General features: G+C 44.4%; 1 protein-coding gene across 6 annotated transcripts; it reads right to left on the reverse strand.

Moving 5' to 3' along the window:
• Positions 1–33,866: 33,866 nt before the first annotated feature.
• LOC115476620 (ly6/PLAUR domain-containing protein 5-like) lies at positions 33,867–96,242 on the reverse strand. 6 transcript variants are annotated; one of them, XM_030213096.1, is made up of 7 exons: positions 75,239–75,325; positions 71,572–71,664; positions 59,969–60,100; positions 53,755–53,934; positions 41,918–42,064; positions 38,459–38,579; positions 33,867–34,138 (listed from the first exon to the last, which is right to left on the reverse strand). In XM_030213096.1, the coding sequence occupies exons 1-7, from the start codon at positions 75,294–75,296 to the stop codon at positions 34,096–34,098; spliced, it is 774 nt and encodes a 257-aa protein (XP_030068956.1). In that variant the 5' UTR covers positions 75,297–75,325; the 3' UTR covers positions 33,867–34,095. The 6 variants fall into 6 exon arrangements, with proteins under 6 accessions (XP_030068956.1, XP_030068953.1, XP_030068955.1 ...); XM_030213093.1 differs by lacking the exons at positions 33,867–34,138; positions 75,239–75,325 and adding exons at positions 95,212–95,419; positions 96,158–96,242 and having other exon boundaries at positions 35,628–38,579; XM_030213095.1 differs by lacking the exons at positions 33,867–34,138; positions 75,239–75,325 and adding an exon at positions 95,212–95,457 and having other exon boundaries at positions 35,628–38,579.
• Positions 96,243–116,182: the final 19,940 nt, after the last annotated feature.

The raw sequence follows: 116,182 nt of genomic DNA on the forward strand, positions 1-116,182 counted from the left end.
ACAGTCCAGCCGAGAGGGGTGGTAACAAAAATTGCTGAAAACGTATCTGTTTGAACAATAACACTGTCTTTACTTCAGAATTCCACAGGTTCAGCCCTGCTACTGCTCCTGTATTTAATGTTGTCAAGCTCTGTTACATTCGCTTCTTGATCGGAGATGTCTTAAAAACTGTAAACCGCTCTGGGTCCTGCCAAGGAATGTCAGCGGTATAGAAAACTCTGATAGTATAGTATAATATAGATAGTGTTCACAATGAGCTCTTTTTATTATTGACCAGATGAGATAAGAGTTTTCAGTTTTGGCACAGTATAAGTCATCACAAGAACAAAATATAAGAAAACCAATGGACTGCATTAGGGGCTTATAGCCCATTTGGTTATGTTTAAACAAGAGATCTGCATGAAACCAAATATTTATTTTTATTTTGACTTATAAAATCATTTGTGCCTGAAACATGCTCAAAACAGAATAATCCATTTGTGTATCTAAAATGTAAACTTCTACAGAACAGATGAAATGAAGATGTGATTCCATCCACCTTATAATTGAAAGAGAAAACCGCCTAGATTTCGACCCAAATCGGGAGATAGACGTTTATCTCACAAAAACTAATAAATCGGTATAATGGAAAGCCGATTTTGGACGTTTTCAACTGCACTCCATCGTGGAAGCGTACAAAGTTGACGGGGGCATGTCGGAGGCGTGGTGAAGGTGGAACTGGGGCATGGTTATCGGCCGAGGAGAGATGGGCGCCTTTCGCCGATAATGGAAAAAAAGTATGCGTTTGTAGCTAGAATTTAGGGCACTTTTCCTGGACCCTGTTTTTTCACGAATAAGGCCCCAAAAAGTGCCCTAAATGACCAGATTACCACCAGAGGGAATCGGGGATGACCTCCCCTGACTCCCCCAGTGGTCACTAACCCCCTCCCACCACAAAACATGATGTTTCACAACTTTTTATTTTCACCCTCAAATGTCATACCCACCTCCCTGGCAGCAGTATGCAGGTCCCTGGAGCAGTTGTTAGGGGGTGCAGTGGACTTCAGGCAGGTGGACCCAGGCCCATCCCCCCCTACCTGTTACAATTGTGCTGCTTAATGCTTAGTCGTCCAACCCCCCCAAACCCACTGTACCCACATGTAGGTGCCCCCCTTCACCCCTTAGGGCTATAGTAATGATGTAGACTTGTGGGCAGTGGGTTTTGAGGGGGATTTGGGGGGCTCAACACACAAGGGAAGGGTGTTATGCACCTGGGAGCTCTTTTACCTTTTTTTTTTTTGTTTTTGTAAAAGTGCCCCCTAGGGTGCCCGGTTGGTGTCCTGGCATGTGAGGGGGACCAGTGCACTACGAATCCTGGCCCCTCTCACGAACAAATTCCTTGGATTTATTCGTTTTTGAGCTGGGCGCTTTCATTTTCCATTATCACTGAAAAACAAAAACGCCCAGCTCACAAATTGTCGAATAAAACATGGACGTCTATTTTTTTCGAAAATACGGTTCGGTCCGCCCCTTCACGGACCCGTTCTCGGAGATAAACGCCCATGGAGATAGACGTTTTCGTTCAATTATGCCCCTCCATGTGTCCTAATGAAAGGAGTTTTTAATTTTACTTCCATTTAATTTCAATACATTCCATCTTTTTAACACCAGGCTTCCCAAGGCACATTACAACAGTTAAGATGAACCCATCAAGAAACAGTATATCCTCACTGAAATTTGGCCATCTGTATTGTATAGAACAGTGTAGAAAAATGAGCACAAGATACAGAGGGGTCCTTTTACTAAGCCACGGTAAAAAGTGGCCTGCAGTAGTGTAGGCACAAGTTTTGGGCGTGCGCAGAATTATTTTCTGTGCGCCTGTAAAAAGGCCTCTTTTTTCCCCCAAAAACGGATGTGCAGCAAAATCAAAATTGCCGCAAGTCCATTTTAGGTCTCTGACCTTACCGACAGCCATAGACATAGTGTTAAAAAATTTGGGTGGTAAGGACTTACGTGCGTCAGAAGCTACTTAGCACACATCTGGAAATAAAAATTATTTTTCAGACGCTTAGCGGATGCGCACCATAAAAGAAATTACCGCAAAAGCCACGCGGTAGTTGGGCGGTAAGTCCATTTTGGCGGGCATTGGGCACAAGTAGGCACCTACGCAGCTTACTAAAAGGGGCCCAGAGTTTATAACTACTGTTTCTACCATCTACAATAATTTTTTAAGTTGCTTTAGTGATATAGTATACAGTCAATCCAGTCTGCCCAACAAGATACCGTATGTAATGAGTTTATGATATGATATTTCAAATGTATACCTGATCTTGATTTGTCCTTGCCATTTTCAGGGCATAGACCATAGAAGTCTGCCTGGCACTGTCCTTGTTCTAAATTTCTGAAGTTCTCGAAGCCCCTGAAAACCTACTACTACTACTACTTATCATTTCAAAAGCTCTACTAGACTGTCAAGATTATGACTGTTTTCCTGGTTTGTGCTCCCCTCGCCCTCTGGTGGCCAGTATGGCCAGTACCAGTGACTGCTATAGACTATCTGTTGCTGTTTCCCAAGCCTTTGTCAAAAGTCGGTCCGGTCCAGATCTTCCAGTCTGCCTGACTTGCTTGACTTGTTTGTACCTAAGCAGCACCCGTTCTTGTCTTGGGATTCCTGCAGCTGAGCCTCAGCAGGTGATGGTCTTTATTAAGCACCTGTGGGCTTTGCTACTTTACCTTTGCGATGCCAAAGGTCTCTGGGTGAGTTTGTGTGCTCTGTTGCACTTCTGCCTAGTCTAGTTTCTTGTCTGAATTCCTTGCCTAGTTCTTGGTTAGTCTATGTATAGTTTAGCTTAGGCTTTATTGCTTTTATCCTAGTCTTGTTCTTGTCTGAATTCCTTGCCTAGTTCTTGGTTAGTCTGTGTGTAGTTTAGCTATTAAGCATATTTGCTTGTATCTTTCTTAGTGGCTGCTTGGCAGCTTTCAGTCCTTGCTCTTTAGCCTGTCTGTGTATTTTTCCTAGTGGCTGCTTGTCAGCTTTCAGTCCTTGTTCTTTAGCCTGTCTGCTTTCTGCCTAGTGTTGTATTGTTTGTCTGTGAGTCATAGCCTAGTATTCTGTTTTGCCTCCCATGTTTGTTCCTTTGCCCTCTGACCATTAGTCCCTGTTCAGTCTAGCTTGTTCAGTATCCTTTACCCTGTGTGAGAATCCTGAGTCCTGTACCCTGGGTTTGTCATGCTTGTTTAGTTTCCAGTACCAGCTCTGTCTTGTAAGTCCTGCAGGCCACCCGCACCTAGGTGCTCAACCTCTGGGGAACGGTGGTCAGCACAGGTGAAGTCCAGCTGTTCCAGTCCTGTTGTTCCAGTATTTGGGTCCAGCCAAGCCGAGTCCGTTCCAGGTTCCAGCTCCCTCCTTGCTTGTTTACCCAGTCCTGGTTGGGGGATTTTGCCTGCTGCTGCCGCTCTTCGACAGCAGCCCAAGGGCTCATGTTTGTTCCAGTGTCCGAGAAGCCAGAAATCGTGACATAGACGTATGCAGCGCTGTACACTTGAACATGAAGAGACAGTCCCTGCTCGACAGAGCTTACAATCTAATTAGGACAGACAAACAGGATGAACAAGAGATAAGGGAATATTAAAGTGATGATAAAATAAGGGTTCTCAACAAGTGAATAAGGGTTTGGAGTTAAAAGCAGCATCAAAAAGGTGGGCTCATGAATGCACAAGTGCACAGAACACTATCGCTTATCGCCAAAGTGCCAGCAGGGCACCAAAGCACTCCTGTAACTGCATGCGTAAGTAGCATACATCTGGATTCTATATATCGTGCTGAAATTTCCACTAATCTAATTGGTTCACTAGCTAATCAGCACTGATAATTGGATGGTATCAAGCAATTAGCACTGATTGGCATTAATTAGAATTTACGTGCACTACTTGCTAAGCGTATTCTGTAAAGTGGTGCACATAAATTCTAATGCACGCTGCCACGGCACATGGCATGGGCAGTTTGTGGGTGTTCTGAAAATTTATGCACAGGGTTATAGAATACACCTGCTCTGCACCTAATACCAAGTTTTACTTGGCATAAATGGATGTGCCTAGAGTTCAGCAATGGTACGGCCGTTATGAGTATTCTAACCCTCTAGATGTACTCTATAAACCATGCCTAAATCTAGGTGCAGTTTATGGAATACACCCAGGTAGAAATTTTTATGGTGCCGATTTTTCAGGCGCAATAAATAAAATCAAGTCCATGGCATATAAATGCAATGGAGTGTACACATGGGCAGGGCTCCCGCGCATAACTTACAGAATACTGTCAATTATGCGCACCCCTGTCACATTTATGCATTCACAGTTATGCCAGTTATGGGTATTGCAACTGTGGGGGTGTAAATATTAGGTGGGATCAGTGGTGGCCTTACCATTAGGCCACCTGAGGCGGGGACCTTAGGCGGCATTCTTGTGAGGCTTCATCAACCTCTGCCCTTCCCTTCCCAACCCCCTCCTTCAAAATTACCTTTGTCAATTCTTGTTTTTCAAAAGAAGGCGGTGGCAGCGACTTCCATAGGCTGCTCTGCCACCAGTCTCAGCTCCTTCTCTCTGCTGCGGGCGACCCACCTCCAAGGAAACAGAAAAAAGATCAGAGAAGCGGGCCACCCACAGTGGAGAGAAGGAGCCAGGACTGGCGGCAGGGCAGCCAATGGGAGTCACTGCCGCCACCTTCTTTTGAAAAACAAGAAAAGAATAGAAAAAGGTAATTTTGGGGAAGGGGATTGGGAGAGTGGCAGAGGAGTCGGGGTGGCAGCTCATTTTGTGCCTCAGGCGGCAGATTGTCTTGGGCTGCCCCTGGGAAGGATGATACCAGGCTATGCTTGTATTCTATAATGGAATCTGAGCTTCTAGATGTCATTAAAGAATAGGCCTTTGGGATGGATAATACAGGACTTTCAAATATAGTATTTTATAAAATGAGCAATGTCCAATTATATCACTCACATCATTATTATGCAAATTTATCTCATGTATATTCATTGTGGATATTCTGAAAAGCCAACTGACTGTGGGGGTCCCCAGGGCAAGTTTGGGAAGCCCTTCCTGAACCAGTTCACCATTCTTCTAGTTAAAGATCTCAGTCTCCATCATTCAAAAAACAGTGATAATCAGTAAATGAGATGGAAGTGTCACTAACAATGTGCAGGATAAAAATATTGCTTTTCAAAATTGTTTTTGTTTCATGTTGTATTTTTAATTTCTTGGGGAAGGGGGTGTACATTGTTACCTAATATCATTTGCAGGATCCCTTGTAGAGCTCTACTGATAGTGTGTACCTCTACAGTAGGAATATACCACAGAGTACTTTAGAAGAGTGTGTCATGTGGCTACGTCGCCATCTGGTGGAATGTTTCCATGACATTTTCCTAATTCCATAAGAGCTAGACCCAAGCACCCTAGTAACAGTATCGACTTTTTAGTTGGGAGTTGAATAAGATCTAATCTCTCCAGTTCCTGCATAAAGTTATACAAATCTCACCTACAGACTACTGGACAGATTTTTCCAGTTTACAATTGGGTATTAGGGAAAGGAGGGTCATCATCTACCACTCCATTCCTCAGAAGAAGAGAAAAAATATAGAGATTTCTCTACCAGAGAAACACATTTATACAAGCACACTGATAAAAACCACTCTGACTTCATCTCCAGCCATTTTAGATACTATCCAGCTGATTTTCGAAAAAGACCGCTGACCATCTTCCAACACAAATCGGGAGATGGCCAGCGATCTCCTGAAGTCGGCTAAATCGGTATAATCGAAAGCCGATTTTGGCCGGCTTCAACTGTTTTCTGTCGCGGGGCCGGCGAAAGTTCAAGGGGGCGTGTTGGAACAGTAGCGAAGGCAGGACGGGGGCGTGCGTTGAGATGGCTGGCTTCGCCCCATAATGGAAAAAAGAAAGCCGGCATTCACGAGAATTTGGTCCACTTTATTTAGACCTTTTTTTTTCAGGTCCAAGTCCCAAAAAAGTGCCCGAACTGACCAGATGACCACCGGAGGGAATCAGGGATGACCTCCCCTGACTCCCCCAGTGGTCACTAACCCCCTCCCACCCTCAAAAATACAACTTTAAAAACTTTTTTTGCCAGCCTCTATGCCAGCCTCAAATGTCATACTCAGGTCCATCGCAGCAGTATACAGGTCCCTGGAGCAATTGTGGTGGGTGCAGTGGACTTCAGGCAGGCGGACCCAGGCCAATCCCCTGTTAAACTTGTAGTGGAAAATGGGAGCCCCTCAAAACCCACCCGAAACCCACTGTACCCACATATAGATAGCCCCCTTCACCCCTTAGGGCTATGGTAGTGGTGTACAGTTGTGGGTAGTGGGTTTTGGGGGGGGTTGGGGGGCTATGCCCCTGGGAGCTATTTGTGTTTTAACTTTTTAGCAGTGCCCCCTAGGGTGCCCGGTTGGTGTCCTGGCATGTGAGGAGGACCAGTGCACTACGAATCCTGGCCCCTCCCACGACCAAATGGCTCGGATTAGGACGTTTTTGAGCTGGGCGTTTTTAGTTTCCATTATCGCTAAAAAAAAAAAACAACCAGCTCAAAAACGTCCATTTTTTCGAAAATACGGTTCGGCCCGCCCCTTCACAGACCCGTTCTCAGAGATAAACGCCCATGGAGATAGGCGTTTGCGTTCGATTATGCCCCTCAATGTGATCTTGTGTAGGTGTCGGCATTATGTAGTTGCTCAGGTGAGGACATTAGGGTGAGAGTATTAGTGTATGGCGGTGAGGTTAGTCAGCATTTTGTGGTTGCTTAATAGTCGATATTAGATTAGAGGTGGTATTATTTGTTCATTGAGGTCATTGAGTTTGCTCGGTTGCGTGATTAGGGTCGGACCAATCTTAATCTTCATTCTTATTGTTTGGTAATTAGGACGGTTGTTTGTTGTAACCACTTCTTGCTCGTGTAGAATCATTTGTTATATCAATTTTTCACTCTGAAAGGGTTCAGTTAAATTGTCCATGTAACTCTCTAATAAAATTATATCTGAAACAAAATTATTTACTGCCACCATTAGGTCCTGAAGCGCCTTCCAGATGGTATTCAATGTAACCTCCACGGGAGCCAAAAACTCCAAGTTGATTTCTCTTAGGTGTTTAGGAGTGGTTCCGCCAATTTAGGCATGGTTTATAGAGGAGTGCTAACACCCAGGAATCGCACCTAACTTTAAGCGCGGCCATTTGCATCAAATGAAACGTGGACAAATTCAATTATGCCAGAATATAGAGCCTTTTAAAAAATTGTTGAAAACACAGCTTTTTGTTGATGCGTTTAGGTAGGAGCAAACTATTATGATTTTTCATTAATGAGGAGCAGTATTATTTGTTTGATGTTGAATTTATTTGTTTTCTGATATTTTGTTTTAATTGCTATCTATGTTTTGTTTTGTTTTTTTTTTTGCATTTCAAATTACATCAAAGATATATATATATATATATATATATATATATATATATATATATATATATATATAAAATCCAGAACAATAAAGCAGATTCCACCAAAAAGAATCAGGAGAAAATATGCTTACGGGGGGAACCAAATCACAGCAAATCCATAGGAAGATGGATACATAATACAGAGGAAATACAGTATGGAACGCCTCCCACCACGAACCTTAGAAACTGGGGTTCAACTAAAGGTTATACCTTTTCCTTCTAGAAAAAATCTCAGCTGAGCAGGTTCATACAAAATATACCTAGGAGTATGTTTGCTAAGGTGCTTTAGAGTTTATAGCGTGTGCCTAAAATTAGCATGCGCAGTGGCGTAACTAGTGTACTCGACACCCGGGGCCAATCATTTTTTAACACCCCCCAATGTGAAAAAATTATTTTTAGTAATCATTATGAAATGAGACAAATGGTCAGAAAAGAAATAGTGTTAGTCAAAATGTATTAAAATTAGTGCAATAAAAGATTACCTTAATTCCATTTTCTATTTATAAACATTTATTAACCTAACAACAATACTACTTTATTCTAATGCAAAAAAAGGAAAAATACATTTTATCTACCTTTGTTGTCTTTGGTTTCTGCTTTCCTTATCTGTCTTCTCTCTCTGTTAATTTTTGTATACAATGCATATCTTTATGAGTTTTATCTATATTCTACTTATATATGTCATTGATTTTATTTTTAATACTTATGTGTGTCATTAATCTCAGTCAGGAGATTTTGATCATACCAGATATGTGTGTTACCTCCTGTCAACTATGTGTTTAATCACTGACCTACTACTACTACTTAACATTTCTAGAGCGCAGCGGTGCCCCTCACTGAATAAACCTTCAAATCAGTAAGCTTTATGCATCCACCTCCTCATTGGTCTGTGATATGTTTTCTAATTATTAACCATCTTTCTTTTTTCTATTCTTTCTTTAACTGTTTCTTTTATCTATTTTAGTGTCCACAATTTATACTGGTAACCATTCACAATCATACATTTAATCTGTAATACTCATCTGTAGGTGATTGTGAAAAGCTGTTAATCAGGGGATTCTGTGGTCCGACATAGGCTATGTTTTGCCATAGGCTGTTTGAAGGAACTCCCCCTGGAATGATGAACAGTCAAATTAAGCAATCGACACACACACACACACACACACACACACACACACACACACACACACACACACACACACACACACACACACACACACACACACACACTCCCCCTGGAATGATGAACAGTCAAATTAAGCAATCGACACACACACACACACACACACACACACACACACACACACACACACACACACACACCCCTCTTCTTTTCTCCATCTATACCTCTTCTCATTCTATGGTTTTCAGTATCACCTAGACTCCCAGATCTACCTCTACATACCAGAAATGTTATATATACCTGTATGCTGGTAGACTCCTGCCTTTCAGGCCGAAACACGTTATGTGTTGAGTCTTGAATAATAAAGAAGATTGATTTGACCATTGTCTGCTCTTTCTATTCTCACCCTTGATGTGCTCGTTTGTCCTGTGGATCTGCAAGGGTTGCTGTCCTTCTGTTTCTTGCTGTGTTCCTCTCTCTGCCCCTTTCCATCCAGTGTCTGCCCCCTCTTTCTGCCCCTTTCCATCCAGTGCCTGCCCTCTCTCTCTGCCCCTTTCCATCTAGTGTCTGCCCTATCTCCCATCAGCGTCTGCCCCCTCTCTCTGTCCCTTTCCATGCCCGTTCTCTCCCATCAGCATCTGCCCCCCTCCCCGTGTCTGCCCTCTCTCTCCTTTCCATGTTGCCTTTTTGCCTCTTCTCTCCCATCCAGTGCTCTGGGTCCCCTTCTCTCCTTTTCACATTTCATAATACCCCCATGCTGCTGTTCCTATTTCAAACCTATTCTCACCCATCTACTTAGCACTATCTCTCCTACTGTCATCCCTTCTATCTGTCATATCCTCAATCTTTCACTTTCCATTGCAACTGTTCCTGCTGACTTCAAACATGCCATAGTTGCATCACTCCTCAAACAAACTTTCATTGGACCCTACCTGTCCTTCCAACTATTGCCCCATCTCCCTTTCCTATCCAAGATACTTGAATCGCCGTTGTCTTGACTTTCATCTCAAGCTATTCTTAATCCACTTCAATCTGGCTTTTGCCCTCTTCATGCAACTGAAACAGTGCTTGCTAAAATCTCCAATGATCTGTTTTGGGGCAGATCCAAAGGTCTCTATTCTATCCTCATCCTTCTCAATATATCTGCTGCTTTTGACACTATTGATCATTGCCTACTCCTTGATACGCTGTCCTCACTTGGATTTCAGGGCTCTGTTCTTTCCTGGTTTTTTTCTTATCTCTCCCATCGTACCTTTAGTGTATGCTCTGGTGGATCCTCCTCCACTTCTATCCCACTATCAGTTGGTGTACCTCAAGGATCTGTCCTGGGACCTCTTCTTTTCTCCATCTATACTTCTTCCCTTGGCATTTTGATCTCATCCCAAGGTTTTCAGTATCACCTTTAAGTTGATGACTCCCAGATCTACCTCTCCACACCAGAAATCTCAGCAGGAATCCAGGCCCAAGTATCAGCCTGCCTGTCTGACATTGCTGCCTGGATGTCTCACTGCCATCTGAAACTAAACATGACCAAGACTGAGCTTCTTATCTTTCCCCCTAAACCAACCTCTCCTCTTCCCCCATTCTCTATCTCTGTGGATAACACTCTCATCCTCCCCGTCTCATCAGCTCATTACCTGGGGTCATCTTTGACTCCTCTCTCTCTCCTTCTTGGCACATATTCAACAGACTGCTGAAACCTATCACCAAAATTGGTCCTTTCCTTTCTAAGCACACTACCAGAACCTTTATCCACACTCTTATCACCTCTCGCTTAGACTATTACAACTTGCTTCTCACAGGTCTTTCACTAAGCCATATCTCTCCCCTTCAATCTGTTTAAAATTCTGCTACACGACTTATATTCCACCAATGTCGCTATGCTTATATTAGCCCTCTCTTCAAGTCACTTCATTGGCTCCGTTTCTGCATACAGTTCAAACTCCTTTTATTGACTTACAAGTGCAATCACTCTGCAGCTCCTCAGTACCTCTCCACTCTTATCTCTCCCTACACTCCTCCCCGGGAACTTTGTTCACTGGGTAAATCTCTCTTATCTGCACCCTTCTCCTCCACTGCTAACTCCAGACTCCGTTCCTTTTATCTTGCTGCACCATATGCCTGGAATAGACTTCATGAGCCAGTACAATTCCAGGAATAACATGTATAGAATGTTTGTACATTTGGGAAGCTTGCCAGGTGCCCTTGGCCTGGATTGGCCGCTGTCGTGGACAGGATGCTGGGCTCGATGGACCCTTGGTCTTTTCCCAGTTTGGCATTACTTATATACTTATGTACGTCAAGCTCTATCTCTGGCCGTCTTCAAATCTAGGCTAAAAGTCCACCTTTTTGATGCTGCTTTTAACTTCTAACTCTTTCTCACTTTTCAGTACCCATGTTTTATTATTTCCACCTTGGTAATTCCCTTATCCCTTGTTTGTCCTGTTTGTGTGTCCTAACTAGATTGTAAGCTCTGTCGAGTAGGGGCTGTCTCTTCATGTTCAACTGTACAGTGCTATGTATGTCTAGTAGCACTATAAAAATGACAGCCATTGCAAATGACAGCTTATCCCTAGTATTAGTAAGGGGAGATTTCTTCTCAATTCTGCTTGACAACTGGTGGGCTATAGGGCTGGATCACGGGAGCCAGAGGCAATAGGCTTTGTGGCTGAAGGATGGCGCCCTGTAGATTGGAGGGTGGATCCTAGAGTCCAGCGTTGGAGCTAGCAATAGTGCAGCAGTGGCGCTAGAAGACATGCGCTGACCTGGGTTTACTGCTGGTTCAGGCTCTGAGGCTGATGTTGAAGCTGTGACAGTGCTGGAAGCTGAAGCAATCATGATAGATTGATCCTTACTGTTTATGGTCCAGGTGTTTCATGTGCACAGTGTCTGGGAGGGTTGGAGGGTGAAGATGTTCTCTGGTCCCTTTAAGGTGAACAGGTTTCAGAACCTGCTGTTTCTCTTTGGTTCATTCCTGGTTCCCCTTTAAGGCTGCTTTTCTTCAGGGCTGGGAACTTAACATATGAGGGCTGAACAGACCTGGGGGAGGGAGTGTTATGGCCAGTCACAGGTGACAAGCTGGGTCTCCATGATGCAGCTGAAGAATCAGGGGTGCGCTGTCTAGATCATACGGATGAGGTAAGGTTACAGACCGAGCAGCTGTGAAAAGAGAACTAGTGACTTTTGGAGCTTTGTGTGGTGGCGCTGGCTTTAAATACTTTGCAGTACATTTTTGCTCAAAGAGAGAAGTACCAGGACTCATAGGTAGTGGTATTACGGATTACTTTCTGTTTACGAAAGCTTTGAAAATCTTCCTATTTGATAATATTTTGAGATATAAAATTTAAATTATACTGATTTTTTACTGTAACCCTATGACTCCTGTTGGGAAATCTGTGGGATTTGAATGGGATGCGCATACCTAGCACTTGTTGCAGTGGAATGCGCTAGTGCCTTGTTCAGGCCCATTGGGTAGGCACCTGATGTCAAGGGATCTATGTGGGGTGCACACTGATCTCTTTCACTTTATGTTTGCTTACCCCTTCCCTTGAATGTCCTTTCTCTTGTTTTACTGGCTGAAGCCTGAGATTTCCAGTTTGCTGCTGAGTAAGGGTTTTTTTTGTGAAGTGTCTTGCCTATTTTGTAGGGCATTAAAATCCTTCCTATTTCAAAAGTTCCTGACTTCTTAAGCAGAAAGGAGATTGTATTATTCCTGAATGAAGTGTCTGTGTTATGTTATATTTCTTGTTATGTAATTAGTTATAGATCTGTAAGCCACATTGAACTTCACTGCTAATGTGGGATAGAAATGGCTAAATGTAACATAAGAAGGACGTTTTTCTCACAAGAACCGTACTGGCATGGCAAAAAGAGATCTTATGTTAATAGGGCCACACATACACATGCAGTCCCATTTTAGACAGAATGTAGAAATCAGAATTGATATGTCCAAATCAAGATGTTTACAATTCTTGTCTTATTTTAGATAAAAAGGATCTGCTGCTCTGGAGTCCTTTCCAAACAACATGCAGGTTTGGAAGCAGCCATTTTATCAAGATCAGGGACGGCGTTAGGGGGTGGCAAACAGGGCAATTGCCTTGGTCCCCCATATCATAGGGGGCCCCAAATGCCTCAAGTTAAATGAGGCATAGGCTGAAGCAGGGGCATAGCCGGACCTCGCGGTGGGAGGGGGCCAGAGCCTGAGGTGGGGGGCACATTTTAGTCTGCCGCCCCGTCCCCCCTGCTGCCTCGCTGCTCCCCCTCACCTCCTCGCCGCTTCCTCTTATCGCCTTGTTGCGCCTCCCGAAAAAGCAAATACCTTTGCTGGCGGGGGTCCCCAACCCCTGCCAGCAGAAGCCTTCTTCAGCACCGCTCTCCGGCACAGCCGCATTCGCTGCCCTGCTTTTTCTTCTTGCTGACGTCCTGTGCATGCTTCTTTACGCAGTGGCGTTCCTAGGCTGGCTGACACCCGGGGTGGGTCACCGATGCGGCCCCCTCCCCGGTGAAATTACACCCCCCCGGGTGCAGCGCGACCCCCTCCCCCGGCAAAATTACAACCCCCCCGGGTGCAGCGCGACCCCCCCCCCCGGCAAAATTACAACCCCCCCGGGTGCAGCACGACCCCCCGGTGCATTTTTACCTGCTGGGGGGGGGGGGGGGGTGCCGCGCACCTGTCAGCTCCGAGTCCACTCGTTCCCTGCTGCTCCCTCTGCTCTTGAACAGGAAGTAACCTGTTCCGTGCAGAGGGAGCAGCAGGGAGGGAACGAGCGGACTCGGCCAAAAGGCGCGCGGCACCCCCCAGCGGCGTGCACCCGGGGCAGACCGCCCCCCCCCTTGGTACACCACTGCCTTTACGTGAAACTGAGCATGCTCAGTTTCACTTAAAGGAACGTGCAGGACGTCAGGAACAAAGAGTACAGGGCAGGGAAGGCGGCACGCCGGAGACTGGCACTGAAGAAGGCTTTGGCTAGTGGGGGTTGGGGACCCCCCTGCCAGCAAAACCAGAGGCTCGGATAAAATTTATGGGGGGCCCAGGCTCCCATGGCCCCACCTAGCTACGCCCCTGGGCTGAAGGCCAACTTTTGGGCCCCCCTCCTTGGTTTTTGCCCTGGGCCCTTGAATGTCTAATACCAGCCCTAATCAAGATACACATTGAAAATCTGAATGAAGAAAACACAGCAATTTGCAAAGTACTATAGGTGCTGACATATAGTAACATAGTAACATAGTAGATGACGGCAGAAAAAGACCTGCACGGTCCATCCAGTCTGCCCAAGAAGATAAATTCCTATGTGCTACTTTTTTATTTGTACTGTCCTCTTCAGGGCACAGACCGTATAAGTCTGGCCAGCCCTATCCCCGCCTCCCAACCACCAACCCCGCCTCCCACCACCAGCTCTGGCACAGACTGTGTAAGTCTGCCCAGCACTATCCTCGCCTCCCAACTACCAGTCCCGCCACCCACCACCAGCTCTGGCACAGACCGTATAAGTCTGCCCAGCACTATCCCTGCCTCCCACCACCGGCTCTGGCACAGATCGTATAAGTCTGCCCAGTACTATCCCCGCCGCCCAACCAGCAGCCCTGGCACAGACCGTATAAGTCTGCCCAGCACTAGCCCCGCCTCCCAACCACCAGCTCTGCCACCCATTCTAGGCTAAGCTCCTGAGGATCCCTTCCTTCTGCACAGGATTCCTTTATGTTTATCCCACGCATGTTTGAATTCCGTTACCGTTTTCATCTCCACCACCTCCCGCGGGAGGGCATTCCAAGCATCCACCACCCTCTCAGTGAAAAAATACTTCCTGACATTCTTCTTGAGTCTGCCCCCCTTCAATCTCATTTCATGCCCTCTCGTTCTACCGCCTTCCCATCTCCGGAAAAGGTTTGTTTGCGGATTAATACCTTTCAAATATTTGAACGTCTGTATCATATCACCCCTGTTTCTCCTTTCCTCCAGGGTATACATGTTCAGGTCCACAAGTCTCTCCTCATACGTCTTGTAACGCAAATCCCATACCATCCTCGTAGCTTTTCTTTGCACCGCTTCAATTCTTTTTACATCCTTAGCAAGATACGGCCTCCAAAACTGAACACAATACTCCAGGTGGGGCCTCACCAACGACTTGTACAGGGGCATCAACACCTCTTTTCTTCTGCTGGTCACACCTCTCTCTATACAGCCTAGTAACCTTCTAGCTACGGCCACCGCCTTGTCACACTGTTTCATTGCCTTCAGATCCTCAGATACTATCACCCCAAGATCCCTCTCCCCATCCGTACCTAGCAGACTCTCACCGCCTAACACATACGCCTCTCTTGGATTCTACTCCCTAAGTGCATCACTTTGCATTTCTTCGCATTGAATTTTAATTGCTAAACCTTAGACCATTCTTCTAGCTTTTTCAGATCCTTTTTCATGTTTTCCGGGGTGTCCACTGTGTTACAAATCTTAGTATATAGGCAAACTTTACCTTCTAACCCTTCGGCAATGTCACTCACAAATATATTGAACAGAATCGGCCCCAGCACCGATCCATGAGGCACTCCACTACTCACCTTTCCCTCCTCCGAGCGAACTCCATTCACCACCACCCTCTGGCGCCTGTCCGTCAATCAGTTCCTAATCTAGTACATTTGTAAGTTGGTATTCCACAACATACACGTTTCAGCACCTTTTTTTTAAGCACTTTTTGTTGTTGTTGTTGCATTTAGGTACAGTAGGTATTTTCCTGTCCCCAGAGGGCTCACGATCTAAGTTTGTATGTGAGGCAATACAGGGTATGAGTCACTTGCCTATGATCACAAGAAGCCTCAGTGGGATTCAAATCAGGCTTCCCTGGTTCACCACCTACTGCTCTAACCATTAGGCTACTCCTCCACTTTCTTGCCATTTAGGAGTGTAAGAGTGGCCTAGTGGTTAGATCACTGGTCTTGACATCTGGAGGTGGCAGTTCAAATCCCACTACTGTTCCTTGTGATCTTGGGCAAGTCACTCAACCCTCCTTTGCCTTAGGTACAAATGTAGATTGTGAGCCCTCCAGGACAGAGAAATATCCAGTGTACCTGAATGTAACTCACCTTGAGCTACTACTAAAAAAGGTGTGAGTAAAATCCAAATCAATAAATGCATACATGCCACTAATGAACAACAGAGGCCTCATTCTTTATTTGTTTTCATATTGGAGGAGGAAATAAACACTGGGGAATAAGGGGAGAACTCACTTAAACCCTCCTGTTAAGGGCTGGCTCAAAGGAGAACATTTTAGAACCTACAGGTGCAAGGGAGTGGCTGTAAATCCTGATGTTGATATCTGGGGAGAGGAAAACAATGAACGAAAGTGGCCAAAGGAAGACTCCTGATTAACACCTGTGGCTCAGCCTCCTCTTCCTTCGGCACTTCCACTCTTTGTTTTCCTGTATATGATCTGCGGAATTCTGTCTTCATTTGATATCTGAAGTCATACATGTTCATATTCCTTTTCTGAAATGGGGAGTACACATGTAGATTTTAGTTCAGCCCAAACTCCACCCTCTTGAAGTCTATACATAGAGCTAGATTCAGTATACAGCACCTATAATTAGGCACCAGGAAAAATCCTTGCTCAGCCCTATTCTATAAAGGGTGCTCCGGGCTGAGCAATCTTTATACAATAATGCCTGATGGGGATTCCTGCGTGGGGAATTCTATATATAGCGTCTAAAAAGCAGTGTTAAAAAAGCACTATTCTATAAGCTGCGCTTAGAGTTAGACGCAGTTTAGAGAATAGCGCTTATATGTACGTTTAGATGCCACCACTTGCACCAACAAAAACGTGGTGCAAACGCCTTTGCTTATATTTACGCACAGTGCTCCAATTACGCGTGTAACTCAAAACCATATCCCAATTCACCCTGAAACACCGATGACCCTCCCATTTCCACATCCCCTTTTTGGGGCCAGGTGTGAAATTTATAAACAGATCCCGCACGCAAATTTATGCACATAAATGCCAATTAAACCTGCAATTTTTGGTGACTTTTATTGAATTAGGGACCAATTTGGACACAGATCCCCAAAATTCCGTAACACTGCGTGCATCTTTTGTGAACACCCCTGCCCCACCCATTCCCCTCCCCACTTTTGGATTGCATGCGAGAGGATATGGAGCATATCTTTATAGAATCACAAGCAGCCAGGTCTGTGCCCAAATTAAAATTAGTGCTAGTTAAATTAGTGATTGTTAATGGCTAGTTATTTAATTTATTTGCTAGCGGCTCTCAGGATTGCGCACAACTTTGGGTGCCTGAATATGAGTGATATTTTTAGAAGCTGAGTGATATGTTATTCATTTGGATTTTGCTCACACCTTTTTCAGTAGTAGCTTAAGGTAGCCAAGCTACAGTTTTTACAGAATACAGCAGTGTGGTTGATTTTTTGATTAAGGAAATATGATGTGGTTTCTAGGGTTATCTATAAGAATTGCATTGGCTTTGTACACATGCTCAAATCACTTTTGAAACTGTTTGTCTAGTTTCTCAGGTGCTATATGTTAATACTTTTGAATTGCTAATTCAACTTTTCTCTCACTGCTTTTATAATTCCGTTAGAGTTCGTGAAAGTGTGTTATCGAGGTATCCAATTTTTAAGAATATAGGTTTAAACGTCAGCTTGGTTCTGTGTTTTCATTCCAACCTATTTCTGTGTGGAATACTCTACCAGGTCTAGTTCATTCTGAACTAGGCTATAGGCCATATTTTCTGGCCTATAGTCAGAAAAATCTAAAAATAAAAATATTAATTATATAATTTATCAAATATAAAGGTCTTCAACTTTTTGCACAATTGTCTATAGCAGTGGTTCCTAAACCTGGTCCTGGAGGCAGCCCAGCCAGTCAGGTTTTCAGGATACCCATAATAAATATTCATGAGAGAGATTTGCATGCACTGCCTCCACTGCATGCAAATATATCTACAATGAATATTCATGAGATAGATTTGCATGCAGTGGAGGCAGTGCATGCAAATCTATCTCATGAATATTCATTGTGGATATATTGAAAACCTGCTGGCTGGGGTGCCTCCAGGACCAGGTTTAGGAACCACTGCTATAAGCAATTGTGCAAAAAGTTGAAGACCTTTATATTTGATAAATTATATAATTAATATTTTTACTTTTAGATTTTTCTGTTATTTCCTGCTTTTGTGTGGGTTCTTGAAATGTAAACTGCCTGAAACAAGTGTGGTATATAAGCTGTGAATTACATTAGATTAGAAGGTGAGTTACATTCAGTACACTGGGGTATTTCCCTGTCCCTGGAGGGCTCATAATCTAATTTTGTACCTGAGAAAAGACGGCTGAGGGGAGAAATGATAGAGGTCTATAAAATAATGAGTGGAGTGGAACGGGTAGACATGAATCGATTGTTTACTCTTTCCAAAAATACTAAGATTAGGGGCCATGCAATGAAGCTACAAAGTAGTAAATTTAAAACAAATCAGAGAAAATATTTCTTCACTCAATGTGTAATTAAACTTTGGCATTTGTTGCCAGAGAATGTAGTAGAAGCAGTTAGTTTAGCAGGGTTTAAAAAAGGTTTAGATGACTTCCTAAAGGAAAAGTCCATAGATCATTATTAAAATGGACTTGGGGAAAATCCATTGCTTATTTCTAGGATAAGCAGCATAAAATGTATTGTACTTTTTGGGGATCTTGCCAGGTACTTGTGACCTGAATTGGCCACTGTTAGGTGTCAAGGCTGGTGCTCTAACCATTAGGCTACTCCTCCACTCCATATGTAAATGCTGGCATTCTAAAATTGGACATTGGACATGTATGTGGTATATATGTGTAAATACAGGTCTTTGATTTATTTCCATTTTGCTCACACCTTTTTCAATAGGACTCCTTTTCCAAAAGTAGTTCTAGCGATTAATGATCCGCCAAATGCAACAAAACCCATTCCATTCGTATAGGCTTTGTCGCATTCAGCACATGGTAATCACTACCACGGCTTTGTAAAAGGAGCAATAGTTTCAAAAATGAGAGCTTTAGTGAGATAATAATTGCAAATTTGAGTGTTATTGAAGTTGTGAAACTTGTGAATGCTATAACTGATTGCATCAATTTAAAGATTTGTATTATTTATTTTATCTCACCTCACAATCCTCAATAAAATATATTACAATTTTCATTAATTCTGGTTAGGTGTCTACCTTCCTGTTTACTAAAGTAACCTATTGTTTTACCACTAACTAATTTTTCTCTTTTACAGTCCCAGCTCTTTGCCCCTACCTCCAGTATAACAATATGAGGCTGTGCCTAACCATGCCATGGAGAGGTGGTATCTTATTTGGGCCTTGCCCCAGGGGACGTTGGTGCCCAGTGGTCCTGGAAACCTTGACACAAGGGCAGCCCAGGGCACCAACCCTGCCTGAGCAGGCTTGTGATTACATAAACAGTATTCAAACACTTATGAAATTATGTGAAGAACTCCACTGGAATCCAAGCAGGGGGGAGCTGCACAGTAATCATTGGTACAGGGCACCAAAAAAGGTAGCACCGACCTTGGCTAATGTTTATGCATTGCAGCCCCATTAGCTGAAGAAAGACGAGAAGAGAGTTCACCTTAAACTGTATGACAGCGAGCATGAAGGAGAGGAAAGGAATTTATCCCTTCTGGATTCCAAGAAAAGTAAGAGTCATAGAGAAAAGTCTACTGGAGTGATTTACTATCCCTCTGAGAGGCCCAAACAACAAGGACTTCAGATTTTCTGTAAAGCGAGGGATGAATTTTGTGTTATGAACTCTCACCTGGTAAATTATAGTATTAATCCTTGTCACAGTGTGCAGTAGGTTTGTGGATATGAATGATGAGAAGGATGAGAACAATACCATGAAAGAGATTATGTACTAGGCATGGGCATAGCTAGAAGTTCTTTGGGGGGAGGTGGCAGAGGCAGATTGAGGGGTCCACATATTTCCTCTGTGCTCTCCCCCCCCCCCCCCCCTTTGCCTTGTTTAAATTGTACCTTTGCTGGTGGGGACGCCCAAGCTCTGTCATCCAACAGGGCTGCCGAGAGACTGAGCCGGGCCCGGGGCAGGGCCGCCGCCACTGGACTTGGGGCAGAATCATCATCGCCGCTGCCACACCCAGCCCCCAAAATCATCATCGCAGCTGCTGCCCCCCTCCCTCCCACTACCTGCCCGCCCAAAGTGCCTTGGCTGGCTCCACCAGCTGCAGGCAGAGTGGCTCCTTCCTCTGCCCAGCATTGTCTGCCCCTGTGGCTGCCTTCCTCAGGTCTCACATACTGAGTTTCAAAATTGAGCATGCGCGGCCTGAGGGCCCAGCAGCTGCTAGACAGGCAATGCAACAGCGATCCGGTTTTCTCTCTCCTGCTCCTGTCGGGACGCGATCACCTGGGTCCTGTCAGGAGCAGGAGAGAGAGAGAGAAAAACCCCTGCACCGGGCCCCCCTGGAGGCCCAGGCCCAGGAAATTGTGCCCCCCTGCCCCCCTCTCGGTAGCTATGCCATCCAAAGAGGTCTGCTACCCAATCTCCTGATGAAGTCAGCAGCATTCTTCAGCCACTGGCGCCAGCACTCCTGCACATGCTCAGTTCAGTCACTGAACTGAGCATGTACGAGAGTACCAACACTGGTGGCTGAAACATGCCGCCGAGTTAAGCACAGGCAGGGACTCGGGCAGTGAACCTCTTTGGCTGGTGGAACTTGGGCATACCAGCCAGCAATTAAATCAGTGCTGCAATTTTGGAGGGGGCTTGAGCTCAAATAATGGCATAGCTACACCCCTGGTACTGGGGTTGTCACTACAGAAAGGTGCCTACCAGAGATAGGATTTGAACAGTCTTGTGTACACAGAAATGGTGCACACAGAATTTAAGAAAGAGATACAGAGCAGAGAGAGCTGAAAAGGTATCTTGCTCCAGATTAGGACCTTGGAGGGAATACCATTCCTCTCCCCCCCCCCCCCCCCCCCAACTCCTCAGGACCCAAATCAATAAAATTTGTTCTGTAGCCCCAGAATTGGCCACCAGAAAATAGGTCCAGATTTATATAACCATCTCTGTGGAAAGGTGACTAAAATAGCAGATCCAAAATGTTGAAAATAGCCGATTTTTCATGTGATGGGTCCATAAGCAGTCTGCAAAAGTTATATGTTTGAATTTCTGTAATTTTTTTATATGTTCAAATAAAAGCATGGGGTTTGAACTGTTGCATTACAAATTACTTGTTCTAACAGAATTCATTAAAACCTCATTTTTTTGTTTCAAGTAACTGTAGTCACCTTTTAGCAGAGATGATTACATATATATATATAATCATTCAGGGGCAGATGATCAAAAGCAAATACGGGTATTAGAGGCCAATAGCTCCATACTTGTGCCCATGTTTGCTCCCGTCCAATGATCCAAGCCGGCGAGTGCGTGTAACAACGAGCTTGCCTCCTCTGAATGCAATGAGCATGCCAGGGGTGTAGCCAGACAATAGATTTTGGGTGGGCCTAGACAAGAAGAGGGTGGGCACCAAGTGTTCTCCCCCCACCCCCCACCAACCACCACCAAAATAATATCTCAACTGATGGGAAAACGCTTATTTCCACCCTGGCAGTCTGCAGCAGGCATGCGCTGAAAACTGAGCATGCTCAGGTGCCGGTATCGTGGAGAGTAGCGCTTTTGTTACCATTAGGGGGAAGTCTTCAGTTGGCCAAGCTTGGGATCCCCACTAGCTACCGCTACACGTGTGCTACTGTTGGGTGGGCCTGAGCCCTAAATGAGTGGGCCCCGGCCCTCCCAGACCCACCTGTGGCTACGCCACTGGAGTATGCAAATGCAGGCTAAACAGGGCATTACCTATTCCTCCCCAAAGCTCAGCGGGCAATGTGCCAAACAAGGGTGCTGCTCCTGTGGTAAACCCTATGCCAGCTCTAAGAGTTTGCCTGAGCATTAGGGAGGAATGGGGAGACCCAGTCCAGCATGCATTCACATGCTCACACACCCCCAGACCCCCCTAGCCCCGACACAGGGGGATGGAAATCCAATGGATCTTATATGGTAGGGAAGCCCCGCACAGCGCATCCCAGGATGAGCAGGGCAGGATGTCGCCATTTTAAAGACGGCACTTGCAGGAGGAGTGATTTTCTGTCCTCCTCCAGCTAACAGGTAGAGGGAGGGTCGGGGAGCTTGGGGAGGCACTAGGCCACCAGGGTGGGTGGAGGGGGTCACATGCACCACTATTGTTGGGGGTTCTGGGGGGTCCATTGGACCTCCAGCCCTCTGTGTTTGGGGGTAAGTGGTCTGGGAGGTGTGGGAGAGTCTGGAGTTCCACAGACCTCCAGTCCCCTGTCCATGGGTGTGTAGGAGGGGGGGGGGGGGGGTCTGGTGGTCTGTTTGACAGGTCCGGGCTTTTTTTGACAGCTTGGGCACAAAAAACCTGGGCACAATCGTCCCGCAGAAGTACCCCAATGATCAGAGCTAATAAATTTGCATTTTCTTAGCTCTGATCATCAGGGCTTTATTTCCCCATGCTGTTCCAGTGCTAAATTTACAGCACTACTTGGAACAGAACGGGGTTTTTGATCATCTGCCTTTTAATGCAGAAAATGCAAAGAAGGATGCTATAAAGGTGAAACAGGCCAGATTTTAAAGATAAGAATCAATCATATTCCCCAAAACAGAACAAGGAGCAGTAGATAATCAGGATGCTCAAAGGAATTTTTCAAAGATAGTTACTTGAAGCTAACAAGAAAGAACTTCACATAGATCTCGGCTATCTAATACATTATGGGCCTATGTGAGAAGTCCAAAAAGTCACCTGTTGTAAGTCTATTTTGTAAAGGTTACATAGATACTGATGTAACTTTATAAAATACATTCACAGATCCAGTTCCAATAGTGCAGAAATACATAGAGCAGCAGAATTTGGGGAGTAGTGACACAGGGCATAGCACAAGGCCTTTCAGTATAGGCCCATGGCAAAGGTCTGCTGCAACCCACACCTTCAGATAGAAAGTTTGCATCCAAGAGGTCTATAAAATATTGAATGTAGTGGAATGGGCAAATGAGAATCGCTCATTTTCTTTTTCTAAAAATACATGGACTAGGGGGCATGCACTGAAGCTACTAAGTAGTAAATTTTTAAAAATCAGAAAAAATATTTCTTCACTCAACATATAATTAAGCTCTGGAATGCATTGCCAGAGAATGGTAGAAGCAGTTAGCTTAGCAGGGTTTAAAAACGGTTGGGCAGTTTCCTAAAAAAAAAGTCCATAAGCCATTGTTAAGATGGAGTGGAGGAGTGGCCTAGTGGTTAGGGTGGTGGACTTTGGTCCTGGGGAACTGAGTTCAATTCCCACTTCAAGTACAGGCAGCTCCTTGTGACTCTGGGCAAGTCACTTAATCCTCCATTGCCCCAGGTACAAATAAGTACCTGTGTACAATATGTAAGCTGCATTGAGCCTGCCATGAGTGGGAAAGCACAGGGTACAAATGTAACAAAAAAAATAAGATGGCCTTGGGAAAATCCACTGCTTATTCCTGGGATAAACAGCATAAAATGTGTTTTACTCTTCTGGGATCTTGCTAGGTTCTTGTGGCCTGAATTGGTCATTGTTGGAAACAAGATACTGGACGTGATGGACTTTCGGTCTGTCCTAATATGGCAATGCTTATGTACCATGTTCTTAGCAGTGCTTGAGCGTAAACTTCTGCTGGAAGGTCCTACAGCAGGCTGATCTAGTTTTCCTTCTGGTTTGGGCAAAGGTAGTAACGATGGTGGCAGGCTCAGCAGGGGAAAGATGGTGGACACAGGGAGGAAGGGGGAGGGAATGGGAGATGAGATGTTGGACAGCTTGAGTTTGTAGGGAGGGAAGTGGCAAATGCTAGCCACCTCTGGGGAAGAATAAAGAGGGGAAGGAGAGATGCTGGTCACTTGGGGGAGGGAAGGGAAGGGGTAATAAGATGCTGGACACATGGAAAGAGGTAGGAAGAGGAGATGGAGATGCTGACCACCTGAGGGCAGTAGGGCAGGGAAGGAGAGACTCTGGACTAGGAGACAGCGAGCTGATACTGATGCTGGAAGAAGAAGTCATATGCAGAGGAAGGTAGAAAGGGAGGGATAGATGCTTGGTTAAAGAGAAGCAAAGGCAGGGTAAATGAATACTGGAGAAAGAAGCATATGGGTAGACGCTAGGGAAGGGAAAGAGGGTTGTGGGGAAGTGATAGGACACTGGATACTGGGGAAGGGGTAAAAGCCAGGGAAGTGGCAGGGCAATGTATGCTGGGGAAGGAGGAGAAAAGGGCAAGCATGTAGGAGAACAGGGATAGGCAAGGGAAAGGGACTATAGGGGATGAGCTAGAAAAAAGGAGTTGCTGGGTCATAGGAGGAGTAGAGGAACTAGGGGGTGACACAGCTGAAGATTCACCTAGAGAATCAGATACCCTTGGGCCAGCCATGCAAATACCTACACACAAATTCACCTGCTCTGAAAAAAGTATACTTGTGTGTGGAAGTTTTGGCACTGAAAGTGTTCTAATGGATGCCAGATGCTGAAACGGGGCAGAAATGGCAGATCCATGGGAAAACACATGCGCTGATTTACAGAACAGTTCCACACGGATCTGTAAAGGGGATGTGGCCATGGGAGGGGCCTGTGTGGGTCATGGACATTCCCTTAAAATGTGCACAGTTATAGAATTTTGGAGATCCACGCTCAACATACGTGCCAGGATTTACACTTAGTTTCAATTGGAGGAACTCCTCATGCCCAAATTTGATCACAAATCCTAGCGCTATGTGCTATTCTATAAAGGGCTCAGATCCCAGAATATCTGTTATAAAACACTGTTCAGCGCCCATTTTTTCAGTGCCAAATTTTGAGTGCCATTTATAGAATTTTTCCTTATGTGTGTACCTGTGTATTTTATAAACATACTTGTACATCCCAAACTATGCCCCTGGGAATACCTATGTGCATATCACATAAAAGAGGGTTACTTTTGTAACCCTGGGTTCACCGTAAAGTTCCGGGCACCAGCTAGCTCTTTGGGTCAGCACCCAAAACCACGGTCAGAGCAAAAGTTTTAGTTCTACTTCTGAGCTGGGCACAGGCTGGGACCAGACTTACTCCGGTAGGCTGTAGGGTTTTTAATCCACACTTTTATTCTTTTTTAAAATCATTTATTTATAATTTTTCATTTTACAAGGGTCACTTGCAAACGGTAATACAGAGATGATTGCACATTAATACAATATAAGAAGAAAATAATCCCAACTAGATATATGGATTATATACAATCTTTCTCTTTCTTAGACCACAAAGTGAAGAAAAATAGGAAGAGTGAAATAAGACAAGGAGATCCATTAAACAGTAAACAGAAAAAAGAAAACATGGTATTAACCTGATTATCCCCAGATATTACTCTTCTAATACATTATTCCACATTGATCATCTGGTTGGCTTCCTCAAGACCAAATACGGCGTATAGTCAATTCATTTCATTGAGAACATACTTACTGTCCAGGTTTAGTTAGAAATAATACATCTAATTACATTCTCTCTCTTTTAAAAACCAGAAAGTATTTAACGATACATATACTCAAGTCTCTAATTCAAATCCCACTGATTAAAGCAATCCCAGTTTTCACAGGCTTCACTCCTTTCGAAGTAATAATTAAGGAAATATTTCTGAGGAAAACTTTAGGAGTCATACCTGGAACTCTGGGAAAAACAATAATCTCGACATTAATCATCCACAAAAACATCCACCTTATTATTCAAACTTACTGGTCCATTATCATTTTCAAGATCATAACCACTTCTTGGTTGTACAGAACTTCATCTGTCATATCAATTTTTTCACTCTCAGAGGGTTCAGTCAAATTGTCCATGCAACTCTCCAATAAGATCATATCTGAAACAAAGTTATTTACTACCGCCGTTAGGTCCCGAAGCGCCTTCCAGATGGTGTTCAATGTAACCTCCACGGAAGCCAAAAACTCCAAGATGATTTCTCTTGAGGTGTTTAGGAGTGGTTCCGCCGATTCGGGTTCTGCTATAAACGTCCTCCGTTTCAGCATATGCCTCTAACTCACTCCTCCGCTCCTTTGGACATGGTGGTTGAATAATTCGGGAGCGATGGAGTTGTTTTTCAAGGTCCAAGAGCGTCGATGCTCCTTCGCCGGTGCTAATCAAAGGACTCGCCAACCCTTTCATCTGTGAGCAGTTTGATGCGCAGCGGTCCCGCACTTGCTGCTTAGGGGACAAATCGCTGGCCATCAGCGGCTGACCGCCGGTTGTTCCCTTCCTCTCAGTTAAGGAAAATGCAATTGCAGAGAGGAAATTTACATAAAGAAGACAGAACCTCAGAGGGCAGCTGGGCCGTTGGGCGGGGCAGACACTGATGGAGAAAAAGCGATCTACACCATGACACATTTAGAACGGGAAACTTGATGCCTCATTAGAACGTTGGAGGTGCGTTTTATATAGAGAGAGATGGTTTATAGCTGAAAAAGGGTTAATTGCCAGTTCAAGACTTTTGGTGTAATTTATCATTTCTAGGATATTTACAGCTCTTTCCAGTCCCTTGCCCATCTTTTTGGGCAGAATAATCCAAGGCTGTGCCTGCAGCACTTTTGCAGCAACCTGTCTCTGCATAAGACCAGACCTCCCTGTCTGTCCTCTCTCTCCCAAAGGTACACCTCTCAGGGCTACTGCCTTTGGCACTGAACCAGCTCCTTTCCTGTTCTTGCTCCCAAGGTGGATCAACTCTTCTTCCACCTGGAGCAGTCCTCACACTCCCCATGGCTAATGCTTTTATTGGCATAAACCTCCACTTAGTTCAGCCTTAGGCTATTGGGCCTATCCAGGACACTCCCTTTCCTCATGGGTCCCATGGGGGGGGGGGGGGGAACAGTCTGGATTTTACTTCTATCAATGGAAGTAAAACCCAGACTGGCTCACTCTGTCCTTTTTCTGGAGCTATATTTTATTTATTATTTTTATTTATTTATTTATTTTATTTATTTGTAGCATTTATACCCCGCTCTTTCCCATTCAATAGCAGGTTCAGTGCGGCTTACAAGGTGTGGTACAGAGTATCACAGAGATAACACAAAGTATTGTACAAGGTATGGTACAAAGTCTCACATAGATGACACAAAGTATGGTACAAAGTATCAAGAGATGTTCAAGTTATAAAGAGTAGAACAATATGAAGAGATGTGGGGGAGAGGATTGGAGTATAGGTAGTGCTGATGGTGAGGAATGGTAATTGGAGGATGGTAACTCGAGGCCTGCCACCCAACAACAACAACCTTTATTAACTCCAAACTCCACCCCTACTGTAATTCAATAACTACTACTACTACTTGACATTTCTAAAGTGCTACTAGAGTTACACAGCGCTGTACAATTTAACATAGAAGGACAGTCCCTGCTCAAAGAGCTTACAATCTAAAAGACAAGTGAACAGTCAGTCAAGTAGGGGCAGTCAGATTGGGGCTGTCTAGGTTTCCTGAAAGGTATAAAGGTTAGGTGCCGAAAGCAACATTGAAGAGGTGGGCTTTGAGCAAGGATTTGAAGATGGGTAGGGAGGGGGCCTGGCGTAAGGACTCAGGAAGTTTATTCCAAGCATAGGGTGAGGCGAGGCAGAATGGGCGGAGCCTGGAGTTGGCGGTGGTGGAGAAGGGTACAGAGAGGAGGGATTTGTCCTGTGAGCGGAGGTTTCGGGCGGGAACGTAAGGGGAGATGAGGGTAGAGAGGTAATGAGGGGCTGCAGACTGAGTGCATTTGTAGGTAAGAAGGAGAAGCTTGAACTGTATGCGGTATCTGATTGGAAGCCAGTGAAGTGACCTGAGGAGAGGGGTGGTATGAGTATATCGGTTCAGGCAGAATATTAGACGTGCAGCAGAGTTCTGAATGGATTGAAGTGGGGCTAGATGGTTAAGTGGGAGGCCAGTGAGGAGTAGGTTGCAATAGTCAAGGCGAGAGGTAATGAGAGCGTGGATGAGAGTTCGGGTGGTGTGCTCAGAGAGGAAAGGGCGAATTTTGCTGATGTTAAAGAGGAAGAAGCGACAGGTCTTGGCTGTCTGCTGGATATGCGCAGAGAAGGAGAGGGAGGAGTCGAAGATGACTTCGAGGTTGCGGGCGGATGGGATGGGGAGGATGAGGGTGTTATCAACTGATATCGAGAGCGGAGGAAGAGGAGAAGTGGGTTTTGGTGGAAAGACGATAAGCTCGGTCTTGGCCATGTTCAGTTTCAGGTGCAGTCGGACATCCATGCAGCAATGTCAGATAAGCAGGCCAATACCTTGACCTGGGTCTCCGCGGTGATGTCTGGTGTGGAGAGATACAGCTGGGTGTCATCGGCATAAAGATGATACTGGAAACCATGAGATGAGATCAGTGAGCCCAGGGAAGAGGTGTAGATTGAAAAAAGAAGGGGTCCAATAACCAGCAACATTCCTCTCAGCACTTTCCCATAAACACTCCCCCTTGGGGCTTCTCACTCTGCCTTTCTGGCCAGTTTCCTCCCCCCAGTAGTTCTGAAGGAGGGTCTCTCATCAGTTTAATAATCCCCAATATAATGGGGGATTATACTTATTTCATGCGCCTGATTGTACAAACACATGCGGCACAAACACATGGTCAGTATTAATTGTGAGCAGCACCCCGAGTACTCTTCCTGGGAAGGAGAGAAGGGAATGGAAGCTTCAGTGTAGATCTGAAAATGAAGGGAAGGGGATGACAGGGACCTACATTAAATTCAGGGGCCTTGGGGCTACCTGAGAGGAGCAGTGAGGAAGACAGTGCAAGAATGTATTTTCTCAGTAGTTTATTACAAGTAACAAACACTTTGGAGCTCTCTGGCATTTTGAATGAAGTGGATAACGTGACTACATTTCAAGAGAGGTACAACTACAACAAAGAACGAATGTTTCACCATCAATAAAATCACATCTATATTATTTGTGCTACTGTGGGCTTTAATGTATGGTAATACGTAAGATGAATTAGCAGATAAATGCTGTATCAATAATAGCATATAGTGAAAATGTTACCATCTAAATTCTGACTCTAATCTGCTACCTCTGGAGAAATGGTAAAAAGCTGTAGGAAGTACAATGGCAGGAGCTGTTACTTTGTCCTGAGACTGTGCTTTTCCCTTTGGATTGAAGAAAAGAACAAGCTGTGCATTTTCCCTCAGGAACCACAACTGTTAGTTTCCTGTGGTCCAATAAACCAATTTATGCAGACTAGGAATGGTGGACTTGAGCTACCTCATTTGAGATGATTATTTTTGCTTGTTTTCTCTGCATGTAATTGTATTTCTTTTTAATGCTAACTTGCTTTTTTGTAGATGTTTATTGGTTATGTAAATGAATGCCATGAGAGAAATAACATGTAAAAAAAAGAAAGCTGTAGGAAAGCATCTTTTTCTTAATTATAAATAACAGTTGTATAATTGCAGGCTTGAGGAGAAAGCAAATCTCCCCATCTTCTTATTAGCTAAATTAACTACCTCATTGGTGATTGCTAATCCGATCATTCATAATAATGTTGGAGGAGTGGCCTAGTGGTTAAAGCACTGGTCTTGACATCCAGAGGTGCCCAGTTCAATTCCTGCAGCTGCTCCTCGTGATCTTGGGCAAGTCACTTAATCCTCCATTGCCTTACACTGTGAGCCTTCCAGGGACAGGGAAATACCCAATGTACTACTACTACTTATCATTTCTAAAGCGCTACTAGAATGTAACCTACTTGAGCTACTACTTGCAAAGGTGTGAACAAATCCAAATAAAATATATCAAAAATAATTAACCGCTTGCCCCCCACCCTCGTCCCAGCAATGTGACTGGAGGAATTTTACATTTATAAACTAGTTAGCACCACGGCACATTACAAAAGTGGTCTTCCATTCATCTGCGTGGGAAGGAAATGGTCTTGCTGAGAAACATGATGGAAATGCAAGACTGGCATAATAAGGTTGGACTGAACAACATTGTTTTGTATTTTTTACAACAGAAAGCAAAAAATTAAAAAAAATCACAGTGTCAGTGGCGTAGCTACGGGGGGCCTCAAATTGGTCTGGGGACCCTGGTTTGGCTGGTGGGGGTCCCCAACCCCCACTAGCTGAAGTGTTTGCCCACGCTGGTCTCGCCATATTGCCTACCCTGCTCTTCTCAGTTGCGCCGTGCACACTCATTTTAGTGAAAATGAGCATGTGCAACACTTTGCGCATGCTCAGTTTCATTAAAACGAGCATGCATGGTGCAATTGAGAACAGAGCCGAGCAGGCAATGCGAGACCCGTGAAGGATAAACGCTTCAGCAAATGGGGGTTGGGGACTCCCACCAGCCAAGATACCATCATGCGGTGGCAGGGGAGGGTGGCGGCTGGGAGGTGGGCCAAAATGTGTCCCCCCCCCACACACACTTTGGGCTCTGCCCCCCCCCCCCTTGAGATCTGGCTACGCCCTATGATTGTGTCAATATTCAAGGCAATTTAACCAGGCATGAGCAGCTCCTGCCTGGTTAAATTGCACTCGGGGGGGGGGGGGGGGGCTGTCTGCTGATTTTCAGTGGCACTTGACCACAGACTTCTGCAGCTCTGTCCAGCTAGAGCCAGAGCAGTTCACAGGCAAAGCTGATATTATTTATTTATTAGGCACCAGCGATATTATTTATTTATTAGGATTTATGTACCACCTTTTGAAGGAATTCACTCAAGGCGGTTGTCAGGATGGCTGCATGTCAGGATTGATGAAACCAGTTTCTGACTTCTGAGAACTCCCTCCTCCCCCAGGAATCACTAAGGATGGCAAATGGACCAAATGGTACTCAGCTGCCTGCTAGCCCTGTGTTTCTTAATTACTTCTGATTAACATACCTTTTGTCCTATCTGGGAGCAGGGCTTGAGAACAACCAAAGCCAGACAGATAGGCTCCAGAACTAGTAACTTCAAAGAGTAAAATCTGTGAAAATGGTCACCTTCCTGACTTCAGGGAAGTAAACTGGAGTTTGTAAAGGAAAGAGCTGAAATCAAAGGCTGGGAAGAAAATAAGTTATTTGATCTCTTTCTGTTCCTGAGGTGTAAAGCAGAAGCACATGGTTCTGCTCAGCGCCTTTTTCTCTCTTTTCTCTCTCAGAACACATGGGTCTGCTTTCTTAGGCTTCTCTTTCTTTCTTTCTCTGCTCCCCCCTTCTTCTCGAGCTGTACCCCAAAGCGCTTCTCTTCCTCTGAACACCACTATCCTTTCTTTCTCTCATTGATTCCCATAATAAACACACAGACAGATACAGAATTGTACTATTTCCTTGTACTAAGTGCTGTGAGCCTATATATATATATATATATATATATATATATATATATATATATATATATATACAAAAACAATATACTTTCTATATATATCCAAACCCGTGTGGATTGTGTATTCTTTGGGAACCCACTGCCTCTGTGAACTGGACCCGACTGCCTCTACAAAACCACTGCCTCTGTGAACTGGACCCAGGACCAGGGCCGGTCTTAGGCAGAGGCGACCAAGGCGGCTGCATAGGGCCCCGTGCCTAAGGGGGTCCCGCTCAGCGTGCCTCAACTCTGCCTCATGCCTCCGCTCTGACCTCCGACCCGGACCGGGACCGCATCGAGTCACTCAACCTCTCTCCAACCATAGGCAGATAAGCATTCCTGGCATACCTTGTACACTGTAGCACTGTGCTGGATCTTTTCTTAATATTTTTCCTTATTTTCTCCTTTGTTATGAGAATTGGAACTACTAATTGTAGTGGACTTGAACTGAATAATTTCTGGGGAGGGAAGGTTTCATGATGATAACATTGTGCTTATTATTTCAATCAGTTTTTTTTGTACAAGTTTAGCTTAATTTGTCTTTATTTGAAATTTCATAAATAAAAAAAATTTCTAAAAATGGAATAATCTTATCAATGGGGTGGAGCTAGGGTAGGGGCGGGGCTAGGATGGGGCCCCACCAAATTGGTCTGCACAGGGCCCCCGCACTTGCTAAGACCGGCCCTGCCCAGGACCATCCCTAGACAACGATTGCTGACAGCAATGTACAGCAAGTATAAGTCAAACATAAGCAATAGACAATTACAGCAGTAAAAATATCTATCTGGGCAAGCTGGACCACACAAAAGGCTGTCCTAACTTCACCTAGGAGGTCTTTTACAAAGGCACACTAGCGTTTTTAGCATGCGCTAAATGCTAGTGATGCCAATAGGAATATATGGCCATCTCTAACATTTAGTGAACACTTATTTTTAGCTCATGCTAAAAATGCTAGCATGCCTTTGTAAAAGGGGCCCCCAATTAGGTAGGAAGGTACAGCACTGAATAATGGCCATGCCCACATATCTTCTAGGTGACCGAACTGACCTGGATATTCAATGCCGGAGCCTTGATATGGCCCAGCACTGAATATCCAGGTTTAATTCAGCCTGCAGTTGACCACCGTGGGCTGAATAATTGGGCCCATTATTATTAAGGTTACCTGATTTTTTGGTGGGTGAATCTGGGATCCTTGGCAATCCTCAACAAATATAATATTCCACTTCATGTGCTTGTGTTAATGTAACCCAGCCCAGCTTAGAGATGCACACAGTCTACTTTTTACCTGTTCATGTAGTCATGGAATAGCCGAGTTACCTCACACTGCGTTCAACTAAAACCAATATAAATTATTGTGTGTGAGTGTAAGGAGAGAATCAATTGTCCTACTATAATAAAACTCACCTCCAACGTTCTGAGGCTGCCTGGTGGCTTCCGGTGGTGGTGTCCCTCATGGAGTAGTGTCCAATGTGGAGGTGCAGTAGGGAAATGTCAGGGAGAGGGGAGGAGCCGCGTGTTTCCCTACTCCTCTCCCTGCCCAGGAATCCGACACGGCGATCCACATCGACCCTCCGGCGCACACTAAACGCCCTCTACACTGCCACCCTCACAGAGCGGACCTGGAGACTCGCGCGCTTCTTCACATTTGGGGGGAAGCGGACGTGCAGTCGGCGCTGGACGGCAACTTCCACAACAGCCATATGGAGACTTGCGCGCTTGCGCTGCTTGACATTTGAGGGGAAGCGGACGTGCAATCGGTGCTGTACGGCAACTACCGCAACAGCGATGTGTACCGCAATGTGGTCTGCCATCTGGCCGACCTGGGCTTCGATCGGACACCACAGCAGTGCCGTATCCGCATGAAGGGCCTGAAGTGCCAGTATTTCCAGGCGCACGAGGGCCTGAAGAACAATGGCCACGTGTGCAAGATCTGTAACTACTACGACGAGATGGACCGTATCCTAAGCTGCCACCCAGTTCCGCCTGCTGCAGAGCAGCCTGATGACAGCCTGCTGGAGGATGACAACGAGGAAGGGAACGGTAGTGGAGGAGTTGCTGCAGGCGGTGTGGAATCTTCCCAGCAAAACTAAACAGCTTGCTGCTCCAACCCCAGGTACAAATAAGTATCTGTATATGTAAGCCGCATTGAGCCTGCCATGAGTGGGAAAGCGCGGGGTACAAATGTAACTTTAAAAAAACCACTGTATCTTCACCTTTACAATGTACATGGGGGGAGGGGAGGGCCCTCGAACTGGGAGGAGAGGGGAGGCCCTGGCACACACTTCCATTCTCACACACACACTCCCATTCTCACACACACACTGTATCTTCACCCTTCCAATGTACATGAGGGGGGAGGAGGGGAGGGCCCTCGAACTGGGGGGGGAGGGGAGGGGAGGGGAGGCCCTGGCATACACTCCCATTCTCACATACACACTCTCGCACCCAGTCTCACTCTCTCTGTCACACACATTCACTCTCTCTATCACACACTCGCTCTCACACACACTCTGTAAAACACACACACTCCAAGGAAAACCTTGCTAGCGCCCGTTTCCTTTAGAATAGAAACTGGCCTTTTTTTTTACTAGTTTTTACATATTTCTTATATCACACTCAGGTATGAATAAATAAACACTTCAATAAAGTGCAAACAGTGAATTTATTGCACTTTGTCATTTAATGTAACTCATTAAAAATGTTAAAAACTGTTTAAAAATCTTAAAAGAGCACAATAAATAATTAAAATTCTACCTACTGGATCCAGATATTACAATTCTAATTCTCTTTCTTTCACAAATGTATTATTATTCACACAGAACACTCAGGTGAATATTATACCAGTTTTAGACAGTTTAAATTAATAAATCTAATGAATTCACATTTCAATAAAATCTTTTCCTTTTTCTTACAGGGTATACTTAAAAAGTAAGTATAAATTGCAGTCTATTTCCTCAATTTGTATTTCACTAAAAATTTAAAAATTTTAATACATTTCTCTTTCTCTGTTCCAGGTCCCAGATTCTTCAAGGTAAGTATATGTGTAAATGTAAATGTGTGTATTCTTTAATAAGTCCTAAAGTCCTTTGTAACGTTTTCTTCTTTTTTTTTACTTATCTTTATCTTCAGGCTCGCTTGATTTCATTTATTCATCTGTTTTGGGTGACAACACATCTTCTCCTTAAACCTTTCCTTCAAATAAAAATAATAGGGAAAAATCTGCTTCCTTCAGTGTGTATAAATTTATATATATGTCTGCCTGTCACAGGAACCTATACTGTAAAATCTCATAAAATAAAATAAAACTGGATTCCTGAGTTCCTAACTGTAGTTTTTTTATTTTTCCTTAACCTGTCTGCTGAGAGCAAGTCCCCTTCCCATCTGCAGGCAGTTCAATGAAGTTCCATTTTCACTTTGGGGTCCTTTTACTAAGCTGTGGTAAAAAATGGCCTGCGGTAGTGTATGCACGTGTATTGGGTGCGTGCCAGGCCAGGTTTTACTGCATCTACAAAAAATGTTTTTTTGTTTTTTTTAATGGGATGGGAAGAGGGCCTGCGCTAAAAATGAAATCAGCACACACCCAAAACTGACCCAACACATAATTAAACTCTGGAATTCGTTGCCGGAGAACGTGGTGAAGGCGGTTATCTTAGCAGAGTTTAAAAAGGGGTTAGACGGTTTCCTAAAGGACAAGTCCATAAACCACTACTAAATGGACTTGGGAAAAATCCACAATAAAATGTATAGAATGTTTGTACGTTTGGGAAGCTTGCCAGGTGCCCTTGGCCTGGATTGGCCGCTATCATGGACAGGATGCTGGGCTCGATGGACCTTTGGTCTTTTCCCAGTGTGGCATTACTTATATACTTACTTATGTACTTATGACCTGAGCCCTTAACATCACCAAGGAGGCATAGGAGGAAATAAATAATTCATCCAGGCATTATGGGCACACGCCAAATCTGAAATTACAGCCAAGAGGGCGTGCTGGCCTGGCGGTAGTTGCATTTTGGAGTATGCTGCACACATGTACAGCCTACCTTGGCTTAGTAAAAGGGCCCCTCAATTACATACATTACACTTCCATTCACTCTCAAATGGTATAAGAGGTATTATCTTTTCATAAATCCTCATTTGCCTTTCTTGTATTTAAAAGTGACTTATTGTGGATTCAGATTCTGAATCTCAATGGAGAAAATACTATATGAGATCCTTATATAATATCTTCAGTTTTCCCAAAGTGTCCTTCTTCTCTTTGAACACACACACAGAATTAATCTGTCAAAAATATATTTCTTTTATTCAAAGCAGTGGCGTTCCTAGCCTCGATGGCACCCGGGGCGGATCGCCGATGCGCCGCTCCCCGGGTGCAGCGTGCCCCCCCCCACAAAATGACACCCCCCCCGGGTGCACGCCGCTGGGGGGGTGTGCCGCAGCGCGGGCTTGTCTGCTCCCAGTTCGCTACGCTTGCTAAATTCTCTTGTTCGCTGCAGCTCCCTCCCTCTGCCCCGGAACAGGAAGTAACCTGTTCCGGAGCAGAAGGAGGGAGCTGCAGCGAATGAGAGAATTTAGCGAGTATAGCGAACTGGGAGCAGACAGGCACGCGCTGCGGCACCCCCCCCAGCGGCGTGCACCCGGGGCAGACCGCCCCCACTGCCCCCCCCCCTTGGTATGCCACTGATTCAAAGTTATAATCAAATTCCCCACCAAATTAGGTTTCTGATAAATGTTAACTGTTTCTTCTCCAAAATTAAATAAAACCTCTTCTCAGGCTTTAAATATTCTCTGTTGCTTCAAATACAAACGTTTCTTTATTATCCCATTCAAACTTTTACATTTATTCCTCACTTTCCACTCTCTCGAGCAGACATCTCAAGAAACACCTCTTCTCTTTCTGATGTCTTCTGTTCCTCTCTCACCAATTGTTTCTTGTTAGGTTCCTTTCTTTAGCAGTGCAGCCAATCAGAGAGCTCCTTTCAAACACTCAGCTTCACACTAACATTCCATTACACTATTTTAATTTAAAATATTACTTAAAACCTTTGTTTTTAAATTTAAACTATGTAATTCAAATCAGAGCAGTGCTCTAAGGTGTATTATGTAAAACTTTGCATTCAATTAGACCTTCAGATACCAAAATAGAACTCTGTCACAATGGACCAATTTGCAAGCAAACAAGACCTAAGCAAACCCATAGCACAGATATACAGGTTTCCCACGCCTGAATTCTTATACCAAAACCCTTATAAACACTTTTAAATTTTAATATTTATTTGTTTTTAAGTGCCAGTCTCCTTAGACCTCACTGCGCATGCATGATTTTTTGCACCATTTGAGGGTCACCCGGGTCACCAAAGACAGCCCCCCCAACTCTTCCCAGCAAGCTCTGGGCTTCAATTTATTAAAAGTGCACCATAAATGCATGTGTTCGCGCATGCGCGATCATGCCAATTAAATAAGTGAGGCTGACATAAATCAGACCCTTTCTGGGTCAACAAACAACCCCCACTATATTTTTAACTAAATAATTGGTGGTGCAGCGTTCCCGAGGCTCCAGTACACCTCTGGAGCCATCGGGCATTTTTCCCTAGCACGTATGTACGTGCGACATAGCCAATGACATCACTGCACCTCCCCATTGCCGCACACATGTACAACGATCCCAGGCACCCAGCAAGCCTCCATAGGTCCGAGAACTCTCGTACCAGCCTTTCCTGGCTCCCTCACAGCTTCCCTTAATCATGGGCCGATCCAGAATCCATGGGTCGCATCTGCAATGTGATCTCCGTGGCAGACCCACCACAGGCACAGCACTAACCCCCAGAGCCTCTCCAGAGCTCCCAGTGTCAAGTAAGATATATATTTTATTCTGGTTACATTAAACTAATTATCATCTCACAGACTATTCTCTCCAAAAAAATTTTACTTCTCTCAGGGCCCGTTTTACTAAGCTGCGGTACAAGGGGGCCTGCACTAGCGTCAGTTTGTGCTTTTTTACATGCGCTGAGGTCCCTTTTTACTGCAGCAGGTTAATGGCTGTCATTTTTTTTTAAAGAAATGGTTGTGCAGTAAGTGAACCATTTGCCACGCGAGTCTAGGGTTACCACATAGCTCCACAAAAAGGAGGATAGATTGAGCCAGTCCGGATTCTACTTCCATTGCTTTCAATGGAAGTAAAGCCCGAACTGGATCAATGTGCCCTCTTTTTTCTGGAGCCATATGGTAACCCTACGCGCAACCATTTTGAGGGGGTGCACGTACCGCCACCCATTGAGGTGGCAGTAAGGGCTCCCACGATAACCAGGCAATGTGCAGCACTGCCCGATTACCACTGGGTAAACACCGGCACTACAAAAATAAAAAATATCATGCTCCATATCTTTATCCTAGCTTTAATTTTAGACCCCTAAATTAGAAGCCTAGGGCTGCACACCTAATTTTGTTGCCTAGGCTTGAACCTTCCCCTGGTTCCACCCACTTTTTAGACACATATATTAATTCATAGTTTAAAAAAAAAAGCAGGCACTTAAATTTAGGAACTTTAGACACTTGCATCTTACCAAGGACTGAAAATAGTCTCTTTCTTCTACAGGCAAAAGTACCCATGCTAATTCACAGCTGAAAAATGCGTGGGAGGGGCGTCAGAGGTAGGGAGAAGGAGGAGATGACCAACAACGCATGAGGATTTTGAAATTCCGGGACTTGGTCTGATGCATGGACTTTTTAGCTATCGCAAAGCAGTACAAATTCCATGGTTCATAATGTAGCCACAGCACCAGCTGGCCCAGCAAATTTTCAAAGGGAAACTCTGCAGGGACTTTCCCATTGGACATGTGCTTGCAGGCCCATGTACAGAAACGACTGTGGACTACTTAGAAGTTGTCCAGCATGTCTTTAAATAACTACATAGCTTTGATTTGATGTGATTATGAACCCAGGTATGTCACACTGCACGTGTATAGGAGATTGAGTATCAGCTGATGCCTGCAGGATACATGTGGGCCAAGCCAAGATACAAACAAACTGGCTCCACAAAATTTAAAAGTCAAAGGCCAGACCAGAAGTAGTTGGTACAGCTTCACAACACGAATAGTCATGGATGGAAGCTAGGGACATGGTTTTGTTAATGTGCATTAACTTTATCAAGTGCATGTTAAAACTGATGTATGAAAAACCAATTTGTACGTGTTAAAATGTTCTAGTACATGTTTCGAAATTTTCTATTGAAATTGTCTGCTACAATCTGAAAAAAAGAAAAACACTGACAATTGGGGGAAAAAAAGTTTGAAAAATCTGAAAACGAACCCCAAATTGTTGCCCTTGTACATCCCTAATGGTAAACTACATCTGTACCTCTCCTCACTGCTCACTCACAGCACTACAGTAACTATTAGAATACCCAGCATCAAGGAGAGGCGAGACAGGGACGAACAAGGGACTTGGGAGTTGGATTTGGACGTTATTTTGGTAGTAGTGGTTGACACAGTACTAGAGAGCGGTCCATTGCAATACCTTCCAGAGCAGCAGGAACCTTGCTGCCTAATCATTGCGTGTTTAATAAGCAAAGAATAGCTGGCAGTGCAGCTGTCGTTCAGGGCACAGGTCTTGATGTAGATTGGTTTCGAAGCGTTATCTGTGAGAAAATAACAGCACTGGTTTGTTAGTCAAGTGAACTTTTAGGTGCCTGCATTTACACACCCTTTGTACACATGAATACTAGCCAGGAGCAGCGGACTGAGTATTGAAACAATAGGGTGGTGCCCAAGGCAGGGGCGTAGCTAGGTGTGGCCACAGGGGCACGGGCCCCCGCAGATTTAGCCCTGGCCCTCCTGCTTTTACACCCCTCCACCCCTCCTCCGCCACATTCAACCCCCCTCCTGCCGCTGACAATCCGCCCGCCGCCACCGTCAGGTACCTTTGCTGGCGGGGGATCCCCAACCCCCGCCAGCTGAAGTCCTCTTCGGTGCCAGTCTCTGGCACATTGCTGATCTGGATTCTGGATCAGCGAATGCGCCGGACTCGGAGACCAGCGCTGAAGGGGACAAAGTACCTGGCGGGGGAGGGTTGTCAATGGCGGGAGAGGGGGTCGAAAGGGACGGGGAAGGGGCGGCGGCGCCGGGAGGGGACTAAAATGTGCACCCTTACCTCAGGCTCTGGACCCCCCCCTCCCGCCGAAGTCTGGCTACGCCCCTGGCCCGAGGGCCCACAGCAGCAGGAGGCCCAATCTCCCCTAGCTTCCATCTCTTTTGATAGATGGTTAGGGGCCCATTACCCTTATTGCCCAAGGTCCGAGATCACTGTCAGTTCGCTCCTGTTACTAGCACTTACATATGCAAGTGTGCACTTACCCACACGTGTGCCAAGTCCAAGTGGGCACCACAGTACTGTTCTAGAATGATACGCATCACTTACATAGCATGTAAATGGAAGGGGATATAGACATGTAACAAAGTAAATGACACTCCAAAATAATGTCCTCAATCGTATTATTGGTTTATTAGTAATATAATCATGAGCAATATGAAACTCAATAGTATTACTGAATCTAAGAACTATAAAGAGCAAAACTGGATTTTTAAATTGAACGCTGTAGAGCCGTATGGACTCAATAGAGAGATTGAATGGCTATCTTTGATTTGACCGGCTCTGCTATTGGCTGGTAGGGTCATGTGATATTCCCTTTAAAAAGCTATCGAAAAAACGCCGCAGCCATGTTGGCAGCTGGAGTTTTAAGCTCTGGATACTTGCTTTCGAAACCTAAAGGTAATTGACCTATAAGATGTGAATTTATTTAGAAAATCTTTTTCAGCAATAGGGTTTGACAGTTTCTTGGGTTTGTTCTATTTTATTTTAGGGTGATACCTTGAAAAAGCCCTGACGGCAAAACAGGTGTTGGTGTGCCCTATTCTCAGCTTTATAACAACAGATAATAGCTGCTATACTATTTAAAACACTGAAAAGTAATATTCTCTTTTATTAAATAATACCAAAAGAAATTGGATATATATTAAGAAACCACACATAGAACAGTTTGATGGTGATTGATGTTTCTTCGGGTCAACCTTTGAAAATTTGAAGAAATTAGACATAGTAAATGACGGCACATAAAGACCTGTACGGTCCATTCAGTCTGCCCAACATGGGGGAGGGGGCTCCCACTTACACACATTTTACAGAACACTGTAAGTTGTGTGTGTCCAGGCTGCATTTACACATCCACAGTTCTGCCAGATCTATGGTTCGTGTAACTACGGGGTATATAAGTTTAATTTATTAACATTTATATACCGCTCATATCCAGAACAGAGCACAAATAAACACACATGATTTAAAAAACCCCCACATCAACCACAAATATATACAATAAACAAAAAAAATAAAATCAGACTCATCACTGCGCTGTGTCCTTACAATATTGAAGTCAAAATGTAATACTGGGCTAGGTTAGTATTCTGTAAAGGAAACTGGACAGCAGCAAAGAAGAAGAATAGGCTGTATTTGCATTGAGAGGAACAGCCTGCTCCTTGGGAGCTTAAAACTTGTATGCTGCCTTGTGTCCGCCATACAGGAAAAACATTGAATAGCTCCTACTGGCTTATGTTAAGCCCCTGACACAGCCCTAGAGAGGGCAAAACATGGCCACGTTGGGAGGTTAGAGAGAAGTTGTTTAGTTTTTAAACGTCTGCGTTGAATACATTTTGTCTAATGTCATCATGTGGGTCTGCTCTTCTTTTCTGCTGTTCTGGATCTTGCAGACCATCTGCCTGTCTGTTTCTGAAGAATCTGGACACCCAAATGCCGTTATAAAATAAGCTCTCACCACTTATCTTCAGGAGAGAGGTCTAAATGGAGGAGTCCAGTTGTAGACTTGCTCTCTTAGGGACTGGTACAGGTATGCACAGCCTTACACTTCTACTACTACTACTATTTAGCATTTTTATAGCGCTACAAGGCGTACGCAGGGCTGCACAAACATAGAAGAAAGACAGTCCCTGCTCAAAGAGCTTACAATCTAACAGACAAAAATAAAGTAAGCAAATCAAATCAATTAATGTGTACAGGAAGAAGGAGAGGAGGGTAGGTGGAGGTGAGTGGTTACGCGTCAAAAGCAATGTTAAAGAGGTGGACTTTCAGTCTAGATTTAAAGGTGGCACTGGATGGCTCAGGCAGGGCTGGACTGACAGAAGTCAGGGCCCACGGGCAGTAATGGTCATTGGGAGCCCCCCAGCCACTGCCCGCTGCCCCACTGCTGTACTGCCGCCCCCTCCCACACCGCCACTGCCACCTTCCCTGGTCCTAACTTGAAGGGCCTGGTGGTCTGGCTTCTTTGGGGGCAGGAAAGAACCCCACTCTTTCCTGTCCACTATCGCTACTGGCGGCAGCTAGTGTTTTTCAAAATGGCTGTCAAAACTTTCCGCAGTAGTAGTGCTGCTGCTGCTTGTGATCTTGGGCAAATCACTTAACCCTCCATTGCCTCAGGTACAAAATTTGATTGTGAGCCCTCTAGGAACAGAAAAATGCTCAGTGTACATGAATGTAACTCACCTTGAACTACTACTGAAAAAGGTGTGAGCAAAATCTAAATAAATAAATAGTTAAAACACGGAGGTACCGGCTTGTCATCATGCAGGGAAGCGGCAGCAGGCAGGAAAGAGTGGGATTCTTTCCTGCCCCCACAGACCTTTCAAGGTAGGACCGGGGAGGGCTGCAATATGCTGCTGCAGCGGCGGCAGGCAACTGGGCAGAGCCTCTGGGCCCTCAGACACTGCCCGGTTGCCCGAATGGTCAGTACACCCTTGGGCTCAGGTGATGGTCACAAGAATATAAAGCCTTTCACCTGACAGGGTACATAGCCTATCACCTCTGTGACTGGATGGCTTGAAGGCTGGCGCAAAGATACAGAGCCTGTGATTTCTAGATCTTCACAAAACATGAATGAAAGCAGAGCTACAGTGACTGCATGACACTTACCATCATCTACTGATACTATCACGTTTCCCTCATAGCAGCGTGTCATGTCACCTGCGCACTTAATTTTCTCAGTTTTCTGTGATGAGCACCGTTCCTCTGAAAAGCTGAGACAAGAATAGCATTCCATGCCATTCGGGATAGCAGGGTCTGAAAAGTGAAAATATTGTCCATAAACCGGTTGCAGAGTTTGAGGGTACTTTTTATTAGGGATATAAGCTCAATGCTTCTTTTTTTTTTGGGGGGGGGGGGGGGGGTTTGGGGGGGGGGGGGTGGCTGTCTTCACTGCATGAAAAATGTTTTGTTTCAGTTTTAGTGTGTGCTATTCGAAAATAATGTGCACTAGAACTGGCAGTGATAAAAAGAAAAATTTAATGGAGATTTCTCAGATTTCTGCTTTTTAAAACAAAAGTACATCCCTATTTTTATTGATAGAAGTAAGTTTTTATAGTCTTCTCATTTCCACATTCACTTTCTGAAGAGTTAGCAAAATTTTAGGGAGAAACTCAGAACAGAGGAAGTAAGACATGAGCAGCCTCGATGGGCTAATTTACCTTTATCCTTTACTATGGGATCAATATTCAAATGATTGGTCTAACTTTTGAAAATCCTGATGTTTACAATTCCTTCTTCCCTCCTTTCCCCACCAACCAAAGTGTTTCCCAGACAAATTTATCCACCCAAAAAGAGGTGTCACTGGGGAGGGGGTGGGGCAATCCTGGGGTATGGACTAATTTTGGTCAATCAGTGCCGAGCCGATACTCAATGTTGGTCAGTCATACAGAAACACCACTACGCCAAGCAGTGATGGGGGAGGGGGAGGTTAGGGGGCCTCTGTCATGCTCTTAAGGGAGTCATCAGGGTTTCTGAGTGGCAGTGAGAAGCTGCAACAATGGGAGATAGAATCAGTGCAAGGCCTTTTATCCTGCATGCTCTCACAGGCCTTGCAGTGTCTTACTCCTTGCATTTGTTTCCCTGGTAACAGATAGCCCATGCTGGATGAGGGGATAGGGCCATGGGCTGATGATAAGACGAGGCTATTAGCGTCATACTAGCACCTGTGTTTACTACCGCCCCATTATCAGACAGCGTGAAACAACACACTCATGAGCTCTGAGCACAAGTAGCAAACAATTGCCAGGGCCGCCCGAGAGCCAGAGCCGGGCCCTGGACAAGGCCGCCTCCGGGCCCCCCCACCACCCGAGGTCGTCGTCGCCACCAAGCCCCCCCACCCGAGGTCGCTGGCTCTCCCTCCACCCGCTACCGGGCCGGGCTCTGCACTAACCTTAAACGCCTCCTTGCAGCACGTTTGCAGCAAGCAGCAGCAGGGCAGACCTCTCCTTCTTTCCGTGCCCCGCCCTCGCGGACGTTATGTCAGGCGAGGGTGGGACACGGAAGGAAGGAGTGGCCTGCCCTGCTGCTGCGAATGTGGTGAAAGGAGGCATTTAAGGTTAGTGCTGGGAGTGATGGAGGGAGGCCCGGGCCCGGGGACTTTTGTACCCCTGTCCCCCCCTCTTGGCGGCCCTGACAATTGCATGCTAAAAAGGGCTCTTACCGCAAGTAACATGCAAATGCATGCTAAACATATTCCTCCCCAGTGATAAGCGGGCAGCACACCAAACATTGGTGCACTGTCCGTGGGAAACCCTATGCCAGCTAGGAGCTGGTATTAGGGTTTGCAGACCATTGGGGAGGAATGGTGAGCCCTGTCCAGCATGTATTTGCATGCTAGCAGGCCCCCCACTCCTCCCCAATATAAACCCCATGCATCAGCCCATCCCCTCAGGCACTCCGATCCCTCCAGCCCAAGCCAGAGACACGGGGTCCCCAACACAAGTTCATGGGGGGCTGGAGATTCAGTGGATCTCCAGCCCCCTAACCCCCCCTCGCACTCCCCCAAAAAAGCCCTGGTGGCCCAGTAGGCCACAAACTAAGCCCTCCCTAATCTAGTGGTCTAGCGGCCCTCATCCCCGCACCCCATGTACCTTAAAGTGTTGGAGGAGGGAGTAGTACAGCCTTGAAAATGGCAGCACCCAGCCCTGCCCAGTGCATTCTGGGATGCACTGTGTGGGGCTTCAACACCATATAAGGGAATTTCTCCTTTATATGGTGGTGAAGCCCCACCCAGTGCATCCCAGGATACACTGGGCATGGCTAGGTGCCCCATGAACCTGTGTCAGGGGGGTTGGGGGGACTGGAGGTTGACGGACCTCCAGCCCCCATGTCGCTAGCTTGGGTGGGGGTTCGGTGGGAGCACTAGGCCACCAGGGTCTTGCTGTTTCAGGGGGTCTGGTGGTCCCACAGACTTCCAGCCCTTGAGTTTGACAGGTTTGGTCTTTTGACAGTATTTGACACTTTTACGCTATGATCAGATAATAGCACGCATAACTTTGCATGCTATTATCTCTGATAATAATGGCAGTAAAGCCCTACTCTGTTCCAGCGCTATCACACATTCTATTTCCAACAGATAAAGGCAACAAAATGCTGACACCTGTACCCAAAAATGAAAACAGAAGTACGAGCATAATCACAAATTATAGGCCCGTATTTTTAGAGCACTGTTTGGAACAGCATGGGGCTTTTAATTATCTGGGCATGAGAATTCATGCCTGATACCAGCCCTTCCCCCAACCTCACATACATACACGCCCACCCACCTCATTTTATCTGCTTTCCAGGAACTGTGGCAAAGTGTAAATTTTACATTGTTGTATTAGTCAATTTATGTAACATGTGTATACATATATATATACTTTTTTAATTATGAGTTTTATAGTTATTCATATATATCTGTTGCATATAATATATTTTTATTATCATATGTCCATATGCTGTTATCATGTTATACATTTATTTGTGGATAAATTTATATTGATTTGTTTGTTTATATATATATAAAAAAAAATTATTATTTCTGTTGATGTTTTGATATTTATGTTTTTAATTCCTATATATTTTTATTACAAAGATATGTTTTCCTATCTATGGTATTAGGCATACTTTGATTATTTGTTTTTGTGTTTTTATAAATCTTATGTTTTAGACTCCTGAAGAAGGTGCTGTTTTGAGTCGTTGTCACTTTGCTTGCAATAAAGAATTCTCTCTTTATAGACGTCTCCTCTGGTTTTTAGAAGAGCCTACCTTTCCTACTTCTTGCTTCTGCAAAGTGTAAATTAATGCACATAGGGAAGAATAACCCAAACTATAATTATACAGTACTAATTTCCAAATTTGGAGTCATCATAGACAGTACTTTGAAATCCTATGCTCAGTGTGTAATGGCCAGAAGTGCAAATGTTAGGAAAGGAATATCATAATACCACTCTATTGTTCCATGGTGCGACCACAACTTGAGTATGGTCACCACATCTCAAAGAAAGATATAATGGAATTAGAAAAGGTACAGAGAAGGGCAAAATGATAAAGGGGTGGGACAACTCTCCTATGAAATTAGGGCTGTTCAGCTTGGAGCTGGCTAAATGGAGATATGATAGAGGTCTATAAAATAATGAATAGAATGGCTCAAATTGATTATTTCTTCTACTCTCACAGTTGTATGCAAATGTTTATATTTATTGTATTTCTATTATATAACCCAAGCTAACATCAGCTTCCTGGTAGGACTTCTATAGTTCTAGAAAGACCGGATAGGGCATGATCACCAGTATGTTAAACACACAAACTGTCGCATCAATGAACGACCCTCACTGGCCAAATACTTTAAAGACATGATTATTGAGCTAAGAAAGGGTCTCACACAGACAATAACCAAACTAGAGGGCTTTATAGATGATCTAGATGAACAAATAACTGCGGACAGAACATGGACAACATTCAAATGACCAACATTCGAAACTGTCAACATTGCATGCTAGACATCTGCTCAAGCTACATAATAAAAGACATTGCAACAATCTTTATAATACATCTCACATCCCACCTGACATTCGTGCTATCACACATTCTATTCCCAACCAATAAAGGCAACATAATGCTGACCGCACCTCGAGTATTGTGTTCAATTCTGGTCGCACCTAAAAAAAGATATAGTGGAATTGGAAAAGGTGTAGAGAAGGGCGACAAAGATGATACAGGGGATGGGATGGCTTACCTAACAGGATAGGCTGAAGAGGCTGGGGCTCCAGCTTGGAGAAAAGGTGGCTGAGGGGAGATATGATAAAGGTCTATAAGATAATGAGTGGAATGGAATGGGTCAATGTGGAACGTCTGTTTACGCTTTCCAAAAATACTAGGACAAGGGGGCATGCGATGAAGCTGCAGTGAGGTAAATTTAAAATGAATCGGAGGACCCCTCCGAAGGGACACCACCTTGTAGTAGTGGAGGGGCTTCTGTGTTTCAATGACTCAGAGGGCTATGCTGAAGGGTTACCCATATCAGAGAGGCCTCTGAGGAGAAACCAGACAAAGAGTGTCCCAAACTGGGAGAGTGGTAAGATGGCGACCTGAAGTTCGTATGCCCAACGGCCCAGCTGCCCTCTGAAGTTTCGTATTCTTTACGTAAATTTCCTCTCTGCAATTGCAGTTACCTTAACTGAGAGGAAGGGGACAACCGGCGGTCAGTCGCCGATGGACAGCGTTTTGTCCCCTGAGCAGCAAGTGCGGGACTGCTGCGCGATGAACTGCCCACAGATGAAAGGGTTGGCGAGTCCTTTGATTAGCGCTGGCGAAGGAGCGTCGACGCTCTTGGACCTGGAAAAAACAACTCCATCGCTCCCGAATTATTCAACCACCATGTCCAAAGGAGTGGAGGAGTGAGTTAGAGGCATATGCTGAAACGGAGGACGTTTACAGCAGAACCCGAATAGGCGGAACCACTCCTAAAAACCTAAGAGAAATCAATTGGAGTTTTTGGCTCCCGTGGAGAGTACATTGAATACCATCTGGAAGGCGCTTCAAGACCTAACGGTGGCAGTAAATAATTTTGTTTCAGATATAATTTTATTAGAGAGTTACATGGACAATTTAACTGAACCCTTTGAGAGTGAAAATTTGATATAATAAATGATTCTACACGAGTAATAAGTGGTTATGAAAATGATAATAGACCAGAAACTTTGAATAATAAAATGAATATTATTATAGATGATTAATATTGAGATTATTGTTTTTCCCAGAGTTCCTGGTATGACTCCTAAAGTTTTCCTCAGAAATATTTCCTCATTATTACTTTAAAAGGAGTGAAGCCTTTGAAAACTGGGATTACTTTAATCAGTGGGATTTGAATTAGAGACTTAAGTATATGTATTGTTAAATAACTTCTGGTTTTTAAAAGAGAAAGAATGTAATCAGATGTATTATTTCTAAGTAATATTGGACAATAAGTATGTTTTCAATGATTTGACTATACACCGTACTGGCCTTGAAGAAGCCAACCAGATGATCAATGTGGAATAATGAATTAGAAAGTAATATCTGGGGATAATCAGATTAATACCAATTTTTTTTCTGTTTACTGTTTAATTGATCTCCTTGTCTTGTTTCACTTTCCCTGTTTAGTGGTCTAAGGAAGAGAATAGAATTACATGACTGAAATAATTCTTATATATTACTTTCTCTGTATTTCCGGCAAGTTGTTTTATCGCTTGTAAAAATTTAAATGGTTATAAATAAAAAAAAAAAATTTTTAAACAAATCGGAGGAAATTTTTCTTCACTTAACACGTACTTAAACTCTGGAATTCATTGCCGGAAAAGGTGGTTAAGGTGGTTAACTTAGCGGACTTCAAAAAAGGGTTGGACGGCTTCCTGGAGGAAAAAGCCATAGAATGCTATTGAATGGACAAGGGAACACAGTATTTCAAGGATAGGTGGGACAAATTGCTTGTTCTTTTGGCCGCTGTCGGTGACAGGGTGCTGGGCTCGATGGACCCTTGGTCCGTCCCAGCATGGCGATGCTTATGTACTTATATACCCATAACCAAAAATGAAAAGATAAGCACAAGCATAATCACAAATTATAGGCCCATAGCCTCTATACCCCTCATGACCAAAATCATGGAAGTCATAGTTACCAAACAACTAATGGACTGCTTAAATTAATTTTCAATCCTTCCCGAATCCCAGTCATGATGCAGACCACAACACAGTACCGAAATGGTACTTATAACATTACTTGCTAACTTCAGAAAGGAAATCTGCAAAGACAGAAAAATCTTCCTACTTCAATTTGATATGTTGAGCACCTTCGACAAGGCCGACCATGTGCTAGTACTCCAACTACTAGACAAAATCGAACAGAGTCAACCCATTCATCTATGCCAACAATGTTACAATTTATATCGCATTCAAAAAGGACCTGACAGAAATCACATGTAAGATCAAATCAAGAATTAACATCATGCAATCCTAGGTGACAGCATTCAAGCTCAAACTCAACAAAGAAGAAAACTCAATGTCTAATACTAACATCACCTCACTGCAAAGACATCATCCCTTCCATTGATCTAGATGGAACAATGCAACCGATAGCAGACCATTTGAAAATCTTAGGAGTTATACTAGATTGCGAACTGAGTCTTGAAAAACAGGTCACTAAAGTCACAAAAAATATGTTCCATAGCATGTGGAAACTGAAACATAGAAAGAGAGGCAGACAGACTGGGTGAAGCCTGTGGGAAAGGAGTATAAGAGAGAAACTGATGGGGACCCAGGCTATTGTGAGGGTGGCAGCTGACTGCATTCTTTGGGAAGGGAAACTATTAACTATGCAGTTGATTAGCAGAGGCAACTTAATGAACTGATTTACTAAAGTTTCTTTGCTCACAGGCACAAAATGGGGGGAAAAACATTTTAGTAAGTCAATTTGTAAAGAAGCTACTGGTAATCTGGGAGGAGATTCTGACCCCTCCCCCCCCCCCAAAAAAAAATCACTGGGGACAATTTTGGAAGGATGGGAAAAGAGATACGAGAAAGATCTTAGTTACTGGTCCTAAGTTTTGGGCTGGCTCCTAGATTTAATTATAATTTGTCAAGGCCTGATTTAATCTCTCCATTATGGCCTTGCCCTCCCTGAGTGCCCTTTTTACCCCTTGATCATCTAGTGGTCCAACTGATTCTAGTGATTTCTTGCTTCAAATGTACCTAAAAAAAGTTTTTATTACATGTTTTTGCCTTTGAAGCAAGCTTCTTTCCAAAGTCTCTCTTTGCCTTTATCAGCGCTTTGCATTCTTATGCTGTTTCCTATTATCTTCAGTCAGATCCTAATTCCATTTTCTGAAGGATGTTCTTTTAACTATAATAACCTCCTTCACCTCACTTTTTAATCATGTTCTACCTTTTTAAATATGTGGAATGTATCTGGTCTGGGCTTCTATAAACACATGCCCTTCTGGACTTTGTACAACCTGGTTTCAATCCTCCATGTCAATTGTGATCATGGATAAATCGATTTCAGTCAGGTTTTGGCCAGTGTGTATTTGACAAATGATATCAGTGTTTCAGAGGTGATCTGCTCTACCTCTGTAGGGTCAACCACACAATGAGACACATTGTCAACGCATGTGCACTCATTGGTTTACTTGGTGGTCTTGAGGGTTTGCACACTGCATATGACCCTCACCCCGCTGTTGTTGGTCTAGTCAAGTGGCAAGCATACACCAAGATGAGCAGCCCTAAATATAAATGGAAAATTCTGTTATGTTATCTTTAGACCAGATATTCAGCCCACATATTTCTAGATAAAGTTAGCTAGACAAATTTACCTACAGATTGACAACTAAATTATGCTGTTATATTTATAAACCATATCTCAAGTATCCTGGGTGTAATCTTGGTTTCAAATGATGTGAAGCATCTAATTATGTTGGAACTTTCCACAGTTTCATAGAAATTTCATTGAACGTTACTAGATCTTTCAAGCAGAAGTAAATCAGTAGCTAATTATTTGGGGTGTGGTGGGTTGAGCTGAAGGTGGATCATGATGAATACTGATGTGGCACTGGAATGATGCAATGCATGATGAATTTGTTCTCGACATTTTGATGCATATGCCAGTGTAGTCGACTCCTGCTGGCACCAGGGCACAAGCTGCACCCACTGGCAATGCAGAGTCTGAACCAGGGGAATCACAGGATCTGTAGATGCATGGAAAGAACCCTTTGGATTTCAAACACGACACCTTAAGCAGGTTATTTCCAAACTACTGATGTTTTTGCTTAATACATGATATTACAGAAAACAATCAGAGAAAGAATATATTATACGATATCTGCTTCCCTCAGCATATCATTCTTTTCTGCCAAATTTTTTGCATTCTTCCTTTAACTTTTCTGGTCTGGCGATCACCTTATCGGTACATTGTAAGTCACTTTGAGTGCGCATGCATGTGGAAAAAAGTGGGGTACAAAGTGTTTTTGTCTCCCAAATGCCTAAAGTGTTATTCCTGGTGTCTAGTGAAGACCGTGCAGAGGACACGTAGCTACGTCTGTGGCCAAAGATAAACTCCAGGGCTGATTTGATCTGCTCCTTCCAACTTTTCTTGGGCCACAGGCTAATAGGTTCGGGGTGCAATGAAGGCATGTGCTTATGAGTGTGTCCGCTATGGCCATAGGCTTGCTTTTACAAACAGGAAGTGTGCAGCAGATGTGAAGAAAGCAGCTGGCATTAGATGCAAATGCTCTCCCTGTTGGTTTTATAAACCTGGCTCAAAAAAAAAAAAAAAAAGAGGAAATACATCTCCAAGAAGTGATAGAAAAAGAGATAACCACATTGGGGGAAGAAGTGAAATAATTGGAAGACAGGGAATAGAAGGAAGGAACAATAGAGCAAAGCAGCCATAATTCTCCCCAAAAGGTGAGCAAAGAAACTAGAGAAAAGCAAATTACAACACATGAAAACATACGAAATGGGGGAAAAGGCATGAAAACTGTATTTATCCATGTAACTCCCCCTCCCCCGCTAGATTCAAATACTGATCGCAGCATTTAAATCTGGACCCAGATATTCCGCCTCAGCTGATAACCTGATATCAGCATTGAATATCCAGATAGAACAGCTGCCAGAAGTTATCCAGGTACCACCAAATTCAGTGCAAGGACCCGGGTACCTATACAGGTAAGTTAGAGTAGATATTTTGCTGTCCTAACTTACCCAGAGACTGATCTGGGTACTGCCACTGAATATTGGTGGTATCCGCATAACTTCTGGCTCTGCCTGGGCTCCACCTGGGTAGAGGAGGGCACTGTTCCCTCTAAGCCGAGCAGGAGTCCTCAAACTGTATTGCCGCCAGTGGGGGGCGGTGCTTCAATATTGTGTTTTCAATCTGTAGAGATAGGAAGGTTCCCTGGAGTCCATGGCCGCCGAGAGGAAGGGCAGAGGGAGCAAAATTTCCCGGGTCCAGCCTCCAAGGGGGGCCCAGCACCGGGGTTTCTCTCTCTCTCTCTCCTGCTCCTGACAGGCCCCAAGTGATCACATCCTGACAGGAGCAGGAGAGAGAACTCTGGTGCCAGGCCCCCTTCCAGCACTGCTCTTCACTCGTCTCTACCGCCATGCCGAGCGGTTGCTTTTCCCCTCAGGTGTACGCTCGGTTTTGAAACAAAGCATGCACAACAAGAGGAAAAAAGCAGCCGCAGGGGCAGGGCAGGCATGGAGTGAAGAGCAGTGCTGAATTCTTCCGCTGGTGGGGCCTCGGGATGCCCGCCAGCCCCAAGGTATCTCAGTTGTAGCGGCGATCCTGGGGAGAGGGGGGCAGCAGTGGCGATGATCTGGGGGGGGGGGGGGCGGTGGTAGCAGTGGCCCTGCCCTGGGTCTGGCTGTCTCTTGGCAGCCCTGCTGGAGTCCTGCAGAGCTTTCCTGTCCCTCACTATTAAAAATGTGACAGTGAAACAGCACCTCCCACTGGCAAGACTGTAGGTGGAGGATTCCTGCTCAGCTTAGAGGGAACAGTGGTGGAGGACAGTTCTACAAAGGGCACCTACATTGAGATGCCTAGATGTTGCCTGTAAAGCTTATTCATTTTTTTAAGAATTTCAGCAAATTTACATTTCAGAATATTGTCAAGCAAAGGAAAAGAAAAGATTAAAAATAAAGTGAAGACAGTGCTTAAAAATAAGGCTATCAAATTTATTCCAAGAAAATCCAAACATTCATGTCACGGAGAGAGAAAAAGACATTAAAAAAAATACCACTAAGGAAACATTAGTCAAATACATACATGGAACCAGCTTAAATGAAATAAGAAAAACAAATGCCGGACGATATTCAAATCGAGTTTCCCGGCTGGGAACAACCACTGGTGCAGAATGGTTAACTTGTTTATTCATGGCTATCTGTTGATTTTCAGTGCAAAATAGCTGGTTAGCACTGAACTTCAAGTCAGCTATGTTGAGGGTGTTCTGGGGACGGAGTCTGGTTACATCCCGATATTCAGACATAACCAGCCAGGTTTAGCAGATAAATAAAACTGCATAGATAGCTGTCCTATCTTTATCCATTAACCCATGGCTGGTTACTTCTGAATATTAACCAGTTATGCATTAGCCAGCTTTAAAAACCTGGATGTTCAATACCAAAACCTGGAAAGATCCCAGAATTGAATTTCGGGTTGTAGAACTGATGGCAAACAAAAAAACCACTGTCCTTTGCCAGTTGCATATCGGGGAGTCTAAGCCTTTTGAGTACCCAGTAGAAATTAACTTGATTGTAAAGGGTCACAGAGTACATATTTCTTGTCTTGGAATGTCACAAAACATTAACCTGGGTACCTCAATAAAATGGGGCATCCATCTCAATGGTTTGTGACATCTGAACAAGAAATTCTATCCTGTGAACCTGTGTAGAATGGGCTACCTCAAGCAATACTTGTATTCGCTGACCACACAACATAGCATCCTTATTCTTAAAATACATTTTTAATATTAGCATCTTATCTTTCTCCAAAAAGAAAGTAACTATCAATGTAGAACAAGTAGATATCATATCTTATTAATCCTCAAGTAAAGTGCTGAAGTAGCCTGTTCACCCTCTTCTCCTTCAGTTCTTAACTCCTTAAATACAGATCTAGGAAAATGAAAACATTTCAAAAGAACAGTAGTTTCCAGACTGGACAGCTGCAAAATGTCCTTGAAATAGTTTCTAAGTAATATTTCCAATTATAACAAATATATAATAGGGAAATTAAGAAACTTAAGATTCTTTATTCGCAACAAAGAATCCAAAGATTCAGTCTTATGGTGGAAACTAAGGATATCCTTATTAGCAAATATTCCCACTGCACTGCCCGTAAGGACTGAACTTGGGGCTTCATCAATAAAATACGTTTACCCAACAACTGAAGCTTAGCTTCTATATCCTGGAATTTAGCCTCTGAACTCTGTGTAAATGAACAAAATTGACTGACAGTCCCTCTCAACATATCCTCAATTCTGGTTCCTACTTTCCAAATATTCAAGAGACACACCTCTGAAGTAGAATCACAGAAACTTGTTTCATCACAAAAAGCGGGCACTGGTACCACCCTTGCAATTGGAACATTTCTCTCTCTGACAAGAACTGGGAGTAGTATCAACAACCTGTTCAATGGCTTGCACCTAGCTTCCGCCCAGATACTCCACAGTCCTACTGCCAAAACTGAGGGAAACAACTTCCATAGCAGAGGGGGAAAAAAGAATGGTCTTCTGTCATAACTTCAGATATATTAACCAATTGTCTGTCCATAGGATCCTGTGTGACAGGTATAGAAACAACAAGCATCCACTTCCCCATGCTAGAAACCCAGAATGATGGAGCTCACCATGTATAACTGAGGAGTGTCCCAGAATATCAGGCTATCAAATATAGATGCTGTAGATGATGTTCTCTGCTCTAGTCTGGTTGTCTTACCCGTGGTGTTGTGCGTAGGTCTGGTTACTGTAGAGCTCGGCAGCTGAGTATTGCAGTAGTCAGTGCTGCAGGCCCTGATGTGAATTGTATGGTAAATGACATCATTAGAAGTCACTGTGGAATAGTCTTTATCAAGTCCCAGGCTGCAGCCTTTCTTCCGCCGGGTCACCGTGAAGGAATCTGGCAAAATAAGGCAAAGAGGACATATAATCTGTATTTTTTCCACTGTCTGAGATAATCTTGTTTAAATGATCGAGTCTGAATGTTAATGGGAATTTTATTTTTGCTGTAATATTGTTTGATGTTTAAGATTTTTATTATGGATGTGATTTTGTAACCCGCTTGTATAAATAACACGGGATATAAGGGATATAAATTTAATAAATAAATAATTAAAATGGGTCAAATGAAGCCTCTTGACTGCTTAGCCCCTCCCACATCCCTGCCTTCTCTGAGCCTGCAGTGGCATACCTAGCTTGCTTGCAACCTGGGGTGGGTTGCCGCTGCGCCCACCCTGAGGTGAGGCGCATCATACCCCCACCCCACCCCCAAAGGCATGTCACATACTCCAAGATGCATCACACCCTCATCCCCATGGTGTATCACACCCCAATCCCCCCCCCCCCCAGCCGAGGTGCATCCCATCCCCAAAGTGCATCACTCCAACCACCCTTCCTCCTAGCAAGGGGATCCACAGAGCAGTCACATGGCTGTTGGCTCAGTTGGTGCTCTGCCACGGAACAGGAAGTAATGTCAGAAGCGGCAGGGGACCGGCAGATCCGACTGCCGCGCAACTGCTCCGTGCACCCCCTTGCTGCCTACACCTGTGGTGGACCACCCCCACTGCCCTGTTCTTGGTCGCTACTGTGAGCTTGCATTCAGATTGGGCATCTGTCTGTACACAGTTTACCGGTGATGATTTTGTTGGAATGTAATTGTATTTTACATGCATTGCCTGTCACCTATTATTTCTCTGTGATTACTCTGTGACCTCTGATGTGAATTACTTAGAGAGGTCACACAGCTATGCAACTTCCTGTGGGGGTTAGATGCAGCACATGCAGCACATGGAGCACATGGAGCTCATGATCTCTCCTAACCTGAGAGGATCTATGGTGGTGTGAGCATCCATTACCATCTAAGCACATGGAAGGAGCTGATAATACAAATGTATAGTAATATGTATATATAAGCCTGTCTGATTATAATCTAACTACAAACTGTGAGTAAACAGATGTTTTGTTACTTCAACTTTAAAGTGACTCAGCAGTGAATTATTCAGGGGTGAATGAGAGAGAGATGAAGAAAGAAATTAACATTTCTAAAGCTGAAGCTGTGTGTACTAAAATCTGCTAATTATTTACTACAAATAATCCAACAAAAGGGTTATGGGCCCAGGGCTCAGGAATTGAAAAAGAAGAGAAATATTACCAGGCAGAAAAAAAGGCCACATTTTTCTCTTAAGTTTTAAAGGAAAGATTCAGTCTGTCTCTCTCTCCCCCCACACAGCAGACAGAAGGCTAAGAAAATGGCTGAGGGAAGAAATTCACCATTTTTCTATTCTCTCAAGGTGCCTAGATTAACTGAGTTTAATTATCAGCAGTGGGAATTAAGATTCATATGTCTCCTTCGAGCAAAAAGATTAAATATATGCTTAGACCAAGACAGAACAGCTGAAAATATGGCTGAATGGGACAATGCAAACTATTATGTGAAGTGCATGCTTTTGGAAGCTCTCTCAGAGAAACAAGCCATATTAGTGGAGGGAAAAGATACACCAAAGGACATTTTATATAAACTGAGAACTATGTATGCAACTACATATGCAAAGCAGCAACCAATTTGGCTGGCAGAGTTGAATGAAACCAAATTAAGGGATAAAAGTAAATGTAATGATCACATTATGCATCTTATGTCTTCATTTCAAAAGCTAAAACTTTCTGGAATTCCCATGTGTGATGCATTGAAAAGAGCATTTCTTTTTACCTCACTATCAAAGAAGTTTGATGTTTTTAGGTCTGTAAATGAGGCCATTGAAGGGCAATCTTTTGAACAGACAACATCAAAACTAAGGCAGGAATGCATAATAAATGATTCTGAGGAGATGTGTTCTCAAAGCAAGTCAGAGAGAAATGAAACAAATTTCTTGGCAAAGAACAGAGGAAGGCGGAGCTATGGGAAAACTCCACCCAAGGGCAAGCTGATTTGCTACTCATGTGGAAAGGAGGGACATGTATCTAAATGGTGTAAGGAAACACAAAACACTCCCTCTAGCTCACCTAAGCCAATGGAACTAAAGAATTTTCAAACCAGGAAATGTATGAAGGACAAAGATAAACACAAGGGCTTTCTAATGGCAGAAAAATCTTTGACTATGGTAAATAATAATTCAAATGAAAGTACTTGGATTTTGGATTCAGGGAGCACATGCCATTTAACCAATTCTAAGGATTTCTTTCAGGAAATGTGTCCAGAGGAAGGTATTCTTAAAACTGCAAACGCAGGGACTGCTAAGATCCAAGCAAAAGGTATTGGATTCTTAAAATGCAAAGTGTCTAATGAAGTTAAAGAAATTCCTGTAAGTGATGTCTTGTATATTCCCCAAGCAGTTTGCAATATGCTTAGTGTATCTACATTAGATAAGAAGGGATTTGCGATTCATTTTGAAAACAGTAAGTGCACAATCTCTAAAAATGATGAAGTGTATGCTGAAGCTTTTATGCATAATGATGTTTATAAGCTGAACATTTCAGGTGAAGCCTCACATATGGCGCAAGTAAGGAAGAATGATGGTAAATGTAGTCTGGAAATCTGGCATCGCCGCCTGGGACATCGTGATTGTAAGGTGATCCAGGATCTTTACAGTAAGCAACTGGCCACCGGCATTCAGATAAGTGCAGATGCTGGTAAAATGGAGAAATGCATAGACTGTGTTACTCAAAAAGGTGTGAGACCCTCATTTCCTGCATACACAGGAAATAGGAGTAATAAAGTGCTGGACTTAATACACAGTGACTTATGTGGACCGTTTAATATCCCATCATTGGGAAATAACAGATTTGTGCTAATATTCTTGGATGATTTCTCTAGATATTGTGTGGCCTATTTGCTGAAAGAAAAAAGTCAAGTCACAGACATGCTGAAGAAATACGTAGCCATGGTGAGCAATAAATTTGAAAGAAAACCAAAGGTTCTTCAGACCGACAATGGTGGTGAGTTCACTTCACAAAGCATGCGCACATTTCTAGAACAAGAAGGCATTCAGCATATCACAACAGTAGCTTATACACCAGAGCAAAATTCTGTTGCAGAGAGAAAATTTAGGTCACTTGTGGAAATGACCAGATGTATGCTGTCAGATAGCAATCTCCCTAAAAGACTATGGGGGGAAGCCATCCTCACAGCAGTGTACCTACAAAACAGAATGCCAACTAAAGGCGCTGAGCGCACACCACATGAGACATGGCATGGTAGGAAGCCAAACCTGTCACACATAAGAACATTTGGAAGTACAGCATATGCTCATGTACCAAAGCAAAGAAGGCATAAGCTGGATTCCACAACAGAAAGGGGCATTTTAGTTGGCTATACTCCAGGACACAAAGGATATAGAATTTTGAATCTGAAAACTGGCATTGTTGGCATAAGACATGTTACATATTTTGATGAAAACAAAAGGGTTGATAAAGGCTGGATTATCCCAGATGAGCCTGATCATCCAGAATATGAAACTAGAACCATAATAGACATGCCAGTGTATATAAATGCCATACCAAGGCAGATGTCTGAAAGCAACTCACCTGTATCTAACGAGGAACAGGCAGAGGAAGCAGACACAGAAAGGATCATTGAAGAAGACAGTACAGTTGGAGAAGGGGAATCAATTGGAGAAGAACTCTCAGATTTAGAGGATGCGGAAAGGTCAGACCAACCTGTTGTCAGACGCTCATCCAGGGAAAACAAAGGTGTTCCACCCCCAAGACTGTCTTACCTAACAAAGTCAGCAGAAGCTCAAGAGCCCTTAACATGGGATGAGATTGAGAAAATGCCAGCAGAAGAAGCTGCTGAATGGCATAAAGCTGCACAAGAAGAAATTGATGCATTGGATAAAAATAATACTTGGATTCTTACAAAATTACCTCCTGGCAAGAAAGCTATAGGATGCAAATGGGTATTCAAGTTAAAAAGGAATGCACAAGGAAAAGTGGAAAGGTATAAAGCCAGATTAGTGGCAAAGGGATATCTTCAAAAATATGGAGAAGATTTTGATGAAGTGTTTGCACCTGTAGTGAAACACACGACAATAAGAACACTTCTGAGCATTGCAGTCTCAAAAGGCATGCAAGTCAACCACATTGATGTGAAAACAGCGTTTCTTCACGGAGATATAACTGAAGACTTGTACATGGAACAGCCAACAGGTTTCATAAATACAAAACAAAGACAGCTAGTGTGTAAATTAAACAAAGGTCTTTATGGATTAAAGCAAAGTGCAAAATGTTGGAATGATAAATTGCATGAAATATTGACAAATTTAGGATTTAAGCAAGGTGAAGCAGATAAATGCTTGTACACTAGGTGCACAAATGGACAATATGCATACATTTTAGCTTTTGTTGATGATCTGCTCATTGCAAGCAAAAGTGAGCAAGAGTACAAGGACATTGTAAAATGTTTAAACCACTATGTTGAGATAAAAGAACTTGGTAATGTGTCATACTATCTTGGTATAGAAATTGAGAAACAAAATGATGGTTCTTATCTTCTAAGCCAGAAGCAGAAAAATAAATGAGCTTATTGAAAGTTTAGGTATGCAAGATGCCCAAGTTGTAAGCACTCCCATGATCACTGATTTTCTGAAGGATGAAACAGTAAGAGAACCTTTACCAGATAACATCCAATATAGATCAGCCATAGGTAAGCTTTTATATCTAGCTACCACATACAGGGCTGATATAGCAAATGCAGTAGGAATTTTGAGCAGAAGGGTCAGCTCACCTACCAAATCAGATTGGACTGCAGTTAAAAGGATGGTAAGGTATTTAAAGGGTACCATTGATTGTAAATTAAAGATTTCAGCCAATAGTAATCCAAAACTAATATGTTACTGTGATTCAGATTGGGCAGGGGATCATTCTGATTATAAATCCACAAGTGGATATGTGTTTATGTATGGAAATGTACAAATTTCATGGGCCAGTCATAAACAAAGTATTGTGAGTTTGTCTTCTACAGAAGCTGAATACGTGGCCGTATCGGAAGCGTGCAGAGAACTGATGTGGATTGAAAAACTTTTGCTGGATTTCGGAATAGCTGAAAAGAGACCAATCCAGATAATGGAAGATAATCAGAGCTGCATCCGACTGTCACAGAATGACAAGGTTCAGTCACGTACCAAGCACATCGCAACGAAATACCACAACGTGCGAGAGTTGGTGAAAGAAGGGGTCATCAGTCTACACTATTGTCACACCAGTGAGATGACAGCTGACATCATGACCAAACCGTTACCCAGAGAACGTTTTGTGAATCTGCGTATAAAGCTTGGACTTTGTATGAATAAATAATTGCATGACAGTTATGCATGAGAAGGGGTTTGTTGGAATGTAATTGTATTTTACATGCATTGCCTGTCACCTATTATTTCTCTGTGATTACTCTGTGACCTCTGATGTGAATTACTTAGAGAGGTCACACAGCTATGCAACTTCCTGTGGGGGTTAGATGCAGCACATGCAGCACATGGAGCACATGGAGCTCATGATCTCTCCTAACCTGAGAGGATCTATGGTGGTGTGAGCATCCATTACCATCTAAGCACATGGAAGGAGCTGATAATACAAATGTATAGTAATATGTATATATAAGCCTGTCTGATTATAATCTAACTACAAACTGTGAGTAAACAGATGTTTTGTTACTTCAACTTTAAAGTGACTCAGCAGTGAATTATTCAGGGGTGAATGAGAGAGAGATGAAGAAAGAAATTAACATTTCTAAAGCTGAAGCTGTGTGTACTAAAATCTGCTAATTATTTACTACAAATAATCCAACAGATTTTATGCCAGATCACCAAACGGGAATTTTTCTAACGTTGCCTTCTTTTCCCTGTTGCAGCTGCAATGGAAGGGGGAACCCTAAACTAGTACTTTTTTTATTTACAAAATTTCCACTGAAGTTTACCCCATGAAGACTTTGAAACTGTTTATCATACCTGTGCTGATGGTCTGTATGTACTCAGTGCAGATGTTCATAGGTGGAACGCATAAGACTACGGGAGTATTAGCAGGAGAGCATCCGCTGTCCCCTTCCTCTATGCAGCTGTAGCACCGAAGACTCCCAGCCACTGAAATGAAAAGAGATTTACTCTTTACAATATGCAATGACTAAAACGTCAACTCTGGATGGCATTTCCTTCCACACATTTGAGACTAAATTCAGTAAATGGCACCTACCGAAAAAATAAATAGCGCTATTCTATAAACGATGCTCAAAGTTAGGTGCCATTTACAGAATAGCGTTAAGTCCCAGGAACCGTAACTACATTTACATGTGTCCATTTACACCCACAAAACCTTGGAGTAAATCCCCACCCCTAAATTAGGAGCAGATCCCCTTTATTCTATAATAGTGTGCAAGAAATTGTGGGTATGCCACTGATTCGCCCATGTCCTTCCCATAGCCACGCCTCCTTTTTGGAGCCAAGCAAAAGATTTACACATGGATCCAGGCATGTAAATATACGTGTATAACTTTTAATTTATGCCAATTAGCACTGATCGATTGTAAGCAACCAGTTATCGGTGCTAATTGGTACATTATTCAATTAGATTGCGCATACAAATTGGGCATGTGCTCAAATTTGCACACGCCATTTAAAGTGCTATTTATAGAATTAGGGAGTTGGTGCAAAGATTTTTTGCAAATGTTTTGATTTTTTTTTTAATTTTAATTAGGTCACTTCAGTATGCAATTACAGATCAAAGAGGTACCGATGAGTTGGGTACTGGTGAATTGGGTTAGGCAGTTCAGCTCTGGTTTGCCCTCAGATTTGGACTAGATTGGATATGATTCTGTCAGTTTGTAACTGAACTGACTTCTGATAGCACAATGGATAGGAAGATTTGTTATGGTTTTAGTTGCTCACTCACCCAACTGCAAAGCTTCAGGCCCTGTTGGTTACCTTTAGAGTCACCATATCATGCGCTGTCCGAAAAAGAGTCTTGGGTTTACCCCATTGCATGCAGGGACTTGTAATTCTGATTTCTCCATTGTATTACTTAAGAAAAGCACAACTACAAGTCCCAGCATACACTGCGGTAAACCCAGGACTGGATCAACCCTGTCCTGCAAATCTGGATCCAGTTGGTAGCCTAAGATGAGAGGGAGTTGATTGCTGGAGAATAGAGTTTTTAAGATGGGGATAAATGATATTAAAATTCTATTGTTATGGTATTTTGGAGGAAAAAAATAAGTTTCTGGTGTCATGGTCAGAGCAAATGGAACCTGGCTTGTATATGTATTTGTTTTTTCTTTAATATTATAAAGAATTACATTAAATAAATAAATACTATCACCTTGACTCCAAATGCAAAACATGATTTTCTAGTGTACTGCACCCATGAAGGGAAACCTCTGCTTATTGCTTTAAATACACTCTCTGCAAACACTAAGTGCAGAGCTGCCAAGTGACCCAGTTCCTAGAGCGATACTTTCAGCCACTCCTGCTGTCCTTCAGACTTCTATCCTAATGACTGATCAGCTTTGCAGGCATTCTCTAGCTCCCCTCCAGGGCCCTCACTATACATAAAGGATCAATTCAAATTGCAGAGACTGGATGTACTCAGTGCAGTTGCAGAAGTTCATTCAGGCAGATTCTTGCAGATCATTAAATAATCCCTTTCAATTAACTGATTTGTGTTCCAAGAAAAATAAACTTTGTTGAGTTAAAACTTTTTATTCAATGTGACCATCTGACATATAGTTCCCCTCCTTTTGCGCCCCCCCCCCCCCCCCCAAGGGCTCTAATGTGGAAAGGCTCATTTGATATCAGGGTTAAGACTCTCATGCACCTCTTAGGAGTGGTGCTGGGTTTCCTCTCCCCAAAGAGTCTTGTTGTACTTGTTTCTTCAAAGCTTCCAAGTTACGCAGTTCCAGGAGAGAGACTTTTAAACCACTTCTGGATTTCTGCCAATCTCATCTGATACATTATGGAACCTGCAATACTGATTTCAATGGGTAGAATGAGGGACTTACAGATGCCACACATTTAGAATGTAAGTTAAAACCAGGACTGGCCAAAAAGTCTTCCTCGTGGACCTGGGTAACTTGGCAGCTCAGGTTTTTCCAAATGCTTGACTCCCATCTTTAGTCCTTTCTCATTTGCTTCTCTTCACCTTTGGACTCCTGGATAATTGCCAGTTGGGGAGCAACCTCTTTTCTCCTTTTCACCTCTCCACATGGTCAGGTACCTCTGGAGAAGTAACTAACAAAAAATTTGCTGTTCCTGCAAAGACCTTTGTTCACATTTGGAGTTTGGATCAGGATCCTCATTCCCCATGAAAGACAGATCAGAATCAGAGGTTTATTCCTTCAGAGCAGGGATACTCTCCACTCAACTGTTAGATCCCTCAGAAACAGATACTTATAAATAAAGCATCACCATAGGCACCTTGACCATGTTGCCGTCTGCACCCAGGGCCACTTTTATCATTGGGGACAACTCTTCTGGGCCCAGTTTAGCATGGAGCACATAGGTAAAAGAATAGAGCTCACTCTGGCCCTTTATCTTCTTTCCCTTCCTTCCTTCCTTCCTTCCCCTCCCCCTCTCCAACTATTTTCCAGAGATTAAAAGCAGCATAAATGCGCAGAGCTGCCATAAGTTCATGGCTCTGATGATCTTGCCCCTTCTGACATCACTTCCTGTTTCTGAGTGCTAGGACTGCCAGAGCCAACAGCAGCATGGACCTTTGGAGGCTCCACACCTTTATGCTGCTTTTTTATCCTTGGGAAGCAGGGTAAACAACACTGCTGGGACCAGGAGGTAGGACACTGATGCAGTGGCATAGCCAGAAGGCAATTTTTGGGTGGGCCAACAGGTTGGATGGATGGGCACTAGAGAAACACCTGCCACCTGATATGCCCTGCCCACGCCCCTACTCCTACCGCACACCTACCCCACTCCCAATAACTTCAATGGGAGTAGCAGTGCTGGCCTCAGTGGCTGCAGGCCACATTGAGAGCTAGGGAAAATATAAGAGGGTGCACTCTTCATCCTCCACTAAGCCACGGTCCACCAACACACTTATGCGTCCCCTAAATATGCCCTAAATATTACAGTGGGGCCCTAAAATATCAACACATCAAGAAAACTGAACAAGCCAAAGTACTATAGAATACTACATAGAAAATTGATGCTAACAGAATACTTTGGTTACACACACGCAGAACACAAATGCCAAATACAGAATAAGTGACCACAAACCATAAACAAATTAAATCAAAATCCCAAGAGACCAGACCTTGCATTTAGCACAGCACAGAGAAATACAAAGAGATGCATTTTCTCCTATACTGTGCAAAATATGATAGCACATGCAAGAGACAGTGTTAAGGGAGGTACAACTAGGGCAACTACATGGCCCCCTAGCCAGAGAGAACCCCAGGCCAGCTGGAAACTGAAGAAGGTGCAGCCTGTTAGTAAGCTTTGGGGTCCCCTCCTAAATATCTGCCATCTCTCCTGCTCTTATTCCTTTTATCTGTCACATTCTCAACCTCTCACTTTCCACTGCGACTGTCCCTGCTGCCTTTAAAGATGCTGTGGTCACACCTCTCCTTAAAAAGCCTTCACTCGACCCTACTTGTCCCTCTAATTACCGACCCATCTCCCTCCTTCCTTTTCTCTCCAAATTACTTGAGCGTGCTGTTCACCGCCGCTGCCTTGATTTTCTCTCCTCACATGCTATTCTTGACCCACTACAATCTGGTTTTCGCCCTCTCCACTCAACCGAAACTGCGCTTACTAAAGTCTCCAATGACCTATTACTGGCTAAATCCAGAGGTCAATATTCCATCCTCATTCTTCTTGATCTTTCCGCTGCTTTTGACACTGTTGATCACGGCATACTTCTCGATACCCTGTCCTCACTTGGATTCCAGGGCTCTGTCCTTTCCTGGTTCTCTTCCTACCTCTCCCTCCGCACCTTTAGTGTTCACTCTGGTGGATCCTCTTCTACTTCTATCCCTCTGCCTGTCGGCGTACCTCAGGGTTCTGTTCTTGGTCCCCTCCTCTTTTCTATCTACACTTCTTCCCTTGGTTCATTAATCTCATCCCATGGCTTTTCCTACCATCTCTATGCTGATGACTCCCAAATCTACCTTTCTACCCCTGATATCTCACCTTGCATCCAAACCAAAGTTTCAGTGTGCTTGTCTGACATTGCTGACTGGATGTCTCAACGCCACCTGAAATTAAATATGACCAAAACCGAGCTTCTCATTTTCCCCCCCAAACCCACCTCCCCGCTCCCCCCATTTTCTATTTCTGTTGATGGCTCTCTCATTCTCCCTGTGTCCTCAGCTTGAAACCTTGGGGTCATCTTTGACTCTTTTCTCTCCTTCTCTGCTCATATCCAGCAGATTGCCAAGACCTGTCGTTTCTTTCTTTACAACATCCGTAAAATCCGCCCCTTTCTTTCCGAGCACTCTACCAAAACCCTCATCCACACCCTTGTCACCTCTCGTTTAGACTACTGCAATCTGCTTTTTGCTGGCCTCCCACTTAGTCACCTCTCCCCTCTCCAGTCAGTTCAAAACTCTGCTGCCCGTCTCATCTTCCGCCAGGGTCGCTTTACTCATACTACCCCTCTCCTCAAGACCCTTCACTGGCTCCCTATCCGTTTTCGCATCCTGTTCAAACTTCTTTTACTAACCTATAAATGTACTCACTCTGCTGCTCCCCAGTATCTCTCCACACTCGTCCTTCCCTACACCCCTTCCCGTGCACTCCGCTCCATGGATAAATCCTTCTTATCTGTTCCCTTCTCCACTACTGCCAACTCCAGACTTCGCGCCTTCTGTCTCGCTGCACCCTAAGCCTGGTATAAACTTCCTGAGCCCCTACGTCTTGCCCCATCCTTGGCCACCTTTAAATCTAGACTGAAAGCCCACCTCTTTAACATTGCTTTTGACTCGTAACCACTCGCCTCCACCTACCCTCCTCTCTTCCTTCCCGTTCACATTAATTGATTTGATTTGCTTACTTTATTTATTTTTTGTCCATTAGATTGTAAGCTCTTTGAGCAGGGACTGTCTTTCTTCTATGTTTGTGCAGCGCTGCGTACGCCTTGTAGCGCTATAGAAATGCTAAATAGTAGTAGTAGTAGGGTCCCAGCCATATTCTAACACCAGCTCTGGCATGATGTACATTTCAAATCTGACATATTCTAGTCACAAAATAGAAAAATAAAATTATTTTTTCTACCTTTTGTTGTCTGCTCATTTTATTTTTCCAAGTCATGTTGGTCCCAGGCTCTGGTTTCTACATCCTTCTCTCTTCTCTTAACTCACTCACCAAGGTCTCATGTGCATTTGATATTTCTACTCTCTCTCCATGTCCACTATCCATCTTCTTCCATCTCTGTACCTCTTCCTCCATGTTTAGTATCCCCCTTTCTCTGTGTCCCTATATTTCTCTGTCCAGCTTCTCCCCTCTCTTTGTCCCCAGTGCCATTATATCTCTACCCTCTCTGACCCTACCCATCCAGCTTCTCTCCCTCTCACTCCCTCCCCTTTCCAGCATTGGTTGCTTGATTCCCTGTCTGCCCACCCACTCCTCCCTTCCTCCTTTCCTCCCTCAAGCTATAGGTTTAGTATTTGTTCCCTTTTCCTTCATCTCCTTGGTCTGGTACCTCTGTTTCCCTTCCCTCCCTTCTTGTGCTGTACCAGCAGTTCTCTCTTTTCCCTCTAGTTCTCCTCCCCCTCTTACTCCCACATCCAGCAGCTCTCTCCCTTCCATCCAGATCCCCTCCTCCTCTTCCTCTCACATCCAGCAGCTCTTTCTCTCCAGCCCCCTCATCCCACATCCAGCAGCTCTCTCCATTCCATCCAGATTTCCTCCTCCTCTTCCTCCAGCAGCTCTCTCCCTTCCACCCAGATCTCCTCCTCCTCTTCCTCCAGCAGCTCTCTCCCTTCCATCCAGTCCCCTCCTCCTCTCCCTCCCATGTCCAGCAGCTCTATCCCTTCCATCCAGTACCCTCTTCCTCCCATGTCCAGCAGCTCTCTCCCTTCCCTCCAGTCCCTGCCTCCTCTTCATCCCATGTCCAGCAGCTCTCTCCCTTCCCTCCAGTCCCTTCTTCCTCTTCCTCCCTTGTCCAGCAGCTCTCCAGCCCCTTCCTCCTCTCCCTCCCAAGTCCAGCAGCTCTCTCCCTTTCATCCAGATCCCCTCCTCCTTTTCCTCCCACCTCCTGCAACACCCTCAGGATCACGCAGAGCGTGATCCTGAGGGTGTCTGTCTTGGACGGTTTATTCCCATTGGATTGGGTTTTGAGAATGGATCCTCCTGATGAACACTTCGAAATGCGGTCTCGCATCAAGGAGCTTTGAGGAGCTAAGGTGGATTTAAAGTGACGCCGATTGGGGTTCACGATGGTCTCCTATGGAAGCCCTCGCCTAGCCATGAAGTGCTATTGAACAAGTTTGTTTTGCTTTGCCTTGTAAAATCCTCTATACTGTGCATATAAGAGGGTGGGCATGCTGAGCCCCTACTATTAACTTGTGATTAAGAAACTGGCTCAGTATATTTTGAAATAACCACAAATCACATGACAAGCGGATCAGCCGGAGTGCTGTTTAACATTTATTGGAGCACAGTGGAAATATATTTCACTACATTTCACTGAATAAACAACATTTATACATATGTATATATAGTGAAAATATTGCTGTAATGTTATAGCTGTCTGTTGATAGTGGCTGAAAGATTGTATGCTGCATGGCTTGTGTGAGTGAGTTCCTAGGTCCCATTGGTGTGTGGAGTTTTATGGGTTTAAAGGTGTATTTACTACTACTACTACTACTATTTAGCATTTCTATAGCGCTACAAGGCATACGCAGCGCTGTACAAACATAATTTAAATAAATGATATAAATTAATATATTAAAAATAACAGAGAATACTGAGTTTGGTGTAATTTGTATACAGTGTACTCTGGTTTAATATAATATTCCCCAGTATAAGTGAAATTTTTAAAAACACCAAGTCAATGCTTCTATAGAAGGCTTCTACACAGACTACTTTCCAAAGCAAACACATTGCCCACTCTCATTATTTATTTATTACATTTGTATCCCACACTTCCCCACTAAAAGCAGACTCAATGCGGCTTACATAGTAATAAGTAACATAGAATTTTGTTATGTAAAGTAGGAAATTAAGTATCACATAATAATAGGATGGATGGGTAGTAATAGGATGGATAGGTAGGTAGAGACAGGTGATAGAGAGAGGAAGGTAAGGTGGGAGATAGAGTCTGGGTCAATGTCGTTTTCTCTTCAGTATATGTAAGGTAGACGGGTTCAAGAGATTAATCTGGGTCTTTTGGGTAGGCTTGTTTGAATAGATGGGTTTTCCTGTTTGTTTTTAAACATAAACCAGGAACAACATTCAAGTTCCTACTTTATTTCAGATTCTGACCACTAGGCCTTAAGCATTTCCCTACTAAAACCATCCTGCTGGCTAAATGGAGCTCCGCTAGCACCTCAACAGGTCAGCAGATAAACTCATAGCATTAGGTATGATACGATATTACATACGCATACTTGATCATGATTTGTCCTTGACATTTTCAAGGGCACAGCCCATAGAAATCTGCCCAATACTGGCTTTGCTACCCAATTATTGGAGTTGCCATCTATGCACCGCAAAGTTTGTTTGGTTCCATTTTTTCCATACAGGATTCCTTTGTGTTTATCCCATGCATTTTTGAATTCTGTTGCTGTTTTCATCTCCACCACCTACTGCGGAAGGGCATTTCAGGAATCTACCACCCTCTCCGTGAAAAAGTACTTCCTGATATTATTCTTTAATTGGCCCCTCTTCAACCTAAATTCATGTCCTCTAGTTCTACCACCTTTTCATTTCTGGAAAAGGCTTGTTTGTAGATTAATACCTTTCAAATATTTGAATGTATCATATCACCCATGTTTCTCCTCTCTTCCAGGGTATACATCTTGAGGTCAACAAGTCTCTTCTCATACGTCTTGTGGCATAAACCCCATATCATTTTTGTTGCTTTTCTCTGAACCACTTCAAGTCTTTTTGAGTCTGTAGCAGGATATGGCCTCCAAAACCGAACACAATACTTCAAGTGAGGCCTCACCAACGACTTGTATAGGGACATCAACACTTCCTTTCTTCTGCTGGAGATCTCTTCTCATGGTTTCTACTCCCTCCAGGGTATCCACTCTGTCGACAATCTATGTGTCATCCTCAAAAAGGCAAACTTTTCCTTCTAACCCTTCAGCAATGTCTCTCACAAATGTATTAAACAGAATCAGCCCCTGTATCAACCCCTGAGGCATTCAACTGCTCACTTCCTTTCCTCCAGTGAATTCCATTTACCACCCTGTGAAGCATTCCACTACTCACTTCCTTTTCTCCAGCAAATTCCATTTACCCCCACCTTCTGTTGCCTGTTGGTCAACCAGTTTCCAATCCAGATCACTACTTTGGGTCCTAAGTTTAGCCCTCTCAGAGCATTCACGAGTCTTCTGTGAGGAACCGTATCAAAGGCTTTTCTGAAATCCAGGTACATTGCATCTAGCCTATATCCTTTGTCCAGTTCTTTAGTTACCCAGTCAAAGAAATTAATCAGATTTGTTTGGCAGGATCCTGCAACCCATAGGATTCAAGAAAGTTAAATATCTTTTCCTTCAGCAGCAAGTCCATTATTTTTCCTACCACCAACATGAGACTTACCGGCCTATAGTTTCTAACTTCTTCCCTGTCTCTGCTTTTGAGAAGAGGGACCACATCTACTGTTCTCCAATCCCACTGAACCTCTCCTGTCTCTAAAGATCTATTAAATAAATTCATATGAGGTCCCATCAGGATTTCTCTGAACTCCCTCAATATTCTAGGAAGTATCCCCATCTGGCTCCATGACTTTGTCCATTTCAGATTTTCAAGTTGTTTATAAAAGCTTTCTTCTGTGAACGGTGCAATATCCACTCCATTCCCAGATATACTCTCTGCAGCCAATCGCGGTCCGTCTCCACCTAACTTATTTCCCATTTACTGTATTTTGCCTCCTCAATCCTACTTTATTTTTCCTTATCTCACTCCCCCTACGATTATATTATTTTGAACAATGTAAACTGCCTATATGGCATTCCTGATGTGTGGTGGTGTATCAAGAAAATAATAAACTTGATGAGTCCCACCTGTGTAGAAGACAGGAGAAAATGGTGACCTGAACTGTGACTTAATATTTTACATTCTAAAACCTATTAATTCTCTACAGTAGCTCTAGGAAGACTGTCAGGCTTATTTTCAAAAGAGGATGCCCATCTTTCGACACAAATCGCAAGATGGGCGTCCTTCTCACAGGGTCACCCAAATCGGTATACTGGAAAGCCGATTTTGAGCATCCCCAACTGCTTTCCGTTGCGGGGACAACCAAAGTTCACAGGGCGTGTCGGAGGCGTAGCAAAGGCGTGATTTGGACGTGCCTAACAAATGGGCGTCCTCGACCCATAATGGAAAAAAAATGGCATCCCTGACGAACACTTGGACGACTTTACCTGGTCCTTTTTTTCTTACGACCAAGCCACAAAAAGGTGCATGAACTGACAAGGTGACCACCGGAGGTCACTAACCCCCTCCCACCCTCAAAAATAAATTTTTTAAATATTTTTTGCCAGCCTCTATGCCAGCCTCAAATATCATACCCAGCTTCATGACAGCAGTATGCAGGTCCATGGAGCAGTTCTAGTGGGTGCAGTGCAGGCCCACCCACCCCTACCTGTTGCACTTGTGGTGGTAAATGTGAGTCCTTCAAAATCCACCAGAAACCCACTGTACGCACATCTAGGTGCCCCCTTCACCCATAAGGGCTATAGTAGTGGTGTACACTTGTGGGGAGAGGGTTTTAGGGGGGTTGGGGGGCTCAGCACACAAGGTAAGGGAGCTATGTACCTAGGAGCTTTTTCTGAAGTCCATTGCAGTACCCCCTAGGGTGCCCGGTTGCTGTCCTGGCATGTGAGGGGGACCAGTGCACTACGAATGCTGGCTCCTCTCACAACCAAAGGGCTTGCATTTGGTTGTTTCTGAGATGGGCGTCCTTAGTTTCCATTATCGCCGGACATCAGAAACGACCAAGTCTAAGGATGACCATCTCTAGGGATGACCTAAATATCAAGATTTGGGCATCCTTGACCAAATTATCCAAACGAAAGACGGACGCCCATCTCGTTTCGATAATACGGGTTTCCCCGCCCCTTCGTCGGGACGTCCTGCGTCCTCAGGAGAACTTGGGCACCCCTTTCAATTATGCCCCTCTGTGTCAACTCCCATGAAATATGCACCCCAGATTTCCCTATAGAGGGACCACAGACTATGAGGGCTGCATATACACAGGCATTACTGAGATAAAACATGGGTGGAATGGAACAGGGTAAATACTTATGTATCTCACTAAAATACACATATATGTTCTGACCCCTACTGGCATATATATGCAGAAAGTTACTCCTGCTTCAGGGCAGGCAAGTGTAACTTTCTGTGAGAGCTTCTGAGGAATCTGTTTTATAAAGGGCTCTTAAATTGCAAGTATGGGGGCCTTATTCTATAAAGGTTATGCTCCTAATTTAGGAGCATAATTTACACTCCTAAATTTATGCTCCTAAAATGTATACTCCTAAATCTATTTTGGATATGTTTGTAATTTAGGAGCATAAATTTAGAAACATAAATTTTAGGAGCATAAACTTTATAGTAACATAGTAGATGACGGCAGAAAAAGACCTGCACGGTCCATCCACTCTGCCCAACAAGATCAACTCGTACATGCCACTTTTTGTGTATACCCCACCCTGATTTGTACCTGTCCTCGTCAGGGCACAGACTGCACAAGTCTGCCCAGCACTATCCCCACCTCCCAACCACCAGCCCCACCTCCCACCACCGGCTCTGGCACAGACCGCATAAGTCTGCCCAGCACTATCCCCGCCTCCCAACCACCAGTCCCGCCTCCCACCACTGGCTCTGGCACAGACTGCATAAGTCTGCCCAGCACTATCCCCACCTCCCAACCACCAGTCCCGCCTCCCACCACCGGCTCTGGCACAGACCATATAAGTCTGCCCAGCACTATCCCCGCTTCCCAACCACCAGCCCCGCCTCCCACCACCAGCTCTGCCACCCAATCTCGGCCCTTAGCACATGCTAAATCAGTTAGTGCACCTTAGTAAAAGAATCCCACCTATGTGCCTTCCCTGTCTTGGTGCCTTGTTCTAGCATTTCCCTCTCTGTGTAGCCAAGGGCTGCTTTAGGGGCATATAATATATCAGTCGGATTGGAGACTCTGATTTTACCAGTTGGTTAAGGTTGCATTTTAGAACCAATTGGTATTTTGTGTGCCCTTGAAGCAGCCCTTGGTGAAACATGGCCATGTCAGGTATCTGTTTTTAACAACCTGAAGTAAGTGTAGTGTATAAATAAATTCACTTTTCTTTTTATCGGTTCCTGTTCTTTTCCACATTGGATCTTATTAGCCAGATGCCTTGTGTTTTGCGACCCTTTCTGTGTAACTGTATTACCTTGAAAGAGGAGAACAGCAATGAGAATGCCTGTCATTGCAGACCAGGCTGTGTGCTGGGAACATATTCGTGGATCCATCTTTCTTCTATGTCCTGCCATAGAAATCGAATAATTAGAGAACTTTGCTTTAAGTTTGTATTCTAATTTGTTTTTCCTAGGAATTTATTATGTACTACAACAACAACAACAACATAAATGGGAGATAATCAATGGAAAAAGCTCAGCATTTTTCCAGGTAAATTTTGGAGTTCATTTTGGTGGCCAGAAACTAAGACAGTGAGAAAATATAGGGGCAAAAAGGCTGTCCTAAGATAACTATTAAGGACCACCATTGAATAAAAGCAGCACAAGGGTAAATCCCAGCAAGGCTTGTGCTTGAAGATTCAGTGTTGGTACCCAGATAGGATCACCACTGAACAACAAGGCCTAGTTTAGCAGGTGGCAACTAGCATTTAAAGAAACTTGGACTATTGTTGGCTGAATATCACCCCCATATGTATTTATTTATTTATTTACTTTTCAGCACTTGATATACCGCAAGTGATCCCTGAGGTGACTATAAGATTTACAGTTTCTATTACAGGTACTTTGCACTGTCCCTAATGGGCTCACAATCTACCTGGGGCAATGGAGGGGTAAGGGGCCCTTTTAATAAGCCACATAGGCACCTACACGTGCCCAACATGCGCCAATTCGGAACTACTACCCGGCTACCGCATGGCCCAGGCAGTAATTTCATTTTGTACACGTGTCCAGTAGGCGCGCTGGAAATGCTAACCAGGCAGTAATTGGCATTGTACGCGCACTGATGATTACAGCCCAGGTAATGTGTGAGACCTTATCGCTAAGTGAATGGGTGGCGGTAAGGGTCTCAGGCCCAAAATGGACATGCGCCAATTTTCATTTTGACGCATGGCAATTTTTGGCCAAAAAAGGCCTTTTTTGCAGGTGTGCTGAAAAATGGACCTGTGCATGTTCAATACAACAGTGCAGGCCATTTTTCGGCGCATCTTAGTAAAAGGACCCCCTGGTGACTTGCCGCATGTCCATTTTCAGCAAAAAAAAGGCCTTTTTTTACAGGTGCGCTAAAAAATGGATTGGCACGTGCCCCAAACCTGTGCCTACACTACCGCAAGCCATTTTTCAGCGCGCCTTTGTAAAAGGACCCCTTAACCTTTCATTGCCCCAGGTACAAAATGGAGTAGAGGCATAGTCTAATGGTTAGTGCCATGACCTGAGAGTCTAGAGAACAGGGTTTCATTCCCAATGCAGCTCTTTATAACTTTAGGCAAGTCAATTAACCCTCCATTGTACCAAGTACAAAATAAGCATTTGCATATAATATGTAAATTGCTTTGACTGTAACCAAAGAAAGGGGGTATATCAAGTCTCATCCCTTTTCCCTTTTAGGCAAGTTCAGAACCAACCAATTCAGCAATGACCAAGCCCCAATTGTTGAAAGCCACTCATTCAGCTGTATAATACAGTCTTCAAATCTGGGCTAAAGGCCTACCTGTTTGATGCTGCTTTTAACTCCTAACTTGTCACATGCTCGTAACCGTTATCTTGTCTTCCTCTCTTCAATAGTCCCCTTTTCTCTATGTGTCCTATCTGTCTGTCCTACCCTTATCCCTTATTGTTCTGTCTGTCCGTCCTGATTTAGATTGTAAGCTCTTTTGAGCAGGGACTGTCTGTTCTTCATGTTCAATTGTGCAGCGCTGCGTATGACTGGTAGTGCTATAGAAATGATTTGTAGTAGTAGTACTCTAAGGCATTTCCAAAAAATCCACATACATTCTGAAATCATAATTCCTGGATCTTAAGAATTGCAAGAAGTAGCAAGAATAGAATTAAAAGGGAAGCCAATAAAGCAGAGCTCCGTGGACCCCAATCACACTCCCTACCTTCAATCACAAACTTCTGAGACCGGTGTTTTAGATAAGACTAAGGAGCCCTTTTACTAAGCCGCATAAGCATCTATGCGCTCCCAACACGTGGCAAAATGGAGTTACCACATGGCTACCACGAGGCACTTGTGGTAAATTCATTTTTGCCGCGCATCCAATACGTGCGGCCAAATTATTTTTGGCCGCGCATATCGGAAGTGCACCAAGCGGCATTTGGCGTGTGCAGGTCATTACCACCCAGTTAACATGTGAGACTTTACCGCTAGGTCAATGGCTGGTGCTAAGGTCACAGACCCAAAATGGGAGCGTGGCAATTTCGATTTTTGCCGCAAATCCATTTTCAGCAAAAATTTAAACTAGGCATTTTTACAGGTGCGTTGAAAAATGATTCTGCGCACGGCCAAAACCCGCGCCTACACTACCGCAAGCCATTTTTCAACGCACCTTAGTAAAAGGACCCCTAAGGGCCCTGTTTACTAAGCCACGTTATAGGTGCGTTAGTGTCTTTAACGCGCATTAACCATGTACGTGCCTACAATATCCCTATAGGCACCTATACAGTTAGCATGCGCGCTAATTGTAGGCACGTTAAAAATGCTGACGCACCTTAGTAAACAGGACCCTTGAAGCCAAGCAGCTGGACTGTATGATCTACCCTATGAAAAAGCAGCCAAGAAGGCAGCTGTGATTCTAGCCTATGCATTTCTACATCATAGGAAGATGAATAGAGAAACAGAGAGGGTTTTTATGCTCTAGTTCCAGCAAAATCCATACTGAAATGGTTCCAGAATCGACATTTCATCCAGGTACTCACAGATTTTCCCACTGCCTTACTTTATAAATGTGTGTTTGGTTTCCAGTTTTCTTTCAGACCATGTTATGCATGGTAAGAATGCGTATCAAATTGACTTTACATGCATGAAGCTTCCAAATTAATGCATATACATTTTTAAGTGCTAATTAAATTTTCCACACAATTTCTGAAACAAACCAAAATGGGTCTGTAAATGAGAGAATAAATTTGAAACTGATCCAAAAATGAACAGAAAACTTTTTGCTCTCCATACTCCTACCTTACCCAATGAAGTAGGATTTAACACAGGGAGAAAACTGGAACTTTCTGCTGTGGTCAGAGTAGATTTCTTAAATAGAGGCTGAACCACAGTCTGCTGTTTCAGCTTTTTAACTCTCCTACTTTTTCATCTTCTCCCTCACCTCAACCTCTTCAACACTCCATTCCCCCTAGCTCTCTGTATGCCATCTATAACATGTAGTAGTATTGTTATTATTATCTTGGTTTGTCCGGTGCTTGCCAGATGTACACAGCATTGTACAGAGCCACATAGGGACAGACCTCTGAAGCTTGCAATCTAGTCAGACTCAAGGCAGACACACAATAGACACAGCAAGAAATAAGAGAGGATTCCTCCCACCCACTTTATCCCATCGGCCTCTCCCTCCACAGCCCCCCTTTTTTTAATCATTCTTCTCTTTCATTGGCCACCAACCCCCCTTCATTTTTCATCTCTTTATTGCCCCTGCACTGCGTCTCCCACTTCTCCTGATAATGATTGCAGAATAGAAATGGACAAAAGAGCTGCATATGTTGCTCCCAAGCTCTTTTCCCTGTCCTGCCACACAGTATCTCATTGTACCCTTGCCAGCTCCTTTCCCTCTCCTGACACATGGTGTCTCATTGCAGCTGTGCCGCCTCTTAATACCAAACCATGAACTAGACAGAGGAGGAGGTAACACATACCAAAGAAAGAAGAGTAAATAGAATGGGGAGTATACGAAGCTCTCATGCCAGTCTCCATGCTGTTGTCCCTTGCCTACTGTAATTTTTGGGTCCGTCCCCTTTCCTGGACCCTCTGTGGTAAGGCTGTTCCAGGCAGGAGAGTCAGCAGATTTGATTCAGACAAAGATCACACACTGGGCTTCACATTCCATTCTCTCTCTGCAGTAAACAAGACCTCAAAGTATTTTTTTAAAGCTGAAAACTGAGCAGATGTTAGAATAAGAGTTCCAGAATAGCCACAGATAGAGAGAATCAATGTTGCATCAGGGGGGATACTTTAGGTTTTTCTTATTCTGCCCCAGCAGGCTTATTGGCCCTGGTAACTGAAAGCCGGAGGCGGGGAGTAGGTCTACTCTGAACTTTGTGTGCTCTCTGTCTCTTCTTCCTCACTAAGTCTGTGCAGTATAGCAGTCTGCCTGGGGTTGTGGAGTCAGAAAATGGGTAAAAACAAAGCCATAAAACAGTTACATCCAATTTTCAGAAAAGCCTACAAACAAGTGCTCTCCCAAGAAAAATGATCATATATAGGTGTGATGAAACCCCTGTGCTCTGCAAAAAAGCCAGTTAGTGGGTAACATGTGAATCCGGCCCCTGCTGTGACCTGCGCTTATGGTTTATGTGTGTTTGATTTACTGACCTGTTAGCTGATCTTCCGTGGGGAGGTGGACAGGAAAAGAAAATCAGAAATTTATAGGAGAAGGAGGAGTAGAAATCGGAGACCACTCTGTGTCTAGAGCTTCAGATAACATGGCCACACCTAGAATGAATCAGTGTGGAACCAGAGGTAAGAGACTGGGAGTTACATATATCTGTGCAGGCTAAAACCAAGTTGGTTGTGGGGAAATAAGCATTTTTTTTACATTTTAAAATATTATGTATTTCATTAATGTTTTCCTTCTGCTGTACCTTTAAGGTAAAGTAATATCACACTGTGAAAGTGGGGAAAAAAAAGCTTCTTGATGGAGAGCCAAGCATTTCAGCTTTCTGCAGAGAGAGAGAGAGAGAGAGAGAGAGAGAGAGAGAAGCTCAGTGCCAGATCCCCCAAGCCAGTTTAAAGATATAGGCTGTTCCTTTTTCCCTACCCTTTATACACAAGTTTCTGCTTTTATCTAGACCACCGAAGATATTCCTGTACTAATGGTATTATTGGTTCTGGGGCTACTTTGTTGTGTTTGGGCTCAGAGTGGGATCCGGTGGATGGTCTTAAAAACTGGAGGGGAACCAGAAAGAGGAGGAGGTTGGATATGTGTAGGAGGAAAGGAGGAAAAGTAGTTAGTCTAGTGGCTAAACTAGAGACTAAAGCAAAGGGTGGGGCACTAGAAAAAAACAATGTTTAAGTCCTACTGATATTCCTTGGGTCCTGGGCAATCCATTTTAAATTCCATAAGGAATGGATCCTAAGGAGCTTAGCCAAGATTGGGTGGCAGAGCCGGTGGCGGGAGGCGGGGATAGTGCTGGGCAGACTTATACGGTCTGTGCCAGAGCCGGTGGTAGGAGGCGGGGATAGTGCTGGGCGGACAGACTTACACGGTCTGTGCCCTGAAAAGGACAGGTACAAATCAAGGTAAGGTATACACAAAAAGTAGCACATATGAGTTTATCTTGTTGGGCAGACTGGATGGACCATGCAGGTCTTTTTCTGCCATCATCTACTATGTATGTTACCATGTTACATAAGTGTTGCCATACTGAGACAGACCGAAGGTCCATCAAGCCCAGTATCCTGTTTCCAACAGTGACCAATCCAGTTTACAAGTACCTGGCAAGATCCCAAAACAGTACAATACATTTTATGCTGCTTATCCTAGAAATAAGCAGTGGATTTTCCCAAGTCCATCTTAACAAGGGCTTATAGACTTTTCTTTTAGGAAATTGGCTAAACCTTTTTTTAAGCCCTGCTGAACTAACTGCTTTTACCAAATTCTCTGGCAAACAAATTCCAAAGTTTAATTACACGTTGAATGAACAAATATTTTCTCTGGTTTGTTTTAAATTTACTACTTAGTAGCTTCATTGTGTGCTCCCTAGTATTTTTAGAAAGAGTAAACAAGCGATTCACATCAACCCATTCCACTCCACTCAGTATTTGATAGAAATCTAGAGTCCCCTATTGAGACAGACATGGAGAAGCAACAGAATTGGTAACATGGAATGTTGCTGCTAATTGGGTTTCTGCCAGGTACTTGTTACCTGGCGTAGCCACTGTTTGGAAAACAGGATCCTGAGCTAAATGGACCATTGGTCTGACCCTAGTATGGCTACTCTTATGTTCTTATATTCTCTATAATATTTCCCCTCAGCCATCTCTTCTCCAAGCTAAAGAGCCCTAACCACTTTAGCCTTTCCTCATAGGGAAGTCGTCCCATCCCCCTTATCATTTTTGTTACCCTTATCTGTATCTTTTCTAATTCCGCTATATCTATTTTGAGTTGCGGTGACCAGAATTGCACACAGTATTCGAGGTGTGGTCACACCATAGAGTGATGCAAAGGCATTATACCATTCTCATTTTTGTTTTCCATTCCTAACATTCTTTTGCTTTCTTAGCTGCCACTGCACAGTGAGCAGAGGGTTTCCCATTGCCTCATGTTTCTAGACCAGGAGTGTCGAACATGCAGCATGCAGGATCTCAAATGCAGCCCACTTGAGATTTTTAGAAAAAAAAACAACAATTTGCGAGCACACATAATTTTGAAGCATTGTAGAGCTATATGGTGGATATAAAGTTGCAATTTCAGAGAGGTTCACAGATTTTGATGATTATAAATAATGCTTATAACTGGAAAATATTTATGTAGCCTGCAAGAATATGGATTTCTGATCATACAACCCACTACTGCACATACCTGGACACCTCTGACAGACTGTTCGCTCATTAGTGAAGGGATGTGTTATACCCGAACACTTAACAATTATCATACAGCACTGGATGCATCCAACAAGTACAGAAATACCAAAGGTGGACCACACCAAAAAGTGAAATTTACCCAGGGCTTTTTTTTGAGGGGGTACTGAGTACCGGCACCTTTTTCATTGTCTGCTAAAATTGACCCATGGTCCCCAAGTTTTAATGAAAGAGCTCAGGCTCTACACACCAATTCTGCCTTGTCATATATTCTGTGACTGGTTGCAGGGGGCCTGGTTATTGTGGGGTGGGTCCCTCACCACCCCACCCCTGAAGGGTGGCCTGGCATTTGAGTACCAGTACCTTTTTTGCTAGAAAAAAATGCATTGAATGTACCACCCCAAAGCGTGAGATTGAAGGCCAAATAGTGAGATTTTTCAGATTTAAAGAGTGTGAGAGTGAGAGAGCCTTCAAATGAGTGTGACACACTCCTAATGAGTGAGAGAAGAGACTCAAAGAGTGTGAGAGTGAAAATGCCTTCAAATGAGTGTCACACTCCTAATGAGTAAGAGAAAGGGTTCAGAGAGTGTAAGAGATTTCAAATGAATGAGACACGCTCCTAACGAGCAGAAGCGGAGCCAGGATGAGGCAAGTAGACGGTGCGGGAGGAGTGAGAGCAGACTTCTGCTGGCGCTGGCGCACATTTTCAGTTCAACAGGACGAGAAAAAATAGGCACTGGCGCAGGCAGAACTCCGTTTGAGGGAGCGACTGCTCCCCTGGCGCCCCACCTAGCTACGCCACTGCTAATGAGTAAGAGAAGGGGCTCAGAGAGTATGAGAATGAGAGAGCCTTCAAATGAATCTCACACCCTCCTAAAGAGTGAGAGAAGGGGTTCAAAGAGTATGAGAGTGAGAAAACCTTCAAATCAGTGTGATACACTCTGAGAGAGCCTTCAAATGAGTGTCACACACTCCTAATGAGCAAGACTTGTTTTCTCTGTTATTATAGAAGCCTAAATACTATTCCATGCCATCCGGGTCCTTCCTGCTGTTTAGAGTCAGTCTGCTTGTCTAGCTGCATCAAGGATCCATCTGGAAAGGCCTTTCTCTTTATTCCTTCCCTCCATTTCTCATCAGGGAAACATCAGCCATTACCCATACTCATGTAACCTTTTTTTTTTTTCATCCAAATCAGCATTAGATGTGTTACTCTATTAAAGTATATAAGGTTTGTTGGTGCATCCAAGTTGAGACCAGCATTCAACTCATCCAGCACACAATAATTCAGTCCAGGGCAGAATCTGAGTTCTGAACAAACTGGATTTACGTAAAATACAGCTTTCAAGCAAAAAGGGACAACAATTCTCACAATTTCCAACTATAGGCAGAGGCAGGAAAAGGGAATAACATCTGACACTTAAGTCTTTTATCTTTGGCTGCAGGGCTCTCCTCTCCTTAGAGATCCCATGTGCAATCCTCTAAGTTTGTTCCTATCACTCAGAGACTTCTTTCTTGTCCCCTCCTGCTTCTTAGGACCAGGGTCTTAAGCCACAGGAGGAAGTGGAGAAGTAACTGAACTCTTTTATACTCCTCCTTAGGATTGGCAGTGGGCTGGTTCCCCATTCCAGCTTACACCTGAAGGCTAGTGCAGTGGCATCAGCAACTATCACAGCTCCGCAGTCCTAGATCTTCCTAGTTCAAAGGCTAGGCTGCCTAAGGACTTTCTTTCCCTAGCTGTGTGGAATGATGGCCAGGGAAGCAGGAGTCAAAGATAAAGAAATGAAAACAGGGCTGGATTTTTATACCAGTCACAGCTTTCCTCCAAAAGAGGTCTCTTCCCATCATGATTTCACTGGTCAGGAGAGCCCTCCACTTGCTCCAGAAATCCAAGTGCATTGCTCTAGTAGAGCCAGTGGAGGTCTCTGCTATCCACCCTAGCTGTCTCTACACTTCTCCGATCTGATTCTTAGCAGGGAATCATCATGCATGGTTCCCATTGTTTTCTATTTTCTCCCATCCTCTTCTGTGTATGGCCAAGTGCTACAGTGACTTCTTGTGCTAGAGAAATCAAGATGTTACTTTGATGTAGTTATGTTGATATGTCAACTTTCAAGAAAGACATCAAAGTGGTTGCTATCTAGAGCAGTGATTCTCAACCAGAGATACATATCCCCTTCATGATAGATACCTCAAAGACTGTCAAGGGGTACACAGCAAGACCACTGCTGCCACATGGGAGGCAGGAGCCCAAATTGCAGGAGATAATAACCACCTGTCATTGCTGCAAGAAAAGCTAACCTCGTTTCTCTTCATGATCCATTACCCTCATTCATCAGGACTCCCTCCCACGTTCTGAATCTCTCTCTTGCTCTAAATTTGAATCAACCGGTCACAGTGCCTTCTACTGTGCTGCTCCCCTGTTATGGAACTCACTTCCCCCTGTCACTCCGCAGTGAACCCTCTCACCCTAGATTCAGGACTACTCTGAAAACTTACCTATTTACACAGGCCTTCAGTGAGTCTTTTTCATGCTGATCACAGTCCCGTTGTGTTGTCCTGCTGCAGTGCCTATGACCCTTCGCTGCTCTCTCCCCCTTCCTTCCCCTACTCTTATTTTTTCTTTCTTGTCAATTCAATGGTGTTTCTGTCCTTTTCAATTAGACTTTGTATTGTAAACAACTTTGGGGTTCCCATAGGAGGGGTGGTATATCAAGTCTGATAAACCATAACTGATCTCACAGCATTGGGTGGGGGGGGGGGGGGGGGGAGAGGGTAACACCACTTTGTCTATCATGAGAGTATTCCTCTGCAACAAGTTCCTCTATCCCATAAGCTCATCCATCCACTAATCTTTCCCATTATGACTCGCACTACCCAAGCCCATGATCTAACTCACTTATCTAGCCCTACCCACTCACTAACCCAATCTCCCATCTATCTATCTAACCCAGCCGTTCCCAATAATCCACATGTACCCACCTATCTACCCCCACCTCCTTGCTTAACCGCTCTAGCTGTTCCATAAAAGAAATCAATTAGATTTATTGAGTAAGACGTTCACTTTGTGAAATTGTGTAGCGTGATTCACAGGCAACAGACGCTGGAGGGGAAGGTGAGACTCTTCCACTTCCTGCCTCTGCAGCTGTTCCTGCTCCTCTTCCTTCTCCTATCTTTTTCTATTGTTTGGGCTTCCTGATGACCCCAAATTCTGTCAACAGCTGCCTTTTCATATGTAGCCCACAGAGCTGTAGCCAAGCAATTTGCCATCTATAGCCATTTGAGAAAGGTGTGCCTCCACCCTGTACACAACATATGTATTGCATGATAGAGAGACAGATAAAACCGAGAAGCATTAGATATAGCTAGAAATAAAGGAACATTTTCAGGACACTGCATGTCACTACAATTGTCTCTGCCCCCCCCCCCCCTTTACAGTAGAAACAGATGCGAAGCACCATGACATACACACATTCATACGTTATTTTGTGGAAATTGCATTCAGTGAATTATTTTTTTTAAGAAGCTGCATTTTGTAAGTTACTACATGCTTTGTTGATCTCATGGATAGACTATAGTAATGTTGTCTATGCAGATCTATCTGAGATTAATTTGAAGAGATTGCAAACTCTCTAAAATGCTGCAGTGACATTATTAGATAATACACACAAATTTAATCATGTTACTCCTTTATTTAGGCATTATCATTGGTTGCCTATTAAATATAGAATTGGTTCTAAAATACATAAATTAGCACACAAAAGGGTTCCTTTTACTAAGGCGCACTGAAAAATGGCTTGTGGTAGTGTAGGCGTGGGTTTTAGGTGTGTGCCAATCCATTTTCCAGCGCGCTTGTAAAAAAGGCCTTTGTTATTTTTGCCGAAAATGGACGTGTGGCAAAATCAAAATTGCCGCGCGTCCTAGAGGTAAAGTCTCACGTGGTTACCGGGCAGTAATGACCTACAAGTGTCAAGTGCCACTTGACGTGCGTCCATTATGTATGCCCAAAAATAAAAAATATTTTTCAGACGCGTGTATCGAACGCGCACAAAAAAATGAAATTACCACAAGAGCCATGCGGTAGTCGGGTGGTAACTCCATTTTGGCATGCGTTGTGGCATAGTAAAAGGGCCCCTTAGCTTTTTATGAATTGGTGCCTTATTGAAGAACTCTAGTGATACCTTATGTACTTAGCAGGGTTCTGATATCATTGCAGGATTTTAGAATGGAGGTGCTTCATTTATCTAGAGTAAAATGGGGGCGGACAGGAGAGAGACAAGAGCTTTATTTTGCTTAGCTCCACATTTGTGGAAGGGATTACCAAAACATTTTCAAGCAGAGTGGAGGAGTAGCCTAATGGTTAGTGCAGCAGGCTTTGCTCCTAGTGACCTGGGCTCAATTCCTACTGCAGCTCCTTGTGACTTTTGGCAAGTCACTTAAGGGCCCTTTTACTAAGGCGCATCCAAAAGTGGTCTACGCTGGTGTAGGCACGAGTTTTGGATGCGCGCTGGTCCATTTCCTGAGCGCGCCTGGAAAAAGGGGATTTTTTTATGTGCCAGAAAAGGGGCATGCAACAAAATGAAAACCAGCGTGCATCCATTTTCAGCCTGAGACCTTAATGCCACCCACTGACTTAGCGGTAAGGTCTCACATGCTAACCAAGCGGTAAGCGTGCAATGCACACCAACTACCGATTACTACCAGGTAAGGGCCCCGCGTTAGAAAATAGAAAATATTTTCTACTGCATGTTTTGGGCATGTGCCAAAAATGGAATTACCGCCCAGGGCATGCAGTAGCTGGGCGGTAGTGCAAATGTGACGCATGTTGGACACACGTAGGCACCTACGCGCCTTTGTAAAAGGGCCCCTTAACCCTCTATTGCCCTAATACTGAGTTCTTTTTTTTTTTTTAATCTACGGTTGTGACATTTGCTTCAAGGGAAACTTTTAAATCGTTGCTAGCGGGGGCCCTAACTCCCTTTGAGGAATTGCTTAGTACTGACCTAAGACATGGTAAAATGATATCCTATCTGTATACTTTAATGGAGAACTCGGGGCCTTGTATACCCAAGTTTGTAGAGACATGGGGTAGAGATTTGGGCCTTTCACTCTCTAATCAGGACTGGTCACATATCTCCCAGAATACTTTTCGACTCTCTAGCTCTGTGAGCTTGGTGGAGAATGGGATAAAATCTCTTTATGGGTGATATATGTCCCCATCATGATTGGCTCGAATTTTCCCATCTCGGAGGAGTCAGTGATGGAGAGACTGTGGGCAGGAGGGCACCTACGTGCATATGTGGTGGGAATATGCTTTTGTTTACCACTTTTGGAAGGAGTGGGTGAGAATGTTTTCTAATGTGTTTGTGTTTTCCATAATGGCTAATCCTAGTCTTTTTCTTTTGCATTTGCTACAAACATCAGTGCCACCAGAGATTGTTAAATTGCTATTGCCTTGTATTGTGGTCCTCTGCCGTGAGGTGGCTAAATGTTAGTGTACAAAGGTGCTTCCTGCCTCTTCTCAGGTAAGAAATGCCCTTTGGGAAGCTTATTATTTGTGTTAGCTGACTGCTCAAAAACGCGGTAAGCTGATGAAATTTGACAAGTTGTGGCCACTGTTTCTGCTTTGGTTCCAGCACACATTTTCATGATCTATGCGTCCCTGTTGAACTGGATGGTCTATTGACTGATTATTGCTTTACAATGTGTTATAGTATATTGAATTGTATGGATGCATTACTTTGAATGTTTTAGGGATTTCTTTCTTCATGTTATACTAACACTGTAGGGGAAGCTTAGCCGAGATTGGGTGGCAAAGTCGGTGGTGGGAGGCGGGGCTAGTGGTTGGGAAGTGGGGCTAGTGCTGGGCAGACTTCTATGGTCTGTGCCCTGAAAATGGCAGAAACAAATCAAAGTCAGTTATACACAAAAAGTAGCACATATGCGTTTATCTTGTTGGGCAGACTGGATGGACTGTGCAGGTCTTTTTCTGCCATCATCTACTATGTTACTCACGTTACTATGTAAGGTACCAAAGCTCAGATTGTGAGCCCTCTAGTGACAGAGAAAGTACCTGCATATAGGACTAGATTCAATTGATGGCAGTGAAAAAATTTCCGCCTAGCCGTATTCTATAGACAGCACCCACATTTAGTTGCTGTTTATAGAATACACCTAGGAACCATGACAGCGCCTTATTCTAGGCGTGGCTATGTATGCCAAGTAAAACTTGATGTAAATGCCAGTGCCTACCTTGGGTACAGAGGAGGTTTATTCTATAACCCTACACATAAAATTGTCAGAATGCCCACAAACTGCCCATTCCATGCCCATGGCCATGCCCCTTTCTTGCAGCGTGCATTAGAATTTGTGCGCACCACTTTACAGAATACACTTAGCAAGTAGTGCCCATAAATTCTAATTAATGCCAATTAGTGCTGATAATTGCTTAACATCCAATTATCAGTGCTGATTAGCTTGTTAAGTTATGCGCATTGTTATGGAATACACTTTGATTTCCGCTCGGAAATCTCGGTGCAATATATAGAATCCGGGGAATAATGTGTACAGAGCTGTGTAAGTCTAATAGTACAATAGAAATGATTAGTAGTAGCAGTAATTTATGATTATCCTTAAGAGTTATTTTTTCCATCAAGTGTTTGAGGATGTACAGGTGAGGATCTACTGATAAGTCTTCAATTGTTGAGAGATGGATGTTATGAACATAAAAGTTCTTTGTGTGAGTGTTGTAGGTCTTTCCTATTTTAATAACTGGAGTTCTTTTCTTTTTAAATATTCTGTGGGCGTCTTAGCTCAAGTTATCTGCAGCATGGCACATAGGAATAAAATGGGCCCTGCTGCAGATAACTCGAGCTAATCTTTAGTAAAAGACCCCCTGTATTTTTATTGTTACCCACTGTGATCTGAAGAAGCCAGGTGCTATATAAAAGTTTTAATAAACATAACTATAAACACTGGACTTAAATGGCAGCATTTAGAAGGTGTGGGGTAACAATGTCACGATACGAAACACAAAAGTAAGCTTTATAAGTGCAATTTTTTTAAAGCCGAGAATCCATTCTCTTAACAATATGATATTAAAAAGTCCCTCGATGATCTAAAAGAATCGTCACAGGCTGTGATATTTTTTAAACGACCCAACAAGAATAGCACAGACTGCAAGGACTCCACGACCAACTTTAGCCCTGTTCTACTAATAAAGAACTTTCCATTTGACGCATATCACATGCAAGAGACCAAGTAAGCAAGGTTTTCTTCCTACCATCCAGTACTTATAAACCCTGGTACACCTACCAGTTTCCCTTGCAGTGAAACATAGACATCAATACAATATTTTCAGTCCTTTGCATTTCTTGTCTTTTTATTCTTAGAGTCGATTTTCAAAAGAACTTGTGAAGTCTGGAGGTAATTCTATAGTCCAAAAGGAAATCTAAATCTTCCACTCTAATGCAAAAGCAACACCTCAAAGATATGGTTGGAAAAAAGGTATCAAACTGGTGAAAACAATATATTTATTGATTATGATATGTTCAATCTTGATCCAATACAAGTGTAGACATTGTCCCAGATGTACCTATAGTCAACACAGGCCGTGTTTCGACTTTTTTCAGCTTTCATCAGAACTAAACTGCAACTATGGACTGTAATATGAAAATATCCAGAAATTCTAAATAAACGAAAGTCACTGTTTGAAGCTGCTAGAAAGAAGAATGCTATCCTCCTCTGAAAAAATGTGAGAACGCTAGAGTTGTGCAGTTCTCTTAAAAAGTAAATAACGCAACAGTAGCGTTCTTTCCAGTAGCTTCAAACAGTGACTTTTGTTCATTCAGACTTTCCGAATATTTTCACATTGCAGTCCGTAGTTGCAGTTTACTCCTGATGAAGGCTGAGAGAGCAGATACATGGCCTGTGTTGAGTATAAGTGCATCTGGGACTATGTCAACACTGGTATTGGATCAAGATTGAACATACCGTAATCAATAAAGATATTGTTATCACAAGTTTGGGTCATCTTGATACATTTTTCCACCTACTTCTTTGAGGTGAAGATAATTCTATAACCAGGCACCTGGTAGAAGCTTATTTAATACAAAACATAGGCGTCTACTTTCCTTTATAGAACACTAGCATAAATGTAAAAATACACACCTGTATAAGAAAGGTATGAGTACTTACTCCAGCCATAGAGCACAGGCTAAGTGTGTACAAATAAGTATTCTGTAAGTTATGCACATAAATGTGATCCCGTCCATGCTCCACCCAGACTGCGGCTATATATATGCCTAATCAGTATGGAAGATATGCACATATTTACAGAGTAGCTCTTAGGCTGGAATTTGGAATTTACATGTGTATGTATTGTGCACCCATTATCTCCCTTAATTCTATAAAATTAACACTTAGCCCCTAATTCTATAAAAGTTACCAAAAATTGGGCATGTGCCCAATTTGTGTGCACCATTTAACTGAATAGCGAGCTAATTAGTGCCAATAATTGGCTTTTTAACAAGCAATTATTGGCACTAATTACATTTAATTGGCATTTACGTATGTAAATTTAGGTGTGGGATCTGTGCCTGAAATTTACGCAAGATCTGAAAAAGGGATGCAGAAATGGGAGGGTCATGGGCGTAATGTGGGTGTTCCTAAAATTAACATACGTTGTTAAAGAATAATGGTTATACGTGCCTAATGTAGACGTGCACATTTGTACCATGTTTCAGTTGGTGCAAATGGCTGCGCCTAAAGTTAGGCGCGATTCCTGAGCATAATGGCTAATCTATAAACCTCATCTAACTTTAAGCGCAGCTTATAGAATAGCGCTTTTTTCAGTGCCATGTATACAGTCTAGCCCTTAACGCACAAAGTTGCAGGCAACTTAATTTAATAATTGGAGTTAACAGCAAATTATTGGCTTCAGTTGGTGTTAATTGTCGTTAAAAAACACCAATTGGCAGTTCTGTGACTGCCCTTAGTCACTAGTCTAGAAGCTGCATATGCAATTTCTAGATCAAGATCATTTATCCACAATTATGGGAGAGGATATAGCAATAGGAATCGGATCAGAGTTAGCATCTAGAAAATTCTGTAAATGTGATAGATCAGAAAATATCTAATATTTCCATGAAGCTTCACAAAACATTTACAGGGAAATTGTAAGAAAAACATTGCCTCCAGGGACAAAATCTGCTGACGTTTGTCTGAAAAGGCTTTGTGTCTTGCTTGTGTCTCCCTGGATAAATCAGGAAAAATTATTATATGTAAACCACAAAAGGTAACTGACTTATAGTGGAAATATAATTTTAGAATCAAGTGTCTGTCCTGCTGTAAGGCAAAGGTAGCAATTAATGTAAATTTAACCACAAATTCAGCTTGGAAGTTTTCCAAAAACCCAGGGGATGTTTTACTAAAGATTAGCTCGAATTATCTGCAGCAGGGCCCGTACGAATAAAATGGGTGCTGCCATTGGAGCCGACTCTGTGGGTGCTGTGGGTGCTTGAGCACCCCCAATATTGAAAAAATTCCTTGTATGTGTCCAGGGAGGGGTTATTTCCATTGGGCATAGCACCCCCAATAATTTTGAAAAGTTGGCTCCTATGGGTGCTGCTGCAGATAACGAGCTAATCTATAGCAAAGGACCTCCCCTCCCCCAGTTAGGTCAAAAGATGTATGTCCTGATGTTGCATCTTGATTTTCCCTCTTCTGCTCTTCATTATCTCTTCCTTTAGTTCTATATAGTATCCTCTTGTAAGAGGAGGAAGAGATTCTTTAGGTACATAAGAACTTAAATATTGCCATATTGGGACAGATCAAAGGTCCATCAAGCTCAGCATCCTGTTTCCAACAGTGGCCAATCCAGGTTGCAAGTACCTGGCAAGATCCCAAAACAGTACAACACATTTTATGCTGCTTATCCTAGAAACAAGCAGTGAACTTTTCCCAAGTCCATTTTAATAATGGCTTATGGATTTTTCTTTTAGGAACCTATCCAAACCTTTTTTTTAAACCCCACCAAGCTAACTGCTTTTACTACATTCTCTGGCAAAGAATTCCAGAGTTTAATTACACGTTGAGTGAAGAAATATTTTCACCGATTTGTTTTAAATTTATTACTTTGTAGCTTCATTGCATGCCCCCTAGTCCTAGTATTTTTGGAAAGAGTAAATAAGTGATTCATGTCTACCCGTTCCACTCCACTCATTATTTTATAGATCTCTGTCATATCTCCCCTCAGCCATCTCTTTTCCAAGCTGAAGAGCTCTAGTCAATTTAGCCTTTCCTCATAGGGAAGTCGTCCCATCCCCTTTATCATTTTCATCACCCTTGTCTGTACCTTTTCTATTTCCACTATATCTTTTTCTGAGATGCGGTGACCAGAATTGCACACAATATTCGAGGTGCGGCCATACCATGGAGTGACACAAAGGCATTATAACATCCTCATTTTTGTTTTCCATTCCTTTCCTAATAATATCTAACATTCTATTTGCTTTCTTAGCCACTGCCGCACACTGAGCAGACGGTTTCAACGTATCACGATGACACCTAGATCCCTTTCCTTTTGACAATATCTCTTAACTATGTCCATAGCCAATGTTGTGGGCAATTTAGGGAAATTGACTAGACGTAGATTCAAACTTCTATTAAAGTTATCAAACATCTCCAATCTTTGATGAACTAAGCCTTTACCATAATAAATGCAGCTTGACAAGATTGAGTTTGTCCCAGGGTATTTTCCACTTTCTCTAGTCTCCTATTAAAAGTATCTAGTCATTCTTTTTGTTGCTTCATCTGAGAAGAACAGGTCCAGAAACTTCCATAACTTTATCAATACAACCCATCAGAGACTGTTCCAATTCAGCATAGGCTTCCCAGCCATCACACAAAGTGGTATCCTCAATCTTCTAAAAGTCAAACTACCTGTTTACAAAGTCCTTTTATCCAAGTCCCAGAGGTAACTCAGCATGATCAAGTTCTTCTTTTTCTCATTGGCACAGACACCCCTCTCCTCAAGTCACTTCACTGGCTTCCGATCAGGTACCGCATACAGTTCAAGCTTCTCCTATTAACGTACAAATGCACTCGATCTGCAGCCCCGCCTTACCTCTCTACCCTCATCTCCCCTTACGTTCCTACCTGTAACCTCCGGTCTCAAGACAAATCCCTCCTCTCAGTACCCTTCTCCACCACCGCCAACTCCAGGCTCCGCCCTTTCTTCCTCGCCTCACCCCATGCCTGAGCCCATACGCCAGGCCCCCTCCCTGCCCATCTTCAAAGCCTTGCTCAAAGTCCACCTCTTCAATGTCACCTTCAGCACCTAACCACCATACCTCTATTCAGGAAATCTAGACTGCCCCCACTTGACACTTCGCCCATTAGATTGTAAGCTCTTTTGAGCAGGGACTGTCCTTTTTTGTTAAACTGTACAGCGCTGCGTAACCCTAGTAGCGCTCTAGAAATGTTAAGTAGTAGTAGTAGTAGAAAATCTGGGGCTGCAGCAGCTGGAGCCATCCCATCTGAAGCACTCACAGTGGCAGTGACTTCCACATCCAGTATGAGGGCCTTGCTTCTAGCCACCATAGTGTATTCCAGGCTGAGCAACACATCACTAGCACTCAAAGAGAAAGGATATAGCACCTTTCTATGGCTTTTACAACTACATTCAAAGCAGTTTACATAGTATATACAGGTACTTATTTGTACCTGAGGCAAGGAAGGGTTAAGTGGCTTGCCCAGAGTCACAAGGAGCTGCAGTGAGAATCAAACCCGGTTTCACAGGATTAAAGTTCACTGCACTAACCAGTAGACTACTCCTCCACTCACAGACAAACCCTCCAGAGCACTGTCTTAAAGCTCCAGATTAGCACCAACTGAATCAGCAGGAATAGCAATCTTGGCCATCAGCTGTTAGATCAAAGAGGCATTCATGCTGTCCTCAGATAGGTAAAAGTGGAGGAGTAGCCTAGTGGTTAGTGCAGTGGACTTTGATCCTGGGTAGCTGAGTTCAATTCCCACTTCAGCTCCCTGTGACTCTGGTCAAGTCACTTAACCCTCCATTGCCCCTGGTACAAAGTAAGTACCTGAATACATGTAAACCGCTTTGAATGTATTTATTTATTTATTTTGCTGCATTTGTATCCCACATTTTCCCACCTATTTGTAGGCTCAATGTGGCTTACAATATGTTATAACAATAATCACATTAATGTAATAAGAAATGTAGTTGCAAAAACCTCAGAAAGGCAGTATCAAGTCTCATTTCCCTTCCCTCTTGCCTATATTACAGCACGCCAAGAAGAGCTGTTACTCTGCCAAAATGTTGCCTGCCAGTGGCTGCCACCATCTTGCTCCACCCCCTCAAGTGCTTTTCCATTATTTCTGTGAACAGATAAATTTTGAATTTAGAGGAGATGTGGGCTTCATTGCTGGGTTCAGGTACCAAAAAAAAAAAAAAAAAAAAGACCTCAAGAGCTTAAGGAGGGGTTTGGAATCAATTTTAGTTTTGGAACATGCACTGGAGTGAAATTATCTTTATTACTAAGTCCCTCAGTAGTAGACCAAGCCCTACAAGTCTTGAGGTCTTAACCCCTTAATGCCCAATTTTTGTTCATTGATGCAGTAAAGAAATTGTACGCAAATAGCACCTGTGCAAAACTCAGGGAGAGCACAACAGACCCATGTCCGGAAGGTTCTGAACAAAGAGCAGCTAGTGCTGTCACATCTAAGCAGAAAAAAGTATTGGCACACATCGGTACATGTGCTGGATGTTATTCTGTGCATTAGTATCAGCATCACAAACATTTTATGCACAGAATAGCATTCTATCACATGCAGAGTTATATATGCCATTATTTTTTTCTGCTCAGACACATGCACAGCACTAGCTGCTCTTAGTGCAGAATCTTCTGTGCATGCATCCAGTGTGTTGTCCCCTGATTAGCGCATAGTTTTTCACAAGTCCTATTTGCATATAGTTTGTTTACAGCATCAGTGAGCAAAAAGTATGAGTTAAGCTTGCCTTAGAAGCCTTGTACTAAACCATCAGCATACAACTCTAACACAAGCTTTCTAAATCGGCCTCAAACGTAGAAATATAGAAACTGAGAAAAATGAAGGCAGATAAAGAGAACGTGGGCCTATCCAGTCCACCCATCCATCCCCTCTACTATCCCTTTCATTCCCTTAGAGATCCTATGTACTTGACTTAAGCTTTCATGAATTCAGATACAGTTTTCATCTCTACCACTCCACCACCTCCACCAGGAGGCTGTTCCATGAATTCACCACCCTTTCCGTTGAAGAAGTATTTCCTCAGGCTACTTCTGAGACTATCACTTTCACCTTCTTCCTATGTCCTCTCATTCCAGATCTTCCTTTCAATTAAAAGAGATTCACTTCCTCTACATTTATGCCATATAGATATTTAAATGTCTCTACCATATATCCCTTCTCCTGGTTTTCCTCCAGAGTTTATATGTCTACCCCCATATGCATTATAATGAAGACCACTGACCATTATAGTAGCCACCCTCTGAACTGACTCCATCCTGCTTATAACTTTTTGAAGGTACGGTCTCTAGAACTGTACACAATATTCTAAGTAAGTTCTCCCCAGAGTCTAATACAGGGGCATCATCACCTCCTTTTGTGTACTGGTCATTCCTTTCTCTATGCATCCAAGCATCCTTCTACCTGTTTGGCCACCTTAAGATCATCACATACGATCATACCTGAAGTCCCGCTCCTCTTTTATGCACAATAGTTCTTCACCTCCTAAACTGTACCATTCCCTCAGGTTTTGCAGCCCAAATGCATGTTTTTTAGCTTTAAATCTTAGCTGACAAAATTACGGACCTTTCTTTAAGCTTCGCTAGGTCCTTTCTCAATTATCCACACCATCAGGGGTATCTTCCCTACTGCAGATTTTGGTATCATCTGCAAAGAGACAAACCTTACCAGACAGCCCTTCAGTATTATTGCTTACAAAAATGTTAAAAAGAACTGTCCCAAGAACCGAACCTTGCAGCATACCACTGGTAACATCCCTTTCCTCCGAGCGAGCTCCATTTATCACTACCCTCTGTCACCTTCCACTCACCAGTTCCTAACTCACTTTAGGGCCCTTACCAAGGGCACTCAGTTTATTTATTAGTCATCTAGGTGGAACCATGTCAAAGGCTTTCCTAAAATCGAAATACACTACATCTAGCTCTCTCCATCAATCCAACTCTCTGGTCACCCTGTCAAAGAAATTAATCAGATTTGTCTGACAAGACCTGCCTCTATTGAAACCATGTTGCCTCAGGTCCTGTAATCCATTGGATTCTCAAAAATTTACTATTCTGTGTTTTGAAATCATTTCCATTAATTTACTTACCACTGAGGTCAGACGTACCGGACTCTAGGTTCCAACCTCTTCCTTACTTCCACTTTGGTGGACCACATCCACCCTTCTCTAGCCAACAATGTGTCATTGATGTCACCATTCCCCCTTGCTCCTCCCCAGTAAGAATATTGTTGGCACCACTCAAGAAGAATATTATACAGTTTGCTGAACAAGTGTAGGCAAACTGTCAGACTTAGGGCCTTCCTATTCCAAGTAAAACACATGCCAAAATGTTGGTCATAAATACTGACCTCCTGAAGTATTCAGTAACAGAATCTGGACACCCAGATGCTGTTAAGAATTAATGCTTACTCCCCAGATTCAATATAGCGCGCCTAGCGTTCAGCTCTGAAATCTAAACATATCGTATAACAAAATGCGTAACTTAATTGGCTTAACAAGCCGATCAGCATTCTTAACAGCACTTATCAAGCAAAAATGAGCACTAATTGGCAGTAATTAGAATTTACACGCATAACTCGCTAAGTGAGCCTAACTTCTAACACACGTAGGCAAAAAGGGGCATGGTTATGGGTGGGGAAATGGGCATTTCATGGGCATGCCAAAATGTATGCATGTTGTTATAGAATATGGCCCAGTGTGCCTAAATCTACATGCCAGGATTTACGCCATGTTTTCATTGGTGTAAATGGATGCACAATCTTTAATGAGATGGACCTGACATAGGCCATGTTTCGGTACACAAATGCGCCTGCCTCAGGGGTCAATCTAGTGTTTCTTTAAATTAGAAATAACCCAGATTGTCCTTTAATAAAAATGTTTGTCTGTAATGACTTGTACAGATGCTTCCGAATATAGTGGTGAAGGTCAGAAAAACCGCCAAATGAACGGTACTGTATTTGGAAGCGCCTGGTACAATTCATTACAGCCAAACATTTTTATTAAAGAACAATCTGGGTTATTTCCAATTTAAAGAAACACTAGATTGACCCCTGAGGCAGGCGCATTTGTGCGCCAAAACACGGCCCGTGTCTGGTCCTCATTAAAGATTGTACCATTGTTCCAGTTCTGGTGGCCCTTTTGTGCTTTTTTGGTGCTGCTCTGCTTGGTGTACTTTTGGACCCTCTCTTTTTGCTGTCTGGTAAATCAATGCACTAAATTTTAGGAGCTGGGATATCAACTAAGCATATTCTATATACTGCACCTAAATCTAAGCGATGCTAGTAGAATACTCTTAGGAGTAAATGTTGTCCATGCAGACTTTTTAGGCGCCATATATAGAATCCCCCCTTAGCGCTTTGCATCTTGGCGCCTAACTTTCAACGCCCTTTATAGAATTGTTCTCTTTGGCTTTGATGCATTGTAAACAAGTTATGATTGTGCTGTGCAGGTGTATTGCCAAATTTGTCGTCAGATATTTGCTCAATAGATCCTTCATTTCATCTGAGTTTCTATGACCAAGGCTTCTGGTCCGCATGTGTGTGTAGTTCTAGGGTGAGAGTTGGGTAGCAGTTGCTGTAACTTTCCTGTATCTGCTGATGAATTTGTATAGGTTGTCACCTTATCTCGCTTCGCTAATCACTCCATACATCTCTTTGAGAGCTCGCCGATCTGTCTAATATTCTTGATAGTCTAGTCCCTCAGTTTTTCATGCCTGTCTAGAGTTCACTTAGCAATGAACCTTTTTGAAATTCAGATATGCTCTAAAGACTCATCTTTTCATGCAGACTTTTGATGGTGCCTTTGGAACTGTGCCAGCCCCCCCCCCCCCCCCCCCCCACTTCTCTACCCTGACTACTTGTCTCCTTATTCTTTTTTTTAATGATGATTTATTAACTTTCTTTCCTATAACTAACTGATTTTCCTTTCTTTCTTTGGTTTTTATGTACATCACTTTGGTTGCTCTGAATGGCATTCTATCAAGTACCAATAAGCATAAACATAATTCCTTCTGCTATGACTTCTGCCCCCTTCTGATTGTGCACATTTCATTGGACATGCACGGTAAAACCATTGCTGACCTGATGTTTCACCAAAGACAGTTTTCCTCTAGGTGTGATGTACACAGGTAATTTTGTCTTATTTCCAATGGTTGTGACACAGTTAAGCCACCCGTATCCTGTTCCCTCTGCAGCAGGGGTTTACAAGATACCCACAATGAATATGCATGAGGCAGATCTTCACTGTATGGAAATCTATCTCATGAATATTCATTGTGGATATCCTGAAAACCAGACTGTATGGGTGTGCCCCAAGGATTGGGTTGAGAGAACCCTTGCTCTACAGTAATGCCTTTCCAGTCATGCCAAGTTACCCAGTTCCATATTGGAAATTTTTGGCCAGTCCAGGTTTTGAACTTACATCCCAAAGCAGGGTGAGATTTGTAAAGCCTAATTCTACCCATTGAAATCAGTGCTTCAAGTCCCATAGTGCACCAGGACAGGGTGATCAGAAATCCAGGACTACCTCAAAACCTCCACCCTGGAACTGGATAGCTTGGCATCTCTGCCTTTCCCATCTGCAGTGAAAGCTTTCTTTTCTGCCACATTTCATTAAAGTAAATTAAAAAAAAAAAGTCCCTTATCACTGGCCATGTGGCTTGTTGCCCCAATGCCCCTGAGTTAAAGCAGGAGCCTGATGAGCAGAGTTTTCTGTGTGACTGCAGCTCCACAGCTTCTGTGTCTTTTTATGTTTTTACTTCTGGCTGCACTCGCTGTTTCTTACCTCATTCCTCCTTCCAAATTGGGCAGGCTCTGTTTAGATATCCAAACCTTTTGCATCCACGTCACGCTCTGGTTCTGTTTCCCCTTTTGTCTGTTCTCCAGCTCTGCTGATTCTAATCTCTTTGTCTCTCTCTTCACCTTTGTTTCTCTCCTGTGGTTGTGATCTGGCTTCTTGGACGTTAAACAAAGCTCAGTAGGACCTAGAAAGGCTGCACAGCACGAATGCTACAATGTGATTATCTTTTATTTTCTCTTCAATTCCACATAGCTGCTCTTCAGTTTCCAGCACTCAGTTTATACACCCTTGCATTCCCTGGCATTCCTGCGGCTCCATTTACTGTTTAAATTAACACTTTCATGCTGCCCTTCATGGAATGGATTTAGAAATGCAGTATAAATAGGAATTGAGGCAACCAGGTTGGGACATGTCAAGTTCCACTAGTATTTTAGAAAAGGATCTGCCGTCACAGAGTCGGTTCTAAAATACATCTAGGAATGTGTGCACCGGTTACGTGGTTATACAATAGGAGCATGCATTTTATTATTATTATTTATTAGGATTTATTTACTGCCTTTTTGAAGGAATTCACTCAAGTCAGTGTACCGCAAGAATAAGTCAATTACAACAGTAAAAATATTCAAACAGCAATACAAAGTGTGGCACAGTATGCTACATTACAATGTCAACACAAAACACAATAAAACTGTTTTTAATAGACACCATAAGGTGTAAGCAAAGAGAGAATATATAGATAGATAAGATAGAGTAACAAGAGTAAGAAAATAAGGGACTAGTTAAAGAGAATTGCAAATGAGGTCAGAATGGTGCTTGAACATTATCTTGACTAGGGTAGGAGTGGATAAACATGTCTTGCTATACTATATGCAGCCGGTGACATTTACTTCTTCCGTTAAAGGCCTGGTTGAAGAGCCAAGCTTTCATCTACTTCCTGATAGTGTTGTGTAGAGTGAAGACTTTCCAGGAGTGCATTCCAGAGCATGGGGGCTACTCCAGAGAAGGCTTGCTTGCGGGTATCCCATTGTATGATGTCTTTGGAGAAGGTGTGGTTAGGGAAACTCCTTGGGAGGACCGTAGTGAACCTGAAGGTGTGTAGAGGGAGATCCTGTTATTCAAGTACTTTGGGACATTTCCTTTAAGTGCCTTGAAGGTCAAACAGAGAGTTTTAAATTTGGCTCTGTATTCTACTGGTAACCAGTGAAGTTTGTGCAAAAATGGTGTGATGTGGTCACATTGCTTAAAACCTTCGCTTAGTCTTGCTGCAGCATTCTGAATCAATTGGAGCTGGTACCAGTGTAGAGTGCATTACAATAATCCAGTTTTGTTGTTATCATGGCATGCACAACTGAGACAAGGCTTGCCTTCTCAATGTAAGGAGACAGGCAGGTGAGGCAGCGTAGTTGTCACAAGTGATAGAAACTGCTCTTGAAGGTTGCTTGGATTTGGGGGATCAGAGTAAGTGTTGAATCAAGCTGTATTCCAAGGTTCCTGACTTGTTATTTGAGGGTGATCATATTTCCAAAAAGAGATTTTGATGTCCTGTATATCCCCACTTGTGTAAGGGACCTATAGAAGCTCAGTTTTACTTGGGTTCAGGCAAAGTTTGTTGTTTTTAGCCCATTCTTGAATTGAAGTTAGACAGATAGTTTATTCAAGGCTGTGGGTAAGTCAGGTTCAGTGGATATGAGTAGCTGCATGTCATCCGCATAGATGTAGAACTGAGTGTCCATCGACTGAATCAGCTTGGCTAGTGGCTTGAGGTAGATATTGAATAGAATAGGTGACAGTATCAATCCTTGTGGTTCCCCACAGGTCAGTGCCAATGGTGGTGATGAGGTGCTGCCTAACACTATGGTTTGCTGCCTATCTGATAGATAGGATCTGAACCAGGCAAGTAATAGATACCTGTTTCTGCCAGTCGTGCTAGCATAATATCAGGATCCACAGTGTCAAAAGCTGCTGAGAAATCTAGCAGTACTAACACCGAGGCAAATCCCCTGTCTTGGTTTCTGTGAATATCATCTAGTGAATTCCTTCAAAAAGGTGGTAAATAAATCCTAATAAATAAATAGTAGGGATACTATGACTGTTTCTGTTCCTTAACCGGTCTGAATCCAGATTGACATGGATCTATCCAGTTTCTCTCTTCTAGTCAATCATTGAGTTGATCACAGACTGTTTGTTCTATAAGTTTCCCTAAAAATGGGATGTTGGATGCTGGCCAGTAGTTTTCAAGTTTGTCTTGGTCAAGGTTGTTCTTCTTTAGCAAAGGATGCACAACTGCCCTTTTTAATGCAGTTGGTATTTGTCCATTAGAAAGAGAGGAGTTCACGATTTTTGTGGCACCTTCTATTAGGCCCCTGCTTACCTGCTGCACTATCTTTGATGGGCAGGGGTCAAGGGAACAGGTAGTTTGTCGAAGGTTTCTTAGGATTTTGTCAAGGCCCTCCTCTGTTTTTGGGTTAAAAGAGTCCCATATCTCTGTGTCAGGAGAAGATGAGTTTGTGAGCTCCTGGTTAGCTGATTGGAGACTGCGTGGGACTGCCTGTTAATCCTGGCGGAGACTTTTAATTTTGTTGGCAAAGTATGCAGCAAAATTGGCTATCCAGAGGTATAGCTAGGGGGGTCACCAGGGGAGCAACCACCCCCTCCCCCCAAACGGACTTCTGATGGCGACGGCACCTATTTTTCACGTGATCTGTCACATTTAAAATAGGCACCAGCACCATCAGCAGTCTGCTGTCCGCTCCCCCTGTGCCCTCAATCTGGCTATGCTTCTGCAGTTATTCTGCCTAAAGTTCTGCTTCAGACGGTAGAAAGCATTGAAGGTGTGGATTGAAGACCACGTTGCCACCTTTCTAATTTCTTCAATGGAGGCAGAACGAAAATGGGCTACTGAAGCCACCAAGGCTCTTATATTGTGAGCAGTGATACAGCCATAAAGAGTCAGCCCAGCCTGAGTATACGTGTAGGAGATGTGGAGGGGCATAATCGAAAGGTCATCCAAGTACGCATTAGGACGTCCTTACGAAAACGTCCAAAATCAGGCATGTATAATCGAAAAATAGTATGGGCGTTTTTCGATAATCGATTATCCCTGTTGCAAATCGACCAAATGAGGAGCGCATAAACGTTACTAAATAGGGCGCCCTAACACGTTCGATTATTGCAGCTGAAAAGACCAAATCAGAAAATGTGTACAAGAATGTACATAGTTGTACCGCAAGTACAGTGCATGCTGTTCTGGACATCCAGGTACGGGAAATATGAGGGACGTTCATACGCGTCAAATACAGGAAGATCATGCCGCTCCACCCAATATTCGTCATATGTGCCCTATTTGGATGTCCGGAACTACATGCATTGTACCTACTGAACATGCAGCTATATGCATATTGTGTGTATGTGAAAAGGGTTGGGGCTTCATACTCATCTATATAAGGCAAGTTCCGCACGCACGAAGGGCCTGCATGCATAACAACCAGTCATGCATGTCAGGGACATCTATGATTACGACGGCGTCCACGTGCTGATAGGGCCATATATGGGATGGTAATCCATATATGGAGCTGTGCACGAAACGACGTCCATCACGCAAGGGCGTCCATATAAGGCACTTGTTTTCCAACAACACCTATTCTCACTGAAAAAATGGCACACCGACGTGAGCCAAACTTTAGCCACGCGGAGAGCCTGCTGCTGGTGCAGCTGTGCCTTAGGCACCGGCACAGGCTGTTTATCCAGCACCACCACCTGCCCCCCCGGATCCAGGTCATGAGAGCCTGGTCCCGCATCAGGGACAGGCCTGAAAGGTAAGTGTTTGGCCCACACACCCCCCCCCCCTCCTGTACCTACACATATAACAGCTCCGTCATCAATGTAACCAGTAACTGGAGTGTGCATGCATGGATAATGAGTAATATGGGTACATGCACAATCACTAATAAAATGTATGTACTTGAAAGGACGACCATTCCCACATCCCTACAATAATGTATTTCGTTATTTAATTATTTCTTGCATTTGTACCCCACATTTTCCCACCCCTCTTTGCAGGCTCTATGTGGCTTACAACACATCATGAATAGTGGAAACATTATACCAATTAAACGTATAGCATACTTGATAACATGGCAATGATAACACATATAAAGTAGTTTAACAAGCATAACTTATAATGCATACAAACGGGACTCTCTGGCCTCATGGCCACCTCTATGGCATCATCTGCATAGGAGCCAACTCGGTGGCTGCTGTGGGTGCTTCAGCATCCCCAATATTGAATAAATTCCTTGTATGTGTCCAGGGAGGGGTGATCCCCACTGGGGTTAGCACCCCCAATAATTTAAAAAAGGTGGCTCCTATGAATCTGTACCAGTGGAAGTGGTCCCCCCCCCCCCCCCCCAACAGTGTTGGCCCTCTCTGCTATTTGATTGACAAATGAATGTGTGTGCAGAGGGCAAGAAGGACCATCCCCTGACTCCTGCTCTAAAACTTATATCTTACAGACGCTTCGGGGTTCACCGGGATCTCGAGTCCCTGAGGAGGAGGTTCCGCCGTGTGAGGCGGGAGAGTCCTGATCTCATCAGGGCAGTGCAACGGCACCTCAGGGCTCGCCGTAAGTATTCAAAACAGGACACCTGTACTGATTTGTAAATATATTTATTGAATAATGCAAATGTCCTGTACAATATCAATTTCCATGTGACTAATAGCCAAATACTAAGTAATAACATATCTGTCCCAGATCAAGGATGCAGGTTGCAGGTGCCCTCCCATGACTGTGGCTGCAACTTCCAATGACCATCCCCCGCCCCCCCCCCCCCCCCCGAGATGAATGAGATGACATGCTTCACTTTACTCTCCCCCTTTCTGGGGTGGGTGCAGTGGTGTGCTGGAGCCGGCTCTGTCCGGCTCGCAAGAGCCGCTTGTTAAATTTTGACAGCTCCTGTGAGCCGGTTGTTGTTGGGGGCGAGCCGGCTCCATTAGGGGAGGTAAGCATGGCAGGAGGGCGCCATCACAGGCCATGCTTACCTCCCCTGCCGCTCCGAAACATGGTAAACGATGTCCTTCGCCCCCACCCTCTCGCTGCCGCTCTCATCTGACTTTTTAAATTACCTCCGTCGAAACCGCTATTTAAAGCCCTGCTACGTGCAGGCCGTCTCTCCAGGCTTCCCCTGCTTGCTTCGGTGACGTTCGCGCCCTTAGTCCCGCCTTCTGACGTCATTCTGATGGCATTTCCTTTTTCCGCGAAGGCGGGACTAAGGGCACGAACATCACCGAAGCAAGCAAGGGAAGCCTGGAGAGACGGCCTGCACGCAGCAGGGCATTAAATAGCGCGGGCTTCGACGGAGGTAATTAAAAAAGACATGGGAGCGGGAGGGGAGGGTGGGGGCGAGGGACATCGTTCGCTGGACATGTTTGGGAGCGGGAGGGAAGGGCAAGGGAGGGGAGGGAGGAGAATCACTGAGTATGGATGGGTAGAGGGGGGCAGGGGAGAGACTTGCTGGGCATGGATGGGGAGAGGGGGGCAGGGGAGAGACTTGCTGGGCATGGAAGGGGAGAGGGGGGCAGGGGAGCGATTTGCTGGGCATGGATGGAGAGAGGGGGCAGGGGAGAGACTTTCTGGGCATGGATGGGTAGAGGGGGGCAGGGGAGAGAGGAGAGTTTCAGGACATGGATGGAGGGGAGAGCAAGAGAAATTCTGGACATGGATGGAGGGGAGGGAAGGGAGAGAGAAGAAATGCTGGACATGGAGGGAAGATAGAGGAAGGAGATTAGATGAGGGAAAAGGAATTGAGGAGAGAAACTGCACATGGATGGAGAAAATAGGAAGACGCTAGATCCACTGGACAGTCAAGTCTGCAGAGGACCAGAAATGAAGAAGAAAGGAGGAAAGAAAAGAAATAAATGGAAAGGAAGCCCTGGAAACGGAGTCAAGGGAACAGATAGAGAGGAGCGGAATCAGATACTGGACCAGCATGATCAGAGAAACAAAGTCACCAGACAACAAAGGTAGAAAAAAATAATTTTATTTTCATTATAGTGTTTGGAATATGTCCACTTTGAGAATCAGGTGCTGAACGTTAAAAGTTTATATTTATTTACTTATTTATGGCATTTTATCCCATATTAAACATGAATTAGATTGGAACCTGGGATCATTTAATTTTTTTTCCTGGGGAGAGTAATGCATTGCCTCCTCCCCCCGGCTATGGCCAGCTCTGCAATTTTTTTGGGGGGGGCACAGAGGTGGGGGGGTGCAGTGGTGGATGGGGGGGGCGCCGAGGTGGACGGGGGGTCACTGAGGTGGACCGGGGAGAGAGCCTGTTGTTAAAAATTTACCAGCACACCACTGGGTGGGTGGATAGTGTGTCCTGGTAGACCTGCTTGAGGCGCTACTTTTACTGGATGTCATGGCCTCCCTCACATAAAAGTTATGTGCTAAACACCCTTCCCACCCCCCCCCCCCCCCAATTAAAAACAACAAAAACAGGTCAGCAAACCCTCATCGCATCTCACAATGCAAACATGCTGGTCAGCAATGAGTGTGGTCTGCCAACATGTCCTGTGTGTGCTGTGTCAGAGCAGCTTCCAGGGTTCCCTGTCATGTCATCTGATGCATCTCGGTCCCCATGGGTATAGGCCACGCCTCACCACACCTTTCCCCCGCTTCAGGCCACCCAGCTACTGCAGTATGCAAGCCATGTTGCATGTGCTGATCTCAACCTCACTCTTTTTACATACACAGGGCTCCAGCACCAGCAGGAGGAGCAGGCGGATGAGGAGGGCCACCTGGAGGAGGAGGAGCCAGCCCAGGAGGGCCACCAGCAGGAGGAGGAGGAGGAGGGGGTCCTCATCATTGATGAGGACATTCTGGAGGACCCCTCCCCACCTGCAGCTCCATTTGCGCCATCTCCCTCCCCTCGGCCATCTCCATCCCCTGAGGCAGCTCCATCGCCTGTGCCACCTCCATCCCCTGAGGCAGCTCCATCGCCTGGGCCACCTCCATTGCCTGGGCCACCTCCATCCCCTGGGCCACCTCACATCCAGCCCCTGGGCTAGCTGCCATCCTGCGCCTCCTGCAGCAGGTGGTAGATGGCCAGAACTAGCTGCTGCAGGAGGTCAGAGCGCTAAGGCAGGGTAATGAGCAGCTCCACGGCCCACTGAGGGTGATGCTGCTGCTGCTCATTACCCTGCTACAGAGGGCGCTGGTAAGAGGCCGTGGCCGGCCTTGACCTACTTTGGGGGGGGGGTGATATGTAGGGGTTGTGGGGAGTTGGGGGGGGGTTGGGTGAAATGTTGAAATGTGTGGGGGTGGTGTTGGGGGGATATGTTGTGGGGGGGGGAGGAATTGTTTGAGATGGGGGTTGGGGGGATATGTAGAGGTGTTGGGGGTTTGTTGTGTGGGGGGGGATTTGTAGGGGTGGGGGTGGGGGGGATTATGTTGGGGTTTTTACATTAATATATATTTTTTATATTTAATCTAACAGGGTGTGTGTGTCTCTCTACCTTGTGCATTACATATAACCAAATGGTGGTGTTGATGTGAGAGGAGGCAGCAATATGCATTGCATGAAATTTGAAGTGTGAACGGGAAAGTTGATGCATGTCTGTGATAATGTTGCCCATACAGAAGCCCACCTGTTCATTCCAACCTGCATGGCCGTATGTGCAGGGGGGGGTGGGCCGCGGAGGATGGATGGCTATTACTGTTGAGGAACACAAATGGCCATCCAGCCTCTCTCCCTCCCCCTTACCATACAGCCCCACAGCACAGAGTGGCATAAATAATAGATTTGTAGTCTAGCACTTGTGATCTGCCAAGTACAAACTTGCACATAACCCTAGGTAGCACATACATAATGTTTTCTCAGTGTTATCACCAGACACCCTTACCCACAACCATACCAAATTGGTGTGGGGGGGGGGGGGGGGCACCAAGGAGCTACAAACAGCTGCCTCATCTTTTCACATTCAATGCATCTGCAATGGTATATAGTGCTGAGGACAAAAGGGAAAACAATGGGAAAACCATTAGATGGAGGCTTACTGCATCACAGTTGCAATATAATACAAGAGTTACAGAACAGCACAAATAAATATGGTGTTCATTCACACCTTTTTCTGTAGTAAGTCAAGGTGACCTATCTTCTGGGTCTTTCCCTGTCCCAGGAGGACTGTAAGTTTGTACCTGAGGCAATAGAGGGTTAAGTGGCTCGCTCTAGCTCACAAGGCACAGCAGTGGGAATTGACCTGGCAACCTTGTGATTACAAGGCTGGTGATCTAACCACTAGGCCACGGCAGCCACCAGGTGGTAGCTACCTGCAGGTAATTTGGGTTAGGACCTGTAAGCACAAACCCTCTCCCTCACCATGTCTTAAGGGCTCAGTAGGCAGTGCCTGTGGCCACCTTGAAACTAGTTTGCAGCCTACATGTTAGAAATGTTGTTGTTTCAGAACTATGGAGGATTGTAGGACTGTGTTCAATACTGTGCTAAAAACATGATTTGCCTATATTGTTCCCCCTCCCCCTCCTATCAAAAGTGAGAATAGGTAGCCATTTCATAAATGGGGACGGGTTCAGCACATAAACAAGGATTGAACCTACCGGGAACCAATACAGCAGCTGGAACAGCTGGCCCACAGCATTGAGGACCTGGCAGAACCACACAGTACGGGGCTGATGGCCTCCAACCAGTGCACAGGAACCTGTGGTGAACATACAGCTAAGAGTTGACTGCAGACAACATACAGTGAATGGACACTCCTTAATAATGAGCAGAAAGAGAAGAGGTGGCAGAGAAATAAGAGCTTACCATAAACGTCTGTTTCAAGAATGTGTAGTGCGCCTTCTATCTTCTGGAACATTAGCTGGAAGTCTGCCTCAGTGAAAGGACCCTTGCCGAGGGGTGCTTGATTTGGTGCGATTGTAGCAATTTCTTAGCTCCCACAGATTGCCTGCTACAACCAGGCAGAGAGAATGGGAGACAGGAAGAGGCTCAAAGGATGGAAATGGAAGCGTTGTGGGCTGAGGACAACCACAAATAACAACCCCCCAAAATACACAGGTGTACCGAAGCATACCTTGCCAAACACAAACCTTAATATAAGTGAGGGTAAAAAGTGTGAACTAATGTGAATCAGAACTGCCAAAGTCCCAGCACATAAAATCGCGGATTAAATGACAATCAAGAAGGTAGGGATGCCCATAGTTATCTACCCATAATTGAAATCACGCGCTTCAAATCGCTACCTCAGCTGGGCACGTTTAGGAATTGTGTGTATAATCGAAATTAAAGCGCCCATATCAGACATGCCTATCCCCCGTCCAACATGGGTGTTCCTGGCGACGATATAAACGCCCACTCCGTATTTTCGAAACCCCATTGATACAATGCCGCCACGCCAGCCCCCAACCCGGAAGGGTAATTTTAGTGATGCAGAGGTGGAGCTCCTGGTGCAGGAGATAGAGCAAAGGCACGCCAATCTGTTTGCTCCCACAGGGCAGAGGCTGGCTGCGACCACAAAGCAGCGGGAATGGGAGGCGGTACGTGACAGGCTGAATGCAATCTTCCATTGTGGGAGAGACGTCGAGGACTATAAGCGGAAGTGGCGCAAGCTGAGGAGGGATGTGAGGAGGAAGGCTGGGGCCAATCCTGCAGCACATGACACAGCCAACCTCACCCCCATGGAGCTGATGGTTCATGCTCTCCTACCCCAGGAGGGCATCCACGGGATCGGGTCCCTTAACACCTCGGCCCAGCCTGAGGGCTCAGGTAGGTTGTCCATTATGAGGTTGGGGTATCTGTTGTGCTGCACTACACTGTGTTATACAAGTTGTGGCCAGGGGGAGGGAGGTGAGGAGTGGGGGGGGGGGGCAGGAGGAGGGAGGTGGGGGGAGGAGTTTCACCAGGGTGTGTCTCAGGCTGTCTTCATATGTGGAATAAACGCCCACCTTTATGATGGTGTCCTTACCTCCTAACCCCTACTCAGTTGCTCTGTACCCTTACTCCCTATCCCTACCGTAGTCATTGGCTTTCCTCTTACTTGTCCTGTGTGTGCATCTTAATTAAATTGTAAGCTCTATTTGAGTAGTGGTAGTATTAATGTGTGTCATAGGAACAGACTCTGTGGGTGCTGTGGGTGTTTGAGCACCCCCGATATTGAGGAAATATCATGTAGGTGTCCAGGAGGGAGGGGTTCTTTGCACTGAGCTTAGCACCCCCAATAATACTTTACACTTGGCTCCTATGGGTGTGTGTAGGTTACTACTGTGGCACAACTTTGGGGCCCTTCCTTCCTACTTCCTCCTATTTTCCCATCACCAAACTGTGCCTATTTCCTTCTGTCACCTCTGTGCTCTAGTCAGTGTGGGCCACATGCATGCAACTTAAGGAGCCTGTAATCGGGGTCATAAAGCAGTTCTAGGCAGTCTACCAAGTCAGTAGTAACACAAGACATGCTCAAATGTCCTTCACTTTAACAAATATACAACAAACAGCTTGTCCACAAAGTTGTGAGCGGTGTCTCTCTCTTGGCTGTCCGTCCACCACCTGTACCCAGCTGCCTATGGTGCTCTCTTTCACATGGGTGTCAATTCCATTCCTCCTCACCATCTCTGTTTGCTGGGTCATGAAGCGTGGGGCAATGTATATGAATGCTGAAAGACAAAAGTGGGTTATTTCACCAACACACTTCCTCACCCTTGTGCTATACAGGTGATGACTCTGATGAGGCTGGCCCTAGTGGCCTCCAATCCCAACAAAGGCCTACACCAGCAGGACAGCCTCAACCTCCACCACCTACAGCAGCAGTACAGCCTCAACCTCCACCGCATGCAGCAGCAGAACAGCCTCTACCTCCACCGCCTGCAGCACCAGCAGTACAGCCTCTGCCTCCACCACCTGCTGCAGCACTAGAGGCTGTACCTCCACCACCTGCAGCAGCAGAACCAGCAGTAGAGGCTCAACCTCCACCAGCACCACCAGCAGAGGCTGGACCTCTACCACCGGTTGACTTTGCTGATGAGGAGGATGCATATAGGGGGCCAACTCCTCGCCAGAGGCCATCCAGCCAAAGGAGGCAACTACTGCGGCTGGCACTGATTTGCTGCGGCACAATGTGCATTTGGAGGAGTACCGGCAGCAAAAATTAGAGCTGCAGCGGGAGGCACTGCAGGTGCAGTGCCAAGCCCACCAGAAACTGCTCCAGGCGCAGCGCCAAGCCCACCAGGAGGTGCTCCAGGCGCAGCACCAAACCCACAAAGGAGATGCTCCAAGCGCAGCACCAAGCCCACCAGGAGGTGCTCCAGCAACTCCAACAGCTGCAGCACACCATTGAAGGTCTGCGCCCTCAGGTCACAGCACCTACTCCACCGGTGCTGCTGCAGCAAGACCTGCCATCCACTTCCTCCAGTGGGCAGCAACCACCAGCTAAGAGGTGGGCGTTGAGATCGTCCGCCTCCGCAGCCACTAGTTCAGCACCCACCAAACCAGCTCCCCTTCTGGGTCCTGTGGCCAGGCTACAGCCAACAAGGTGGCCAGATTTCCACAGCGCAGCCGAAGCCGCAGGCTGCTGTGTGGATACGGAGGAGGACAGTGGGAGCAGCCCATCAGAGGAGTCTGAACAGACTTCCCCTGCAGCACCAGCTGCAAAGGAAGTCCGTGGGAGGGGTAAGAGGGGACGGGGAAGGGGACGGGGAAAGTGACGGCTCATGCTGGAGGGTGAGGGTTGGTGGGTGGTGGTGGGGGGTATGATGGTACCACTTATGTGAATAATACAAATAAATGTGTACTTACTTTCACAGAAAACTTGTTTCTATGAGTCTTTGTCTGGCTCTGACGCCAAGCTGGTAAGCAGTGAGCTCTGCTCTTTGGGCTGGGGGTGGAGGGGGCTCCTCTTCCTGCTCATCTGGGGCCTCCTCTGGTGGCTGTGGCTCCTCTGGGAGGACCTGTCCTCTGCGCTGGGCCAAATTGTACAGCATGCAGCACGCCACAAAGATCTTGGCCACCTTTTCTGGACTGTAGAGCAGCTCTCCTCCAGACCGGTCCAGACAGCGGAACCGGTTTTTCAACAAGCCAAAGGTCTGCTCGATGATCCCCCGGTGCTCCGATGCCTCCTGTTGTAGGTTTCTTCTGCCTCTGGTTGTGGGTGCACCACAGGGGTCATGAGCCACATTCTCTGCGGGTAGCCTCGGTCACCTTTGGAGAAAAACAGAATGAGATAGATGAGTGTGTATTGCTTGGAGCAGGTACGGGGGGGGGGGGGAGGGGGATTAGGATAGTGGGTTGTGGAGTGAGGTGGAGGAAGGCAGGGTGGAGGGTTGCCCAGTGGAGGAGGTATAGTATGGGTACATCCATGCTGCACTTACCTAGTAGCCATCCACCAGTGAACTCCCCTCGCTCAAACCTACGGAAGATGCCCGAGTGCTGTAGGATGTAGGCATCTTGGGTGGAACCGGGGTACCTGGCACACATGTCTAATATCTCCCCCTGGGCACACACACAACTTGCATGCTCATAGAATGAAATGCCTTCCTGTTTCTGTAGGTGGCTTCGTGTGGCCGGGGGGGTCTGAGTGCGACGTGTGTGCAGTCAATCACACCTATGACCGAGGGGAATCTAGCAACAGCATAGAAGGCAGTCATGTTGTTGTGCAGGGCCTGGGGGGTGGTGGGGAAAGTGATGTAGTGAGAGGTGTGAGTTAGAAAGGCATCCAGGAACTGGGTGAGACAGTGTGAAATAGAAGCCTGGGTGAGCCCTGTGTTAGCAGCTAATACAGATTGAAAACTCCCAGTGGCCAGGACAGAGAGAGAGGCAGTGATTTTGAGGTGGACAGGGATGGGGTTATTCCTATGGGTCTGGGGCTGAAGGAGGGGTTTCAGCTGCTCACAAAGCTGATGAATGGTCGCCCTATCAAACCTGAACCTTGTTAGACACTGCTGGTCAGTGAGGTGTAGGAAGGTGGTGCGGGGCCTGAACACTCGGGGCCGTGAATACCTCCTGCGGTGTGTGGCCTCTTCCTCTACCATGCCAGCCACCAGTGCATTAACTGCATCCATATCCCCACCAGTGCAAGTATTAGTACTAGTAGTAAAACAAGAACAGCACACAGATCTCTCACTGCCAGCCACCACGCCCTCTGGCCACTCACTCCCCAAACAATACAGGGAACACAGAGACAAACGGAGGTCAGGGAATACAATATACACGTGGGAACAGTGAATGGAGAGGGGTAGGGGAAGGGGAAGGGACCGATAGAGCAAGGAGGAGGAGTAGGGAAAGGTCAAAAGGTAAGACACAAAAGAGGCAGGTGAGGGTGACAACGTTCCGACTAGGGCAGACAGACGAACGTAACAGGTACTCCACACACTCAGCTTTCTCTGCAACCAACAATTCAGCTCTCCCAACACCGATCTCGCCACTCTCCAACTCCACACAATCGCTAATGGGTCTAAAGACGATTTCCCCCTTGCTCTGGTCACTTTTATTTCGGGTCTAAGCAATGACGACCATGTTCCCGCCCACCCAAAATCATTTCACTATCCATTATACGTTGTAGACGACCACCTCGTAACACGCCCCCGACACGCCCCTTATTTGGGCATTTGTATCTGAGCATACGAGCGAAACGGACGAACTGAAAGTTTTGTTTCCATTATACTGATTTATTCGTTTTTGGGAGATAAACGTCTATCTCCCTATTTGGGTCGCACTATAGGCGTTTTTCTCTTTCGATTAGAAGCAGGACAGTCAGCTAGCCAAATGTAGTACGTTTGGTGATGGGATCCCTAATCTGTTAGGGTTGAAGAATTCAAAAAGCTGAGAGAACTTCCCATGGAGTTTTGAGTTTTGTACACCCTAGATAATATGCTAGACCATGCCTGTAGTCCAAGTATGCAGTGCTGCTTCTCCTGGATGAGAGTGTTGCTTAGGGAAGAAGTACAATGGACTGATTGAGGTGTAACTCCAATACCACTTTAGGGAGGAATTTGGGGTGGGTTCGGAGTACAACCCTGTTGTGGTAGAACCTGGTGTAAGGTGGGTCTGCCACAATGGCTTGAAGTTCACTGACTCTTCTGGCAGAAGTAAGTGCTATTAAGAACACTACCCTATATATGAGGAACTTCAGAGAACAAGAATGAAGAGATTCAAATGGAGGTTTCATGAGAGCAGAGAGGATGACATTCAGATCCCACGCCACCAGAAGTGGTTTGATAGGAGGTTTGGTAGAAATAAACCTTTCATGAATCTAACTATCAAGGGATGAATGAAGTTGGTTTGTTATCAACTATAGAGTGAAAAGCACTAATGGCACTCATGTATTCTGACTGAGTTGGTTTTGAGACCAGAATCAGAAAGATGGAGGAGATACTCCATAAGGGTAGGAAGAGAGCACCTAACAGGGTTGAGTGCTGTGGCTGTACAGCAGAGGGAAAATCTTTTCCACTTGAAGTAGTAACACTTCTGTGTAAAAGGTTTCCTAGAGGATAATAGTATTCTAGAGACTTCTTCTGGAAGGTTTAAAGAATATAAGTCTATGTTGTCAAAAACCAAGCCATCAGGGCTAGAGAGCAGAGGTTTGGATGGAGGAGAGATCCCTCATTTTGTGTTATTGTTGGAAAAGGATCTAATCTCAATGGTTCCTTGGACATTAATTCTAGGAGAAGAGGGAACCAAATTTGACATGGCCAGTAGGGAGCAATTAGGATCATGGTCCCCTGGTCTTGACATAGTTTGAGAAGAATTTTTCCTATGAGAGACAGTGAGGGAAAGGTGTATAGAAGTTCCATACCCCAGTGGAGAAAGAAGGCATCTGGGACTACATGGTTGGGAGTATAGAGCTTGGAACAAAAGTAGGGTAGCTTGTTGTTCTGAGGAGAAGTGAACAGGTCTATCACTGGGGTTCCTCACTGCTCAAATATTCAATGAACTACTGACATGCTGAAGGACCATTCAAGGCTGAAGGACCCTGCTCAATTTGTCTGCCACAATGTTCTGTTTGCTGACTACGTAAACAGCTGCTATAGAGATGTTTTGAAAAGCTGCCCAAGTCCATATCTATATTGTTTGTCAACAGAGGTGGCAAGAACCTGTTCCTCCCTGTTTGTTCAGATAGTACATTGCAACCTGGTTATCTGTGTGAACTAGTATTATCTGGTTGAGTATGCAGTCTTGAAAAGTTTTCAGGGTGTTCCAGACTGCTTGCAATTCCAGGAGATTGATATGGAGGGGCATAATCGAAAGGGCGCCCAAGTTTTCCTGAGGACGTCCTTGCGGGACATCCCGGTGAAGGGGCGGGGAAACCCATATTATCGAAACAAGATGGGTGTCCATCTTTCGTTTCGATAATACGGTCGGGGACGCCCAAATCACGAAATTAGAGATGGTCGTCCTTAGAGATGGTTGTCCCCAATTTTCAGCGATAATGGAAACTGAGGATGCCCATCTCAGAAACGACCAAGTGCAAGCCCTTTGGTCATGGGAGGAGCCAGCATTCATAGTGCACTGGTCCCTTTGACATGCCAAGACAACAACCGAGCACCCTAGGGGGCACTGCAGTGGACTTCAGAAATTGCTCCCAGGTGCATAACTTCCTTACCTTGTATGCTGAACCCCCCAAAACCCACTCCCCACAACTGTACACCACTACCATAGCCCTTAGGGGTGAAGGGGGGCACGCACATGTGGGTACAGTGGGTTTCTGGTGGGTTTTGAAGGGCTCACATTTACCACCACAAGTGTAACAGGTAGGGGGGGATGGGCCTGGGTCCGCCTGCCTGAAGTGCACTGCACCCACTAAAACTGCTCCAGGGACCTGCATACTGCTGTCATGGAGCTGGGTATGATATTTGAGGCTGGCATAGAGGCTGGAAAAAATATTTTTTTAATTTTTTTGAGGGTGGGAGGGGGTTAGTGACCACTGGGGGAGTAAGGGGAGGTCATCCCCGATTCCCTCCGGTGGTCATCCCCGATTCCCTCCGGTGGTCAACTGGTCATTTAGGGCACATTTTTGTGGCTTGGTCGTAAGAAAAAAGGATCAGGTAAAGTCGTCCAAGTGTTCGTCATGGACGCCCTTCTTTTTTCCATTATCGGTCGAGGACGCCCATGTGTTAGGCACACCCCAGTCCCGCCTTCGCTATGCCTCCGACATGCCCCCATTAACTTTGGTTGTCCCCGCGACGGAAAGCAGTTGAGGATGCCCAAAATCGGCTTTCGATTATGCCGATTTGGGCGACCCTGTGAGAAGGACGCCCATCTTGCGATTTGTGTCAAAAGATGGGCACCCTTCTCTTTCGAAAATAAGCCTGATGATGTAGTTTCTCCTGTCGGGACCAAGAAACCTGTGTGTGGAGACCATTGAGGTGAGCACCCCAACCAACTATGGATGCATCTGTGGTGAGGACTTTGTGATGTGGAAGGGGCTGAAATGGAAGTCCCCAGGTGAGATTCTGGGAAACCATCCACCACTGTAGAGAGTTTTGTAGCTGTGGAGTACCTTGAACACGGGTCGAGAGCAGTCCCATGGTATGGGACTAATGAGAGTAGAGTATCCATTGAGGAATTAGGAAGTGGAGTCGGGCCAATGGGGTTACATGGACTGTTGACTCTATGTGACCTAGGATGCAGAGCATCTGATGAGCAGATACCTGGGTGGATTTGGAAATCTGAGCAAAGGGATGCACTATGTTGCCTGCTTTCAGTTGAAGGAGGAAAGCTGAACCCCTGATGAACTCTAAGTTCTGAACAGGTTGAAGATGTGATTTTTGGAAATTTAACACAAATCTGAGGAGTTCTAGGAGTCTTGTGGCAGACAGAATTGACATCTGTGCCACCTCCCGGGAAGCTGTCTTTATTAACTAGTCGTTGAGGTAGAGGAAGATGTGTATTCCTCTCCTGTGGAGTGTTGCAGCTACCATATCAGGCATGTTGTGAAGACTCGAGGAGCTGAAGCCGAATGCTAAGACCTTGTACTGATAATGCCGAGTTCCACAGCGGAAGCACAGGAACTTTCTGTGGGCAGAGAGGATAGGTATGTGAGTGTATACCTCTTTGAAACCTAGAGAAGAAAGCCAGTTGTTGAGTTGGAGCATGGGGAGAAGTAATTCCAGGGAAACCATGCAAAATGTTTCTTTGAGTAGTAATTTGTTTAAATCTTCCAGGTTGAGAATTGGTCATACTCACCCCATCTTTTTTTTTGATATGAGAATGTACCTGGAATAAAACCCTCAACACCACTCCAGTGGAGGTGTTGGTTCTATTGCATTCTGCTGGAGAAGGGTAGAGAGCTCGAAGTACTGTCATTTGGAGGGAGTTGAAATGAAGCTCTCTCGGTGGATGGTCAGGAGGTTGTTTTTCCCAATGCAGAGCGTAACCGTGCAGTATGATACGTAGCATTCAACGGTTAGAAGTTATGAGGATAAGAGAATAAGAGGATAAGTCTGCGACCTACTTGTTGGCAACTTGGCATGGACAACTGGACAGTGGCAGTGCTCTTTAGGAGTCAAAAACTGGGTTGTTGTTTAGACTGAGAAGAAATCTGATTCCTGTCCCCACTGCTTCCACAGACTTGAGTATTGGGACATAGTCTTTTGATGTGAAGGAGGGGTGGTAGTGTAATGATGCTTAGATGTAAAGTAATTTGAGCATCGAAATCCTCCTGCAAATCTTCAAGAAGAAGAAGAGGCTGCAAACGTCTGTGGCCTGGATAGAGTTTTAATAGTATCTATATGCTTTTTAATTAGGCCAGCCACTTCCTCGATTTTGTCATCAAACAAATTATCTCCATAACAAGGACATCTGCTAGATTCTCTTGGACAGCAGATTCAAGGTCGAGGACCCTGAGCCAGGAAGGCCACCGCATTGCAACTGCTAAGGTGGAAATACATAAAGAAATATCAAATGCCAGATATTTATGACAATCTAGACGTTTCCTGTGAAGCTTAAAGAATTCATCAGCCTTTTCAGGAGGAAGAAATTCTGCAAAGGAGAGAATGTTCTTTATTAGAGACTTTAAATAAATTGTGAAATAAAGTTGATAATACAATATATGATTGGTTAACATTGAGGCCTAAAATGTTTTTCAGGCAAAAGAGTCTAATGTTCTAGCTTCTCTGCCTGTAGGAGCAGAAGGATGAGACTCGCAACTGCGAGTACATTTTAAAGCAGAATCCACAACTAAGGAATGATGAGGTAACTGAGTTTTCTGAAATCAAGTGTATTTCTATATTCTATACATTGTATCAATTTTATTTGGAGCAACTTCAACTGTTAGTAGAGTCTCCAAGTTTTTGATCAGAGTATTCTTCATAGTTGTATGAAATGGAGCAGTGATTCCTTCTCTAGGTGAGTCATAATCTAGCACCTCAAAGAGTTCTGAATGAGATTTTTCCTCTGTTTCCAATTTGCAAGGTACAGATTGGGCCATCTCACAGAAAAAGCCAGGAAAGGATATACTTTCTGGAGGAGTCATGTCTCTCAGGTAATGGAAAAGGATCAGATGGGATGCCATAGGACTCTTCGGCTGAGAGGCCCTGATCTATCTCCCTGGAGAGGTCTGAGTCTGACTCTTCAAAGTACTGTTCTTGGGAAGTACATGAAATAGGGTTACCATATGTCCGGATTTACCCGGTCATGTCCTCTTTTTGAGGACATGTCCGGGCAACCGGGCGGGTTTTGCCAATCTGCCCATTTGTCCGGATTTCTGGACAAATGGGCAGATTGCTAGCCTCCCCTCCCCTTAGTTACTACTGCCCTGGTGGTCTAGTGACCTCTTCCGCCTTCGAGGCAGGGAAGAGCCCCCTCTTTCCTGCCCGGAGCCCTGCCCTGCATGCATCCTTCCTGTTGGTGATCTCAGCACCGATTCAAAATGGCCGCAGAGAGTTGAAGTGACCTCGTGAGACTTCAACTCTCGGCGGCCATTTTGAATCAGCGCCGAGATCACCAACAGGAAGAATGCTTGCAGGGCAGCGCTCTGGGCAGGAAAGAGGGGGCTCTTTCCTGCCCCGAAGAGGTCACTAGACCACCAGGGCAGTAGTAAGGTAAGGGGAGAGGGGTGATGGGGTGTGTGACAGAGGGAGGGGAAAATGTGATGGGGCGGAGCGAGGGCATGAAAGGGGGCGGAGTGAGGTGTGAAAGGGGCAGGGTGGGGTGTGTGGTGTGGGTGGGGCATGTGCCCTCCTTTTTGTGGGACAAAATATGGTAACCCTAACATGTAAGAGATTATCAACTAGAGCATGGGCTCTGCATTGAAGTGCATCGAGGCAGATGAGTCTCCAAGGTTGAAGAAAATTCCTCTGTTGATGTCAACGCATACATTGGTTGGGTTTGTGCTGCTCCCGATGATCGATGCCAAGCCAATGTGCAGGGCCTCTCCTGTGACTGTTTCTCTGATGTATTGATGGGCTCAGCTTAGGCTGGTGGAAGCACCCTATAAGCCTGTATGGACACAAATACAGGAGCCCTGAGAGCTCTTCCTTAAGCATAGCACAAATTTCCTCTTGTAGGATAGGCGTTGGTACCAGCTGAGAAAGCGGTGTGGATATAGCCTGAGTTATAATCTGTGCAGGTGCAGGAGACCTCAAAGACCGCAAAGGCTCTTGATGAGAAATTAGTTGGAGAAAAAGAGAGCGGTCACTGTGGCATGGATGTTTCCCTTACATCAAGGATGTCAATGCAGGGGAGTATTGGTAAAGTGCCTGGAGGGAGAATGAAGGTGATGCTTCTTAGGTTTTTTTACGCTGCAGGTCCCTCGATGCATGAGGCACCAACAAAGAGGACATAGAGTCCTTACGCGGTTGTGGTACCAAATCCGATGTCAGACCCTCTCGATATTGTGTCAGTGCACCTGATGTTGATGCTGATACAGGTTCCGCGTCAAGTGCCGAATTCCCTGCCATGCTCGATGCAGATCCCAATGTTGATGCAGACCCAAAAGTTTTTCATGTTAGACTCTGTGAGCTTTAAGGGTCCTTGCTTGCAGGCTACGTCCTGATGCTCTGGACCCAAACACTGAACACACCAGTTATGGGGGTCTGTCCTTGAAATGGTCCTATTGCATCGAGTACACCTCTTAAAGCCACTCGGCACACTCGTTGACATGGAGGAAAAAATGGCTGACGCAAGGTCGAAAGAGTCTATGGCCCAGGGAGTTTGAGTAGTCATGTACGTGAAAATGGTCGATGCTTCCTGGGCAAAAATAAAAAATAATTTTAAAAAATGAATAAAGAAAAAGAAGAATATGAAGAAAAAATATCCCGAAAGGGAAGGCACCATAAGGCAAAAGTTTGACGTGCTGAGGAGAGATTAGAAAACCAACCTCTCCTGCTCTGAGGGAAATGATAGACTGCTGATCCAGCACTGAAGCGTCAGGTGGGAAGGCACCCGTGCATGTCCGGTGGGGGCACTGCCACAAAGTTTTAAAGTGACAGTGCACTATGCCAGTGTCTGCATTGGGCTCTGTGGATGAAATGAACTACATGTGAAAATATTATGCCTGCTTGTCTTCAGAGAACATGTATGTTCTGACACACACATGTGTATTTTAGTATTTCAGAACATACACATTTATGTCTGACACATTAGTACCATATAAGTCTATGTTTTCTGAAGCTGTCACAGTGTCTTATATCCTTTGTCAGTATTGCTTTTAGTGGAGAAAAAAACACAGGGAGATTAAGAAAATGACCTCCCTTTATCTCTCCATTAGAGCTCTGCACAAAACAAGCAATATTCTAAAACCTAGACATTCCCAGGTTCAGGGGTAAATCTTGACATTCATATTGGCACTGGCAGACATAAACATGCATTACTCTTCTGAAATGAAGAATGTGTATGTGTCTTTTTGCCCCACCCTAGTCCCACCCAAAATATCCCCAGATCATGCCCCCTTGCCATAAGTACATATTCAATGTTTGGACGTGTATATCTTGACTTTCTAAAATTGAGTTTAG

Source organism: Microcaecilia unicolor, chromosome 8 (assembly GCF_901765095.1).
Source record: "Microcaecilia unicolor chromosome 8, aMicUni1.1, whole genome shotgun sequence".
In the NCBI taxonomy this organism is placed as follows: Eukaryota; Metazoa; Chordata; class Amphibia; order Gymnophiona; family Siphonopidae; genus Microcaecilia; species Microcaecilia unicolor.

What these genes read in the sequence shown, in the direction of transcription:
- LOC115476620 (XM_030213091.1), bottom strand. Translation starts at nt 75,296, where the DNA reads ATGGAGACTGGCATGAGAGCTTCGTATACTCCCCATTCTATTTACTCT. An exon ending in TATTTACTCTTCTTTCTTTG is followed by an intron (nt 71,665 to 75,238) that starts GTATGTGTTACC and finishes TTTCTATGGCAG; the next exon opens with GACATAGAAGAAAGATGGAT. An exon ending in GATAGTATCAGTAGATGATG is followed by an intron (nt 38,580 to 41,917) that starts GTAAGTGTCATG and finishes ATTTTCTCACAG; the next exon opens with ATAACGCTTCGAAACCAATC.